Consider the following 132,957-nt stretch of genomic DNA (forward strand, 5'->3'; position numbering starts at 1 on the left):
CTTGGGTTTCTCTGTCCAAACTGGCTCAGATCCCAGCCACTTAAGTAACTAGGATTACAGGGGTTTAGTAAACCACTAGTATCTGGCATTTGAGTAACATTCTAGATGTGCTATTTTACTTGCAGAGGTGGACAAATCAGCAGCATGTATTGAAAGAAACACATGAAGGGTTTGGAGAACATTGTGATATTGACTCTGCTGGTATTTATTCTCATAACCATAACTCAAATTATGGTTACCTCTCTTCTACTTTAAACAGGTACATAAAATCACTGTGTAATATTTTTTGTATGTTTTTTATTGTAAAAATGCTGTACAGGGGGGTTACAGTTACATGAGCAAGGTAATGAGTACATTTCCTCTTGAATTTCAGTGGTACTGTTGATTTTTTTTCAAAGTGCTTTAAGTTTTGTTTTTCTTAGTTAAGGGGAGGAAAACATATTAGGAGCCATTATGTTAGGAAGAGCTAAAAATATATACTGTATGAAATACTGGCGAATGAAGGAAAGAAGAGTAGCCATCCATCATTAATCAACACTGAACCTCAGAGAGTCTTCATACTTATGAACGACAGAGCACAGGGACTTGGTCCTCCGAAAAACTGGCAATTTGTTGACATGTCCAGGGAGAGTCCTTTTTGGATTCAGGTTGGAAAGTTTTGTGGAGTACTCCTAATGGAAGGTATTATGAAGAATATTCCTAGCAGGACCACCCACCTAAATGACCTGCAGCTGTATCCAGATTTCTGTCACATAAACCTTGGTAAACTGCCTGAAATTCTAGCTGTGGAAGAATGGCCACTCAGCGTGCAGCCCTCTCAGTATAACCCTAGGCTGAAGGTGGACAAGGAATACACTATGCCCTGAATGCCCTATCAGGAAAAGAGCAAGCAGGGAGCCAAATTGTCCTCCAGGCTTTCCAGAGGATTGTTAACATTCCTCATGCTAGGACTCTCCTCCCATTCTGTCTTCGTATGATGTATGTACAGGGTCTTGGTTGAGACTGTAGTCACCAGAATTGACTAGCTTTTGGGAGACCTATGGCCAGAAAATGTTGAGACTTTTATACTCAAGGCTCATACTCAGTACGTAGAAGATAGTACTGTAAGCAATGATCCAAGTTTTGAGACTAATTCCAAAGCAAATATAAGTTTGGATAGATTGAAAAATATAAAAAGTAGTTACTTCTATGTGATTTTAAATGGAAAAATAGGATTGATTTTTTTGAAGCACAGATTTTTGTCTTTCAACTTGGAAACACTAAATATTCTGCGTAGGTTTGTCCTTCAGCCAATCAAAGAGGCAAATGTTTAATTTCCACATTCTCTAACCATGTAAATGTGATCTGCTTTCTTACTCTTTTTAGAATATATTAAAAACTTTAAAATTAGCATATATTAATTGTACAAAGGAGCTTCATTATACAACTTCTCTCTATATATATGTAATTACTGTATTCAAACTCACCCCTCCATTACCTCTATTACTCTTTCATATCATTCTCCCTCCCTCCCTCCCTCCCTCCCTCCCTCCTTCCCTTCCTTCCTTCCTTCCTTCCTTCCTTCCTTCCTTCCTTCCTTCCTTCCTTCCTTCCTTCCTTCCTTCCTTCCTTCCTTCCTTCTTCCTTCTTCTTTCCATTTGCACATGTTCTTTCTCATTCTCTCTGTCTCTCTGTCTCGGTGTCTGTCTCTGTCTCTTTGTCTCTTTCTCTCCCTCTCTCTCTCAACAGGCTTACAGTATGTAGCCCATCTAATCTTTTTTTTTTTTAATTTTATTTTATTTGTGAACATACTGTACAGAGGGGTTACAATTACATGAGCAGGATAATGCATACATTTCTTACCAAGCATTGCAGCCTCCTCCTTTGTTTACCCTTCACATCCCTTCCCAGCCTCCCCCCTCCCCCCCACCAAATCCTTCCCCCACCCCCCCACCGACATTGTAAAGCTCATTTTTGACATGACAATTTGTACTTCTCATTGTTGCAACACGTCCACCTGAATCCTTAAACGACTTGTTTTTCCCCATCTCCTTCACAAGTTATACTGACATCAAATATATTGAAAGCGGGGGTTATACTGTGGGGGAGGGACATACAAAGCAACAAAGAAATAATCTTATAAATGTGTTAGAAACACATGCATGAAAGAAAAAAAAACATTAAAATACCTATCTAAAGGTTCATTTTCTTAACATCACATTATCTGACTTTTTCCGCTTGACTCACACATATACTAGATATTGCAAATAAGGGAAACCATGGGACCTGTGTTTCTTTGTGCCTGGCTTACTTCACTTAATATAATTTTTTCCAAGTTTTTCCATTTCCTAACAAATGGGGCAATGTCATTCTTTCTGATGGAGGCATAGAATTCCATTGTGTATATATACCACATTTTCTTGATCCATTCATCTACTGAAGGGCATCTGGGTTGGTTCCATATCTTAGCTATGGTAAATAATGCTGCAATAAACATAGTTGTGCTGGTAGATTTAGTGTGGTTTTGTTTGTAAACATTTGGGTAAATGCCCAAAAGTGGGATTGCTGGGTCATAGGGGAGTTCTATGTGAAGTCTTTTGAGGAACCTCCATACTGCTTTCCAAAGTGGTTGAACAAGTTTACATTCCCACCAACAATGAAGTAAGGTTCCCTTCTGTCCACATCCCCTCCAGCATCTGTTGTGGTTAGAGTTCTTGATTTTTGCCATTCTAACTGGAGTGAGGTGGTATCTCAATGTTGCTTTGATTTGCATTTCTTTCATGGCTAGGGATGTTGAGCATTTCTTCATGTGTCTATTGGCCATCCTTCTTTCTTCTTCAGAGAAGTTTCTCTTTAAGTCTTTAGCCCACTTATTTATTGGGCAGTTGTTTGTTTGAGGATTTGTTGTTGGGGGATTTAATTTTTTGAGTTCCAAGTATATTTTAGATATGAGACCCTTGTCCGTTGTATGGCTAGTAAAGATCTTCTCCCAATCTGTGGGCTTTCTATTGATCTTGCTAGCTATGTGGTTTGCCATGCAGAAGCTCTGCAATTTTATGCAATCCCATTTGTCCAACCTTTCTTTGATTTGTTGTGTTTCCGGGTCTCTATTCAGAAAATTTCGACCTGAGCCAAGGAGACCTAGGGTTTCTCCTATTCCATCCTGTAATGTTTTCAGAGTGTCTGCTTTGACTTCGAGGTCTTTGATCCATTTGGAGTTGATTCTGGTGCAGGGTGATATGTAAGGATTTAGCTTTAGTTTTCTACATGTAGTTAACCACTTTTGCCAGCACCATTTACTGAAGAGGCTGTCTTTCTTCCATTCTATTGTTTTAGCTCCCTTATCGAAGATTAGATGGCGATAGGTCTGTGGGTTCATTTCTGGGTTTTCAATTCTATTCCATTGGTCCTGAGATCTGTTCTTATGCCAATACCAAGCTGTTTTGATTACTATGACTTTATAGTAGAGTTTGAAAGCCCATCTAATCTTGAACTTTAATCTGTTTACTTCAGCATTCCAAGTGCTGAGATGATCTGTGTGTGTAGCCACATTCAGCCTGCCTACATTTGTTCATAACCAGGAACATGTCTTCAACCTGATCCCTGGCCATCACTGTCCTGTTCAACCATCATACTTCATCCCAAATCTGATTGCCTTCATTTATCATCAGGGAATCCAGAGATTACACTTCTGTCTTCCTCAGCTAGTCTACATTGCATTCCTGGCATTGAGATTTAGAAGTCATATATTAGAATCATTTGTTTATTTTTCTCCCTCAATATATTGTGAATTATTATTGGTAGGGATTGTATCTTATTTTATGCTTTACATTCCATAGTATATTGAATTTATTAGATGAGCTTCTTCTAAGGGGAATTAAAGATTTTTGTGCATATATTACACATTTCTTCTTTCCTGACTTAACAGGGTTTTTAATGCCAATTTTTACAATGGAGGCAGTAAGAAAATATATAATTTGGTCAAATTCGGCATTTAAGAAGCATCAAAAACAGGTAATTTTGAGCTTGTGAGACAAAAAGGCCTGATTTTCTAAAGAGGTGTAGATAAGTCTCTGATCTTTTAGGTCCAGAAAGGAACAGAAGCAGAAGCACTGGGATCAGATTACCTTTAGTTTTGAACCCACCTGTGTCACAGAAGTGGTCTCTATGCTTCTCAGATCCCCACAGGTCATTGTCTGGTTTGGCTATTCCATGTGGGCTTATAGTTAGATTCGAGAAAGCTATCCACTCCAGACTGATCTTAGCCCCTTAGGGTCTTGACTGCTGGGACAGAGTTTTAACATTCTTGCTCGTCCTCTCTGTACTATTTTTTAGTTGGTGGAGGGGGGGGGGCGGGGGAGTTTCTTACCTCCCTTTAGCTGTTTCCTTGGGCTGGATACTCATGTAGAGTCCTCATTTCAGGCTGATGAATGGTGGAATGTTTTGCATCTATTCTTCTTCCAGCACTGGTGGATTTTTTTTTTTTTTTACTTGTGTACTGGGAGAGTTTCCTCTTGAAAAATAATTCAACTATGGCAATGACTGCCTCATCTCAGCACCCTAATCTACTAGAGAGAAGAGATCAGAGAAATGAGAAATGAGAGGAAGTTGAACCTGTCTCTGGAACCATTTGTCAGTCATCTTTGTACCATTTTGCCCAAAGGAACTCTTCGACAGATCCACTTCTGTCCAGTTGTCTTTCTCATGAGAAACAGGTGGTGCCTGTGGGGAAGGAATTCTTAGTGAATGTGAATTCTCTAGGCCTGAAAATTTTAGATTTGTAATATTTTATAAAGGGCCTTATTGAACTTGTTGAAATTCAAACAGATTTCTTCTAAATGGCTTGTATAGCAGCCATTATTTTGTGCTACAATGAAAACATTATCTTATCCTTTCTCTTCTTGAAGACATTTGCCCTTCTTTGGAATTTGTTTTTCCTGATCACCTATCTGATGGGCTCAAAAAAGTTATGACCTTGTGGGCTGTCTTTTTTTCCCTTCTGGTAGTTAGGGTGAATGCGATGTTCTTTGTGTCATTTGACATTTTGTAATCAAAGGTCCTTTAAAAAAAGATGTTTGAAAATCAAAGTAGAACACATGTTAATCATTATCCCTACCATTTGGTTAACCCAGGCTATTAAAAGAATATGTGAGATTAACTTGGAAGTTTCAACGTTCTTTTTTTTTTTGGTCGGTCGTGGGCCCTGAACTCTGGGCCTAGGCGCTGTCCCTCAGCTCTTCAGCTCAAGGCTAGCGCTCTACCACTTGAGCCACAGCTCCACTTCCGGCTTTTTTCTTTTTTGCTTATGTGGTGCGGAGGAATCGAACCCAGGGCCTCAGGCATGCAAGGCAAGCGCTCTACCACTGAGCCCTCTTCCCAGCCCCGACTTGGAAGTTTCTGTGTTCTTTTTTTTGGGGGGCCCTGAACTCTGGGCCTGGGCGCTGTCCCTCAGCTCTTCAGCTCAAGGCTAGCGCGCTACCACAGCCTCACTTTGGGCTTGTTTTTCTGTTTATGTGGTGCTGAGCAATCGAACCCAGGGGCCTCATGCGAAGCAAGCACTCTACCACTGAGCCACCTTCCCAGCCCTTTATGTTCTTTTTTTTTCCCCATAAGCCTCCTTGTCTTGTATGTGTACCTACTATGTTAAGTTATAAAAGAACTTGTTTAAATGGCATTATGTCATATTTCACTTTTTTGTCTAAACCAGAAGCATTTCTGCTGCCAAGAAATTACTTTTTCTTTTTAAAATTTTAAATTGTTATTATAAAAGTGATATGCAGAGGGTTACTTTTTCATAATGAGTACATTTCTTTTTGGACAATGTCACTCCTTCCCTATTTGTTCTTTTCAAAAAAAATTTTGATTCAGGATGTGAATTTTGTTCTCTTATTTTTGATGGCTACACACATTGCAATTACCTGATTCAAATCAAAGATAATTGTTAGTACAGTTGAAAAATCCAGTATAGTACCATCTTCAGGTACAGAATGATCTAGAAGACAGCAAAAGGTTCATTAGTCCTGGCTTTACTTTTTATTCTCAAATTTCACATAGACCCTCTGATAATTCTAAGATTATATATTCCCTGGCACCATTCCTGTCTTTCAGTAGTGTTATCCAAATGTGTGTTCAGTCTCATGAGAACTGACTGGAAGAGCTGTGCTGTTTACATGCCTTGGTGAAGCCATGCTTGTGGTCCTATGTCCACTCTTAGGGTGGGTCAAGAGTCAGCTCAGAAGACTAAAGGATGCTTTTTGACAGGAGAAAATGGGACGTGTAGATTCTACTACCCAGAGTGAGAAAAATGAGGTTGAGTAGTTCATTCCAAGAAGCAAAACAAAATAAAACAATACAAAGCAATGACAAATAAGGAAATAAAATTTCCAATTCAATAGTCAATAAAAAGGTGTACTAGTCTACGCTGCTTAAAATGGTAACGGTCACCTAAAGTAAGCGTCTTTGCCTGAGAAAAATAAAAAGCCTTCATTGGCGTTTTAGATATCTATAAAAGAACCCTGCAAGAAACATTTCTCTGATTTTTGCTAGGTGCCCTGTAGTTCATGATTAATTCTAGTTTCTCAAGAGGCAGAGATCTGAGGATCACAGTTTAAAGCCAGATTCCTGCAGGAAAGTCCATGAGATTCTTATCTCTGATGAAGTGCCAAAAAAGGCAGAAGTGGTGTTGTGGTTCAAGTGGCAGAGAACTGGCCTTGAGAAAAAAAAAAAAAAAGCTCAGGGATAATGCCCAGGCCCTGAGTTCAAGTCACAGAACTAGCACAAAAAAATTCTCTGATTTTAAAAGTGAAACATGTTCAATGCTAGGAATGTGTACATCATGGAAAGTGATAACCACCAGTCAAGACTAATATTATTAGTATTTAGTTTGAGGTATCTATCATCCTCACATCTTTTTGTGCTACTTTTCTTTCTATTACATTTAACTCATACTGCATACAATTCTATGTTGTCTTCACCTGCTAGCATTACATATCTATGCTCTCTCTGTTATTAAAATACTTTGCATTCTTTTAGTGGATTTATAATAATATTTAATAATTGCCCTTTGTTATATATGTAGATAGTTTTCTGTTTATGACATTGGAATTAATATTGCAGCAAATCTTTCTGGATATAAATCTTGGTTTTGTTGTGATAAGCTGGTTATTAACTAGTTGTTCTTTTTGTATAATATCATAACTTTTCCTTTTGGTAGTACTGAGATTTGAACTCTGGATTTGAACTCTCACCTTTCCTAGGCTAGTATGCTACCACTTGAGCAACATCTTTCTAAGGGTCTGCACATTTGTAGGGCTGTATAGGCTTTTAATTCCCCACTCAAGAGTGGAGACCTCGTCTCAGGTTGGGTTCATGTTCTCATTAGTGGTTCAATTGCCATGAATGGATGGAGTATTGATGCCCAGAAGCCAAATTTCCTGTTCACCATACTAGAGAAATTTTAAGAAGGAATCATGATAGAAAATTGTTAAATTTCTTTTTAGAGATTTTCTATGCAAAAGGCATCATAATCATATAAAAGATCTGTTTGGACGTATAGAGCATGTTGCAGGGTGAATAGAACTCTAGCAGCCAAGTGCAGGCCTTTACATTTCAGAAGTTTCCTGGATAGCCTTCCTTTGCTGCTCCTACCTTAGGAGTTACAACTTCCATTATTTTTGGTATCAAACTCTGTCCCCTGTCGTCACAGCTTTCAGTATTTGTTCTTTAGTAAAGGCTTGATTTAGTGTGTGTGGGGGGGGGGGGGGAAGGAGAGGGGGAGGAGAGGGATTCAAGTTTATGGGAAGAAAAACTCAATAATCTCTTTCTGAAATTTTATTCAAGATCTCAGTGCTGGAGAAAACTTAATTTTTAATGTTAAGAACATTAAAAAGTTGGACACCCAGTGTCTACATATAAATGAATTGGCCAATTGAAAAATACAAAAGGAAAAATACAAAAACAGAATATTTCATTACTACCAAAGGATACACTCTGTGTGTGTGTGTGTGTGTGTGTGTGTACCAGTAATGGGGCTTGAACTCAGGCTCTTTCATTTATTTTTTTGTTAGTCGTGGGGCCTGAACTTTGGGCCTGGGTACTGTCCTTCAGCTCTTCAGTTCAACGCTAGTGTTCTACCATTTGAGCCACAGAGCCACTTCTGGCTTTCTTCTGCTTATGTGGTGCTGAGGAATCAAACCCAGGGCCTCATGCATGCAGAGCAAGCGCTCTACCACTGAGCCACCTTCCCAGCCCAAACTCAGGTTCTTTCAATTCCATTTGGCTTTTTACAGTCAACTCTGGCATTCTATCACTTGAACCATGCTTCTTTTACTTCCAGACTTTTTGGCTGGTTAATTGAAGATAAGAGGATTGGAGATTTTTTTTCTGCCTCATCTAATTTTAAATCCCAATCCTCAGATTTCAGCCTCCTTAGTAGCATCCAGCTCCAAAATGATATGTTTGTGATTAATTTTGTAGTAACTTATTGTTCAACTATTCACTCTTTTATTCACCAATCCTTAAAATCATGTCTGATTATAGTAAGTACAAAAATATATTGAATGATAAATGATGTATGAAAGCAGCTAGGTAGATCTCTATTTCAGAATCATATGAAATAGCATGTGAGTACAAAGGTTAAAAAGAGAGGTTTAGAATCTAGGGAAATAAATGATTGATTTATTTTTACTTCATCTGTTTCATAGATCATAGAGTTTCAGGCCAGAAGACTTCTCCGAGTTTGTATGACCTTCTTCTGCCCCTTGCTTCCTCCATTCAACCTTTGCTAAAATAGCCTCAGAGAAGACCTTTTACCATAACACAAACCATGTCCTTCTAAGACATAGTGCTGACTATTAAAAAAAAATCTTTCTTATGTTGAGTTGAGACAGAGTTCCATTAATTTCAATTCATTAGTTCAACTTCTTTTTCCTTCTGGGGCCACCTGTCAGAAATCAGTTTCAGTCTTTCTCATTTCCACACCTCCTGTATTTAAAAATTGCTCTTAAACGTTCCTTATCTCCGTGCCTCCAGGTATCTTTTCTTCAGTCTAAATGTACTCAGTTTCTTTAGCTGCCTTTAATGTGGCATAGTTCTTTCACATCTGCCTCAAAAGCCCTTAGAAAAATACTTACCATGATGGTTTAAAGAAGCCATCCAGGACCTGGAAAAAAATTATGTGAAATGAATTAAAGCAGGCTCAGAGAGACAAAGGGTATATGTTTTCTCTCCTAGGTGAAAGTTAGGTCTGAATTAGAAATATATATGTACGTAACTAAACATATATAAGATCATATGTGCATATACACAAACTATTAACTAAAGTATGATACCTGCATGGGAGGCTTTCAATGATGTAACTCCTTAGAACAACAAACAGGCAGTTTAACAAACTGATGACTAGGAAGTTGGAATGTAGTCTGTCTGTGTTGGGGAGATGGGCGACAGGAAGAGGGACCAACAAATGGAAAGAGGAAGAGTGAGCAAATGTAGGTATAATATTCTAGGTAGGTATGAGAAAATGGAACCAGGTAAATTGAGGGGATGGGTGGGGCTGGGAGAGATGGGGGAGGATGATAAAAAGGGTTGATGCAGTTTGTACTCCCAAACCAATATGTGGAACTAGCATCGCTTTGTGCAACTATTTCAAGATAACAGTAACAGGCAGTATTAAAAAAGAAAGACTCCATTCTCATTTGGTATGGTTCTCCCTCTAAAATCCACAGAGACTCAGGGTCAAATGGGTATCAGCCAGGAAGGATGAAGTAGAAACTATTGCCACTTACTTACCAAGATCCAGACCAATGATGCCATCTAGATGTTAGAAAAGATGGATTCCTTCTTAGTAAAAAGAATAACATCATGATGATAACGATGATGATGATAACAATGGTGATGATGACAACTTACTAGGTTCTGTGCCCATTGCTAAGTGTTTGCATCTTAAGTTTTCATCAAATCTGTTAGGTAGGTACTAACACCACATTTGCGAAAATTGATGTTCCTATTTTTCTCCTTGTTTGATGTCTGAAACTCATCGCCTATGAATAAATTACATCGCCTATGAAAAAGTTGTTTTGTAAATAATTTTTTTTGCAAAGCTGAGTAGGTGTAAAAGAGACCATATGTCCTATAATGCTGAAAAAATACTTCTGTCTGGTACTTAACAAAAATTTTGTTGATCCTTGATCTTTTCTGTTTCCATCATTGCTATTATTATTATTATTATTATTACTATTATTATTAATTATTTGTCAGTCCTGGGGCTGGCTTGAACTAGGAGGGCCTCGGTACTGTCCCTGAGCTCTTTTTACTCAAGGCTACACTCTACCACTTGAGCCACAGTGCCACTTCTGACTTTTTCTGTTTATGTGGTATTGTGAAATCGAATCTAGGGCTTCATGCATGCTAGGCAAGCACTCTACCACTAAGCCACATTCCCAGCTCCATTATTTTTTAACTATTTTTATTAATTATTTTAATCTATTCACCATTGCCATAGTTGGTTAGGATTATCCAAGTTTTCATCTTCCACTGCTGGCTTAGCTGTGTTGGAAGGAGCTGGACTGGGTGGAGTGGAAGGATTTGCATAGAATGTCGGAGAGGTCAGTGTACATTGATGAGTGATGATGGCCTGCGTTGAAGGCAGTTTTTTTCTTTTCTCTTCTGGTGCTAGTCCTGGGGCTTGAACTCAGGGCCTGGGCACTGTCCCTGAGCTTTTTGCTCAAAAGTTGTGCTCTACCACTTGAGCTACAGCTTCCGGCGTATGTATGTATGTATGTATGTATGTATGTATTGTGGTTAGTTGGAGATAAGAGTCTCACCAATTATCCTGCTCAGCTGGCTTGGAACTGCTATCCTCAGATCTCAGCCTTCTGAATAGCTAAGACTAACGGGCATGAACCAAGGCACCAGCCACCAGCATCTGGCAAACCTGTTTCTTTCTAATAGGGATTCTCCATTTTGTATGAGGAACTTGCCCCTCTCTGCCCTATTTTTCCTGACTCTAAGTAGATGTAAATGTATAGAATCTGCCTTATTTTGGTCTTGTCTTTCTTTTGTAAGTTTCTTGGAAGCTTCATGTACTGAAAATACTGCTGCTATTTGTCACTAAAATGGATTCTTAATACCCTCAAAGCATGGAGTTTCAGATATAGAAATTACTTAGCAATAACCTAGTCTAACTAATTTATCTTTTGTTTCCTTCTTTGGAAAGGTAATTAGATATTCACATGCAACTGTAAGAATAATACAAGCTCTTCTGTACCTTATCCAGTTTTCCCCATTGGTAATATTTTGCAGAGTATTCTATAACATTACATCAGGATAGTGATACTGATACAGTCAAGATACAAAATATTTCTATCATAATAACAATCATTTATTTTTGTCTTCTTATAGCTACATTTTCTTCCCCACTTGCACTTGTATTACCTCCTGGTAATGACTAATGTACTCTCTATCTCTATAAATTTATTATTTCAACATTGTTATATAAAGGTAAACATAAAGTATATCACTTTTGAAATTTTTGAGTTTTGTAAATCAGCTTCTCTGTCTGATCTAGGTTGTTGAGTGTATGATGTTTAGTTTTTAAATTGCTGAATAATGGTTCCAGAGCCATTCACTCATTGAAGGATGTGTAGTTGTTACTGGGTGAAACTCATAGAAATTTTCTCCTTATCAGTAGATTGTTTTCTTCCTTTTCTCCAAAGACTTTTTCATGATGACATTTAGTTTTTTTTATGGATAGTGTTTTTGGTACTTTTTGAGTTAACAATGCTTTTGAGTTTAAGAAGAATTATTTAGTTAGCTTTAGTATGGTCTTGTTTGTGATCATTTGGGTAAATGCCCAAAAGTGGGATTGCTGGGTCATAGGGGAGCTCTATGTGGAGTCTTCTGAGGAACCTCCATACTACTTTCCAAAGTGGTTGCAGCATTATTTACCATAGCTAAAATATGGAACCAACCCAGACGCCCCCTCAGTAGATGAATGGATCAAGAAAATGTGGTATATATACATAATGGAATTCTATGCCTCCATCAGAAAGAATGACATTGCCCCATTTGTTAGGAAATGGAAAGACTTGGAAAAAATTATATTAAGTGAAGTAAGCCAGGCCCAAAGAAATATAGGTCCCATGGTTTCCCTTATTTGCAATAGCTAGTATATGTCTGAGACAAAAAGAAACTGTCAGACGAGTTGATGTTAGGCGAAATGAACCCCAAGATAAGGATTCAAATGTTTTTTTCTTGCGATTGTTTCCAACATATTTATAAGATGATTTCTTTGTTGCTTTGTATGTACCTCCTCCAGGGTGTAATCCCTGCTTTCACTGTATTTGATGCTGATATAATTTGTGGAGGGGAAGGAAAAAAACAAACTGTTTAAATAGGGTTACAAGTGTACCCATTAAAACAATGAGATGTACAAGATGTTATGTTGAAAAATGAACTTTACAACTTTGGCGGGGTGGGTGGTGGTGGTGGTGGTGGTGGTGGTAGTGGGTATGGGGGGGAGAGGTGGAGAGGGGAAGGGATAGTATGGGGAAACAAAGGAGGAGGTAACAATGCTTGTACTCACTATCTTGCCCATGTAATTGTAACCCCTCTGTATGGTATTTTCACAATAATAATAAAAATAGAATTATTTAGTTAGCCATAGGTTCTGATTTTCTCCAATGTTTTTTCTTAGGGTTTTATATTAAAGGATGTGGGCCGCTAGAAGTTGATTTTTGTGTAAGATGGGTAAAACTAGGTGTGTTTTCTTCTTTTTGTGTGTGTGTGTGTGTGTGTGCCAGCCCTGCCGCTTGAACTTAGGGCCTGATCACTGTTCCTTAGCTTTTTTGCTCCAGGTTAGTGTTGTACCATTTGAGCCACAGCTCCATGTCTGGCTTTTTGGGGTTGTTAATTGGAAATAAGAATCTCACAGACTTTCCTGCCCAGGTTAGCTTCAAATTATGATCTTCAGATCTCAGCTTCCTGAGTAGCTAGTATTACAGGTGTGAGTTACTGGTACCTGGCTTTTGTGTATCTGTCTATCTCCATATCTATCTATGCCTATTTATATATCTAATATTTATCTGTCCCTTTCTATTATAGAATAGAATATGTTATATATAATATTTATATATAAATATATATAGATATATTCTATTATATATAATATTTATATATTTATATATAATAGAAGTTTAGAGATCATATATTCTATTATATAAATATTTATATATAAACATTTATATATTTATATATAATAGAATATATATATTCTCTGGTACAAACACATGTAAAGATGACTATGTCTTGTTAAATTGAACCTTTTATAATTATATAGAGTCTCTCTCTGTTTCAAGTAATTTACTTTGAAGTCTAATTATTTGACTATAGCTACTCTTGTCTTCTTATTTTGGCTAAGGTTTACTTGTTCCATATTTTACATTAATTTCAACTTTCCTATGTTATTATGGTTGAAGTTTCTTATGGACCTCATATTTACGCACATTGATGAGCTCTGTAACTTAATTGGTATGTTTATTTTATTTATATTTACTGTAATTATTAATCTGTTAGAATTCATGTCTACCTTTTTTGTTACCTGTTTGTTCTGTTTTCCTGTTCCTGTATTCTTGCAAGTTACCTGAAAAGCTCTCAGAATTTGATTTTGATTTATGTATAAAGTTTTTGAGTATATCTCTCCATTGCTATTTTAGTGGTTGCTTTAAATATTGCATTACATACACCTACCTTACAGTTTACTGGTATTATCTATAAAGAAACTTACGGATATTTCTAAGGCCTTCATAAATTTTGTATCTGCTTTCCTGCAGCATGTACCACTATATGAAGGATCTAACTAGTTTGTACAAGAATGTTCTTGAAACTCTCCTTTGGCCAGCTTTCATGGCTTGCCAAAGTTGTTGACCAATTTAGCAGGTAAAAATGACAGCTTGTTTTTTTTTTTTATTTCTCTTCCAGACTTATTCAAAATCATTCAAATTCTGGTGTAATTTATCTTATTAAGGTCCTGTTACCTCTAAGTTCCTATAGCAGGTGCTTGAAGCAAATCAAAGATGATAGACACATATTCTTGTCGAGGAAGTAAATTATCAAATACCACAGTAGCATTTTACAGAAAACATTATTTCATTTTCCACCTGTCCAAATAAGAGAGTATCCTTTGCTGAATCAATTGGAAACTCCCAAATGATATTGTGATATGAAACAGTTGAAATACTGAGGTGGAGATGCTCTAGTCCCTTGGCCCTATCTTTTGGAATTTAGGGTGGTGATCCCAGAATCTTCATTTTAATAGTGCTCAAGTGATTTTGATGCCTGTGGTTGTTCGTCACATCTCGAGGTCCATGATACAGCTTGTATATCTTGGAGATGGGAGCTGTATGACCCTTGTAGAAAGAATAATTTCCTCCTGGGGCAGAAAACTCATTATCTAATTGTGAATAAAGCTATTTCAAGAGTTTCCAGTGATTATTTTGGATGGAAGAGTTTAACTTTTTTGATTGACTATTTTTTTAAGTATAGGTAAATACATGACAATTACATTGTGTAAGGCATAACCCTCAACAGATTTGGACTACATTTAGATACGTTTTTAATTCCTCTTGATATATCTTTCAGCAAAGATCTTTATGCCATCCATCTCTGTCAGTTTTACATTAACAGCCAAACCATGTAGAAGGACATGCAATGAGTTTCTGTGGGCTGGATGTTATACAGATATAAAACATGTAATTCTTATGGGCTGGGAAGGTGGCTCAGTGGTAGAGCGCTTGCCTTGCATGCATGAAGCCCTGGGTTCGATTTCTCAGCACCACATGAGCAAAAAGAAAAAAAGCCGGAAGTGGCGCTGTGGCTCAAGTGGTAGAGTGCTAGCCTTGAGCTGAAGAGCTGAGGGACAGCGCCCAGAATTCAGGCCCCACGACCGACCCCCCCCCCAAAGAAAACATGTAATTCTTTACCCCTCCTCAAGAAGCAATGAGAAAAGCATACCTTTTATTCTACTGATTCAAATTTTACATGCTTTAAGGTAAATTGATGAAACCATTATGGAAAACAGTACAGAGGTTCCTCAAACCACTCAAACTCTTGTGTGACCCAAACCTACTCCTGCATATGTATTCAAAGAAAGTGAAATCTGTTTGTCAAAGGGACTTCTGCACTTCTGTGTTTATTGAAGCACTGTTCACAATAACCAATACATGGAAATGAGCTAACTGTTCATCAATTGGTCAGTGGGTATGCATACAGTAGAACACTATCCATTCAGATAAAGAATGACATGTAATCAATTTTCATAATACAGATGAAACTGAAAATAATTACATTTTGTCAAATAAGCCAGACACAGATAAGTAAATACTACACATTCTTACTCATATGTGTAAATTTAATAGAGAATAGAATAGAGGTTGCTAAATGTTGTGGGTGAGGGAGTATAGAGAAATGTTAGTTAATAGAAAACTAGGAGTATTAAGTTCTACTCTTATATAGGAAAGTAGAATGACTAGACTTAACAATAATTGTATATTTCAAAATAGATGAAGGATCTTAAGAATATCCAACACAAAAGATAAATATTTTAGGTGATGCATATGCTAATTACTCTGATTTGATCTTTGTACATTGAACACATGTCAACTTATCACACTGTACCCTACTAATATGTACAACCATTGGTAATCCAGATAAATGTTGCCTACATTATTTCCTTCCTTCCTTCCTTCCTTCCTTCCTTCCTTCCTTCCTTCCTTCCTTCCTTCCTTCCTTCCTTCCTTCCTTCCTTCCTTCCTTCCTTCCTTCCTTCCTTCTTTCCAGAGCTTGGTGGGCTCATGTTGATAACAGCATGTACAGTTGCTGAGAGAACATCAGTAAAGCTACAGTTTGCCACTTTAGTGAAAAACGGCATTTACAAAGAATCTTGATGATGGAATAGGAGTTCACTAGAAGGCCCAGATAAGGAGTAGGGCATTCTGTTAAGGAGACACAAAGTGCCAAGGTACTGAGATGTGAAGAACAAAGCACATTCCATTAGAACTGAATGCAGTTTGGCAAAGCTGGTGGGCAGGGCGCACGTGGGGAGGGGAAGACAGAGAGAAGAGACTGTAAAGATAATGTGAGGGAGATTAGAAGGGACGTTGTGCATCTTCCAGGATGTGATCTGTTTGCCCAATTTTCTGGACATTGACACTGTGAGTCTCACATCCTGGGCAAGCTGGGATGATGAGTAGTAGGAAAACGAAATGAGAAGTGTTTTTCAGATTTCTCTGTAGCTATCTGGATAGCCACAGCAGAGATGCATCCAGGTTTAGTGTGTGTGTGTATGTGTGTGTGTGTGTGTGTGTGTGTAAATCTGGAAAGAGCACAGGTTGAAGTAATAAAGCAGTGGTATTAGAAATGGCAAAAAGGAAACCAGTTTGAGAAATTGTCTCTTAGACAATCAGTAGACTTTGTACCAATTAGATGTTTGGGGAATGAGGAACAGAGTCCTAAAGGAAGTTTCCAGGTTTCTGGGTCATTCAACTGCGGGGGGGGGGGGGGGTGAGGGAGAGAGAGGGAAAGAGAGGGGGAGAGAGAGGAAGAAGGGGAGAGGGGGAGGGAGAAGGAGAAGAGGAGAGGGGGAGAGAAAGAGGGAGAGGGAGGGAGAGAGGGGGAGAGAGAGAAAGAGGGAGAGAGAGACAGGGAGGAAGGGGAGGGGAGGAGGAGGGAGAGAGAGGAGGTAATAGATTTATTCTGATTGAGGAGATGACAAAAAATGGTGAGTAATTATAGGAACATATTTATATTAGAAGTAGCTTTATCCAAAAGGACTCTAATTAACTCAGAGAAGGAGGAGGATATTGTGTTGTTGTGTGTCCAAGAAAATCAAGACTACCAAATGCTGCATCAGGGGTAGCCCTGAGACTCTTTTAAGAATGTTGAGATATTCATCTCTCCATCTTCTTATCAGACTTACCCACTTATCTGATGTTTGCAAACATTATCATTCTCTACTGTGTCACTATATGAAAATATTTAAAAGAAATGTGCTAAGTAAATTCTTTCATTTGGTTTGGAGTCAACCTTAAGTCAACATAAAATTAAAGAAGTGGCATTGATTAAGATGCATTGTAAGGGAACTGAAAGCCCTTTGTACAACTATTTAAAAATAATAAACTATTTAAAGATTAAAAAATGCTACCTACTTTAAACAATCAGAACATAAAATGACAAAGCAAAGAAGAACCAGACATTTTGTTTATGGGATAAATAAAAGTATTTCTCCATGAATACACAAACAAAAATGTGAACATGAAAGCAACTGGAAATTGGGTCACTCTTGTGTTGTCTTTGTATAATATCTGGACTCGGTGGGAGAGTAGCTACTATTTGGTGTATAAACTTTTGTAGCAGACTGGGCTTTCATTAAATCAGTACCACAAATTAGGGAAACAGCTGGATTTTTTTTTAAAGAAAAGAATTAAGTGGTTATTCAAAGAGGTTACAAATTCTAGAAGCCAGGTTATGAGTACAATGCATCTTGTTCAATGCTACCACTTCCATTATTCTCTCATTTTTTCCTGTTCCCAACTCCACCTTCAAGTCACGCAGTTCATTTTTTAGCATAATGTACATTGAATATAATGACTACATGTGCTCACCTTCCCCCCCCACCCCCCGCTACCTGGGCCTCCCCACTTTGCCCTTCCCCACAAGTGTTTCCACTTCCTGGTATTCATTTTTAAGCAGTTCATTAGTTATTCAGACGAGTTATGCCTTTGGACCCCCTCCCCTAAGTATACTATTCTTTAGTCAGTTTGTGTGTGTATATATGCATAAATACTGAAACTGCTGGATTTAAGGAGCCTTGCAAGTACTATCGCAATCATATTAAGAGTGCCTGATACTTTCTCCTTTTCTTTTATTGTGAAATATGTCAACATTATATATTATATAAATTGTGCATATACTAATATATGGCCCACTCACACAAAAGTGTATAAGATATATCCAGCTTAATGGTAATTATAAACTGCTGAGCTAGTTTGTACAAAAGCAGTTGCTGTGGATATTAGTTGGTCCATGAGAATATATATTATCAGATGAAGTAAATATTCACTGACCTGGAAACAATGCATCATTGAATAGAAGATTGTGAAATACATCATAGTACAGTTTTATTTTGATAAAACTGAGGGCATAATATGCAAAAATTGTTAATTATGATATATCTGGGCTTTGAGAATGTGACATTTTCATTGGATTCTTATTTTCTGACCCTTAAGATGTCCTTGTATCTCTTCAATAATAACAAAAGAGTTGAACGATCCTGATATCAGGGTCGTTCTATTTATCTGGCCCAGCATCTAATGTTTTAAATTATTGATTTAATGTTTAATGTTTAAAATTATTCTATTTCAGGTGAGTAGGCTCTTTCAAAAAAAGTAGAGATTCTGATTTTCCTTATTACGCAATAGTCTCCTAACATTGTTACCAATTATTTATTTTCTCTTTCAACTTTTCTAATTCTATGACTTGCCATTTCTTTTTCACATAAATGTGTCAAAATATGAATAAGCAATTCAATAATAAGTCAGTACCCACATGGTCATTGCCTAAGACAGAAAACAGAATAGCTCTAGCATTTCAGAAGTTTCCCTAAGGCCTCCTTAACTATCACCTATCCCTGAGACTCTCCTCCAATCTGGAGATTAACTTCTTATATGACTTTTGTTATTATCCTTTCATTGCCTTTTTAGAAATAAATTTCTAACTATGTACAATATTTTTAAAATTTATGTAATGAATAGACGATATTTTTATAGACAATATTTTTAAAATTTATATAATGAAAATCATATTATATTCTTTCTTATTTTGCTTATTCTGTTTATGCAACTGATATTATTGCATAATTATTATTATGCAGAAAAAGTTACTGTGAGACTTGACTATAAAAGCCAGATTTGCTGTTGATGGATTTTTAGGATTGTATCTAGCCTTGAACTTTTCTCATTTGTATATTCTGGCACACATGCAGAATGTCTCTGTAGAGAAAACACCTGGAGTGAAATTATTGGGTTACATCTATGGCAAATCTTCAACTTAGCATCAGATAGATATCAGTCTGCTTTCAAAAAATGGGTTGTTTTGAGATGGGTCTAGGTTGGTTTCAAACTCTTGGATTCACGTGATCTTTCCTCTTCAGCTTGGGAATAGAGGCATAAACCACTTTATCTGGTCCAAAATGGGTCTGTCTATTGCACAAAAAGTGGGCTGTTTGGATAAAGTGGCTAAGATGCTCATGTGTCAGTGCTTTCAAATATTGGTCTGTGGGGCTGGGAAGGTGGCTCAGTGGTAGAGCGCTTGCCTTGCATACCTGAGGCCCTGGGTTCCATTCTTCAGCACCACATAAGCAAAAAGAAAAAAGCTGGAAATGGTGCTGTGGCTCAAGTGGTAGAGCGCTAGCCTTGAGCTGAAGAGCTGAGGGACAGCGCCCTGGCCCAGAGTTCAGGCCCCACGACCGGACCTCCCCAAAAAATATTGGTGTGTTTCCCCCCGCACCCTGTTTCTGGGGCAAAATATGTGGGTTTTTTTCTCTTTCTGACATCAACTAATTCTCTAGATCTCAAATGGATGCTCTATAATTCAATTAAAAATTCTGCTATTAACTAACCAAAGTTAATGTCAGATCCACAGGCTCTACATGCTCAGAGGCTGGTCTCATGCATTAGATCTCCAGGTTTTATATACTTTTGTTTGAGTCGTCACTAAGTTGAGTGATTTCCAAACTCTTTCAAGTTCAATGATACGTTAGAATGGCTCACAAAACTATTCAAGACATTCAACGTACTATAAAAGATAACAATGGGAGGCCAGATGATGAGGTCCATAACGTGAGGTGAAGCTGGGGTGTGATACTCTCCTGGCTTCTGGATACGAGGGTCAATTCTAAAGCTCTCTGATCCTATCATTTAGAGGGTCTCATGGATATTCTATTATACAGGTAAGACTGTTTTTGAATGCAGGCTAACTTCTCTCCCCTCACTAAAGGAGCGCAGTAGCCCCCCATCCTAAAGCTATCCAGGAGCCCAGGAGAAACCTTAGGGTTTCATGAAATCTATGTTCACTTTTTAAGACAAACCCAGGTATGGTTTAAAAGGTCTCAATAGAATGAACAAAACGTCTTTAAATTCTCGAGCAGATTCAAAGAGCTTTACTAGTTTTGTGTCAGCAATCAGGAGCAAAGACCAACTCTAGTCCTCATTATACCAAACATATCTCCAGCAAGAGAAGTTTCACAGTAGAGCCTGGAAAATACCTCTTGCCCAAGTTTACTAGACTCAGAGATTAGCATACTGTCTACAGAAATCGCTGTCTAGCTGGGTGGAGTTCGCTTGGCCCATTTCTTCTCACTTTGCAGTTTGATGCTTGGGAAAACCTGTTTAAGGAACTTTAAGAACTTGTCTGGGCAGCACATCCATTAGCAAATATAAACAATCAGCAAGTGTTCAAGCACTGTCCTTTGTGACACTGCAGATGAGAATAATATCAGAGAAGTGAGGAGGAGGGAAGACCTGTATAAGGGATAGGCTTGTTGGGTGGAAAGAGTTTTCATTAGGAAGGCCTTGGCTTTGGTATCTGTCAGTTGGGTGGCTCTTGGTATGTACTCTGACCTCCTTGAACCTTATCTTCCTTGTTCTGACCCATGGCTGAATTATCTTCTTTACAGGGTTATGAGTATTAAAGCCACACATGGGAAAATATGTGGTTAGAGCAATGGGAACAAAGTAAGAAGTCATTGCAGACAGAAACTGTGTGTTTTCATGGCCTTCAGTCCAAGTTTGGGTGGACAATTATTCACAGAGTAGGTGTTACCATCTTGTCTCCTGCCAAAGGGTGGAATGGGTAGCTTTTAACCAGCCTACTGGTGTAACTAGGATTTCCATAGCTCAGGCTGACAACATGCTGGCTAAGGAAAGGATATGAAACTTTGATTAGTCAAAAGATGTCAAAGCCCCACGGAGAACTGTCTTGCCTACATCTATCATCAGACCTGCTCTGCTAGAGCGGACATGGGCAGTAAGTTCTGCCCCTATTAGCTCTGGGAATGTTAATTTCAGAGCAACCCTGAAAGGCCCACCTATGGCTGAGGATGAGGAAAGATGAAAGAGCAGGTGTAGTTTAGTCAATCTTCTGCTGGCTAGCTGTAGTAGTGTACACATATTGGGACTCCACCTAAAGTTGTATGTTCTAACGCTGTGTGACTGGATTGTCACACTATACTACATGAGCCTCTTGTTGAAGTGACATTTTGGCCTTTACCATTCTCCTTGTTTCTAGACTCAGCAAGAGTGTCTTCTACTCGAGGTCGGCTTTCTCCTACTCTTTTTTTTTCTCCCAATTATTGAAACGTCTACAGTTTCTTTCCAAGTAAATTTTAAGAAGCAATTTTCCTGGAAGGCTTTTGCTAATTATCATCTCAGTAGGACCTCTTCACCATTTGAAACTAATTTTTTCCTCTGTGCTTTTTTTGTATGGCACTTAATGTTTTTCTGTCCTGAATTATAGTTATTTTAAATTCATCATCTTCCTGTTAGTACTTGGAGAATGATAAATTTATCTTACCTCACCCTGGGCCTTAGACGTAGGTGATTTTTTTCTCATCCTTTTTTATTGTCTTTAATAGTACAATGAATCTTAATCAATGTTACTCCTTCCATTGTTCTTCTCCATCTCTCCTGACCCCACTTATCCCCTAAAATGACCTATTTCTATCAGACATTGAATGTTATGACAGCATTTACCCATCCTTCTTCTCTTTGTTCATCTCTCCACTCTGGTAGCCCTCTCCCCCATGACAATACATATTTCGTCTTCTAGGTACTTATTTTGTCAAATTTAGTTTCTTGTTTCAAGGAGTGACACCATTGCAAAACTGAATGAAAACAGAGGTATTGTGAAGACTTTAGGCTGGGGATTACAGCACTGGAACATTTTTTTAAATGATCATTTCTTCCTTTCAAAAGTCTGACACCTGGTACAGATGTTGGCCTACTGTTTCTCACAGAAATCACACGAGGTAGAGTTGTGGCAAGAGCAAAAGAGAGTCAGTGACCAGAGAAGTGACATTCCAAAGCTGGGAATGGAGAGAAGTGAAGTGACATTCCAAATTGGGAAATGGAATTGGGTTAAGTGACATTGCAGCTATCTGCCACTAGGAATAGTGGCATTCAGGCCATTTGGCTCCTAAGGATCCAGGTCTCCTTATGTCATCCCATCAGTGCTGATTATAGAAAGTGGACTCAGCTGTGAGGGAGTTACTGTTAGAGATTATTTTTTATTGTTAATATTTTTTCCTGTAAAGTAACGTACAGGACTGGGAAATTAGCAAGGTCTGCACAATAGTAATTGGGAATTCACCAGAAAAGCCAGAACAGAAGCCCGAATGACAGATGCACTCTCTTCTCTTTCTTTCTCCCTTTCCATTTTCCCTTTTTTCTCTCTTTCTCTTCTCTCTCTTTCCTTTTTTTCCTCTTTTCTCTTTTTCTCTTTCTTTCTTTCCTTCTCTCCTTCTTTCCTTTCTGGATACAGAGTCTCTCTTTGTAGCTCAGACAGGACTTAAACTCAAACTTCCTGCTTTAGCCTTGTCAGTGTTAGGAGGCCTTGACCACCATGACCAGCTGTGTTTAACTAGATGATTTGTCATTCCTCTCTTCATCTTCTCAGGGGGACAAGACACTATTTTCATAATTCTTGATTTATTTTAAAGGAAAAGTAGAAAACATAATTTTTAATGTGAAAATAAAAACGGAGAGCTGAAATAAATTGTGAAGAACTACTTACAGGAAACCTCTTTGCAAACCAAACCTATTCCTTGTGAAACTCCACATTTCTAAATTAGGTTATTCAGGATAAGGATTTCCTTCCTTAATTTCAACATCAAATTAACTTAGGAGCTAATGAGGCTATCTTTTTACTAAAGAATGGCAAACAAACTACTAAAAGCAGAAATTAAGGAAAGAGAGGGAGGAGCAGTGGGGGAAATTATCTTTATTTAACATTTGATATAAGGCATACAAATTAATAAGAGAACAGAGATTATCTCCAGGGAGATTAACTTTTAAAATTGAATCTTTTGTGGAGTTCAGTATCTCAAACCTGTATTCCTAGCTAATTGGTAGACAAAGGTGGGGGTTTGGGGTTCGAGATCAGCTTGGGCATAGAAGTGTAGAGACTCCATTTCAACCAATGGCTAGGTGTAGTAGCAAAGCCTGTACCCTCAGCAACATGAAGCAGCACAGGTAGGGGTATCATAGTGAAGGATGAAGTAAAATCCTACCTCAAAGATAACCAGTGTAAAGGCGAAAGATTTATGCGATCTGAAGAGAAACCAGAGTATAGTTGTGGAGATGGGAGGGAAGGGATGGTAGGGGAAAAGCAATGCTTGATAACAAATGTACTCATTACCTTGCTCATGTGTAACCTTGTAACTCCTCTGCACAGTATTTTCATAATAAAAAACTTAGTTAAAAAACAAACAAAAAAAGATAACCAGTGTAGCCAGGTTCTGGTGGCTCAGGCCTGTAATCCTAGCTACTCAGGAGGATGAGATCTGAGGATCATGGTTCAAAGCCAGCCCCAGCAGGAAAGTTCACGAGACTTTTATCTCCAATAAATTACCAAAAAAAGCTGGAAGTGGCACTGTGGCTCAAGTGGTAGAATGTTAGTCTTGAGCAATTGAAGCTCACAGATGGCACCTAAGCCCAGAGTTTAGGAGTGGCCAAAAAAAAAATGTAAAAAAGGCTGGAAATGTGGCTCAAGTGATAGAGCACCTACCTAATAAGCATCATATCCTGCAAAAGAATATTTTTAAATGTTTAACGAAACTTTGTAGAGCAATCCAACCTTGTCTCAAGGAGACTAAATGACTGCTAGGACAACAGGATTGGAATACAATTTGATTGTAAGAATGGATGTGTTTAATGAAGGCACAAATGGCCAGAGAAGATACCAGAGCCTAATAGGGCTTCTCTAGCAGCATAGTCACAATGTGCAGCTGATGCTCGTGAGGGCAGGATAGGTGCTTAACATAGCCCATATATGTATCTGGTCAGGCTTTCAAGTTTTTTTGAGATATGCTGACCTTGAATCTTCCCTAGAGAGATGGTTCTGCTGGCAATCTGTGTCCAGAAGGCTGAGTGATGATCACAGGATGGGGTGGGCCCACATATAATGACACCCTAGGCAGCTTTATTGGGGGCAGCCATTGTCCTGCTCCAGTTGTCACTCTTGCTTGCATTTCTGTGTTCTGCTGTCTATACGCTTCTTTATTCCAAACTGCTTATTTGTATTAGATCCTAAGTTACAATACTGAGAATAAGCCAAGTGCTGGTGACTCATACCTGTAATCCTAGCTACTCAGGAGGCTGAGATTGATGTTTGAAGCCAGGCTTGATGGAAAAGGTAGAAGTGGAGGCATTCTTCAAGTGGTATAGTACCAGCCTTAAATAAAAAAAAATGGTGAGAGCACAAGGCTGAGAGTTCAAGCCCCAATACCAAACACCTGTGCACATACATGTACACACACACACATTCCAATAAACTCTGAAAGATCAGCTTGACTGGTCCACTAGATGAACCCTCTGGAGCAGCACTGTCTTGTGGGTCTGGAATCTCTCCTGAATCTATGAAGTAGTTAGTATATATGAGTCCTGGTGTCTTCTTCTGAGGGCTGATTCTGACCCTCTGTTGACCTTATTGCTGGGAGAGGTTTCAACTATAGCTTTGGGTAGTACACAGTTTGGTTTCTTGAGTTTAGGGGGCACTATAAGAGAGATACCTAGATACCTGGGATCCAGAAGTGAAGCTTGTTAGGGAGGCATAGAACTTACATACCCAGGGTCAGAAGAAGAAGAATGTGTGGATAAGGAAGAAGAGAGGAAGGGATACTGTGCTGTTCAGGAATGTACCTAGTCTGCCAGGAATGTTACTATTTGTGTATTATTTCTTTGACATTTTTCTAATGCTCTCTCTTTTGGCTTATTGATCCTTTTCCTGCCCTGGGAAGTCATCGTGGGGAGAGTGCAGGGTAGCAGGAGAGTTACCAACAGCATACTCAGAAGAGATGCAAGGCACTCTGTCAATGTAGAAAGTAATTGCTACCCCATGATAATAATGGCCCCATGCTAATTTTTACAATTTAAACCCAGTATCTGTTAATAGTCCCTGTGATGGAACTCACTTCAACTCAGTACAATTTCACTCAGCTCAATAAGCAATAATTGAGCTCTCCTTGTGAACATTTTCCCCCCATCCTTTGTACAGAAAATTTAGCAATGTGTCATGGGTCATGAGCCAGTAAGTGGAATTGTATTATAGAGTAGGAAGCTTTCAGAGTGGCACTGTGGGCTAACAGAAGGCTTGGATTATTTGCCTGGGCACTCTGGTTTTCTGTTATTCTATTATTATTATTACTATTATTATTGTTGTTGTCGTTGTTGCTACTACTACTATTTGTGCTGATCCTGGGGCTTGAACTCAGGGCCTGGTTGCTGTCTCTGAGCTTTTTTGCTCAAGACGAGTGCTTCTACTTGAACCACAGCTCTACTTATGGTTTTTTTAGTGGTTAACTGGTGATAAGAATCTCATGGACTTTCTTGCCTGGGCTGCCTTTGAAACTGCAGTCCTTTGATCTCAACCTTCTGAGTAGTTAGGATTGCAGTCATGAGCCGTTGGCACCTAGCTTTAGTGTTATTATTAATAGAGCCTCATTCAGATGACTTTTTATTCACTTTCCTGTATAACCTTTTCATTGCTTTTTTTGTTTTTATCTTACCTTTTTGTGTTTTTTCTCCTAATTAATGAGCTTCTGTAGGTTAGTGACACTGTCTTATTTATCTTTGTTTTTGGCATATACCTGTTATTTGGCAGATACATTATTTTTTATTTTATATTTTTGTGCTGGTAGTGGGATTTGAACTCAAGGCCTCACACTTTTGATTGGCTTTTTTTAAACTCTAGAGCCATATTTCCACTTCTGACTTTTTGCTGGTTCATTGAAGATAAGAGTCATATGGACTTTCCTGCCTGGACTGGCTTTGAGCTACAATCCTCAGATCTTAGCCTCCTGAGTAGCTAGGCTTATAAACATAAGCCATCAGTGCCCAGCTAGTAATACCAAAATTCTGTGTGAATCACAAAGAGTCTAACCAGCGCCAAGCTGGCTGCTACTTTAACAAACATTTATTAAATGAATTCGAAATTAAATATAAAATAAAGAAGACATTAAGAGTAGAAATGGCCAGTCCACATGATCTTCCATGTGCTGCAAATGTCTAGACTGGAGGCCCTGGTTTGAGTTACTTACGAACTGTATGTCTTGGGAAAACCTATTTAATCTTCTTAACTAAATGGAGTAATATGTGCAAAATAGTTGGCAAAGAACATTTAAGTGCCCTGTAAATTTTAGCTGTTAGCATTGTTATCAATAATAGTTACTAAAAATAGCTGTTATTATGTGTAATAATTTCAAACTTAAGCTTACTTAACTGAGTAATGAAGGTAAATAATTCCTGCCTACTTTATCTTGAGAATAAGCATGAAGAAACTTTGGAAATTACAGAGGGCTCTTGTTGCATAGCCCATCACAGAACAGATAATAACAGAGAGGTCAGTGTGGTGGAACAGATAGTGCAGGGAGATGAAGATTTCCTGGGGCTTCAGCTGTCTGGTAATGAAGGGTTTGTTCTCCTTTGGTATTGGCAATTGAAATCAGGGTCTTGTGCTTGTCAGGCAGGTGCTCTTGAGCCTACCTATTTGCATTAGTTGTTTTCAAGGCAAGGTCTTCTTTTTCTCCTCTGGGCTAGCCTGGGATTTGATCCTTCTATTTCTGCTACCTTGTATTGCTGGAATGACAGGTATGTACCACTGAGCCCAGAGCTGTTGGGTTTCCCCAATAGCTCAGATAACACATACACTACCATGCCCGGCCACTGAGATAAAGTCTCTTATTTTTGCCTAGACCGACCTTGAACTGCAATCCCTTGATCTCTGCCTTCTAAGTAGCTTGGATGACAGGATTAAGCCACCAGGCTCAGTTCAATAAGGAACCTTTTAACTATGTTTGTAAAAAGTGATAAAATGATGAGGTTAGGGAGGTGAACTATGCCAAGATATAGCAACACTGCAAAGCACATGGGAAAAGATGATGGATGAACTCAGGACATATAGAAAACTCAGAACGGGGATCTGCTCAGTGTGGGATTAACAGAGCATTGCTGCATTTCAATCTTGGCACTTGAAGAGCAATAGCTTGAGCTTGAGGCAAAACCAAACTCATGCCAGGAAATACATTTCACATGGCAAAGTAAGTCAAGAGCTTGCATTTCTGAGTTAATGTGAGCATTTTATAAAAGTATACTCAGTATAGACAATGCCTAAGGATGTTATTCACCTCCTGAATGTGCTGTCTGTAATAGGATGTGCCTAATAAGTACAAATGAGAGCAGCTTTGAGCCAAGGATCACAGAACCTTTTCTGATAATGAAGTCTCTTTATCCTTCCTTCCTTTTCTTCCTCTTCCTTTCTCCCTAGCTATGGGATTTGAACTTAGGGACTTACCCTTCTCCTCAACTTGAGCTGTGCTTTCAGCCCAGCATTTTGCCAGTTATTTTGAAAGATGGAGTCTTGTGGCTTTTTTTTTTTTTTTTGCCTAAGTTGGCTTCATCGTGCATTTCTCTAGAGTTCAACTTCCTGAGTATCTGGGATTACAGGTATGAGTCACCACCCCCTGGCTTGATAATGAAGTCTGTATCTGCTGAGAGAGAAGACTGTGGATGCCAAATTTGATGTTCTAATTGTGAATGTAAGATGTAGTCCTAAGTAGGAGCAGAATTATTAACCTTAGCAATTCTTGGATCTAATTGCCAATATACCAGGACCAGAATTTCAAGTCAATGTCAAGGAAATTGTATGAAGTCATAGCAGCAGTATACTCATTTAATCCTGTAAGGTGAGCACTATAACTCCATTTTGTGGATGACAAACTGAGAGATGATGAGGGTCATATATTCAGCAAGTGGCAGCTCCAATGAACCAAAATGCCCCAGGCAGAGAATGAACTTTGTTCTACTCCAAGTATATCAAGAATAATACAGGGATCAAGATGATTGAAAGACTTAACCAAGACCATCTACCTGCATCTTTGGGTAGCTGGGCCAATGCCTGGCATAGGATAGCGGATGCTTCTACTGTTGATTACGGTCCTCCTTGCTAGAGGGCTCTTTCTTGAAGGTCAGAGACGGTATCTGAAACTTCTTTTTTTAGGGATCTTGCCCCATTCTTTCTGTTCCTCACTCTGCCCTCTCTTCACGCTGCTCATCTATTTATTCTCTGTTTCTGTTTCAACACTCAAGATGGCATCTCTTCATTTACTGTTTATTAAATATTTAAAGTCATTTTGATTCTGTTTCAGGAAATATTTGGTTATCGGACTCAAGGCTGCCGTCAAGCTCTCTGCCTGGCTGGATCCATCTTCTCATTTGGAATCCTCTCCCTGGTGTTTTACTGGAGACCAGCTTGGCATGTATGGGCCAACTGTGTCCCGTGTTCTTTGCAGGAAGCAGATGTTGTGTTGCTGAGAACTACAGTAAGTGGTAAAGACCCCAGCTGGGGTCTTTTTCTCTTGGATATTGTATTGAGGAATGGTTGAGGAGGATGCACACATGGCAGGTGACCAGTAGAAGCTCCAGTCTTAGAGGTCTGAGGATCCATCACAACTTTGCATCTAGAGTCATAGGCTCACATCTATAGTCCTAGCTATCCAGGAGGTGGAGATCAGAGGAGTACCATTTAGGAAAGTCTAGCAGAGGCTCTTATCTCCAATTAACCACCGAGAATCCAGAAGTGGAGCTGAGGCGCAACTGGTAGAGAGGCCAGTCAGCCTTGAGCACAAAAGCTAAGGGACAGTGCTGGAGCCTAGTGTCCAAGTCCCAGTATGGGCACAATTTCATTTTTTTTAAAGTTTTTTTTTATTGTGAAAATACTGTACGGAGGGGTTACATTACATGAGCAAGGTAATGAGTACATTTCTTATCAAGCATTGTTGCCTCCTCCTTTGTTTTCCCCCTACCATCCCTTCCCTCCCATCTCCACAGCTATACTTCCTCCCCAAAAGTATTTCTGTATGATGTTATTCATTAAGATTTATGTTCACAGAGATGCCTTTAAAAACAGTGGATTTTGGTGGGGGGAGGGAGAATATGGGAAGGCAGGGATGGGAAGGGGAAACAAAGGAGGAGGCAACAATGCTTGATAAGAAATGTACTCATTACCTTGCTCATGTAATTGTAACCCCTCTGTATGGTATTTTCACAATAAAAAACTTGCTAATAAAAATAGTGGATTTTGATAAATGTTAGAACAGAGCATAACTATGTTAATAGCGTAGAAAACTAGAGTAATGTAGTTGAGTCATACTGACCCATACCTCCGGGCCTGATGTGTTCACAATGACTTCTAAGGGAATGACCTCTGGAGGAAGAGCAACCCTTTGAGAATGATGCTGTCTTCCCTGCTGATTTGAAAGAGCCATAGTTGTTGACAGAGTGTGTTGCATTCTGCAAACATACTTGTCCTTGAGATTGTTGTCTCTGTCTGCTGCTCCAGGGCTTTGTCATCAGGTGAGGGTCTCTGTACAGTATTTGCTTTCATCCCACGTCCTTGTCGCACTCAGAACTAATGTGTTAAGCATGGTGTATCATTCCTGCAGGACAGTGACAAGGGAAGGACTTCCTAACTCAGCAATCGCTGCCCTCCCAGTTCCTGCAGATGACCCTATTAAATGGAGTGACTGAGAGGCTGACTCCAATATTCATACTGAAAATGAAAAAGGACAGTCTCTTGGAGAACTTCATTCTGACTGATTTCCTGAGTGTTTCTAACAAGGAATCGGACTAAATGCCTGGAATGACAACCAACTTTGATAAATCAGACTCTGTTAGTAGCTTAACTTCTTTTCATATATAATTACTTTTCTAAATAGACATTTATTTATGCACTTAGAGCCTTATATCTGGCTAAAAATTCTCTAAACAATAAGAACAAAAATAACCAATAACAATAACAAAACTCTGCATTGCAGGTTGGAATAACATACACAGAAATTTGGAATTGGATAAAATTTGTTGACTTGCTCCATTCTGGATCCAGGCCCCTTTAACAACTGACTCTTTTGTCTCCTCTTGGCTGACACGTGAATCAGGCTAGAAGTAATAACTGAGGGTCCATTTCACAAGTTCAACTAGGGATTTTGGAGAATGTTGAGATTTTCTCATATGTTAAGACCTTGAAGAAGCAAGAGACTAACTCCCCATTGATGACATTAGGCTAGAGTGTTGTACACTAATGCCTCAAAGCATGATTCATGAAGACTCAGCATGTGAATGAAAGAAAGCTGCCTGGCACTTACTCTTGGAGTCTTCTTCATTTGATAAATGAAGAAATGGGACTTGGGTTGGTGGCACAATCTACTTGAGCTCATATGTGAGGAAGAAGCTGGACCAGGACTTAGTCACACATATCCTGGGTCCTGGTACAGGGCCAGTCCCACTGAACTACACTGAGATCAGTGGTTCTCAATAGCAACTGGCATTAGAATAATCAAAAGGGCCTGCTAACCCAGACTGCTAGGCCCATTTCCTAGAGTTTCAGATCCATGAGATTAGGATTTGGGCTCAAGATTGCTGTTTTAATAAGTTCTCAGGTAATGCCTATGCTTCTGGTAAGAAAATAAGAAAGCACATGTTGAAAAACATTTCTATAAATATTCATAGGTCTCATTAATTAGCTCACTGTGTCCTTGGAAGAGGAAAAGAGATTTATGGCCCAGATAATAGGTATTTATATAGTCTCAAGAAGAATAACCTGGACTTAGAAAAGTTTTATCCACAAATACTAACACTTCTTATATGGGAGAGACTTATTTTATGAGAGACGTAAGTATTTATGAGAGGCGACATGTGAATCTAAGAACCAATGAGGCTCCTATTTTCTAGCATGAGAAAAATAGAAACTCCCCCTGAAGGAACTTCCAACTACTCCCAACCAGTTCCCACAGGTCAATAGTCCTGCTGTAGCAGAAGCAGAGAAGCCTCCTGCTGTTTCGAACAGCATCTCAGCTGCTGGCAGTTAGATCAGGGCAGGAAGAGGAAGTGGGCCAGAAGGTGGGAAGGAAAGGGAGGAAAACAAAGACTTGGAGAGGAAAACAAGTAAAAGGAAAATGAAAGAGAATGAGAGAAAAATCTACTAAGAATGAAAAAATAAATTAAAATGGCCACACACTGGCAGACCTTTGAAATCTGGAGTCAAACGTTTGACTTCTTGTCCTAGCACCTTCAGTTAGTTCCTTCCCTAACTTCTCAGGACCTCCATTCTTTCACTGGGAAAATGGGGTTAGTACTTGTCCTTTCTTGAGCTGGTATGAGGATGAAGTGAGATTATGTATTTAAAAATGATTTTCAGACTGTGAAATACCCTTTTAAGTGTGTGTGTGTGTGTGTGTGTGTATATGTGTGCGCTATTGCTCGGGTACCTTACAAAGCTTCCCATGCAGAACAGTTTGCTGTATTTAAAGAACATCTGTGTCCAAAGGCCCTGCTCATCTGGACCCTGTGCCTACGTTATCACCCAGCAAGCTTGCCACGCCCTCCCAAGACCCACATGGGAGAATGTATCCCACCATATGACTCTTGAGTCTTCTTCCTCTAGCCAGGTGACATCTTCTAATTGTATGCTATCAGTTGTGCAACTTGACATATACTAAAAATACTCAGGAAGACACTGGTGGCTTCCTGGCAGCTGAGTATCACCACCCTGGTCCCTTCTTTTCATCTGTGAAGTCTATTAAGCACCTCCCCCAATTTTACTGCCCCCCCTTCACCCCAGAGCTAAGCAGTCAGCCTCAAGGCACTCCCATGTTGCCTTTTCCATCTTGATTTCAACTTTAATTATTTAATTACCTGCTCTTGTGTGTCATTTCAAATGGATTTTCTCAGCCAGAGACTCTCCAAATAAATGAGGTCCTAAATTAGTCTTTAAGTAATTAGACAAGAACTCAATTATTTCAAACATTCTTACTCTTTGAAACTTAGATTAAAAATATGTTCCGGGTTTCCATGGTCTTAAAAGTCTACTGTTAGGTTGTTTGCATTAAAATAACAACAACTTAAAAATGATTTTATTTGAATTATATTATAATAGCTAGATGGTAACAACTTTCCATTAAGGACACTTGGTGACTCCTACCTGCAAATTTGTTGCATATCTGTTCTTCATGTTATTAAAAAAATCAGTGCTCAGTATTTATCATCAATCTTGCACCGGTAAGATTACAGATCATTATGACAGATACTGATTAGGTTGTTATTTTCTAATGTTAAAAAAAGTCATGATGTACTTACTGAAAATCTTTAGTATCCAATTTATTTTCAGTTCCCTCTTTCTTATTAAGCAGAAGATTTTTTTCCAAAAAATAAGAGTAATTACATTTTTTATTTCTATAAATTTTAAAGAGACATTTTACTTATCATCTATTTCTGAATTTGAAGCAGTATTTGTGGCAATGTTATGTTTCTATGCAAATCACATGATTGACATTCATTGGTGGTTTGAATTAAATGCTCCTGATGATTTCCATAGCTTCCATCTTGGTTATAATTATAAACACATTTTCTCCTTCTTTGTTATTATATGTCACAGACTGTCAAAGCCTGTGCGCAGAGGAGAGCTGTGTGAGGGGCAGATGTATAAGGCCTGACTTAAGGCACTTCATTTTCATGTTTTAACATGTTTTCCCCTTCAGTTTTAGTTGAAGATGTCAGGGCTAGGGAGTTTTAGTTCAAAATGTAGAAACTCTGCAAATTAGTCATGCAAGTGGCATCTGAAAGCCCACCAGTCCATCAAGAATCTCTTAAGTCAGCAATATTAGTGTTTACTGACCCCCTTATAACTTTCCATTCCTATTCTTCCGAGGTGTTTTCTTTCACAACTCATGCTCTCCATACCAGAATGACACCATTTTTCCATGCTTTTATTAATACTTTTTTTTTTCTGATATTGCCTTTCTCATATGCATCCACTTACTAACTCACTCAATAGGTATTTATGGAACACCAGCAAGGTATTGGACGTTGATATAGGTTCTGAACAGAATAGATAGAAATCCCTGTCCTTACAAGTGACAGTCTAGTTAGAAATTAATGTTCTCTACCTCTATCTATCTCTAGATATAGACACCATGCACAGTGATACCTGCTTGTGGTCCCAGACACTCTGGAAGTAGAGAGAGGCTTCTTCTAGTGTCCGGAGTTAGACTGACCCTCTTCTTTGAAAAACAAACTAAAAGCAAAAGGGCTGAGGGCATAGTTAAAGTAGTAGGATGCTTGCCTAGCTGTGAGAGGCTCAGAATTCAATCCCCAGTAGCACAAAAAACAAAACAACTACTTATCAAAAGAATCTTCATTCCTCAACCACATATTACCTTCTCTATTGTGTCTTTCTTGTTGATTCATTCCCTGTCCCAGATCTAGAGGGACTTATTCACCTGTCCTGCCTTCTCTTTGAGCTGTCTTTCTGACTATTGTGCTTTTCATGATGTGCCTTCATTAAAATTCCATGCATGATCCAGGGAAATGAGCTTTGTCATTATCTGTCTTACAGATGAGGTTACAGAGAACAAGCAAGTTTACCACCGACTAAATATTGGGGCCAGGAATTCCTTTCATTTCTCCTTCCTTCAGAAATTCAATGAATTCCAGTTGGCACCATATATAGTGCTCATTCATGTGCAGGTGCAAGTCAGGGAAACATAATGACAAATAAAGACATCATTCATGGAGCTTATCAGATGGATGCACAAAAATCCAGCTATGAAAAGTGTTACCTAGGAGAGGTTGGCATTTATGGTCTGAGTACATACATTTAACTAAGCTAATAAAATCAGAAAGACTTTCTTGAATTCCAAAAGGGTAAGAGTTAAAAGGTGATGAGAAGGACAGGAAGTTGACTTGGAACAAAGAACTTGAACCTAGTTCTAAGTCCTAAGGGTTTCCTCATTCTGTTACATTTCTGTCTATACTTTTCCTTCTGCTAGATTAGAGGTTGTTTGAAGATAGTGGTCACGGGCTTAGAGTTCCTCCTCTACAGAATCTAGCATGTGTTCTGTTCTTACTTCACTTAAATAAGCACATTGAATTGAATCTGTAATAAATAGTTTTATGGTTTCTAATAGTACCTTATTTCAAAGATACCAATGCCAGTGTTGAGGAAGTAGGAATACGCAATTGTATGTATCTTTTAGAAACACATTCTCTCTTCTGAAGCCCATGTTCTATCCCCCATTTCATCCAGGATTTTTATTAGACAGCCAGAAAAATGTTAAAGATGTATAGTTTTGAGGCTATTATTATTATTATTATTTAGAGTATGGAATCATATATTTTGTGATTTAGTTTGGAAAGTATTATATATGTGCTTTCCCATTTGGTCCTTACTTTTAGAAAGTCAGTTATTTTTTGTAGTACCATCCTCTTTGATGGGGCCAACCTTATATAACACTGAACTCTGTCCAAGTGTTTTCTAGAAAGTTGGCTTGTTATTCTACCCTACCTAGAATGTGTTCATCCATTTGTTGACTCAGTTACTAGAAATTTAGTCATCTTAAGTTACTCAGACTCTGAAAGTAATTGCATAGGATTAATAATTTATTTATCAGGTTTTTTTTTTGAGACAAGGTCTTGCCAAGTAGTTCAGATTGGTCTTCAACTTGAGATCTTCTTGCCCCAATCTCCCAAGCGCTGGGATTTCATGTGTGCATTACTGTGCCTAGCTAATTTCACCAGATTTAAATCAAATTAATTCATCAGCTTTCAAATTTCTAGTAAGGTTGTTTTTCCTTCTCCTACTCTTTTCCTGTACCCTATTGTTTGTTGTTGGTATCTCTTTCTATTTCTTCCTCTGTCTCCTTCCCTCCCTTAGTGCTCTCTCTCTGTCTCTCTGTCTCTGTCTCTGTCTCTCTCTCCCCTACCTCCTGCTCAGAAGTTGTGCTAGGCCTGCCTGGAACAGAGACACATGTAAGACTTGGACCTTATCCACAGACTGAGAGGAGTGATAAGGACAGGCAAAGGGAAGACAAATCCTAGGAACTGGTTTTTGACCTGGGTGCTGAGGAAATGGTTGAGATGTAGCCATGTAAAGATTTTGGAGAGGAATGAGGGAATGTATTCCAGCTAAGGACGCAGCTATAGCATACACTAAGTGGAAAAGAGTCAATCTCCTGAGGAGGATCAATAGCAGAGACTTAACTACAACTAGTGTGATTTCTCCTCTCTCTCTTCCCTTTGCAGACTCTGCTCAGATCTATCTTCAAGGCACATATAGGTATGGTGGTGACTCACATTCCCCAAGCACTGACTTCCTGGAGTTGACTTCCTTTGTGATACTTCTTAGCTCCTTATGGTTGTCAAACTTCCAAGTGAGCTTTTTGTTGAGACTTTACCTAATCAGATACTGACTACTATGATCACACAAGCTTGTCAGGTATCATTGTGGTTCATCAAGACTGTACCCCTCTTAGTTCCCCTCCCCCCTTCCCCACCCTATGGTGAGGTCATCAGTAAACTGCAAAAGGAGATGATTTCAGGTGCCAACATCTTGATAGGTACATTTGGTTATGCTCCATACAAGTTGTCAATGTTTCTCAGCCAATCAGCAGGTCTCACTGAGGGAGAGAGAACCACAAGAAAGCAAAATGATTTAGATAAATTGTGAAATTACCTAGATGAGATGACGTTTGAGGTGATCTAGAAAAACTATGAGAATAAAGAGCATCCATTAACATTTTCAGGAGGCAGCGTAGTGACAGGTTTGGGTTCTTATCCCCACTCCTGGTGAGAGTATGTTAAGGGGGCTGCTGTGGAAGAGGTGGAATTTGTGCCAATAATGGGACTTGAACACAAGGCCTAATACCATTCCTTAGCTTTTACTAGTACTTGAGTAATGTCTTGAGTTGCAGAAGAGGTAGAATTTGATGGGGATGATTCAGTTGATTTGGTTTCTACTTAAAGAGAATTACAGAAATCCTTGCTCATTTGTTCTCTGCCTGAGAAATTTTGCATTTAGCTATAACCTTATGGAGTGGAAGACAATGGCAGAAATGAGCTCTCTTCTGAGAAGGTGCCTTTCTCTCTCAAGCTTTGTTCTATGTGACAGTGCCTTATGTTCGTGTCCAGATCCCCAGTGAAAATGACAAGCTTTCCCCCCTCTTATATTTCCAAAGCATGTTCACTAACTCAATATACTTACAAAATTACCCATATACTTGGTAATTTTTTTTTCAGGTTGAATTTTAGCCTGATGAGTTCTCTTAACTTCATGGGGGTTTCGGTGTCTATTTCCTCAGGATGAATTCCAAACTTACTCTAGGAAAAAGGTATTATGGATCTACCTGTCACCATTAAGCAGCACATTTGGTCTCACGCCTGACCACCCTCTCATTACAGATGAGGAATACATCATAAATAGAGCCATCAGAAAACCAGAACTAAAGGTAAGAAAGCTTATGGCTACTGCGGATGATAGACATTCAGCCTTTTCTCTCCTCAAATATTAAGGTTAAATTCAGGTCCCCCAGTATGCCAGCCTTCATTTGACAGTGTACATCACGCTAAAGAGATGGGCATTATAGTCAGACAGAGCTCAATTCAATCTCACTATTATCCATATAAATGGTGCAACCTTAGGCCAACTTCTCAACTCTGATATACCTTAGTTTGCTCATCTATAAAATGATAATAATGTCTATCTCTAATATTAATTGGTGAAACTCAATAACTCCAAGAATATAAATGTCAGGTCCATTGTAGATGGATAAATTGACTCTTTTAAAAAATTATTGTAAAGGTAATGTATAGATGGGTTACAGTTACATGTCAGATAATAAGTTTATTTCTTTTTAAACAGTATCACCCCCTCTCCCTCATTTTTTCCCAGTTTTTCTTTCCCAATTCCCCTTTCCCCCAGGTTGTATAGTTTATTTCCATGATAATGTCTAATGAATATCACTGATGAATTAGTTTACCCTTTGTCCTAGCATCTTTGTCTGAATGGTGATATGTACAACAGGGTTAATCTTATATTACATGTAACCATGGAGGAATATCCTAGGACATTTACTTATTCTGACTGAACTCAGACATTGAAATGTATTCAGGTTACTCCCTTTTGCCACGTTAAGTGAGTACTTCTTGAATTATAACTAGCCAAGATTTATATTAGAAACACAGAAACTAGAATTCCTTCTCTTACATCTGTGAATGTATAGACAACTGTTTGAATTAGTTTTATGAACAGAAAGGTCAAGTTTTTAAAATTATGAAAGTCAGTTGCTGAGTGGTGCTTCTTTTATCAATTGTTAAAACCCAGTTTTCTCAACTGTCCAGAACAAACCAAAACAAAATGGATCAAGCTTCTCCAAGGAGCAGATAGCCTAAATTCTTAGGTGGAGCATTTCACCTGGAGAAATAAGCTTCCTAAATCAGCCTATGGACATGGCCTCACAGTAGCATTTCCCTGAAGTTCTAGCATTTTAATTGTATCAAACAAATAAGTGGGAAGGAAAATGAAGAAAATCACAAATAGACAAGCAGAATGTGAGGAAGAGCAGAGTTCTTAGAATGAAAAATTTTGATCTCCAGGTTGGATGTCTCCATTTATCTACTTAGGACATTAGGAATTGATCTAGTTAATGGCTCCCTGAGTCTTGAGTTTCCTATTTATAAAATGAGGACCCAAAAATGTGAAGATGGATATTAAAGTGATTTGTGAGCTTCAACGAGCTGTATTTGAAACTTCATTACTGTCACAGCAGATGTTATGGACTCAGTCATTTTGACACTAATGACTGTAAGAATTCCAAGATGTTAACTATTTAGGTACTTTCATGGCAGCAACTATGAAGCTATGAACTGAAGAGCTATGTTTTTAGTGAAGGACAAGAGGAGATTTAAAGACCATTGTGTAGGATTGCATGTGAAATGGACTCCCAGGGCTTCCATGATAGGCAGAGTCTCTTACATGTTCCAATGTGTATTCATTACTCCAATTTCAAACTGAATATCAAATGGATATGTTTTAAAGTAATAAAATATCTTGCAATCAATCTCACTGAAATAAATGCATTTGATGAAACTTAAAAAACTCATAGCATTTAATATACTTGCTTTGTAACTATTAAGTACGTATGGGTATATTCTTGCTCTTCAGAGAGAGGAGGCTGGGGAGAATAAATCTTCCTTATTCTTGAGTAGAAAGATGAAATTCACTGACAACAGGTGTTAGATTGCCTAGTTACTGTTTCCTGGTCTCAAGTTCCAGGAATTGAGCAAATAAATTCTAACCACTCTTTGTAAACCTTATTTTTAACATCTTTTAATGGTTCCAAAGGCCCTGAGGGTGATGAGAAAGTTGATAAACTTCTAGTAAAGAGGCCTTACTGATGGGGGAATTAGAAAGATGCTAAAAAGGTATAGACTGGAGTCACCCATCTCACTGTGAAAAAGAGCTTCAGAAATGGTCAGAAGATAGTGGGACATTCCATTTCTTTTTCTTTTGTCCAAAACTGGGACTCGAACTCACTATCTACTGCTTACTTTCACGCATTGGTTGACACCCTACCACCTGAGGCATGCCTCTAACTCATCTACTTCTTGCTGGAAATAAAACTTAACTAGTAACCTTTTTATTTCCCATTGTGCTTATAATTCTCATTTCACAGCCTTTCCATGTAGATTCTCAAATTGAGCAGGGAACCTCACAGTTTGCTTAATAATTATTTTCAACACACAGTTCTGAGTTTGTGAAATGAAGAAACTAGATAACTTTCCTTTATACATCTTAAAATCTGAAGTCAAAGAATTTTTCAGATCTTCTTCTGAGTTCAGCTTGAGTCTTATATATCCTTGGGGATACTAAGCTCTGGGGCCAGATGGACCCGGAGCTAAGATGCCAGCCTTGTGGGTGACATAATCAAAATGAACTCCAGGTGCAAAATGAAGATGAAAATGATATCTACTCTACTCCAGGATGATGGGAAATACTAATGATAATGTGTGTTAAACTCTAAAAGGCTCAGTAAATAGTAGCTCTGATTTGCAAAATAGTATATAGTAAATATACCATATAAATATACGTTATATTAAATGGTAAATAGTAGTTCTATTTTCAAAATCACAAGGAATACAGAAACTTAAATTAAGTGGTAAGGTAAGAAGTGAGAGTTTCCTCTGTGGGCCATGATGGCTAGCAAGCCCTAGGGTTGGTTAAGGCCAAATATTCTTTCCTCCTTCAATGTGAAAGAAGCATTATTGGGCTGGGAAGATGGCTCAGTGGTAGAGCGCTTGCCTTACTATGCTTGAGGCCCTGGGTTCGATTCCTCAGCACCACATAAGCAAAAAGAAAAAAGCCGGAAGTGGCGCTGTGGCTCAAGTGGTAGAGCTCTAGCCTTGAGCTGAAGAGCTGAGGGACAGCACCCAGAGTTCAGACCCCACGACCGGACCCAAAAAAAAAAAAAAAAAGAAAGAAGCATTATTACCAGTAATAAATCATTTCAGTTGCACACTGAAAATCAATTGAAAATAGATTATAGTTTTAATAATTGATTTTGAAACCAATCTCATTGAAACAAATCTATTTTTTTGTAAAAGGTTTTAAAATTACAGGGTTTAACACTCTTATCTGGGAAGTATCAAATATGTGCATCTGTCCAATGTGTCTATTAAGTAAGATCACAACTTGTTTGTCGTCAGCTAGGAGCTTAGAGATTTAAACCGTATTTCTAGTTAATGTACTTAAAAAAGCATTCACTTATTTATTGGATCAAAAATATGTTGGGTACTTATTTGCACCAACTAGATGTTCTTTCCAGTTTTAGAACTTATCTACTGGTCTTACTGATTATACTATTTGTAAGTGTAGAATACATAGAGAGGAGCTAAAGTGGAATTTAGATATACTTTGGCCAGTTACTTCAATTTATTCCTGGGGAAACTAAGATGTGGGAACTTTAGTTGAAGTTCTCAAAGACAGGAAATTTTGAACACCAAACTGTGGCTGTATATTAGAAAAGAATTGTATCCAAGATGCACTGCAGATAAATTACATACTCTTGGCATTGAAACCCAGCCATCAATATGATTTAAGACTCTCCAGATGTGTCCGGTGAATGGTCTGAGGTTATAGCCATTGCTTGATAGCAAAATTTGAGGCTCAACTTATTCTCTTTGTGATTAGTGAGGTCACCAGTTTATAGAAGTTCAGATTCCTATATAAAGTCAATTAAAGAAATCAGAAGAAGGCAAAATTGTCATAAGCATTAATATTTCCTTTCTTTCCACTGCCAGCAGTGACCTCAGAGACTCATTTCTTGGAACACATTTTCTTGCAATCATTTCTTCTTTCTCTCTTAGTATTTTTTGCTGGTCGACCCTTTCTCAGTGTGTCTTCTATAGGTCATGCCATGAGGCTGTTGCTTGTGAGATAAGGACCTCTGTGCCTTATTCTAGCATTTGAGCCTGCTCAGAATTGAGTCCTAGTTTATCTCTCCAGTTTAACTTGTGGTCAACTAAGTCTACTCTCTTGCCTTTCCCCCTCAACTAACTTGTGTCCAGTCTCTGAAATGTCCCTGCTCCTTCTCATCTGGGCAAAATTCTTCCAGTTCTTCACTACTGCTGGTCAGATACCATCACCTGTATTGCACCTTCTATAACTTGCCCTACAACATTTTAAGACAATGGGTTTTGTTTTACTGTATTTTTATTTCTTTGATGTAGTATTGAGCTATGTATTATAATTATCTTCTCTAGAATATATTTGGTTTTCATATAAGGCTATAAAGTAGTAGAATACAGAGGTATTGAATTTTATTAGTTCCTATATTTATCTGTGTAGTAGGCCCATGATCTAGGCAAATTAGATGATTTCCGAAAAGAATTTCATTTATGTAGCAAGAAAGCACAGTCAGTTAGGAAAGGATAAACCCTTACATAAGCACTCAGGATTCTCTCTTTACTTCTTTCATAAATGCATTGGAAGCCACTGAGTTGTTGCAGATTCTCTACTTTTCAAACAAGCAGTTTTCTTAGTAACTTTTTTTTTTTTGCAGGTGAGATGCATAAAAGTGCAGAAAATAAGATATGTTTGGAATAATTTAGAAGGACAGTTCCAAAAAATTGGGTAAGTTGTTTTAATAATTCTATCCAAGGAAGAAAAATATTAGCTCAAAAATATTAGCAGTAACCTAAATCTTTCTCATCATTATTTTAGCTCTTTGGAAGACTGGCTCAGTTCTACAAAGATACATCTAAAATTTGGAGCAGGTCTGACAACAGAAGAGCAAGAGATTAGGTACTATGCATGTTGTTGTTTGTATTAGCTCAAAAGGATTATTACTGGTTAAATAAGGAACCCCGTAAGTAATTCTCTTAACTGTTGGATATTTATATCTCCATAATGTTATCTCACACATTTTCAGAGCAACCCTTTGGGTGAGGTAGATCAGGCTACCTTCTAGGATATAAAGTGGAATCTGAGGTTCAGAGGGGTGTACTGGCCTGAACAGTGTTACACAGATAGGACAAGATAGAGGAAGAACCTGTCCTACACTTCTGATTGCAGGTTTAATATACTTTCTACTCTACATGATGCCTCTCAAGGTTATGATAATAATAGGGTTGAGTCTGTTTTGATCGTAATCAGGGAATACATATAATACCATGCTAATACAGTTAAGTAGTAATTATAGAGCATCAAAACAATGCCTTGGAAGCTGGGTAGCTCGGCAGTTCCAAATCAATTACTAGCAGAGAAACAAGGACTAGGGAGGATTCTTGAATGTCAAGAGTCTCTGTAGCTTTGAGCAAACGCTGTCTTCTCTTTGGGCCTTCATTACTCAATTGTGAAAAGGCGGAGAAGGACTTTTGGTCCTAATTTTCTATGACTGTACTTCCCTTTCTGTGACTGTACTTCCTTGAACTCCATTTCTAGCACATTGGAAAGACCTGGAGAGCCTTTTAGCATCTGAATTACCCAAGAGCTCATTAGAAATGCAGAATTTCAGAGCACACCTTGATTTTACTGACTCAGAATTTCATCACCCTGATTATCTGTGTTTATATTAAAGGTTGAGGAGTGCTGTTTTTAATATGTTCAGCAAAGCTATTTGATCTCAGTATCTACGAGAAAGGCAAAACCAGTGTGCTTAGTGCTCTCCCTAGCAAAATTTCATTTAACACGTTGTTCTTCTGCAAGATCAAAGAAACATATCAGGGAGTCTTCAGTTAAATGGGTATCTAATTCTGTGTGTTGGGCTATTTTTGAGAGTCCAGACCTTTCCATTCACATTATTTTGTGTACTTCTGAGGACTTCTAAACCAGGGTGAGAAAATAGTTACAGTATTTTCTTGTTCCTAAAATCCTGGATTATCTTATTCTATTAAATCTTAATGATAGTCTTGTTTTATCTCCATGGAGTCAGAGATGGGGGAAAACCTAGCTAAGAACACAGAAACCCTGAAGCTACTTGAACAAGACAGTGGGTAATATTAGACCCCTAAGTTACAATTTAGAAAAATATTTAAACCTTGGAGAGAATTGAGGTTAATGGAAGTAATATGTGCATCTTTATTGTTTTTGCACCATGGAATCCTACATTCCTTTGTGATGGTTCTTTTGAGGAGGAGAGCACTCTACCACGTGAACCATAGCTCCACTTTCAGGTTTTTGGTAGTTAGTTGGAGAGAAGAATCTCACATGCTTTCCTACACTGGCTGGCTTCAAACCATGTTTCTTAGCTCTCAGCCTCCTAAGTAGCAATAACCACCTAATTAAAGTCATGTAGCGTGAGTGTCCAGCTTTTCCCATGTGGATTTTGAAAAGAATTAGAATGTTATAGCACAAGGGATTCTTCAGTCAATCCCAGAAATGAGAAAGGGAACTTGGAATAGAATCTTTTCTGAATGGGCAGAATAGAACCTTTCTGGAATTGTCACTCTGAGTGACTGAGTGATCTGTGATCTCTCCTTGTAGGAGGCTCATATGTGGGCCTAATACTATTGATGTGGAAATCACACCTATCTGGAAACTGCTCATCAAAGAGGTAATTGTTCCAGTATTTCTTTTAGTGTTGGATAGAAAACAAAGACATTTTGGTGCTAGTCAAACTATCAGAAATGCTACTTGTTATTAAGTAAAATTGGGAGATATTAAAGAAAGAATGCCAGACATATTTTCTTCTTCTTCTTCTTTTCCTTCCTTCTTTCTCTCTTTCTCTCTCCTTCCTTCCTCTTTCTTTCTTTCTTTCTTTCTTTCTTTCTTTCTTTCTTTCTTTCTTTCTTTCTTTCTTTCTTTCTTTCTTTCTTTCTTTCTTTCTTTCTTTCTTTCTTTCCTTCTTTCTTTCTTTTTCCTTCTCTCCTTCTTTCTTATCAGTCATGGGCTTGAACTCAGACTGTCCCTGAGCTGTTTTGCTCAAGGTTATGACTCTACCACTTTGAGCCACAGCTTCACTTCTGGGTTTTCTGGTGGTTAATTGAACTTAAGAGTCTCACTGACTTTCCTGCCTGAGCTAGCTTTGAACCATGATCCTCATATCTCAGTCTCTGAGTAGCTAGGATTACAAGCATTAGCCACCAGTGTCCAGCTGAAGCATATTTTCTTGGTAGATCCTATTTATTGCTTCTTTAAATTCCCCTTTTGCACAGTACCTGACATAATATGACCTGGGGCCTTCATGTGACTACTTATTACTTGGTGACTTGGAAGAATGAAAGGTTCCTGTTTTTTTTTTTTTTTTTAATACTCTGATGCTTAGCTTGTTTCAACTTCATGAAACTAAAGTAAGAGCTTTTTTAAAAAGAGAAACCAATAATATTTTTTTCTTAGACAACATGTACAATTTCTTCAACACCCAAAGCTACAGGAAATAAAACTTACCTTCTTGGTTTTGTTAAGTTATAATGATTTCAGTGTATGTATAAGAGGGAAACAGGATGTAATCAGCATTTATTACTAGGTTAAGTTTCTCTGTTTCTCTTTTGAAATTCCATTACTTGGCTTATCTTTATTTTTCTTCTCTCTAAGACTATATAATAGTACTCTGGGCCATCATCTATTCTCCACTTCCGTTGTTCCTTGTCTCAAAAATATGGGTAAATTCAAAGCACTTTCTTAATGTTTTTGCATGCTTTCCAGAGTGACTGAAAGCAAGCAAACCAAACTCATAGGGAAAGGTTTGGCATTAGCCTTTCTTAACCACAGGCCAGGATTTCCATTCCCATTGATTAGACTGATGGCGAACAAGGTGAAGGCATAGTTGTTTTTAACCATAACAGTATTACAGTTGTTGGAGCTAACATCTGTTCTCTCCCATGTGCTCCCCCTAGACTGAGCTGAACCACTTTCATTCTGCTCAGCTCTATACGCATGGAGAAATGTAAAGTTCCTTAAAGGCATTGGATATAGCAGCCCTCTGGTCATAGAGAGGAACGATAGACTAGAAAGTGACTTTGTAAAATCGAACCAATAATTTATCTTTCTGAAGGCCAGGAAATGTAGATTGGAGATGTCCTATCTCCATAACCAGTGATGATTGTAATCTTGGCGCTACTCAGTAAATTGTAGCAGAGATTAAATTAAGTTCTCTGGATCAGAACACGTTATGCTATTTAAGTCTTGATTTGGCGACAAGTCTTGATTTGGGCAAGTTTTTCAAGATCCAAGCTTAGTTTCTTTATCTTTACAATGGAGCTAAGTATTAACTTTTGGTGTATGGGGGTAATTATGAGGATGAAAAGAGCCAATTAAGGTAAAGTTGCCTAGCTCAGTGTCTATACATTAAATTCCTGATAGAGTTTAATAAAAAAGAAAACTAGCTTTATTGTGTGCAATAATTAATGCCATGATTATGGTTATAAAAACAAGTTAATAAACAGCTCTGTGTGAAGCCTAAACATCTCCTCTGTCTTCCTGTGTCATTATTTGCCCACAGGTTCTAAATCCATTTTATGTATTCCAACTCTTCAGTGTCTGTTTGTGGTTCAATGAAGACTACAAGGAATATGCTTTTGCCATCATACTCATGTCCATCATTTCCATTGCTTTGACAGTGTATGATCTCAGGGAGGTGAGTTTCCCCATGACTCTTACAGTCTCAGAAAAAGAGCAGAAGTAACTCCACTGTCATTTCCTCAGAAAGATGCATCATGAAATTGTCATTGTCTAGTCTATGCTAAACTAAACCATGTTTGTAAGTATCTGGCACACACAACTGCCAATGTTTAATACAGTAGTTATTTTCCTCCCTCACACCTCAAGTCCTAATCTTTCTGATGAAGGACTCTGGTCAGTATGAACTCCTTTACCCTTTATGTTGGAATGGTATTCATTTGTCAAAGCTCCATTTAAAACTGTTGAGTTTCTTTATTGCCTTTATTCTCAGGGTATCAGGTGAGGCTGGAAGAAAATCGCACGAACTGATTAGTTGATCTCACTGTAAATCCATGAGTGCAACCCTTCTGTATATCTCTGATCAAGAAATTTCCCATTCTCTGAGATTAAGTATTCTCAAAGTATTGTCTCCCTTTAGTTTCCTGACACACCCATTTTTCCATTGTCCACTTTTCCTCTAAATCAGTAGATAATCTCACTATTCATTTCACAGAGATGATGGGAACCCAAGTTAGGAATTTACTCAACTTCTTGCTCTCCCATTGTGAACTGATTTCTCCTGTAGCCCTGCCTTTTCTCCCCAATCATCATAATCATCCAGACATCATGCCTTCTTTCCCACCTTCTTGGGGTTACAATATAGTTTATTAGTAACCTTTCCTCTTCTTCTCCCCAAGAGCCTTCTCATCAATGCTAAAACATTCTCAAACTTCTCCAGACTTCAAAACAAAGCTCAACACAGTCTTTCCCTTCTTCTCCCCCCATACTTCTACCTTCAGCTTCTCTTGGACCTTTCTTCAGTTTGAAAATGTCTTGAGTCTTTCTGGTCACTCTCCTCAATTCATCATTTTGGTTCATTCCTCCTTTCCATTATCATTTATGATGATTTACTTCCTTCTCACGACTCCATTTAACTACTCTTGGTAAGATCACCTTTACGATCTTAAAACCCACAGTTTTAAATTTAAAACAATTAACTAGCTAGAATTTTTCCTTAATAGAAGTGTCAATATATGGTAAAAATACATGGTAAAAATAAAAATTCCAACATTAAGGATTTCTCCCAGTCAGAATTTCCTAGTACCCAGGTTACCTTTTCAGAAGAATCTACTGGGACTAGATGTTCTGTATACTTTGAGTAATATTAAATACATATGAGTTAATTTGTTTTCTGGAACAGAAATATATTATGTAGATACTAAGTATGCTCTTTTGCACTTGCATTCTTTTTACCTAATATATCTATCTTGAATATTTTTCCATACCTGACACACACACACACACACACATATACACATATATTTGTTTTTTGTCAGTAGTGGGGCTTGAACTCTAGGCCTGGGTGCTGTCCCTCAGCTCTTCAGTTCAAGGCTAGTGCTCTACCACTTGAGCCACAGTACTACTTCTGGCTTTTTCTCCTTATGTGGTGCTGAGGAATCGAACCCAGGGCCTCATGCATGCAAGGCAAACACTCTAATACTGAGCCAACTTCCCAGCCACTGACAAATATATTTTGCCATGGTTTATAAGTCTGCTATTAATGGAGTTTTTAAGATTGTTTCTAGTCTTTTTCTTACTAAATCAATGCTGCAATGAGGATATTTGCATATTTACTTTTTGTAATTTACATGTATATGCATATATAGAAATACTTTGCATAGATAAATTATAAAAAGATGTAAAATAAACATTTATAAAGCAAGTAAATATAGTATATATGTATCTATATTTATATTGATATGGGAATATAATATTTCTATAATTGGAATGATTTAGTCATAAGCCAGCCAAAGTACATTATTTTAATATTTGTTCTCAGAATGGCTTTTTAAAAAGTAAGGTCAGTTTGCATTCTTCCTGATAGTAGATAGCTGTTGCCTTTATCTTTGCCAATGTAAGTGTAATAGAATTCTATAACTTTGATGGCATATTTTCCACTCTAAGTTGGGTGTTTTTTTTGTGTTTTAAGCTATCTGCATTTCTCTTACCATAAAATATTTATAGCCTTTATTACTTTTCATTGGATTGCTGACATTTTGCTGTTGATGGAGTGGGCATTTTTGTTGTTCTTGTTGCCAGGCTGGGGTTTGAACTCAGGGCCTGGGTACTATTCCTGAGTTTTTGTGTTCAAGGCTAGTACTCTACCACTTGAACAACAGCTGCACTTCCAGCTTTTTGGTGGTTAACTAGAGATAAGAGTTGCATGGACTGTCCTGACTTGGCTGGCTTTGAACCACAGTCTTCAGGTCTTAGCCTTCTGAGTAGCTAGGACCACTGGCACCCCGCTGGACTTTTTTTTAGTGCATGTTTTACTATAGTTCTTGGCTGTGTCAAAAAGTTTGTTGTTGCATTCTTTGTGAAGAATTCTTTTCCTTTGGCCTCATTTACAGCTGCTCTTCATCCTTTCCAATTGCTTTTTTCTAGCTCTTCAAGTTCACCTTCCTCTCTCTGTTTGTTTTTTTGTTTTTTAAAATACATTCTTATTGTAAAAATAATGTACAGAGGGGTTACAATTACATGAGTGAGGTAATGAGTACATTTCCTATCAAGCATTGTTACCTCCTCATTTGTTTTTCCCCTACCAGCCCCTTCCCTCCCCACCTCCAGAACTCCTCCCTCCTTCCCCCCACCCCCACAAGTTGTAAAGTTCGTTTTCAACATAGTGTCTTGTACATCTCATTGTTTCAATGGGTCAACCTGTCCCCTACCAGCCCCTTCCCTCCCCACCTCCAGAACTCTTCCCTCCTTCCCCCCACCCCCACAAGTTGTAAAGTTCGTTTTCAACATAGTGTCTTGTACATCTCATTGTTTCAATGGGTCAACCTGTATCCCTATTTAAACATTTTATTTTTTTCCCTTCCCCTCCCCAAATTAGAAAAGTATATATACAAGATGCAGGGCACTGGAATCAAATACAGTGACAACAGGGGTTATACCATGGTGGAAGAACATACAAAAGAAACAAAAAAATCAAATAGTAAATTATAAGTATGTTACAAACAATAGCAAGAAAGAAAAAAAAAAACAAGTTGTGTCCCTGTCTTGGGGTTCATTTTGCTTAACATCATCTTATATGGTCATATGTACATAGCTTTTAACCTTTTCTACTTGTCCTAGACATGCACTAGTTATTGCAAATAAGGGAAACCATGAAACCTATGCTTTTTTGGGTCTGGCTTACTTCACTTAATATAATTTTTTCCAAGTCTTTCCATTTCCTAACAAATGGTGCGATGTCATTCTTTCTGATGGAGGCATAGAATTCCATTGTATCTATATATGACATTTTCTTGATCCATTCATCTACTGAGGGGCATCTGGGTTGGTTCCATATCTTAGCTATGGTAAACAATGCTGTGATAAACATAGTTGTGCTGGTAGCTTTAGTAGACCCTTGCTTGTAATCGTTTGAGTAAGTGCCCAAAAGTGGGATTGCTGGGTCATAGGGGAGCTCTATGTGAAGTCTTTTGAGGAACCTCCATACTACTCACCAAAGAGGTTGAACAAGTTTACACTCCTACCAACAATGCAATAGGCTTCCCTTTTTGCCACATCCCCTCCAACATCTGTTGTTATTAGATTTCTTGATTATAGCCATTCTAACTGGGGTGTGGAATCTCAGTGTGGTTTTTATTTTTGCATTTCTTTTATGGCTAGAGAAGTTGAGCATTTCTTCATGTGTCTATTGGCCATTCTTATTTCCTATTCAGAGAAGTTTCTCTGTAAGTCTTTAGCCCACTTATTTAGCCCACGTTAGCCCACTTATTTATTAAACAACTGCCCAGTTGGTTCTTTGAGGATTTGTTGTTGCGGGATTTAATTTTTTGAGTTCTAAGTGTATTTTAGATATGAGACCCTTGCCCGTTGTATGGCTAGTGAAGATCTTCTCCCAATCCATGGGCTTTCTATTGATCTTGCTAGCTATGTCCTTTGCCATACAGAAGCTCTGCAATTTCATGCAATCCTATTTGTCCAATCTTTCTTTGATTTGTTTGTGTTTCTGTGTGTCTATTAGAAAAATTTTGGCCTATGCCAATCTTCCTGTAATGTTCAGGATGTCTGCTTTGACTTTGAGGTCTTTGATCCATTTGGAGTTGATTCTGGTGCAGGGTGATATGTAAGGATCTAGCTTTAGTTTTCTACAGGTGATTAACCAATTTTGCCATCACCATTTACTGAAGATGCTGTTTTTCTTCCATTCTTTTTTTTTTTAGCTCCCTTATCAAAGATTAGGTGGCTATTGGTCAGTGGGTTCATTTCTGGGTTTTCAATTCTATTCCATTGGTCCTGAGATCTGCTCTTGTCCCAGTACCAAGCTATTTTGATTACTATGGCTTTGTAGTAGAGTTGGAAATTTGGTATTGATATTCCTCCAGCACTGTTCTCTCTGTTAAGGGTCATTTTTGTTATTTGTTAGTTTGTGTAAATGCATATGATGTAAAAGCTCCATACTCTCCCCTTCTACTTGACCAATCTTTTTTTATTAGCTTCTTGCACATTCTTTCAAGAAAAGTTTTTAGTCAAGTGATGCAAATATAAACACATATACTTATTCTTTTATATGAAAATTAAATTATTTTCTCCCTAGCTATTAAAAAATCACTCAAGTAATCTCAAGTGAGTACATGAGAGGTTCCTCATAATTTTAATAGTTGTCTATACAGTGATTTCTAAGAGGCATGTGCTAATAATGGCTTTTAAATTTAACTATATCAGTTCTAAACATCACTTGTGATTTCCCAAGCACTTTGATTCCACCTTCATGTCCCAAACTACCTTACCTCAGCACATCTGACATGGAACCAAACTCTCCTTAATCTGGTATTTAGGTTTACCTATTGTGATAGGATGAAGTCCATCCAACTGCAGAGATGGAAACCCTGTTGTTACCAAAACTTTCTCTCTCAATAATGGAGTAAGCCCTACTGATCCTCCCTCTTACATAGAACTTGGCACCACTCATTTTTTTCTAGTCCTCTATTTGGTTCAGGTGACCATTATCTCCTACCTGGTACTCATTTCCCATATGGTCCCCGTATCCATTTTTGCTTTTATAAGGTTTGGGCTTTCAAAAGTTTTCCAGTGCCAACCAAACCAGGTGTGGTGGTTCACACCTCTACTTCTAGCTGTTCAAGAGGCTGAAATGAGGAGCATCATGATTCTAGGCCAGATAAGTAAAAATCATTCTCTACTCACAAGACTCTATCTTAATTAATAATAATTAAAAAATCCTCAGTGCGAGAATGTACACCCTTCATCCCAGCTATGAGGAAAGCATAAGAGGATCATGGTTCATGCTAGTCTAGGCACAAATATGGGACACTATGCAAAAAATAATGAAAGCAGTAGGGACTCATGGCATGGCGCAAGCGGGAGCATCCATGCCTAGCAAGCACAAGGCTCTGAGTTCACATGCCAGTACTGACACACAAAACTGCCATGTGAAATCTTATTGGTGCCATATGCTTTACACTAAAATTCTTCCAAGCATCTCCACTGATGCTTTTACAAGGGACATCTAACTCTCACCATGACTCTTAAAATTCCATTTGAGAAATTCTCAAAACTTTTGTCTCCAGATTTCTTTCTATCCTTAAGAAAACACTAAGGATCTTAAGGAGCTTTTATTTTTGTTGTATGTGTCTCTAGCTATCATTTTTAGAAATTAATACTTAGAACCATAAATGGTTATTTCTTATTCATTTAAAAGAAGTACCTCATTATTGGACACAAATACAGTTTTAGAGACAACTATATTTTCTTACTTTTTTTTTTATTGTGAAAATACTGTACAGAGGAGTTACAATTACATGGGCAAGACAATGAGTACATTTCTTATCAAGCATTGTAGCCTCCTCTTTTGTTTCCCTTTCCCATCCCTTCCCATCCTCCCCCCATTCTCCCCCAATCTTCTCCCCCCGCCCCCGCACCAAAGATGTAAAGTTCGTTTTCGACATAACGACTTGTACATCTCAATGTTGCAATGGGTCCACCTGTATCCCTAGTTAAACGATTTGTTTTTCCCCTTCCCCTCCACAAATTATACCAACATCAAATACAGTGAAAGCAGGGGTTATACCGTGGAAGAGGGACATACAAAGCAACAAAGAAATCATCTTATAAATGCGTTAGAAACAATCACATGAAAGAAAAAAAAACATTTGAATACATATCTTGGGGTTCATTTCCCTAACATCACCTTATCTGACCTTTTCTGCTTGACTCAGACATATACTAGATATTGCAAATAAGGGAAACCATGGGACCTATGTTTCTTTGGGCCTGGCTTACTTCACTTAATATAATTTTTTCCAAGCCTTTCCATTTCCTAACAAGGTGATGTACAGAGAGACTACAGTTATGTAAGTTAGGTAATGAGTTCATTTCTTTTTGGACACTGTCACTTCCCCCCTCTGTGTCTCCCAGTTTCCCCCCTCCCTTCTCCCCTCCCTCCCAAGTTGTATAGTTCATTTCCAACATAGCGCCTAGTGACTATCACTGTTGAATTGGTTCCCACTGTTTCTCTGCTTCCCCATATCCTCCCCAAATGAGATAAACTTACCTACAAGACCAAGGATACAAAAATCAAATACAAAGCCAAAAGGGAATAAACCAAAGGAAAAAAGGAAAGAAAAATAAAAGACCCACAGATAGTACAATAATAAAAACCTCTTTTCCATTTCTTGGAGTTCATTTGGATAAACATCATTTTATATGATTGTATGCACATAGCTATTGAGCCTTTGTGATCCTCTTGCTTTTTCTTCTCCCCTCCCTCCTCCCTCTTCCCTCCTCCTTCCCTCCCTCCCTCCCTCTCCCTTCCTTCCTTCCTTCCTTCCTTCCTTCCTTCCTTCCTTCCTTCCTTCCTTCCTTCCTTCCTTCCTTCGTTCCTTCTTTCTTTCTTCCTTCCTTCCTTCCTTCCTTCCTTTCTTTTCCTTCCTTCCTTCCTTCCTTCCTTCCTTCCTTCCTTCCTTCCTTCCTTCCTTCCTTCCTTCCTTCCTTCCTTCCTTCCTTCCTTCTTTCTTTCTTTCTCTCTTTCTTTCTTCCTTCCCCCCCCCCCCCCACTAGTCCTGGGGCTTGAACTTAGGTCCTGGGTGCTTTCCCTGAGCTCTTTGTGCTCAAGGCTAGTGGTATACCACTTAAGCCACAGCACTACTTCCAGCTTTTTCTGAGTAGTTTATTAGCGATAAAAGTCTCGTGAACTTTTCTGCACGGGATGGCTTCAAACTGTGATCCTCAGCTCTCAGCCTCCTGAGTAGCTAGGATTACAGGCAAGGACCACTGGCACCCAGCTTATATTTTCTGAATGCAAATAATTTAGTGAGAAGAGTGACATTCTTATAAGAACAATTTTGCAAATTTCTCTAATGTTTGTTTCAATAGACATCTGAATTCTTATAACTGTTCATATGTATTCTTGTGATATTATAAAACCTCTGGAAAGATTTCCTAAACACTTGTAAAATAATGAGATTTACAACTGGGCACTAATGGCTCACATCTGCAATCTAAGCTACTTTGGAGGCTGAGATCTGAGGATTGCAGCACAAAGACCGTCCAGGCAGAAAAGTCTGTGAGAATCTATTCTAATTAATCACCAAAAAACCAGAAGTGGAGCTGTGACTCAAATAGTAGTGCACTAACCTCAAGGAAAAAGCTTGAGGACAGTGTCAAGGCCTTGAGTTCAAGCCCTAGGATCTGCATGTTTTCTTTCTGTCTGTCTGTCCCTCTCTCTTTCTCTCTCATGTGTGCATCCTCCTCCACACATTGAGTCTTGGTATTACTGTTCATTTTAACTTTGTAGCCCTGCATGAAGTCCTTGTACAGCTCCAGGCAGTCTCAGACCCAGGACCACTGCCCTATCCAGACTCATAACTGCTCTCCCTGGCTAGTGCACTTGTGCCCTGTTCTTGTTCTTGCTGATTCCTCCCATGTTATTTTGCCAGCCTGCTTTGCTTTCTGCTTTCTAGCCACACTCACATTTTGCTTCCTAAACCATCTTTTGTCTTTGGACTGGTCATTTGACCTGACCTTTTTCTTCATGTCCATAGGTTGGCTTCTCCTCATGTCTTAGCTTCAGTGTCACTTCCTGCTTTTGAGTTTTTCTTTGATTTCTATTAGTGGATGTTCTCCAAAAGCACCTTGCTTCCCTTGTTATTATAGATTGTAATTTTGTACCTGTGTATGTGATTATCCAATTAAATGTGCATCTTCTGTAGGTTTGTAATTTCTCAATGGTGAGCACCCATGTTTCATTGTTTACCATTCTATCCCAACCTCTTAGCAGAGTTCCTAGCATAGTAAGGGCTGTTCAGTTCTTGTTGAGTGAATGTGCAAATTAATGAAAGAATAAGTTAGTACCAGAAAGCCCTTTAATCTTATCCTATTCTGTTCTTCCTTCTTAGTACTTACTTAGCAGATTATGAATAATTTGAAGCCAGGAGATTTAGAAATATCATACATGATAAAACCAGGATTAAAAAAAAACCCACATTGAGTGACTGAGAATTTTAACTCCACCAGAACCAGTTAGGAAGTCTCCCAGTTAAGAATTTTTTATAGTATTTTTAAAATATATTTTAATTGTAAAGATACTGTAAAGAGGGGTTACAGTTACATAAGTAAGGTAGTGAGTCCATTTCCTATCAAGCAAAAATTTTATTGTCAAGGTGATGTACAGAGGGGTTACAGTTACATAATAATTACATTTCTTATCTAACTTGTTACCTCTTCCCTCGTTTTTCTCCCTCTTTCCCTCTCCTCCTCCAATCTCCCCCAAGTTGTACAGATAATTTCCAACATATTGTCCTGTGAGTATCACTGTTGCATAGGTTCCCCCTTTGATGCAAAATTAGATATAATTTTATTATACGTCTCTTTAGTCTCAGTGATTTATTCTCAACTCTCCTATATTTCATATATTACAAGGAAATAGCATGGTCTGCAAAACTCCTTGTTCAATTATGATCTAGAAACTCTGATACAGGACAGCCCCAAACTGAAGTAATACTATTTAGGCATACACACAAATTGAATGACAAATATTCTTATTATTTACTAAAAAGATCAGTCCACAAATTAGTGATTCTCAAAAGTTCTTTTGAGTAGGAAGAGAATGTTGGGAAATTCTTCTCTGCTAAAGAATACACACTTATGACTGAGCAAAGGTCCCTTTCAGTTGAGTATCAGATTATCCAGCCTTTCATTTCTGGACAGCTACGATCAGTTACACTAGCAATAAGACAGGGTACCATCTTTTCAGAGGACCAGCATCTTGCCAAGTAATACCTGGAACATAAACTCACATAGACAAATCTTTCTGTTTTTCCTTTTTTTCCAGCAATCTGTAAAACTCCATCGTCTAGTTGAATCACACAATAGAATTACAATCCCTGTATGTGGAAGAAAAGGTAAGTTCCATTCTTTGAGAGTCATAGGTTATCCAATTGGAGTCAGAGAAGACTTCAACTTGTGCTTCTTATGGTACCTTCTACTGTCAGGTTCATATGTAACTTTCTTTAATTTTTTTTGGTCAGCTGTGGGACTTGAACTCTGGGCCTGGGTGCTATCCCTGAGCTCTTCAGCCCAAGGTGAATGCTTTATCACTTGAGCCACAGTACCGCTTCTGGTTTTCTGGTGGTTAATTGGAGATAAGAGTCTCTTGGACTTTCCTGCCTGAGCTGGCTTTGAACCGTAATCCTCAGATCTCAGCCTCCTGAGAAGCTAGGATTACAGGTGTGAGCCACTGTACCTGGCTATAACTTTCTTTTACATTTGTGAATGTGAGACCTTTTGACCTTAAGAAGGAAACTTACTTTCTTGGGGTTGAATTAACATATGATTAACTGATTAGGTTTACAGTAGATAATTTCATATATTTTGGACATCCATATATACCCCAAAACCATAACCACTGTGAAGAAAATAGCAATTCATCACCTCCTAAATTGTCTTCAATTGTATTTCCCCCTTAGTCACCCTTACACTTGGACACTCATTTATTTGTTTTTTTCCCCTAATAACTTTCAATTAAGAATTTTGTAGATATACATGGTGCACTTTTTCCTTTAACACTCTATTTGGGGCTATGGAGGCTATAAATAGCATGTTCATTTTTATTGATGAGAGTATCTCATGAGAGGAATATATCAGTTTGTTCATCCATTCACCTTTTGAGGAATATTTGGATTGCTTCTAGCTTTCTATAATTACAAATACTGATAATGTGAGCATTTTTTGTCGGTCTTGGGGCTTGAACTCTGGGCACTGTCCCTCAGCTCTTCAGCTCAAGGTGAGCACCCTACCACTTGAACCACAGCACCACTTCCTCTTTTTTATAGTCATAAAATTTCATTTCTTGTGAGAAAGTAAGTGACACAGTAAGGCTGTGTCACTGGTAGACAAAGTCTTTTTCAAAGTGTTATTTACATTTCCACCAGCATTGTAGAAGAATCCTGGTTGAGCACGTTCTTGCCAACCTGTGGTATGAATGGTTGTCCTTTTAATTTTAACCACTTTCCTTTGTAGAATAATCTCCCATTTTGGTGTGCACTCCCTAATGACTAATCAACTTGAACATCTTTTCCAGTGTTTATTTGCCTCTTGTATAGTTTGAAGTATCTGTTCAAATCTTCTGTTTATTTTATTGTTTTCTAATTAAATTTGCAACTTTTGTCAGGTATAGGATTTGTAAGTGTTTTCTCTTCGTCTGTGTCTTATCATTTGTAACACTTCTCAAAGGGCAGATATTTTTATTTTTCTTAAAGTTGAGTTTATCTACTCCATCTTTTGCCAACCATACTTTTGATGCCTTTGGCTAATCTACATCTACCAAGATTTTCCCATATTGTTTTCTAGAATTTTATAGTTTTAGGTTAATTTGATTGTTATGTTTATTGTTTTTATGGATTGAACTTCTTTTACAGATTGAACATGGACTTTATAGATTGAAGTTCATGCTTTGCAAACAGATGTTTCAGTGTTCTCATTCCATTTGTGAAAAACACGATCTCTTCTCCAGTGAGTCACCTTTGTGCTTTGTCAGTACTCTTGCCCTTATTCAGGTGGAACTATTTCTAGACCCTGTCCTATTTCATTGATCTTCTTGCTTGTCTTCTAACATTGCCAGATGATGCCACTTTATCCAGCATGTTAAAATAGTAGTAGTCCTTCAGTTTTGTTCTTTTCCATTTATTTTTGATATTGTAGACTCTTCATTTCCGTATAGTCTTTACAATCAACTTTTCAATTTCTTTTGGGGTGTGTGTGTGGGGGGGGGCACTGGAGTTTTCACACAAGGCTAGTGTTCACAGCTCCAATTCTGGCTTTTTGCTGATTATTTGGGATAAGAATCTCACAAACTTTCTTGTGTAGGCTGGTTTTAGACAGTGATTCTCAGATCTCAGCCTCCTAAGTAGGTAGGATTTGAGGTGTAAGTCCTTGGCTCTCTGCAAACTTTTCAATTTCTTTTAAAAAGTGTGATGGAACTCTGAGTGGGTTTATGTTGAATTTATAGATCAATTTCTGGAAAATTAACATGATGATTTGGAATTTTTGCCTCATGGATTTCTCTCGGTAATGTTTTGTAGTTTTCAGATGTGTGAGTCATTCTTATTATTCATTTATATTATATTATTCTTATTATCTTTAAATAGTTGTACAAACAGATTTCAATTCAACATGCAATTTTATGAGTAAAAGGCATCTTGACCAATGTCACCCTTTTATCATCCTTCCATCCATTCCAACCCCACCCATTCCCTCAAGTTTCTTAGTTCCATTTGCATATTTGTACATTGAATACTCATCAGGGTATCCACCCACCATTAGGTGTATAAATCTTATGTATTCTTTATCAGATTTATTCTCAAGAGGTTCATAGTTTTTATGCTACTATAAACATTTTAAATATAAATTGTTTTTGTTCTCTAGTAGTCCCTCATATGTGTGTGTGGATCATAGTTTATTGTATATGAAATAGGAGAGTCTATTGACTTGAGGGCTTCTTCTCTTTGAGTAATTTTTTTTCTCCAGTGCTCTGTCCGGTGACCTCAAGCTACTGTCTTCTTCATAGACTCAACTCTCATCTGTGTTCTGGTCTCAAGAACACAGACCCCTTTGTCTGGGATCTCTTTCCCCAAACAATGGCTTGAGAACTCTTTCAACGACAGCAAGCTGGGTAAATAATGAACATTTTATTTTATTTTTTTTTTGTTGCTGTCTATTGTGTTGTTTGTGATTTAGTGCTCCCAAAGTATTGTTTTATAAGATCATATGGTTTTTGGATGTCTCAGGTGAGAGAATAAATCTGGTCTTCCTTATTGCACCTTAGTTAGAAGTAAATTTTGCTTTCTTTTATTTATTTATTTTTTTAGCAATGTTATCTTCTTTTTCAACTTTTTATGGTGAAGCATTTTGAACATATACCACATTAGAGAAAATGTGATAATAAAACCCCATGTGTCTCTTGCCTAGATTGAATAATTATCAACTCATTGTGTCTTTTTTTTAAATCTGTTTTTGCTAACTTCCTTACCATGGATTACTTTGGAACTATTTACATATCGCTTCATTTGAAATTTTAGTATATAGTTCTAAAATATAAACTCTTTTAAAATCCATTTTACATCTAAATCAACTCCCATTACTTTTAGGTATATTAACTCATCGTGTTCAAAGTACCCACATTGAATCAAATTGAGTATATGCATTAATACCTAACACACATATACTTAGCATACATATATTATTTTATACATATATTAGGATGGTTGGTAAAATGTAGAAAAATATATACTTTAATATCAAATATATTATTTTGTTCTAAATCAGATCTCCATATTCTGTAATTAAATATGTCTCCTTTATTTTAATCCATGTTTCCTTCTGCATATCTTACATTTTCATTGTAAATTTTTATTATGAAAATTAGTGGTTTGACATGTGGTTAACATAGTCTAAGTATATTGGTTGCATACGGATGGAATTATTTAACATGCTTTCAATTTTACTTACTTCCTCTACTTTAGTAGGTAGAGTGAGAGACTTAAGTTTTGGCAAGAATACTTACGTTTGATATTATATACTGAAAAAATATAATAACTAAGTTTCACTGATAGGGTACTGAGGAATTGAACTCAGGGCCTCATGCATGCTAGGCAAGCACTCTACCACTAAGCCACATTCCCTGCCCTACTAAATTTCTTCTTTTTGTATTGTAATAGACACAAAGGCTTATCCCGTAGATGTATTATATGTCGTTAAGGAACTAAAAATGTTTATCTAGCATGCTGTTTTTACCTATTAGGTTTTTTCTATAAGAAAAATACTCCTCAACTAAGAAAGGATAAGTTATGGATACTTTATCTTTATTTACCAACTTTCTAATTAATGGACTAATCATCTAGTGTCTTCCAAAGATATATATTTTTACATATAGGTGACTGTGTATGCCTTTCCTCCATACAATGGGGGATGGAGAAGGGGGAAGTCTCTTGCCCTCAAGTAGGGAATGGATGATCTGTGTATAGTAGACTTGCTGGTGGAGGCGCTGTGGCAAAGGCACATTTTTAAGTTCATGATATTAAACATGGTTGGTATCATTTCTATCCATTACAGTTTTGTTCCTATTTTTTGCTCAAATGTGTCCAATCTTTCCTTTTAAAAACTATTCATTTGGCTCAAAGGTGTTTTTTTCCCTCCTTTTGATTTGGCCCCAATAATCATTGAGGGTTTTATTAAGCTCATTCAAACTCAGACATATTCACTTTCCCCTGGTCTGTAGATATGGTATTACACATCTCAATCAGAGTGTAAGGTGTGAGTCATTGTTTAAACTGAGGTATTTTCAAAAGATCTCTGTTTTAAAGACAAAATGCACTGTGAGTTCATGCTGACATTTCCAGCTTAAGTTTAGAGCTAGTTTGTAATTCAACTTTGTACTAAATGTTCCAATTCTTGATGATAGAAACAATTTGCTTATTTGCTTTATACCATTGTCTGTAGGAATCTCAGAATAAACCAAACCAACATTCTCAGCATCAATATGAGTCCGCAAAAAACTCTGGATATTTTTAGAGTCCCCCCAATTTATCTGTAATATCTCAGTGGAAATGCATAAATTTTTATTTAAGGCAATATACTTTAAAGTCATTCATTTCTTTCATTGATTAGCCAGCAGTCTGATGGTTCATATTGCTTATTTTCTTTTATACTTTTAGTTGAGCTCTCAAAATTTATTTTTTGTTTTATTTTTCATAGATATTCTAGAAATATATCTTCCTTTTTTTGAAAGTCAGAAATTGTTCAGAGGAATTTTTCTCTTCCCCTTCACCTCTCAAACCTGTGCCCTTTCTCCTCTCCAGAACAATTACATTTGTTAGTCTTTTTTGTAAAAAAATGATTCTTAAATGTATATTCAAATCAGATACAAATTAATAGTTTTTTGTTTCGATACACACATGAATACTTTTAAGAAAATACAAACTTATTGTCTTATGCAGTATATACTTACACTTTTACAACAAATATGTGTCTTTCCAGTTTAAGATGATGTTAAACGAAATGAACCCTAAGATAGGGACACAAGTGTTTTTTCTTTCTGGCTATTGTGTCTACGTATTCATAATGTACCATGTGATTTTTTTTTTCTTTGTATGCTCCTCCCCCATGGTATAACCCCTGTTTTCACTGTATTTGATGTTGATGCTCTGCATCTTGTATATACACTTCTCTAATTTGGGGAGGGGAAGGGAAAAAGCAAAATGCTTAAATAGGGATACAGGTTGACCCATTATAACAATGAGATGTACAAGACACTATGTTGAAAAACGAACTCTACAATTTAGGCAGGGAGGGAAGGGATGGTAGGGGAAAAACAAAGGAGGTAACAATGCTTGATAAGAAATATGCTCATTACCTTGGCTCATGTAACTGTAACCCCTCTGTACAGTATTTTTACAATAAAAATGTATTTAAAAAACAAATATGGGTCTTTAAAGCATATTGAACCCTATTTCCTGTTGTCTATATTTTACATATGTCAATAGCTGTGCACATAGTTATTTACTCATTATTTCAGCTGCATAGTACTCTTGTGTGGAGGAATTTTTATTGATCTAATTGGTCCTCTAATGGAATTTTTTTTTAAATCGGGAACTATTACTAATTGTGTGGTACTAAAAAGGTGTGCGTTTACTGTAATAACAAAAGAATCTAACAAAACAAAGCCCAGGACCAGATGGATGCAATTTTCATATTCTACCAAAACTATAAAGAACTAGCATCAATGCTCCTCAAATTTTTCTTTAAAATAGAAAGGGAAGGAACACCCTGCCCTCATTCCATGGAACAAGTATGTCTCTCATTCTAATACTAGACAGAGGCGTAAGAAAAAGACACAATTATAAACCAACCTATTTAATGAACACTGGTGCAAAAATTCTCAAGGATATCCTTGCAAATTAATTCAACAACATGTTAAAAAGATTACATAGCACAATCAAGTTAGTTTCATCCCAAGAATACAAGGATGCTTCAATATATGTAAATCAATAAATGCAATAATATATCACAGAAACTGGATGAAAGCAAAAAAATCACATGATTATATCAAAGGTCACAGAAAAACCTTTTGACAAAACTTAATATCTTTTTGTGATAAAATCTTTGAAGAAATTTGGACTATCATGAATGTACCTGAACTTAATAAAGGAACAGGTATATATACACACATATCCAGCCTCAAACCTATATGTCGGTGCTCTGCATCTTGTATATACACTTCTCTGATTTGGGGAGGGGAAGGGAAAAAACAAAATGCTTAAATAGGGATACAGGTTGACCCATTATAACAATGAGATGTACAAGACACTATGTTGAAAACAAACTTTACAACTTCGGCAGAGGGCAGGGGAGTTGGGGGAGGTTGGGAGGGAAAGGATGGTAGGGGAAAAACAAAGGAGGAGGTAACAATGTTCGATAGGAATTGTACTCATTACCTTACTCATGTAACTCTAACCCTTCTGTGCAGTACTTTTACATTAAAAACATATTAAAAAACAATGAACAAGCTGAGAAAGAAATAAGGAAAACAATTCTAACCACAATAACCTCAGTAAAGTTTCTAGATATTAATTTAACTGAAGAAATGCAAGACCTTTACAAGGAAAACTATTTCTTTACAAGGAAATAAATCAATGAAGACATCAAAAGATGGAAAGGCCTCCCATGTTCATGGATTGGCAGAATCAATATTGTGAAAACAGCCTTCCTGCCAAAAGCAATCTACAGCTTTCAAGGCAATACCCATCAAAGCTTCAATGTCATTCTTCATAGAAATTGGGAAAAAATCCAATCCAAAAATTCATATGGAAGTATAAAAGACCCCCAAATAGTGAAAGCAATTCTGAGTAAAACGTGCAACACTGGAGATACACTATCATACTGCAAAGTATACTACAGAGCCATTACAGCAAAAGCAGTTTGGTATTGGCAAAAAAGACCCTAAAGCCAACAAAAGACTGTTCATAGAAGACTCACGATTAAAATTATCTGACTTTAGCTATCTAATTTTTGACAAAAAAAAGTAGTAAAATTTTGAGGAGGAAACGACAGCTTCTTCAATGAACCGTGATGGGAAAAACTGATTATTCTCTTGCAGCAAACTGAAAATTGACACCCCCTTCTCTTACCAGGTAGAAAAAAAAATCAATTCCAAGTAGAAAAAAGAACTCAAAATGAGTCCAGAAACATCAGATCTATTGCAGTAAAATATACGGAAACCTTGAAAGTACTGGCACAAGCAAGTAGTTTCTTACTAGAACCCCAATTGTCCAGAATAGAAGAACAAAAATTGATAGACAATAAACAAAAAGTTTTTGAACAGCAAAAGAAACATTTACTAGAACAAAGCCAAAGTCCATGACATGTGAGAAAAACTTTGCCAGCTACTCATTATATAAATAATTAGTACCCAGAATATACAAAGAACTCAAAAAATTAAACATCAAACAATTATACAATAATCCCATTGATAAATGGGCAATTGAAATAATCAGACAGTTCTCACAAGAAGAAATACAAATTGCTAGTTGATTTATATATATACTTACCTATGAATAATATGAGAACCTATAATACACTAAGATTTCATTTCATTCCAGACAGAATGCCAACAAGGAAACAGACAACAACAAATGCTGGTGTGTGTGTGTGTGTGTGTGTGTGCACGTGTGTCTGTGTATGTAGAGAGGAGGAATCCTCATACACTGCTGGTAGGAATGCAAACTAGTGTGGCCACTATGGAAATCAGTTTGGAGGCTCCTCAAAAACCTCAAAGTAGACCTACGTTAATAATCCTGCCATACCACTATTTAACATATGTCCCAAAGAGTGTAAATGAATAGACAAGAAAGATACAGGCATACCTATGTTTACTGAGCACTGTTCACAATTGAAAAAATAATGGAATCAGCAGAGGTGTCCAACAACAAATGAATGGATAAGGGAAATGTGGTTCATACATACCATAGAATATCATACAGTCATAATGAAAAATGAAATCATGCCATTAGCAGGAACATGGATGGAATTGGAGAACGTCATCTTCAGGGAAATTACTCAAGCTTAAAATACAAAATATTGTATGTTTTTGGTTATATGTGAAAGCTATAAGATGTACATATTCATGGACATGTAATAGATAAATGCATATATGTACCTACATGCATGCATACATTTATATACACATATTCACATATATAGTTAGAATCATGTTCTATATACGTTTATATACACATACACACTTATGTAACTTTTTGTCACACACACATATATATCTATATGTACATGGAACATGATTCTAACTACAGGACTGTGTAGTGGGATGAAGGGAGTGGAGGGGGAAAATGAGGGAGGGTGAACAGTTCTGCAATAATGTCTGAAGAATGGCAGAGGGAATCTCAATGAAAGCTTTTGAGTCATGGGTCTGGAAAAGAGAAAGCAATGCAGAGGTCATCCTGAGACAAATATAACATGTACACACTCAAAATACTATGATGTAAAACCTTGGTTCAGTGAATACACATTGAAAGATTGATAAGAAAGCAAAATAGGCTATGCTGGGGGTGGTGGCAGCATCGTGAGGGGGATGGACTAGCAGGGGGAATGAACTAGGTTGAAAATTTTGCGTGGGTGAAAATGGAATGATGAAACCTGTTGAAGCTGTTTTAAGAAGGGGAAGGGGGGAGGCAGAATGATAGGATGAGTGATCAGGATACATTGTTTACGAGTGTGGGAATTGTCACAGTGAAACCCTACTTGTATAATGAATGGATGGATACTAATTAAAAACACATGGGTATGATTTTTCTTCTCTTTTTGTCAATATATATTTGGCATAGATTTTGAGAAGTAAATTTGCTAAAAAATGAATTTATAGGTGCATTGGTAGCTAAACATTGCCAAAGTTCTTTCCATAGAAATTGTATCATTTTATATTTGCTCTAAAAATATGTGTCTGTTTCCATATACTTTGCCAACAGAATATGAAAGCAAACTTTTAGATTTTCCTGATCAGAGAGCTGAGCAGCATAGATTTCTCTTTTTTAAGGAAGTTATTTTAAAAAGCTGAAAGAATTGTTGAAATAACATTTTATTTATTTATTCATTCGTTTATTTTCATTGTGGTGCTTGAACTGAGAGCTTGGGAACTGTCTCTGAGCTTTTGTTGCTCAAGGCTACTACTCTACTACTTGAAGCCATAGTGCCACTTTGGTTTTCTGGTGGTTAATTTGAGATAAGCGTCTCACAGCCTTTCTTGTCCAAGCTGGCTTTGAGCAGTGATCCTCAGATCTCAGCCTCCTGAGTACTGAGTCTTCTTCTATCTGTCCAGTAGCCAGGTTTACAGGCGTAAGTCACCATACCCAGGCTAAGTTGGTGCTTTTATTAGACCAGGACATTCTCTTTCATAAGAAGGATGTTAATATTGACAAACCACTCAGCCAATGGTCAAATGCTATTCATGCTTTTCCAATTTTCTCAATAATGTTCTTTGTAGGAAAGAAATCCACTAGTGTCACTCAGTAGTATTGTTTGCCATATCTCCTTTTCAGTAGTTTCCAAACTTTTCTTGAATCTATGACCTTGACTTCTCCCAATGCTGGTTCTTTTATAGAAAGTCCTTTAATTTGTCTGATGTTTTCTTGTCATTAGATTCAGTTTATTCATTTTTGGCTGATGAATTATAGACATGATGTTATGGTTTCCTGCTTCCTCTCAGGTGGTATGTAATTTAAATTTGATTGGTTACTAGTGATGCTAATTCAAAATGATTAATTAAATGGTGTCTGCTAGATTTCTCTTTTGTAAATGTGCTCTTTTCCCCTTTGTAATTAATGGGTATTTTGTTGAGAGATGCCTTGAGACCACATAAATAGACTATTTTCATTCAACTCTCCCCTATTAGTCTCCATTGACTTTTTTTTGCTACATTAATTGTCGTTCTGATTCTTGACAAATAATGATTTTTCTAATTTTTCCCTTCTTAATGATTTAATTGCAATTTCACTGCAAGGAAAAGATATCTTTGCCTCTCAGTCATTTATCCATTTATCTGCCACTATGAATTTATGAATTTCTATTTGTTTGTTGGCTCTTACTTATTTTACAATTTTTATTTGCTTTGATGGTCAAATTGTTACAACTTTACTCTTGGTTTGTCTCCACTGTTATTCAAGCATTTTCCTACCCAGTGTCACAAAACACCACTTGAGATTTTATTATATGTTTCTTGGCTCAAACTTTGTAACAGGCCATTTTTCTAAACAACCTTCATTCTTTTTTTCTTTTCTTTTCAAAAGGGTAATAAAATCTGAAGACCAAAAAATGGGCAGGAAGTATTGGAGCTTTGCTGTTCTTAGGCATTTCAGAGGAAAGAATTAGAATATAGGCCTACCAAAATATTATTTACATATATAGTCATAGATTCTTGCACATTTACATCTAGATTATGATATCTGTTTCTAAGCCACAGGCTCATTCTAGTCTTTCTATTTTTCTTGCCATGAGAACTGGTTCTCATCAACATCAACCGATTGACCTACTGGATCAGTCCAGCCTGGATGGGATCAGTCAGTTATCCATCACTCCATCACGGCTGATCTCACTTCCAGATGGACGCCTGTATCCGCTTGCTCAGACTCCAACATCCCAAAGCAGGCAGCTGCAGCTATGAGATCTGCCTATGATATGGGGTCTGCTCTGTCAGAGCCAAGGCCATGCAAACATTCTTCCATCGATTCAGTTTCTAATGCATCACAGCAGCTTTCCACCTCATCTCACCCCACCCAGCCACCTACATGGCTGCCTGTCTTCCTTAGTGCCATAATAGTTTGGGGAATGCACACTGGAGGAAGCAGGAAAGGTAATCAGGCAGTCAATAAGCAAGGGGAAAATAAAGGAAGGAAGAAGTCTTTATTTCTCTTATGAATAAAAATGATCAATTTTTCAGATATTTAAGATGCTACCCATGTATATTTGTGTGCATGTGTGAAAATATATAGCAATTTATTATACATTTACTTACCACGCATCTCTCTCTTTTTTTAAAGGACTCATTCTGCGTTAAGAATATTGATCTTTTGTAAGATTCACGCAGGTTTCTGAGTTTGTCGTGAATGCTTTTACTTATTAATTTTTGTCACCCAGAAGCTTCTGCTAGGTAGTTTGTTATCGATTACTTTAAGATTTGAATCAATGATTTTTTTTAACAAGCCTTGGTTGCTTTTTGGCTCATGTTGGTTTGTGTTTTTGTGGGAACCTAACTTGATTGAGCTCTGTCTGCTCAAACTTGTAGCTGGCATCCGAGAGCTGGAATCACGCTTCCTGGTACCTGGAGATTTATTAATTTTGACAGGGAACAAAGTACAAATGCCATGTGATGCGATCCTGATTGATGGCAGCTGCGTGGTGGATGAAGGCATGCTGACGGGTATGTTTCCATCTCCACAGCCCTCAGCCTCTGTGGTCAGTCTCACCTCCAAGCCACTGCAGTCTTGGCTCTTCTGAATGACAATGGCTCTCGGAAACATGCAGGGGGGGGGGGCTTCTGTGTGACCTTTCTCTCTTCACAAATCTTGCTTGGTCCTGCTGTGGATGGATCTAGAGTTCAAATAAAAATTGCTTTTTATGTGTTAGATTCAACACGATCATAAATTTTTGAGTGTTTATCATTTCCTTCTTGGACAAAGCAATACTATAACCCTCCTATTTTACCTTAAACGATTGCAAGGGTCATTTAATATTTCAAAACGACTTGTTACTTTTTTCTTTACTATCTCTCCTATAGAAGACTTGTCTTCAGATAACCTTGGAGGGTCTGAGACTATCAATGATATCCTGAAAACCACAAAGTTAGGTCTAACCTCTTCCTGGCCTGGCTTGCTACTTTCAAAATAAATGATAACCAGACACTGATGGCTAATGTCTGTAATCCAAACTATCAGAAGGCTGAGATGAGAGAATCCTGTTTTAAAGCCAGCCTGGGCAGAAAAATTCCAGAAGACTCTTATCTGCCTGATGTAGAGCTATGGCTCAAGTGGCAGATTGCCAGTCTTGAGAAGAAAAAGCCAAGTGAGAGGCCCTGAGTTCAACACTCAGAGCTGGCACAGAAATATGTACACAATTAATTTGACAGGCTGGATTTTATCCTTAGGTAGATTGTTGATCTAGGAGAGCCTTAGAAGTTATCCCATCCTACAGGCTTAGTGATTAAGAAGTGATGTGTTCGAGTTCACATTGCTTTGATTTGCCACTTGCAGAGTGTAACAATGAGATGTTGTACCATTTCAGTAAGATGAAGAAGAATCATAATATCATTTTCCAGGATGAAATGGGACGCTGGAAAAGTACATTGATGTTTTATGGTTCCTATTAAAGTCCATATCAAATTCATTTCTCCCAGACAGATCAGGAAGACATGAAATGGAGACAAGAACATATATCTCCCTCCAGTGTGAACTTACAGATAAAATACTGGACAGCTCATGACAAGTCATGTTCCATCCACACAAGAATCTGCCAGTCCATACAAGCTCCTTCACACTGGGGCTTTTGCCATGCCAGTTACTATTTTCCTGAGCGTAGATGCTAAATACTGGAATGTTGCTCTGATTCACGCTGACCACTCTACAAAAACTAATAGGATGCTTTGCAAGTCTGGTCCTCAGAACATGCCAAAGTTACTTGGACAACTTCAACTTCATCTCTCATTTCCTCCAGCTTGGATGCTTGTGGATTGTCCCACCTGGATGTCCAGCCTCCAACCTCTCTCACAGCACCATGGACATTGTGCTATCTTTCTTATACATAAGTGTGATAGTAGTCCTAGTTAAAGCACTTGAGTATCTCCCATCCTCCCAGATTGCCAATGTCTACAGAAAACATCTCAGTAATGAACTATGCAATAAATACTTAGGGCTCTCCATGTCTTGGTTTCTACACATCCCTCATGGCTCCTTACTCTCCCTACCACATATTTTAGACTGCTTATTTTGCTGTTCCTTAATATTTCCAGCTTATTTTAATACCCATGTTGGTTTTAGAATTCTCATAGTGTTTATAATATGGCAGTAAACTTCTTTATTTGCATGTTTCTCTCTCAACTACAGATCTCTCCATGACAAGGCCCATGGTCTTTGCCATACCATAGGTCCAGGAAAGGTCTCATTCTTGTTGAGTGAATGTCTGGTGTCTGTGAGTGAAGGCATCCCACCTTACAACATGTGATGCTTGTTTTCTGTAGGAGAAAGTATTCCAGTCACGAAAACTCCATTACCCCAGCTGGACAGCTCTGTACCCTGGAAGATGCAGAGTGAAGCAGACTACAAACGCCACATTCTCTTCTGTGGAACAGAGGTCATCCAGGCCAAAGCAGCTTGCTCGGGGCCTGCGAGAGCAGTGGTTCTGCAGACTGGTTAGGAGCTGTTCCTTTGTGCTATTTATTTTTATTTTTGTTGGCACCAGGGTTAGAAATTAGAACCTCAAAGGTACTAGGGAGGTGCTGTCCCAGGGAGCCCTCTTTTGTGCTGGTAATTTTTACCCCCGGGTTTCACTTCCTGCCCAGAAGGTGTGCCTGTAGTAGTATCCTCCTATTTTAGACTTCTAGTCATAGCTAGGAAGACAAGCAGAGGATACCACACCTAGCTTCTTCTGTTGAAATGAAGTCTTGTGGGCTTTTCTGTCTGGGCTGTCCAGGCACTGCAATCTCCCTAGTCTCAGCCTCCCACATAGTTAAGATGACAGGCATGTATATTTGGGGTGGGGACTGGGATTTGAGCTCACATTCTTATGCTTGCTAAGCAGAGGCACTTACCTCTGAGACATGTCTCTAGTCTTTAGCTTTGTTGGTTATTTTTAAGATGGGATCTTGTTTCCTGTCCTCAGTGCATGCCTGGGTAAAATCCACATACATTATGCTTCCTGTAGTAGCTAGGATAACAAGCAGGCACCACCACGTTTAACTATTCACTAAGACGTTTTCTGCCACCAGCCTCCCAAGTAGCTGGGATCGTACAAATTGGCACCTGACTCGTGTTGTTGTTTTTAGTGAAATATTTTCTGCTGTTTGTCTAGTTCCTTGAATTTATTAAGAAAAATTCAGTGGAGATAACAAGCCAAATGCTTGTAAACCTGTATCTTAAATGCCGATTTTTCCAACTGAACTATGGTCTACGCCTTTGACACTTGACCAATGCCCAATATTGACCCAATATTAATCCAAAGCCCAATATGTATTTCAGTGAAAATAATAATTCTGATGACAGTAATCCCTATTTATTTTTATTTTTAGCAATCCCTATTTATTTGCTTTACAGTTTTATAAACTATTGCCACACACCAAACTATCAGAGCAAAGATCTCTGGCTATCAGATTTTGTGCAGGAAGAGGCTGAGGCCATTCCATTGAAGTCAACTTTAAAACAAAAATGGCCGTCAGAAAGTGGCAAAGCTGGCTCTGGCGTTCAGGTCTTCTAACTCAGCTCTCAAGGTCTTTCTCTGGAAGGCTTGAAATGGAAAACATGGGAAAGTATTAGGGAAATGAGTCCCTCAGCCTTTGCTAGGCTACTTGGTTTTAATTCAGTGAAGTATGTACGTAGTGTGGGTATGCATTCATGAGCCATTTTGTCAAAAGTTTAAGTGATACTTGAAAAAGCTGTGTTCTGTGCTGACTGTGAGGGGTTTCCTGTATCTGGAGTGAATTGAAGGTGGAAGTACAAGAAAGGAAGACCAGAGAGAGTGCTACACTCTGGTAAAATACGTCCATGCTAGCAAGCCTGTATTTTCTCATATGTCATTCCATTGGCCATTGGGTTTAAACACCGCATCAGTTATCTCTAGTGCAAAGTGAAGGCAGTGTTTGGGTTTGGAAAATGCAGTAGGATTTGTCATCCTAAGATAGTGGGATGGGTGTTTGCTGTTTCAGGATTCAACACTGCCAAGGGGGACCTGGTGAGAGCCATTCTTTACCCCAAGCCAATGAATTTTAAGCTCTACAGAGATGCCATCAGATTCCTACTGTGCCTTGTAGGGATGGCCACTGTCGGCATGATCTACACTCTGTGTGTCTATGTGCTCAGTGGGGTAAGCTGCCTTTGCTCTTTTGTCATGTACATGTTCATTCTTCCTTCTGTTGTTTATGCTTTATATGTTAATCTTATTCAAAGACACGGTTTCCAAACCCAGAAAACAAAGTCAAACACTGGAACCTGCTCACAGTCTCCGAGGTTCCCAGTACAAGCAGTAGATCACTACGTTCTTTGTATTATTACCTGTAAGTAGTTATACAAAGGAGTTCCGGTTCTACATGTCAGTTTAAGAGTACATTGTATCCTGATCAGTGCTACCCTTTCCATGGTTCTTTCCTTTGATCACTAAGTTCTGCAATAGCAATCAGCTGTGGGGGAGTGAGCACACATAGTGTTTACTGAAAGATCAGGAAGTGTCTATTCTTGTACTTTTCCTCATACTTTACACCATTTTCCCCCTTTCAACCTGAAATATATTTATCCCAATAAAGTGGCGTTTTGTAGCTAATAAAATTCAATACTCAGGAGTAAGGTCATAGTAAACGAGTCATGGCTGGTAGCAGTATGAAGGATTACAAGCTTTTTCATTGCACTTTGGAAAAAGATATTGAGAGCCATAGTTACAGCCTTTGACCCACTGATACTATTTCTTAGAACTCAACCCCAAGAAGAAAACAAAGCTGATTTATTTCTAATAGCTAAGGGATGTCTGTCTTCCAGGAAGCTCCCGAGGAGGTGATAAAGAAAGCCCTTGATGTTATTACAATTGCAGTCCCCCCTGCCCTCCCAGCTGCCCTGACCACGGGCATTATCTATGCCCAGAGAAGGCTGAAGAAGAGAGGCATCTTCTGCATTAGCCCCCAGAGGATCAACGTATGTGGACAATTAAACCTTGTCTGCTTTGACAAGGTATGTGTACTTGACCCTCATTCTCATGGCTGTTTATTGTCATCCTTGTGCTTTTTCCTTCTGGGAGACAGAAAGCATAGAATGTGGGTGCCTGGCTTCATTTCATCTTGATTTAGGTAGCGGAGGGTGGAAAGATACATTTCTATGCTTTAGAGAAGGAAGGGTAGGTAACGGAATGGGAATCTTTTAGGAATGTCTCAGCTTCGACATTCTATTAAAAAAAATAAAATGAAATAGCATCTTGTCTCACAAATGTAATCCTAAGTTAGTCAGGAAGCTGAGATCTGAGGATAGAAGTATGAAGTCACCATGGTCAGAAAAAAATTAGCAAAAAGCTAGACTGGAGGTGTGACCCAAGTGGTAGAACACCAACTTAAAGGCAGAAAAAGCTGGGTGCAAGTTCCTGAGTTCAAGCCCTGGTAGCAGAAAACAACTACAACAACAATGAGAACAACCATCAACAATAACATTAAAGCAAGATTCAATCCCTTTTCCACGGCCACTGCTATATCCCTAATGCAAAATACAATGCTTGGCATATAGTCAATTATCAATAAATAGTTCTTGAATCACCAAGTGAATAAAAGAGGGAGATGGTTTGCTGAACTCTGCCTTCCTGTGAGATTTATTACAGTAAGCCAGCATAACAAACCCTTATTTATTGGTTGCTGCTGAAAATTAGCATTGATTGTTTCTAGTTATTCATGGCCAGCCTTTTACTCCAACTTTTCTTGAGTGTATAGTTTAGTCTATACAGACATAAGCTCAGAGGAAGGTGGATTGTAAGAGGACAAAATAGAAAGGACAGGTATCATAAGCAACCAAGGCTGGGCTGCAGCCTGGTGGTAGGACTGCGTGGCACTCTTGTTGGGTCCGAGGAAGGACTCTAGCACTGGAAGTGCTGTTTGTAAGACTTGAATGTCTAATGGAAATTGAATAACCTTAAAGCAGTAGGGGGCCACTGGAGGTCTTTGTTGCCATGTTGTCTTTTCTTTTAACTTATTGGCATAGAATTACGTAAAATAAAATCATCCACTGCCATTAAAAACATCTTCACTGTTCTGCAACCATCCTCATCTTCTTTCTTGAGGAATGTTCTAGATCTTTGAATCTGAAGTTTTGTACCCACTGAGCAGTAAGTACCTTGAAGGCTCAGAGGGGATGAGAGGTGTATTTTATAATTAGTGGAGAATCAGAGAGACATACGAAGACCAGAAGAGTAACCTGGCTTCTGTCACCACTCAATATTATTTGTGATCAAACTGACATCAATCACCATGGAAGACTTTGGATGAGATCATATTGGCAGCATTGAAAAAGAAACAGGAGTGCAAAGATCATTAATTTAAAGGAAAAATGGTGGTAACTATGAGTCATCATTGATATTAACTCTTACTATGCATGAAGGGTTAAATATGTCACTTGGAATCATTTCATTTAGCTGTCACATTAACTCTATGTGCTAATACCATCTTACAGGTAAAGGTTCAGATACACAAAGGGATGAAGTCATTTTCCCAGTCACACAGATGATATTTGAACTTAATCTAAGTTCTCAGCCATTATATTGCATGAAAAAATAGCAACAGACATCAAATAGCAAACCAAATAGAAAACTTTCATTTTCTCACAAACAAATCTCTATAGGTAAAAGTCCAATTCCATCACTTTTTTCTTCTGACATACCTACAATCAAAATTAGGACACCCATTTCAGAGACTTGCTCAGCCACTCAAGTCTATGGTTAGATCCTCAAAACCCTCCTCTGAGTTGTGGAAGGGTGATACTCTTTTCTTTTCTTTCTTTCTTTCTTTCTTTCTTTCTTTCTTTCTTTCTTTCTTTCTTTCTTTCTTTCTTTCTTTCTTTCTTTCTTTCTTTCTTTCTTTCTTTCTTTCTTTCTTTCTTTCCTTTTTCTTACAAGAACAAAACAAAACCCCAAACCAAACAAAAACAGCAACAACAAAAAACCTCCCAGAATTTAAGGGCTATCCTGTCACAGAGCTGGTTTAAGCTTACTGGTGCATCTCCTCTGGAATCTATATGCTCACCTCATTGTCATTGTGCCCAATTTGATCTTATGCTTGTGACATGTTTTTACTGTTAAAATACATTTTATTTGTCTTGACTCAGGTTGGCCAGATCTTTTGAATAATCTGTGTTCTTGTTTCTGTTTAGACAGGTACCTTAACGAGGGATGGCTTGGATCTCTGGGGCGTCTTGCCTTGTGATAAAAATGGGTGAGTTCCTTATGTGAATCATATTGTAATTTCTTTCTTTTCAGAATTCCATGTTCATTGCCAAAACTACTAGTGAAGACATTTGGATGTTGGCAATATTAATTTCATTTTTTTCCCTCTTGAATTCTTTCAGGTGTCCCTGAAACATGTGTCTTATCCCCCACTCACACCCAGAAGATAAAGGGGGAATTTTGACACAGAATAAGTAACATAGAGACTATTAGGGCACTAATAGTCTTTAAGGTATAAACAAGCTTTAATGGTCTAGGAGGAGGGAGTACGTTGCCTTGAACTGATTTTGTGCTTGGATTCCAGGAAGAGCAAAAATCTGTGGGACTGTAGCTAGTGTACTCATTTTCCATGGCATTCACATTCTGGGAATTCTAGTTTCTGTTTCTGTTTTTTCTTTCTTTTTAATTAGTTTTCCACTTCCTATCAAGGATTTGCTCTGCTACACACTGTGGCCCTCTTGTGGCCATTTCCGAGTTTGCTTCTTTGCTAGTTACCGCTCATATGGTCTTCAAGATGATCATAATACTAAACAACTTGCATTTGACAGTGACATCTTGTTTGAAAATGGCATCATTTTCTGGTAAACCTTAAACCTGAATGATAAAGCACTGTATCCGCAAAAGGTATATCATGGTGTTCTATGGAAATTCGGTTAGCGAAATACAGAGAAGCCACACTTTAAAAAGTTGGATTGGGAGTCTTTATTAAAATGCCAGCATCTGCAAGTGGACTCATGTCCCCAAAGACTTGCAGCCCCGAATGCAGATAGCACAGAGTTTATAAAGGCAAAATAAAGCCCCCACATATGGTATGAGGAATTAAACACAACGAAAGTGTTTTACATAAGCAAAGCAAGCCAGGTGAGGAACAATTAGGAGCTTAAGGCAAGGTGCTAAGATAGCTTTACTTAGATCAAGTATCCATATTTCCGTGGTTCTTTGATGCAGAAGGCATGACATACTTTTATCCATAAAATATTTTAACTGTATTTGGTTAAACCATTGGCACAGTAGAATGTTATTTGTAAACAAATCTATATTCTAGGTTAAAGAAAAACACAATCCTGGAGCTTCTAATCACTTCAGTCTAGTCTATAGAAGAAACGTCTCCTAAATCTTATGCTTTCTAGAATTCTCTTTATTACTATTAAGAGGATGAGTTTGGATGTATGTATACTTGATTTCTTTGCTCAGTTTCTGTTAAAATTTATTCAAGTATATGGGCATGTTGAGACCCCCCCCCTTTTTTTTTATGCCTGGGTACTCTCCCTGAGCTTTTTTGCTCTAGTGGTCTGTTACTTGAGCCACAGCTGTACTTGCAGGGTTTTGGTGGTTAATTGGAAATAAGTATCACAGGCTGTTCTGCTAATGTTGGCTTCTAACAGTGATCCTTGGGATTATAGCTGTGAGCCACCCAGCACCTGTCTGCCTGTTCTTTCCTTTTTTTATATTTGTGTCCTTTATGTGAGAAAACTACACGAGGCACATATCGTAAGTATGTGTTAACTGTCTATCTGGAAACAATTAAATATGTTCTATCTTTTGAATGCTCTACTTCTGGAATTGATATTATCCACAATACTTTGGAAATGCTACGTGTCACATTGGCTGATTATACTTCAATAAGCGCAATTAATATGAGGTGCAGGTTAATGGTTTTGTAAGCCTGACTCTCTTCCTCTTGTCCTTTCTTCCATCCTCTATTCAAAGAGGGCAGAGCTGGCTGCAAATGTGTCAGACAGCAATTTGTGTAATTTAAAAAAAGGTTTTATATTTTATTATTGTCAATAACTTGTACAGAAGGATTTCATTTTGGCTTCTCCATATATATGCATAGTATATCAAAGTACATTGTTATACACAAATATGTATATGTATGTATGTATTAATACATGATTCTGTGTGTTTACACGTATGCTTATCTTTTGGATCTGGTATCCACATAAAACCTTAATGTAAATAATTTGATGAATTTGATTAGTGAAATGAAAGAAAATAGATTTAACTCTGCCACTACTTATTCTGTAAGTTATTAACTATCTGCAGAGTAAGGGAGAACTCAGCTCTAAAATTTCTTACCCTGTGACAGAGACTTTAAGCCGTTGAATTCTACCTGGGCTTGCAAATCATAAATACTCAAATAGAAATACAATACAGAGGTCTACATATTTGTTGTGACAACCAGAATCTGGCCCGACCCTCTGACATTTAGAATTACATTGTCAGAATTTTAGACTGATGATCAGGATGTGTGTCATTATAAAAAATAAGATTTTCTTTTCCTGATCTGTGCTTTGATTTTCAGTAAGAGTTTAAGCTTCTGTTTTCCAATACTGCTGTTGATCACCTTCCTTTTAGAAATTTGCTAAAATACCATATGGCAGATTGTAAACCACTAAGATGGCATATTCTTTGACATATAATAGTAGGTAGGTAGGAACAAAAGGGTCAATCATAAGTCAAAGGTTTTGAACTCTTAGTGCGACATAAAGAAAGTTGAATGCAAACTCCAGGAAGCAATATGGCAGAACTTCTGAGGTTAATAGTGTAATTATCAGTGATTTTAGAAAACAAAAGCTATAGCCACCTAAGACTGTACTTCATGAAATGCAGTGTTCAAAGTGGGCTCTGGTGGACTGTGCCTATAATCCCAATTACTTGCGGGGGTTAAGATGAAAAAGATCAAGGATCCAGACAGCCCAGGCAGAAAAGCCCACAAAACCCCATCTTCATAGAAGGAAGGCCCCATACAGTATCTTATGCCTGTGGCTCAGCCTAGTGGTAGAAGTTAGAGTATAACTGATCCACAAATAAGAAAGAAAATGACAGGTGGAGGAAGGACATCAAGCAGATTCTGAATGGCAGACTTTGCTTTACATAGGATGTCATCTCTGCTACTCAGATGTGCTTCAAATGTGAACGGCTGCTTTGCAGGCCAAATACTGCACTGCATATACAAGAAGGGACTGGCTAGTAAGACTGCAGCGGGCAAGTTGCATTCTGCTAGTGGGGCTGAGGTTGAACTCAATGATGTCTACTCTGTATTAGTGAAGGAGCTATATGTATGACCTTCCAATTGTTTTCTCATAGATTGTAGATGAGGCCACTTTCCACAGGAAGTGCTTGGGATCAATATGGCAATCTGGACCCTAGATGCCAGAGCTGAAGAGAGGGGTGGACAGGTGTGGGTGCTCATTTCTTTTTTAAAATCTGTTTTTATTTTGTTTATTTGTTTATTTATGGTTTACATTTTAATTTTATGGAACAAATAGCCAATATCATGTTTCATTTTTTAGTACAGGTAAGACTTGCTTTTCTAAAACTTATGTGTTTATTATCTTTAAGTAGTTGTACAAAGGAGTTACCATTCAACAAATCAGTTTATAAGTACCCTGCATCTTGCTCAATGTTATCTCTTTTATCCATCCCAAGCCATCATTTCTTTACTATAATCACCTTGTAGATTTCCAGGAACCAACTCATATACTCATTTACTTATAATATTTCTTTTCTTGATTGCCTACTGTGGGTCAGACATCAAATATGTTAGGAATGAATTATGGAAGAAACTCCTCACCCTGAAAGATTGGTCAAAGGGGTTATACCTTCACTCCACTAGTATCGGAGCTGATCTATCCTGTTTACAAAGTTAGGAAACGTGGCCTAGTAGTTGTGATGAGAGTGGAGGATCTCACCTGGTAGAACACTTGCTTAGCAAGTGCAGAGCCTTGAGTTCAAATCCCCACTAAGGCTTAAAAAAAGAATTTGAAAGAACCTCAGGGTTAGTTCTTATATTCAGTAAATTTACCTACGGATGATGGTTGAATGAAGTACTCTTAATTTGGGAGTACTGGAGAGTGGTATGTAATGCATCAAGGCATATTAAATAAAAGATGTTCACTTCCCCAAAGCTCCAATTTTACCATGAGGGAATTAGGACTGAAGCTTTTCTCTTTCTCTCTCTCTCTCTCTCTCTCTCTCTCTCTCTCTCTCTCTTTCTCCTTTAGTTTCCAGGAAATCCACAACTTGGCCTCAGGCAAGACTTTGCCCTGGAGTCCACTGTGTGCAGCTATGGCCAGCTGCCATTCTTTGATTATTCTTGATGGGACCATCCAGGGAGACCCTCTGGATCTCAAAATGTTCGAAGCCACCACCTGGGTAAGCCTCAGCCGTTCAGAAAATCTAAGAGGCTTCTAGAATACCAGCCCAACACAGGCTTTATCACAGCCATTTAATACTTATAAAAATGTAATATGGAATGAGGCTACAGTAAGGCTAAGCGGCAAATAGTAATATCTTACATTGGTAGGATTGTTGCAAAGATTAAATGGGACAATGAATTAAAAAGCCTTGGTACAGTGCTTGGCACATATTGTAAGTTAACTAATATTAATATCATTGTAATACCTATATCATTATTTATCAACTCTACTGCTATTTTTAAAGATTATTATGAGGTTTATTAAAGGAACCATATTCCCCCCCCCCCCAGAGGGGGCACATGGTACCTTTCCCTATCCCGGTAGCAGGAGGGTCTGGGGGCAGGAAGTGAGTTAGGTGGGTGCTCAGGTGGGTCTGGGTAGAGAGAGGAAGTGGCCAGATGTATGGCCCGAACTCCAGGGCAGGGAGGAGCTCAGGTATTTGTGGAGCTGAGGATCAAAGGCGGGCATAATGCTAACATTTCCCCACTTTGTTGTTTAATAAAAATAGGGGTACCAGGCCGGGGGTATGGGCGGAGGTTGTTTCTTCTGTAGCTACTACCTGTTGTAAAGGGGCAAAGTAGTCAGGAGTTCCTGCTTTGTTGTACGGTACCCAGCTAACCAACAAAACAGGAGCCTGTACTGCTTTTTAGTAAGTGAATTATTTATCCCAGTTTTTCTTCCTTTTTTGTTGTAGCTGAATTCAAGTTTTATTTCCTTTTTATTTCTTAAAAAAATAACTTTAAGTAGTTGTATAAAGGGGTTTCCATTAACTTTTGAGTATAATGCATTTTCTGTTAGATTATGAGTACAATGCATCTTGATCAGTGTCATCCCTTCCATCATTCTTCCCCCCATCTATCCCAACTCTTTCTGCAGTCTACAAGCAACATTTGCTTTCAAAGTTTTCTAGAATTAATTCAGTGAGGAGATGGATACATTAATTAGCCCAGCAGAATATCTGTACAGTATATTTTTTGATCAGGACCTTACATTGTGTCCATAAATACACACAATTACATTTCAATTAAAAATATATAATGAAAAAGATGTTTTCCAGAACCTGGGAATTTGGAAACACTCTTTTCCCCCAAGGTTTGATCAAACCCACAGACTCTGTGTGGCCACAAGTTTTATTCCTGTTAACACAGTATCTTTTTTTTTTTTTTTTTTTTTTTATCAATTTTGTAAGTTAGAGAATGACACGAAGAAAGGCCCATTGTTGATTACTGTTTTCCTCCTGGGACTTTGAACCAGATTTAAGAGCAAATATTATAGTGCAGGAGGTTCTTCCAGTTCTAGATTCAGCTCTGCTCTCACTTCATAACCTTATGAAATTCTTGTATTGAGGCCTTGGCTCTCACGACCATGGTGTTCTTGTAAAACAAGAGAAAGAGCTAGAATCTGTTCTTTAAAAGAAATCTGTTCAAAAGCACTCTTAAAAAAACTAAATAGCTGGAGTTGCTCTGGCTGAGCTAGGTGTGTGTGGTGGGGGAGGAAGTAGGAATCAGGAAACATATGTCCTCAACTATTCAGACACCATTCCGTCTCTGCAGTTGTTTCCAGACTAGGCCCTGGGACCCATGATGAGCACCTGTGTCCTTCCACCAGTAGCAGAATGTGATTTCATAGCAAGGTGTAATTTTGCCAATCCCCTTCATCCTTGCTGGATTACTGTTTCTATATCTCTAAATTGGGATTACAACTTCCTCACTGAGATCTTTGTTTTTCAGCCACTTGATGAGATGATTACAAAGTGCTTCGATATCTTTAGGTAAAGGGTTCCTTCGACTATAATTTAGAGTCATTATTATAGTAATTAGGGGATGTTAGCCATGTACATCCGTGTCCCAGCCCCATCCACCTTGTCCTAAAGGACCATCAATCTGAAGTAGACAGGTAGGGAATGGCAGGATCAACAATGTACTGCACTCAAAGAAAAACAGCACGGTGCCTGCTTCATACAAAATAAGTCTGGCCATTCAGGCTCACCATTTTCAAGTTAAGCTCTTCAGAAATAGAAATGAGCCTTTGTGCACCACATTCCAACAGAGAAAGTTGGATAAATTGCATGAATAATTCAGGCGCATCTGTCCTTCAAGTTCTGTAGCATTTCCAATGCATTGTTTTATTTTTATTTACTTTGTTGCTAGGGTGGGTAGAATATGTCTGGCTCACCTCCTTCTAGCAGAGGGCAGAGGTGTTATAAGCATATTGAGCTGGTTGGAAGATTTTCTTAAGGGCAAGGCTTGAGCACAGAATCAATAGATGACAATAAGCAGACGTCTGCAGTGGAATATCTCATTTGTGAAATAGGAAATGGCAATTTCTGGGGATGATTTCCACATCAAGGGAGTTCCAGCACATGCCATGGTAGTGAAGCCCTGCAAAACAGCCAACCAGGTAAGCCAGTATGCCGTTCACCCCCCAACACCCAAACACAATGGAAACTCCCTCTGACACACAATTTTTGAAAGTTCACAAGTTCACAGCTGTGACTCTGAATTTCAGGGGTGAAAAATGATGAGTTATTTTCTCCTTTTGTTTTTCTTTTTTCCTCTCTCTCTCTTTCTCTCTCTCTTTCTTTCTTTTGTGCTGGTTTTAGCCCTGGGTACTATCCATGAAAGGTGTGTGTGTGTGTGTGTGTGTGTGTGTGTGTGCGTGTGTACTCTAATGCTTGAGCCACAGCTCTACTTCTGGCTTTTTTGGGTGGATAATTGTTGATAAACATTTTATGGACTCTCCCATCTGGGCTGGCTTTGAACTGCTGTCCTCATAGGCTTATGAGTAGCTAGGATTAAGGACATGAGCCACAGGTGCTCCTCCTTATGTTCTAAAATAAGAATTAAAAGAGGAGTAGTGAATTCCTAGTAACTAGAAATTGTACCAGTATATTCCTCTTGCTTTCCCATCCCTCACCCAGGTTCCCATGGATGGAATTGCAATCCTGCACCAGTTCCCATTCTCATCAGCTCTGCAGAGGATGACAGTCATTGTCCAGGAGATAGGAGGGGACCGACTAGCATTTATGAAAGGTGCACCAGAAAGAGTGGTCAGCTTTTGCCAACCTGAGACAGGTTGGTGGACAGGCTTGAATTCCCATGGGCAAATCTGTATTTATAGCCAAATCTGTCCCCCCCTACACCTGATCCTAGAATCCAGCTGCTGACTAGTCATCACTAATTGGTTGATTCTTTGCAATTCCAGCTCAATACCCACATCATACTTACCTTCCTCCCTTGCTGTAATTCCCAATTTACCATCTTGGGTAATGGTACCCTAATTCTAGAATCATCCCTGATTCCTCTCTGTCCCTCAGTGCCTTTGTGTTATCCACTGATAATCCATGGTTCTGTTACTGCATCAGTTCAGGCTGTACCATGTTTCATTATTTCAATACTTGGTAAATTGTCTCCCTGCTTCCAATCATATCCCAGGAGGTGACCTGATAGGGAATTCCATCACAGCTACATTAATTTTCTTTTGCTTTGACTTCTTTCACTGTTATCCCATAGGCTGTAACCTACATTCCCATAGTCGTAGAGAATCATAGACACTGACTTTGCTATCTGTCTTTACTATCTGAACTTTTCCCCTTTGCCTTTCCATTCTTCTCTTCACATTCTGTGCTTCCCCTGAGCAGAGCCAACTGCTCAAGGCTTGCTGTCGCATGCTCTGCAGGGAGGACACAGTGGTCCCTCAGCTGCAAAGCGCTTTTCTTGCTTCACCTCCTCACTTCCTTCCAGCCAACTATTACCCCCCTTTCAAGCACTTCTCTGTCTTGATGTGACAGCTGGATCACAGCCATGATCTTCTTTGATTATAGAATTAGTATAGTAGCTGTTACCCAACTCAACAGAGAGCCTTAGAGCCAAGCTTCAAGTTTATTCTCTGTACTACTAAAGCCTAACAAATAGCTGACCCTCAACAAATATGATGAGTAAACTGGAGAGAAAGAATTCTTCATGTTCTCTATCTTTTTTCATGTTTAAAATATAGTACCATGTCATGTCAGCTTCACCGGAGTCTAAGAAGTCATCCTTGACAATATCTTATGACTTGTTCATGTAACATTTTTAGAAGAATTGTTTGTAATGACTTTTTCTGCCTAAGTAAATGCCACATACTAATCCTGTGTTGTTTTCTTAACAGTGCCACCTAGTTTTATTAGTGAACTGCAGATTTATACAACACTGGGTTTCCGGGTCATAGCTCTAGCCTACAAGAAGCTGGAATCTGACCACCATACAATTGCTTTGAAAAGGTAAAGGAGAAGAGTTTCATAAAACTAGATGCTATGGTGGGAAGGTGACATACCAGATGGGGATGGGACTCAAGGGTGCTGGACAGGTGCACGCAGCAATGGGGCTATTCAGCCTTTGTGCATGAAGTGTCTCTAAGTATTGCTAACCAGGGATCTAGCCATCCTTGCTATGTCAAAAATCTCAAAGCAGATGTGAATGCCAACAGAGAGAATTTAGGAGAAATAGTTGTATAAAATGTAAAATATAGTGCAATTCTACATCTTTGTAAAGACAGTCAGATGACAATAACTAGTGTTATAGGGTTTAGCATTGTGATCACACCCACATTTAGAGGAAAACTATAGTTGGTGGATTGTTTGGAAGTAATGAAACATAACATTTGCCTGATGAAGAGTAATAAAAATATACATCATAATGAAACAAGCAAACATATATTAGATTTATATAACCTAGGTAATATTTACAGAAAAATAGCTTCCTTGGGGAGCTCATCTCATTTTAGAAAGTGCGCACACACACACACACACACACACACACACACACACACACACACACGCCCCTTTACTTAGCTAGAGGTCTGACCAAGGACTATAGATCAGCTATTTAACTTCTGGGGGAAATCTAAACATAACATGTATGTAATATGTTTTCTAATATATATATATATATATATATATATGTTAAAACAGAACTGCTCAACAATTCAAAGAGACTGCAGTAATCATGATTCTACTTTATTTGTTGTGGTTTTATTTTCCACTGTTTTTAGGCTACCATGTTTATTTTGCTTTCAAAGCCATTTCCAACGCACTACTGGTTACACTGTTCTTGAGTTAATCAAGGTTCATTTGTTATTTTAACTTTAGAAAGCCTAACCTATCTGTTTTCAAAAAAAATTGGGCTCAACCTGCTGTAGTTATAACTAAATTTTAGACTCTTCAGTCAGTATACTAAGATAAAACTTACAAATAACTTATAAGTAACATTACCTGCACATAAAAACAAATGTTATACCTTCCTATAGAGTTAAAAGCAAAAAAAAAAAAAGTGAAACATAAACCTAGTAAAAAGTAGTACTTTAGTAAGTGCACATCTGGCTCCACTAAAACAACAGTGAGCAAACTGCTTGCATGAGAGATAGAATCATTGAGTCTGTGACAGCTACAGGTGCAGACTGATACAGGTGTGCTACCTAGTATAATCTCAAATGCCTTGAAGTTTAGACTCTGAGAAATAGTAAACAACTCTTTATAAAACTCCTAAGAGGGTCGTTACAGGTCCGAAAAAAGTCAATAGTGTGCAAGAATACTTCATGTATATTTGTACAGGATAGAGAAGGGAAGCATACAAAATGTGAGTCTTGTTTAAGGCTAACACAGTATAGGGTATAGTGGCATAACATTATAGTATCAACAGTGTAATCCTAAACCGACAGGATAAGTATAAGCAATTTTAGATGTTCATGAATATTTAGTAAAATATTCCAAAGGCAGGTAGGATGTGGAGTCATTCTCTCTGTGTTTGTTTTGTCTGTTTGCTTGCTTGCATGTATGTGTGCCTGGGTATGATTACTCAGGGTGTGTCCACCACTGATATCAGAATTACTTTGAATGTTTTTGGCCCACTTTATGCATAAATTTCCTTAAAAATCACATGGCTTTAAAGAGCATGAAGTATAATGCTACGGGTGGCAGATGTCACTTGCTATTGCTGCCATCATTCTTTACTAGTGTTAGATGCTTCCGGAGGAAGTATACTGGCTGTGCAGGAAGAAGGAAGAAAGAACATACTACCTCAAGGTTCAGAATTTATGAGTGTTCAAGGGAGTACATCTTATTTCTTGGGTCATGGGGAAAACAATGAGGGGGTGGTAGAGATAGCAGAAACCTAGAAGATTCAATGATGAGGTCATTACTGAATAAGGAAAGCCATGGACACACAGCAAGGCACTGGTGGGCTAAGAATAGAACCAGTCTGATTATCTTATTTACTGAAACCGACAAAGCTTGTATGTCAGAGCTAGAACTCCTACTAGTAAGGTGGGTCATGGAATATGTTAGATGTTTATCCTTCAGCCCTTCCTCAGCCTAATATGGAAACTTGTGGTTGGCCCATGTTGTATCATCTCTGACACTGTCTAATCCATGAAACCTGAGTATGAGGTTACAAGAATTATTGTAGGCCCTCAACCAGGCATTGGATAAGTTGTCCAAGAACCAGATCAAAATCACCTCCTCCAGGAAGGATTCTCCCGTTATCCTACCCAGAAATGATTGTACCCTCCTCTAAATCTCCATAGGACTCTGCTTTCTGCATCCAGCTTTAAGTATAAACAAAGTGATCTTTTCCTCATTGCTAAATATGGACTCTCTGGGGCCATGAGATGCTATAGCCTTGTCTCTGCATATTCCCTCTCTCTTTTTCTCAGTCCTGTTTGTGATACTTGTTAGTTGCTTAGTGAATACCAATGGAGCCTGAGTTTTCATTGAGAACCATATAAAAGAAAGGATTGTTTTTCTAGCTTGTGTGGCCACAAACAGACATCATCAGAACATTTCAACTGGGCACACCTTTTCCAAGCTCTTCCTGGGTGTGGTACCACGTGGGCATCAATAAATACAGCCTTGAATCAGATGGGATTGAGCTTAAGGAATATCAAGAGGTAGATGAAAAAAAGACTAAGAATGCTAATTATATGGGCAAATAAAATGTACCCAAGTGAAGCAAAAAGTAAGACAACCAAGGGAACAATTACTTCTATCTGGGGAAGCCTTTAACAGCAGAAAAGCATGTGAATTGTATCTCAAAATATAGGAATAATGTCAGCAGAAAATTATAGGACTTCATAACCATTTCCATAAAATAAGAAAGAAAGCCTAGAGAGCAGTTTGGAGCAACTGTCTGGAGATGGCTACATATTGAGCTTATCCATGGAGAGTAGATCAACTGAGCTGGAGCCAGGGTGGAATTAGTTAGTGAGAGATGGAGCTGGAGAGATAGTTTGGAACCAGATTGTCAAGAGGCTTAAATGTCAGGCCCAGAGCATTAGGAAAGCCATCCTTCAAAATCTGCTTTGAGCTGAGTACCTGAAACATTGTCCGTTTCCTGCTGCCCATTGAAGGAGGTATGAGAAGGAGGTATGAGGAGCATCAATAACAAAGTCATGACCAGGCTGACATGGGGGCCAACTTTTGAGATGGATAGGGCAAATTAGAGGGCTTTCAGGGAGATGCTTTCATCTGTATCAGAGCCAGAATTACTAGAGCTGGGGGTTTGTTCTTGTACATCTGTCTTAGTAACTGAATCATGGACAAGTGTTCCAAATCTCTAATGACAGGCAGCCCCACCCCCTCCATACTGAGTCTGGTAGACTGTTTCTGCAAGTGTCCTCGTAGACAGTAGGAACCTTGTAGAACTCATTTATTTGTAGAAACATCCATACTCTAAGGAGGAGAGGGAGATGAGAGGGAAGAGCTTGGACTTAACACAGGGGCCCCTTTTGTTGACCTGTATCATCCTTCCCGGGCTAACATGGACTTGATTATAGCCTTGGTTGCTAGAGAAACCAGCACTTTAAAAAATTTTTCTTCTGCTTCACTCATTTGTCACTTTGTATCCCAGCTAGAATGCCTCCTTGTGGCTAGTGAGTGAGGTCATGAAAATCAGGCAGGTAGGAGAGACTCGTGCATTCTTTACAAAGGTTAAAACGACGTTTGTTTGGTTGTTTGTTTCATAATTTTCCTTCCTTTTGATTCCATCCAACAAAAATCCCTCAATATCCCCTATGTCTCCTCCTGTTCTTTTTCAGGATTGTTCTTGGCACATAAATAGTAAATGAGACCAGGGCTTGAGTGAGTGGGACCACCCTGATAGGAATCTTTGTCTTTGCTTTTTTGTCTTAATTAGTGTAAGTAAGCTATAATGTGATATTTTGATTCAATCACTCATCTTTCTCTCTGCGTATATTCACACATATATACACATACACCTACATACACAAATACACATATAGTCTTACATACATATGTGTGTGTGTGTTTCTCCCTAGAGAGAAGGTAGAATCAGATCTAATATTTCTGGGGCTACTGATCTTGGAGAATCGATTAAAGGAAGAGACAAAGCCTGTCTTGGAAGAGCTCATCTCCGCTCGGATAAAAACAGTAATGGTCACAGGTATTGAACACAATATACAGTGAGAACTTGATGTAGGGATTGGCTGTTTAACAAATGTTGGTGGTTGTGATTACCTAATACAGGCCCAAGGCACCATTCTAGGTGCTGGAGACAGGCAACAGAAAGGCAAAGTTACAGCGCTCACATGGCCTCCTTTTCAGTGGGATAGGAGGGAAAAATATCAATCAATCAATTAATCACATACTGTGTTACAAGAAATGTATTGAGATAAAGTGTGCCTGACCATATGCTTAAGACATGGAAGATGAAAGAGGCTTCTCTGAGTGGTGACATTTGAAATAAGGCCTGAATGACAGATAGATAGGGACCATGCAAATGCAAACACTATGATTTTTATTGTCAAATGTTAGGAGAAGAAGGATGCTTAGCCAACATGTCTAGTAACTACACTGAAAGCCTGTCAATAAGAGCATCTATAACTGTGGTGATAAAAAGAATAGACTGTCTTTTCCACTTCTAAATCTAAACCCCTGCTTACACAAACTAGGAGTAATAAGAAGATCACTCAACAGACATGTGAAGTTTCTTAATGAAGGTTTTCAATGGAAAACATAGCTAAAAGATTATTTTATTGGGTTATATTTCACAAGTCAGTTAAGGAGTACATTTCTTTTTGGACAATGTCACCCCTTCCCTCACTTTCCCCCAGACTATGACTTTTTAATTGAGAAAGAAACTAGAGACAAACAATTGATTACCTGATTAATTCCTATTGTTTTATGTCAGTACTGGGGTTTGAACTCAGGTCCTCAAGCTTGTTAAATGTTCTTAGCACCAAACTTTACCTCCATCTCTGATTTTGTTGGTTATTTTTTCAGAGAGGATTTTGTTTCCTGCCTGGGATCATGCCTGGGCACAATCTGCCTATGTTAGGCTTCTAATCTAGCTAGGATAACAGGTGGGTACCACCATATCCAGCCAGCCCTCTTAGAAGAATCAGTCTCATGAACTTTAATGCCCAGGCTGGTCATCAATCTCCATCCTTCAGAATTTAGCCTTCCAAGTAGAAAGGATTACATGTGTGAGCCACAGGAATTAGGCTGAATTTTTGAGCATGTCTTACCACTGATGCCAGAGTCAGATATTTTTGACTCCATTGTTTCTATCATTAAGGCACAATACTTTCCCAGCAAAGTGTTGACCCCCATCCCTACTTCCCTTGTCAGAAACTCTAGAATATTTGTAATTCCTCTTTTGTACTTAGTCCTCCCTCATCCCTCATTCAAGCTCCCATGATCCAAGATCCAATATCCAAAATATTCTTACATTTTCCTCTCATAGTTCCCAGTCAGACCTTTATATCTTGAGTTGCTTTATCATTAGTTTCCCTTTTCCTATGCTGTTTCTATTTTCAAAAAGTCTTTACTGTTTATATTACACATTTTCACAATCTATCCATTGCAATTTACACATATAAATAAGAGTCCTTCACTATTCACCTGGCTCCTTTAATTCCTCTTTTCCTGATACTGAAATTTCTGTTTCCTTTGTTGTTTGCAAGAAAGGTGGGATAGAAGGATGATATGATCTGGTGCTGGTGGCTTATACCTGTAATCCTAGCTAATCAGGAGGCTGAGATCTGAGGGTTGTGATTTGAAACCCACATGAGCAGGAAAGTCAGTGAGACTCTTATCTGCAGTTAACCACTAGAAAACTAGAAGTGTCGAGGAGGCTCAAAGTTGTAGAGTGCTAGCCTTGAGCAAAAAGAGTTCAGGGACAGTGCCCAGGCTCCATGTTCAAATCCCACAGCTGACCGACCAAAAAATAAATTAAATAAAATAAGGATGATATAGTCTCTAATTTCTAGGTAATCTGGAATAACTTTCTCTATTTGACAGTTCTTTGTTTCTTTATGATCTGTATATAAGATTTATTTTTGCCTTTTGCCTTTTGGTATTATATAAATACAATGCCGATCCATTGTAGGAAACTTATTGTTTCATTCATGTAGTCATTATTATTTAACTTTGTGGTTTAGAAATACTAACAGGTTATGATCATATATTTGTCTTTTTCTTTTCTTACTAATTAAATTTGAAAGAAAGAACTTTTACTTTACCTTTTTTTCTCCCAGTAAAACGTCATCTATTGTTCATTAATTTGTTTCCCTTGTTCTCTATCATTATTTTTCATTCTGGAATTTCTATTATTCACATGGTAGCTCTCATACAAGTCTCCTAGGTCCATCCTTTAATTCCCTTTTCTTATGATTGTATTTACATTTTACAATCACAAGTCTCAATGTGGACTATCTTTTTCAAGTTATCTATTAAGTATTTATATTCTGTTTTGTGGTCAGTGTGGCTTTAGAACCCTAATGTTTTGATATTGCAGTCAAATTCCTCGATGCTTTCTTCCTCCTCTTTTCCTCTTCCTCCTCCTCCTTCTTCCTCTTAATCTTACTCTTCTTATCTTCTTCCTTCTCTTCCCCCTCCTCTTCCTCCTCCTCCTTTCTTTTTTGCTTATATGGGGTTTGAATTCAACACCTGTTAATCTCTCAACTTGCTTGCAAGGCTGGTGCTCTACTACTTGAAACACGCCTCCATTCCTGCTTTTTTACTAGTTACTTTAGACATAGGATGTAGCTCTGGATTAGTGGTTGTAGTGAATAAGTTTCCATGTCTTCTCCCAGTATTTGTCCATACTTTACAACTACAGGGGTTCCCAAAAGACAGGGTCTCTTGTGAAGTTTTAACTGTCTGATTAGCTCTGTGTAGGGTATCTCAAAACTGTGGGAAAAAGTGAGAAACTCCCACTTGTGGGTTGCTTTTCTACATTTGTCTCCCCAACAGTTTACATGCTTTTGTTTACTTTCTAATATTTTTTGGGTTTTCGCTTTTGTGTTTTGTTTTGATTTTTTCAGTTGTAATCAGAGGGAGTAGTGGATTCAGTCCATCCTGACTAGAAGCAGAACAACTGGGTGTTGTATTAACCCAAGAGGGAAATTCTAAAGGTTTTCAAAGCCCTTAGCAAATAGCAGAAATCGATTTACATTTTGCTTTTAGATTCCTACTTTCTTCTTCTGGGATACACATATGAATAAGTCATGAAGTAACTTGGTGAAAAGGAATCAGAGCAAGGAAAAGATTCATTTAGGCTGGGGCGGGGGGGAAACCCTAGAAATTACTTTCATTAATAAAAGAAGGACTGACACCTCATCCTGGCTTTAGCTTCATCTTGAGATGCCGTTCCTTTCTTGTAGGTGACAATCTTCAGACAGCAATAACGGTGGCCAGAAAGTCTGGCATGGTTTCTGAAAGCCAGAAAATCATTCTCATTGAGGCAAACGAAACACCCGGGCCTTCCTCAGCATCTATATCTTGGAAACTAGTTGAAGAAAAGAAACCTGTTCCACATGGGAATCAGGTATACTTGAAAACAGATTCTGTGGTGTTACTCAACTTGTCTTACAGTGTTGGCAAGTGACAGCTGTGATGGCACAGGTATCAAGGTGACCTAGACACAACACACTTCTCCAGATGGCTAACAAATATGCACTTCAATGAACTCAATTACGCCAGCTTCTCATATACTTCATACTGTGCTTTTCTAGGTGTTAAGACTAATCCATCCTTATACACATAAGACCTTGTCGTTGTATGAGAAAGAGTATAGTAAGCCAAGCTTACTGGATTCCCACATTTTCTCTTGTTTGTCAGCCACCCTGTTGGGTTCAAAGGGGATTTAGTCCTTAGTAGAGAGACTGCTGTGACTGGAAAATCAGATTATGTTTTCAGAGTAGGAAGAAAATTATTCATTTATCTCTAGGCTTGTCAGTATTCTATTTCCATTGTGTCCTTGTGGAACAATAATAATTCTGTAAGAAAAAAAATAGTAAGATCTCACTTCAGGGAGAGATTTGTTCAGCTCCAATGCTTTTGTATTTTACACTTGAAATGTGTGAAATGCACTGTTCTCTGGGACTCACTGAGATCAAATCAGGCTGAGACCAGGACATGAGTAAGGGTTACTTTCCTATTCACTTGTGATGGTGAGGTGCGAAGACTCATCCATTGAAGAGAAAGCTTTTTGAGGCATCAGGGCTTCAGGGTGAATTTTTAAGAGATATCTTAGACTGACATCCTTGCTTTTTCTCAGATAGAATGTGGTTCTAACCACTCTACCAAATGAAGGAATATAAAGTAATGGTGTCTTGCTTTGTAGGACAATTACATTAACATCAAGGAAGAAGTCTCTGACAATGGCGGAGAAGGAAGTTATCATTTTGCCCTCAGTGGAAAATCCTTTCATGTCATAAGTCAACATTTCAGCAACCTACTGCCAAAGGTAAGTATGAAGACAGCAGTGATCTCGCTGTGAAAACAGTGATCATGTATGTTACTTATTTAGCATGAGCCTAAACAATTTGAAACTTCCAACTATGCCTAGTTCTGCATAGATCACTGTGTATCCTATCAATAGACTTTACTAGTTAAGTATTGAACTGTCAGTATTAAGGACTGATTTTTGGTAGTTCTCACTAATTTCTCATCATGTAGGGTCTCATAATATAGCAGATATCTTGTAAATATGCAGAAGGAAGCCAAGAATAAAAGATTTCCATTAGATGTTTAGTGTATTTTCTATACAGAGGATATATTGAAGAAAGTCAAACAAAAACTTTTCTCATGAAGAGCAAACTTACCATATAGGGAAGGTAACTTATGTGTCAAAGAATGAAGACCATGAGTGAATACTAAGCTGACTTTATTGCCAAGTGTGGCAGAATGCCCATAGCTCTATCACAGAAGCATTTAGTCTAGAGACTGGACCTTTGGTGGATAGAGCTAATACAGGCATTTAGACCTCCAAACCATATGTGTTCCCTAGTTCAAGTTAGGTTTGGGATGACAGCGCATTTCATAAATGGTTGAGTCTAGATAGGATGACACAGTCATCCTAAGTTGGTCATCACTAAGTTAAGGTCAATAGGTACTATTTCATCTTTAGGCTATTTCCTGCTAGTTCTGAACAATTTCCAGAGAAGGAGTTGCTTCGTTTCCTTCTCCTGAAAGAAGTTCAGTTCTCAGACTCTCTTGGTTCCATTTCCATGAAACTCAGGTCCTTGTTTTTCATGGTAGCTAGACTAAATTCCAATAGGCCATTATTTTCGTGTGTGTGTGTGTGTGTGTGTGTGTGTGTGTGTGTAAAACTTTGGGCCTAGGCACTGTCTCGGATCTCCTTTTGCTCAAGGCTAGCACTCTATCTCTTGACTCACAACGCTATGTCAGGCTTTTTCTGTGATTAATTGGAGTTAAGAGTCTCATGGACTTTCTTGCCTGGGCTAGCTTTGAATTGTGATTCTTAAATCTTAGTCCCTGGGTAGTTAAGATTACAGGAATGAGCCACTAGTGCCTGGCTTTCATAAAATCGTCTTTACTGAATTTGGGTTACACTATTACTTCCTAGTGACAAAGATCTCAGTATCTGGTATACAGAACTAGGCTTGAACTGAGAGTTTCATGTTTGCTAGGCAACAACTAGCAAGGACACAGGCAATGACATTTATTTATTTATTTACTTATTTATTTATTGTGCCATCCCAGAGCTTGAACTCTGGGTCAGGTTGCTTTTCTTTAAGTTTTTATTTTCCTCCTCCCCCTCCTCCCCCTCCTCCTCCCCCTCCTCTTCCCCCTCCTCCTCCTCCTCCTCTTCCTCCTCCTCCTCCTCCTCCTCCTCCTCCTCCTCCTCCTCCTCTTCCTCCTCCTCCTCTTTCTTCTGCTCAAGACTAGTAGTACTCTACCACTTGAGCTACAGGTCCATTTTGAATTTCGTGCAATTTATTGAAAATAAGAGTGTTAGGGACTTTCCTGCCCAGGATGGCTTTGAAAAGTGATCTTCAGAACTCAGCCTCTTGAGTAGCTAAGATTACAAGGGTGAGCTACCAGTGCCTGGCTATTTAGAGAATGCTTTAAAGAGCAGAATCAGAAAAAAAAGAGTAGAATCTTGCTTTTGTCCCCTGGCTAGGCTTGATGATGATTCTTATATCTTTACCTCCCAAATCTCTGGATTACAGGCATGTAATCATCACAATATCTGTCTTAATATACACAAAAATGGTGTCTCAGGGACAATTTTTTTCATTCATGAGCATCACCACTTAATGTTCTGTTTTCAATTATGAAAAAAAAATCTGATTTTTTTAAATAGATACTGATCAATGGGACCATCTTTGCAAGAATGTCTCCTGGACAGAAATCCAATCTGGTGGAAGAATTTCAGAAACTGGAGTAAGTTCTTTGTTAGTTCAAGTGGTGTGAACTGCATGGTGGCCTGACAGTATCGGGGAGGGAGTATAGTAGGTCCAGAGAAACTCTCAGTTGGGCGAGGACAGTGATTCTTATCCAGGGCAAATGATAGTTATTACTTTATATTTGTAAATTATCATCACAAGTATAATAGAGAGAGTTACATAAAGAGATTACAGTAATATGAAAGCATTATTATAGGAAGCCTTATTTCTGACTCAAATCATACAAAAAGAGCTTCCATTTCTAGATGGAATGAATAGTTCAAATAAAACGTTTATAAGTTAAGATTCTACTTCCTGTTCTTGGAACTTACTTGTGTAGCCATGTTGAGCCATATCTTACCACTCTCTCTCCTCCATCTTCCTAGTCTATGACCCTGTCATTAGGGAAGCTTCTCAAGCTTCTCTAGATGGTTAAAAACAAAAAACAAAAACAAAAACCTCGAAGGAAATTAGTTACCTTACAGCACAGAGTGCTCGTGCTTTATGAAGCCTACTATCTATCTTTGTCAATAATTGCAAAGAGAAGTATTCATCCAGAGAAATGCTTTTGTTTCTTTGGTCAACTTTTAGATTGCGCACTATGCTTTCACTGACTGACAATAAGATGTTTTTGCTTTGTGTGTGTGTGTGTGGGTCGTGGGGCTTGCACTCTGGGCCTGGGCGCTGTCCCTCAGCTCTTCAGCTCAAGGCTAGCGCTCTACCACTTGAGCCACAGCGCCACTTCCGGCTTTTTTTCTTTTTGCTTATGTGGTGCTGAGGAATTGAACCCAGAGCCTCATACATGCAAGGCAAGCACTCTACCACTGAGCCACCTTCCCAGCTCTGATTATTTTTTTAAGAGAAGGTCTCACTATGTAGCCCAAGCTGCCCTTGAGTACAAGTGTTCACTTCCTCTTGTGTTAGTATTAATAGCACCTGATGCTTACTTATCACTTAGGCATTATAAGGCATTTCCTCATACAGCACTCCTTTCATATTGCCATCAGTTTATAGAGGAGGAAAGTGATGGTTAAGATAGTAAGGTAAACAGGTGAAAATCTAGATCTTCTGTTTGTAGATCTTGTTCCGTATCCACTATGCTGATCTCGGATCAAACACTTGTGAATATCCCTGTATCTAGGTAGCTGAGTCTGCCCTCTCTCTTGGAACATTCCAGTGCTCACAGGAAACAGTCAGGAATGGTGTGTTGCACTTTTAGTCTGTTGTAGAAGCTACCAAGTCCCATTTCACTTTTAATCAGACTCTTAGGGAAACCTCCCTTAACATAAATAATGTCTTCCCAATCTAAGTAGTGATAATGGCAGCTTTGTCTTTTTAGCTGGAGAAGTTAGCTGGCAAGATAGCTCTGATCTCCTTTACAATTCACATGGTTCCCTTTTAGTTACTTTGTAGGTATGTGTGGAGATGGAGCCAATGACTGTGGGGTAAGTCACTGCCAGTGTGTGTGTGTGTGTGTGTGTGTGTGTGTGTGTGTGTGTGTGTGTGTGTGTGTGTGGCGGGGAGCGGGGGGGGGAGAGAGGGAGGGACTGTTTCATAATCTCTCCAGAATTTCTGGTTGGAACCCTATGGATACAGTATCTACTGGGAAGTAACATTTCCATTCCTCATGATGCTGAGGGCTTGGGAGGGTTTTGACTAAGGCCACACAATGACTCAGTGATTGTTATAGACTCAGGAGGCAGAACTGGAGCCCCCACATCTTTGGCCAACAGTTCTCAGTGCCACATTTTTTTCTATGAACCAGGCAAAATGAAATCCAGTCACCTTCTTCTTGGTGTTAAGGCTCATGAGTAATCTTTTTTTTATTTTTATTTTTTATTGTGAAAATACTGTACAGAGGGGTTACAATTACATGGGCAAGATAATGAGTACATTTCTTATCAAGCATTGTAGCCTCCTCCTTTGTTTACCCTTCCCATCCCTTCCCAGCCTCCCCTCCGCCCCCACCAAAGTTGCAAAGTTCGTTTTGGACATGACAACTTGTACTTCTCATTGTTGCAACGGGTCCACCTGTATCCTTATTTAAACGACTTGTTTTTCCCCTTCCCCTCCACAAATTATATCGACATCAAATACAGTGAAAGCAGGGGTTATACTGTGGGGGAAGGACATACAAAGCAACAAAGAAATGATCTTATAAATGCTTTAGAAACAAATGCATGAAAGAAAAAAAAACATTTAAATACATATCTTAGGGTTCATTTTCCTAACATCACCTTATCTGACCTTTTCTGCTTGACTCATATATATATACTAGATATTGCAAATAAGGGAGACCATGGGACCTATGTTTCTTTGGGCCTGGCTTACTTAGGGACAGCTGGGTGTTGTCCCTCAGCTCTTCAGCTCAAGGCTAGCACTCTACCACTTGAGTCACAGCACCACTTCTGGCTTATTTCTTTTTGCTTATGTGGTGCTGAGGAATCGAACCCAGGGCCTCAGGCATGCAAGGCAAGCGCTCTACCACTGAGCCACCTTCCCAGCCCCACGAGTAATCTTATAGTCACAAGTGAAATGATTTATTTTTGTGGCCACAGCAGAGCAATGTGTGTCTACAAAAGCAATAAACTGAATCTTCGCTTTCAGGCTTTGAAAATGGCGCATGTGGGCATCTCTCTATCAGAGCAGGAGGCATCTGTAGCTTCTCCTTTCACTTCCAAAACTCCAAACATTGAGTGTGTACCTCACCTTATCAAGTAAGTTAACCCAGTATTGTGTTCTTTCTCTTGTCTTTTAGGTAAAGATTATGCTGCCTGGGAAAGATCAGTTAGTGCAACTTTGTGTTCCTATGTGGGGAAGGTGATTTATGGAAAAATGCCATCATTATACTACATTCTGTGCTTTCTACAAAGAACAGGAGAGAAGCTTTTCTTTTCTTTTTTCCTTTCTCTCTTTATTTCTCTTTCTTCCTTCCTCCTTCCTCCATCCCAACTCCCTCCCTTCCTCCCTCCCTTCCTTGGATGGAACTCTGCCACTTGAGCTATGCCCTGAATCCAGTTTTTTGTTGGTTATTTTGGAGATGAAGCTTCATGGAATGTTCTTCTCAGATTGGCTTTGAATCACTATCTTCCAAATCTCAGCCTCCTGAGTAGTTAGAACAATAGGCATGAATCATCAGCACTCAGCAAGCAGTGGCATTTCTAATGGGAGTCATTGGGTAGATTACTTTCAAGAGGATTGGAATCTAGAACTTGTTACTTCTTTGGAAGTGACAGTCATTTTCTTGATTTTTTTCAAGTGTGATTGTTTTTGTGCTTCATCTTGGAAGCTTGAGAGAAACTCATTTACCTCTCTTCTCTCTTGCTTTGCAAGGATTTTGGAGGCTTCTTTCCCACTTCAGTTTTCAAAATTTGTATTAATCTTTGCTACTCCCACTAAAATTTTGTCTGGTGCTTTATTTTCCCCAGCAGAATATGTGATTCTGCTCTATTTTCTTTGGATGAGAGAGAAAGCATTAAGGCTGTACTGGCTATTCTGAGTAGTAAATGCTTATGATCTAAACAATGATTTATAGTTGATAATACTTCAAAACATTCTAAAAATGTAGGAAGAGATAATATTTCCTTTATCAATAAGAGGGGGGCCCAGAGAAAACTGCTTAAGCATTCACAGAGTAGATTAGAACTGATTTTGTTTAACTGTGTTTAATCTACAGCTATACTTTTTAATATTGACTTTACTAGATTTTCCCATTTAAAATACTTTTAGTGTATTTGACTAATATCTATTGAGTGGGAACAGTGACAGACTTAAGAGAGATTTTATAAAAAAGGGACTTCTTACTGATTTTGGTTTTTTAAATTTTTTTTTATTGTAAAGATACTGTATAGTTATATGAGCAAGGTAATGAGTCCATTTCCTATTGAACATTGTTATACCCTCCTTTATATTTCCCCTACCATCGCTTTCTTCCCCAAATATTTCATCCCCTCTCCACCCACCCCAAAGTTGTAAAATTCATTTTCAACATACTGTCTTGTACATCTCATTGTTACAATGGGTCATCCTGTATCCGTATTTTAGTGTTTTGTTATTTCCTTTCCCCTCCCCAAATTAGAAAAATGCATATACAAGATGTAGGGCAACAGAATCAAATACAGTGAAAACAGGGGCTATAACATAGGGGAAGAACATACAAAAGAAACAAAAAAATCGCATAGTACATTATAAGTACATTAAGAAGAACAGTAACAGATAAAACCTATCTTGGGGTTCATTTTGCTTAGCAGCAGGTTATATGGTCATATGTACATTGCTTTTGACCTCTTCTGCTTGTCCTAGACATATACCGAAGAGGAAATAAGAATGGCCAATAGACACATGAAGAAATGCTCAACTCTCTAGCCATAAAAGAAATGCAAATCAAAACAACATTGAGATTCCACCTCACCCCAGTTAGAATGGCTATAATCAAGAAATCTAATGACAACAGATGCTGGTGGGGATGTGGCCAAAAGGGAAGCCTACTGCATTATTGGTGGGCGTGTAAACTTGTTAAACCACTTTGGAAAGCAGTATGGAGGTTCCTCAAAAGATTCCACATAGAGCTCCCCTATGACCCAGCAATCCCACTTTTGAGCATTTACCCAAACGATCACAAACAATGCCATACTAAAGCTACCAGCACAACCATATTTATTGCAGCATTATTCACCATAGCTAAGAAATGGAACCAACCCAGATGCCCTTCAGTAGATGAATGGATCAAGAAAATGTGGTATACACACACACACACAAACACACACACACACACACACACACACACACAATGGAATTCTATGCCTCCATCAGAAAGAATGACATTGCCCCATTTGTTAGGAAATGGAAAGACTTGGAGAAAACTATATTAAGTGAAGTAAACCAGACTCAAAGAAACGTAAGTCCCATGGTTTCCCTTATCTGCAATAACTAGTATATGATTTTTGTTAATATTGTCAAGAAAACACAATAGGTAATGTGAAAGGCTGGCTTGTGGCTTGGGTATGGGGCAGGGAGTGTCTTGGGAAAGGAAAAGAAATGACCTTCAGGTCATAAAGGGCAGTAGCAGCAAATTGATTCAGGAAAAGATCTGGTTTGAAGATCAGGTATTAGAATCAGAAAATCATTAGGACTGCAGGTAAGTTAAAACCCTCCCTATTTGATCTCCAAAGGAAATATGAAGTAGCATTCCACAAGTCATTTATTTTACACTTTACATACATATTCTTTACTAAAAGCCAACCAACAATAAACAAAGGACTTACGCATTGTGTCCAGTCTATTTAAACGTGATAAAAGACTAATTTATATGTAGACATTATTTTAGTTCAGTTGTAGAAAAAGTTGGGACTACCAAAGTGAAACTTGAATCAAACACTTCCCAAACTCCTGAAGTACTTGTTTGAAAATCACTTCAAAACCTGTAATTTCCTTTATATTCTTTATTGGATGGTGATGAGACCGAGACAAAGGTAGTGATTTTCTTTTTTTTTCTTTTTTTGGTCAGTCGTGGGGCTTGAACTCTGGGTTTGGGCGCTATCCCTCAGTTCTTCAGCTCAAGGCGAGCGCTCTACTGCTTGAGCCACAGCACCACTTCTGGGTTTCTACTGGTTTATTGGCGATAAGAGTCTCATGGACTTTCCTGCCCAGGCTGGCTTTGAACCCTGATCCTCAGATCTCAGCCTCCTGAGTAGCTAGGGTTACAGGCATGAGCCACCGGCGCCCGGCTGAAGGTAGTGATTTTCAAAGTCACATTAATGCATGGATGCATTGAGTATGGGATTAGCTCCCAAGTCTCTGGGCTCTGAGTTGGGAGTGAAAACAACACCTTCAGAAGAGACAAGAGTGACTGTAAATCAGGGTCTATTGTGAAGTCAAGGCTGTAGACACTGGCCTGCAACTGGTCCTTCCTAAACATCTTTGTCACTTAGTGCAATTTGTTCCCACTGGCTCAAGGCTGTCCTGTCTGTCAGACAAACAAGTATATAGCTAGACTTCAGATTTGTGTGTTGTGAACAGCATAGAATAGCTGAACTAATTTCTCATGACTTGCCTTCATTTCATTCCTTTTTTTCTTATGCAGGGAAGGACGTGCTGCCCTCGTTACCTCATTTTGCATGTTTAAGTACATGGCTCTGTACAGCATGATTCAGTATGTCGGTGTGCTGCTGCTCTACTGGGTATGATAGCTCAGGCTCTTGCAAGGTTTTCTCTTAAGGAAAAGATGACAGATTGAATATTCGAGCATCAAGAGCCCTTCTAACACTATCCTTAAGGTTTTAAGAAAGAAAAATGCACACAAGAAAAGTTGTTGGCCCCTTACTTCTCTAGTGGTAGCGGAGGAACATAACTGAATATCCTACTTTGTTTCTTATTGTCGCTTTTACTTACCCAATTCAAGGGTGACACTATTCTAGCTGACTTTATGTCAAAGAGATGCTTCTCAGCATGGGATAGTGCTTCATAACTGGCTTTCTCTGATTGTGGATGCTTGTCAATTTCAGTGGTGTAAATAATTCCCCCTAGCCAGTTTCAAGCTATCTCTTTGACATCCCTGATTGTAGGGTGGGGAAAAAAGACACAGAAGCAGCATGTCCACGTAGAGTGTTTACACCAGAGAGATATAGGAATTTTTGATAGACTTAAGAACATAGATAACAAAAAATAATAAGGGAAAGTAATTATGAAATGCCGAGTTTTAATATTTGTCATCTTTGTTTTTAATATAACTGATTTAATGCACATTTGTATGAATTAAGTTTTGATATTGACACTGTCGGAACAACAGGCTCATAACATTCCTGAACATTTAGCAGTTGAGTTTCAAGAGTTCGTATTATCTGGTACACCTCTGTTCCCTGAATATGGAGATATTAAAACTGGCGTATCATATGGTAAACATACACATGTCTTGTGATGGTTTTTGTAATTCAATAGGGTATAAAAGGTGCTTGAATATACCTATTACCTATAAATTCAATATGTGAGCTCATTTTTTATGAGTGGTGTAAATTTTATGAGTGATGTAAATATCTAGGTTTATCTCTATTTCCTGCCATCTCTCCCAGGTTGAAGGGTTTAGTCCCACAGCCTTCAGATTACAAATATGGTTTCATATTTAATAGTTAGTGGACGAGATAAGGTTAGGGTGTTTATAATCCTAATTCAGTCCTATTTTGGAATCATTATAACTCCTTATGCACAAGGGCAGAATGAAACATAATACATCATCCTCTTTTTTCAGTAATGGGGGGAGGGGATAAGGAAGCAAGGTTTCTGAAGTCAGTAATACCTGAACAGTGTTTCCTCCAGAGCACAATGGAGTTGATGAAGACTTTCTATCATCTCATCTAATAATAGCCAAAGATGTCAGTTGTGGGCTCAGTTACTTTCATTTTCCCTTAGTAAAATTTAAGTAGAATTCCTACACACTTGTCACTGTTATTATTAGGGTTACATACTTTTGTTGTGTCAACTAAACCCTGCCTTTTCTGTTGATAAGCAGAAATGAGGGAAGAGAAGGATCTACTGGATGGAGATGTTCCCCTAACACAGGGTCACTCTGACACACAAGGGTCCAGACCAGAAAGCACAAGGCCCTCCTTGTTGCAAGGGCTTTATGGGCTTGGCTTTCAGAACTTCTGCCAACCTCACCGTCAACCCATATAGATCCCTCACCCACCCTCTCCTTGGTAACAACGTGAAAAAACCCTATGTTTTAGTAAGAGAACCAGTGTGATTCATGTCAAATTTATTCAAATGTCCTAACTTTTCTTCATCTGCTTTTTTAAAAATAATTTTCAGGAGACCAACAGCCTTTCAAATTACCAGTTTCTGTTCCAAGATCTGGCCATTACAACTCTTATTGGTGTAACAAGTAAGAGACCTTTGAAAACTTTCTTCTTAGAGATACTCCCCTTAGCTGTCTTCTCTATACCCCAGAAAGATGGTTTGCCATGAGGAGTAGCAGAAGTAGTGGGTGATGGGGCGGGGGGGACAGGGAGAGGAGAGGAGAGGAAAGAGAGATATAGAGGAGCAGAAAGACAGAGAGAGAGAGAGAGAGAGAGAGAGAGAGAGAGAGAGAGAGAGAGAGGCAGAGGCAGAGGCAGAGGCAGAGGGAGACAGAGAGACAAAAGTAGAGAGATAAAGACAGGGACAGAGTAAGAGATACCCAGAGAGATACAGAGAAAAATACTTTTGAATACCACAGGTGTCAGTAGAGGAAAAGCTCCTTATTTAGCTGTTTTCTACAAAATATGAGGTTTTCATAAACAAATGATAAACATTTAAAATGAAAAAAGCACCTTGAACATCAGGAATATTGACTTCAGTGTTTCTAGGGATTGTTTAAAGGCAAAATGTGTCCAACTTATTACGTATAGAAGCTAAATGGCTTTTATGTTTCAGCATGTAGAACAGAGCATGAAAGTAATCTCACCATTATTCTCTCCTCTCCTCCCACCTTCTGACAAATTTATAAATTATCCCCTCAGGTCTCCTGTATAAGGACAAACATAAATTTGTGACGTTATTTCTTTACAGTTATTGTGAGTTCAAAGAAAAATTGAGAGGAAGGTACAGAGATTTCTCATTTGCCTTCTACCCCTCCTCACCTTCCTACAAATGGTATTGTTTGGGTCATCAATGAGCCTACATTCATACATCAGGATCACCCAAAGCCCAGAGCTTACGTTGGGTTTTTTCCTGATCTTATGTCTTCCTTCTGAGTCTGGACACATGTAACATGTGTCTCCATCATTGTGTTATATTGGAATTCGAACATGAGATACACACACAGTTTGAGAGCTTGAATCAGATGTTTATTACAAAGCTGGTGACTGCAAGTAGACTGATGTCCTTCCAAAACTTACAGCTTCCAATGCGCTTAATATGTTAGGAAACTGAGCAACAAGGGAGTCAGAGTAAAGAAAGAGCAGAAAACAGTCTCAACAGAGCGGATCAACTCTAATGGAGAGTTGAAGAGAGGCACCATGGTGACCTGGGGAGAATGGGAGATACAAGGCAGGGCATTATGGCAGTAGGGGTGAGGAACCTAAATAGGTTCATGGTTAGGAGCTCAAAGAGTTCAAAGAGTCTTGTAAGTTCATGGTACCAGTCTGGCAGGTCCTGGAACCTAGTGTCCAAGTCTCCATCTCATCTACTTCTAGGAATTCAGGGCCTGTCACCTGGGGGTGGAGGTGGGGAAGTAGAATTCCATCTCTGTTTTTATCCTTCCTCTTTCCGCACATCCCCAGGAACTGATGTCATCTTTTTAAACTCTCTTCCAGAGCCTTACCTTTTTCAGAATATCATAAGGTTAGAATCATACCGAAGGCTGCCTTTTCAGATTGGCTTCTTTCTTTCTGTATTTAATTTTGCATTTTAGATCTTTCTCTTTTTAGTGCTGAATAATATTCTATTGTCTGTCATGCTCCTGTTTGTCTCTCCATCTACTGGCTGAAGGATCATCTTGGTTGCTTCCCAGTTTCACCGATTATGAATAAAGCTGTTATAAATTTCTGTGTTGCTGATGAGAAATTAATAATCTTACTAAAGATTCTGTATGGAGATGAATCACTATTTTTGTCATTGATTTAAAAATTCTCTCCTGTGTTTTGCTTTCTCTAGTTCAACTGAATTATCTTATTGTGGATCTCTTTGGGCTTAACCTATTATAATTATTTCAGCTTATCAAATGTGCAGATTAATGTCTTTTGTTCAACTTGGAAAATTTTCTAACATTATTTCTTCAAATATTCTTTCTGCCTCTTTCTCTTTTCTGCTTCTGAGACTTTTATACTGCATGTGGGTCCACTTGACTGAAATATATGGGGCTTCAGATGCCGTTCATTATCTGTTACTATTTTATCTTCCTGCTCCACAACTGGATCAAAAAAACTCTCCAGTCTTCAAGTTCATTGTTGTTTCTTCTTCTGCCTACTCAAATTTGATGTTGAACCCATCTTACAGTTTTTTCCCATGCCATTCATTGTATTTCAAGCTCCATAGTTTACTTTGTGTCCTTGTTTCCAAAATTTCTAAATTCGTATTGAATTCTCAGTTTGTTTACATAGGTTTCCTGATTTCCTTAGTTGTTTTTGCTCATGGTTTCCTTTAGTTCTTTAAGTATATGTAAGAAAGCTATTTAAATACCTCTGCCTAATACATCTAATGTATGTGTTTCTTCAGTGGTGATTTCTCTCACCTTATATGGTTCTTTTGAGCAGTAGAAGGTAGGAGCTCTAGAAATCAGATGCTTCTGTTTCTCCAAGACTTGGTATTTTTGTTTATCTAGCAGTTGAAGGTTATAGTCATTCATTTATTTCCTGACTTTCCTAAACTACTTTTGTAGACCATATCCACCGCTCTTAGGATTTGATTAACTAAGGTGTTGGAAGAGTTTTCCTTGAATTCAGGAATTTTAAAAAATGAACAAAAACACCTCTGCTCAGCGTCTACAATTGATTACATATCCATGACTTCTCCAGACTTGTGTTGAGTCAAGGTCATCCAGTGTGGAAGGACCCCACAGGGTCCTTCTCTAGCATGTTTTTTGCCTCAGGCATGCATACGTTTTTCATAGTGCACGGTGTACACACAGGTGTTTCTGAATGTCCTCATTTTTCAAATTGAGTTTCCTTACCTTTTCCTCCAAGGCTTTAGGTGCTTGTTTTATAGCTCAACGATAAGCTTTTGCCTAAGGCAACTGTAGATTGGTAGCTTCTAATTTTTTCAAACAACGTATGCTGCTTTTCTGCCCTGGGTAAACATCACCATTTCTTCATGTAGCACCAGACAGGTGAGAACAAACATGCACAGGAATTGGTATGTAAAGCCTACTGTGTACCCCGCTAGGGACTAGGAACCCTCACTTGGAATGCAGGATTCCATCTTGAAGATTGCCCTGAGCTGAAGAGAGACAAAGCAAGTGGATTTTCAATGCCACAATCTTCCCTTCCATTTAAAATTTTCCTTTTGTTTCAGTGTTTCCTCTGTTGCTATGTACTTTTGTCTGTTTTTCAGAGTCCTGGCAAAGTTGTTTCTGACATATCCTGTGTATTGTTCAGTGTTTCTCCAGAGGGTGCTTGCTCTGTAATGCCATTCCTCATTTGTCATTAAAATTATTACGATTAGTTATTTTGGTACCATTGGAGCTTGAACCCAGAGCCTGGTATTTGCAAGTCAGGCACTCCTCCAGTTGAGTTATCCCAGCCACTTGAGGAGGGAGGGTAGTTATTTTTTACATAGTATCTTGCATTTTTGCCTGAAGCTGGTCTTGGGCCTTAATCCTCCTACCTATTCTTCCTACATGCCCAAGCTGATAGACATGTTCCAGCATGCCTAGATTCCTTTGTTAGGTTAGGATTTCACTAACTTTCTTTGTCCACCTGGCCTGAACCATAATCCTCCTTATCTCTGCCTCTCCAGTAGCAAGGATTATAGGCATGAGCCGCTATGCCTGACTTTGTAATTGAATGTCATTTAATAACATAGATGTACCCTAATTTATTGGAGATGATGTTATAATGAGCATAGCTACACATTAAAAAATGATTTTTTACCTTAGGATAAAGTACTAAAAGTGGAAGGAATATCTTTCTATGTTTACTGCCAAATTGCTTTGCAAAAGTTTCACCTAACTTAGGTTCCCACAAGCAGAGTATAAGAAGGAGCATTTTATCATTTCTTTACCTTTGACTTAATAATCATTGCTTATTAGTAGGCAAAAAATGGAATCTGATGTTTGTCCTGTAGCTGCTCTTTTAAGAATTCCTCATAGTCTGAAGTTCGAATCCATTAACCACTTCACCCCCTCAGCTTGTCTTTCTCCTTAGACCAGGGCTCCAAAGAAGCCATATGGGTCTTCTGACCAAGAACATAACATTTCCCTGCTCTCACAAATATGAATACTGGGTTTCTTTTGTAGTGAATCTGAACGGTGCCTACCCCAAGCTGGTACCTTTCCGACCTGCAGGACGGCTCATCTCTCCACCTTTGTTGCTTTCCGTCACCTTCAACATTCTTTTCAGCCTGGTCATGCATATTGTGGGCTTCGTCCTAGTTCAGAGGCAGCCTTGGTATTCCATGGAGGTGCACAGGTAGGATCACAGCTGTAAGTCTAGTTTTTCAGATTCTAATTTCTATCAAACATTATCTGGATAATACAAAGGGAGGAAAACATGTCTTCGTCCTGCCAAGATTTTGGCATTCTTAACACTTTTGGACAAATTTCTAACAATCATGTCCTCTCCGTAGCACAGTTTGATGCTGTCATCTGTGGTGCTTGCCTTTGGCTGTGCTCTAGGATAATGATCTCCAACCATCTGTTATATCTAGGATGGGTTATAGTTTGCCTGGTCTGTTCCAGTTCAAGCAGCTCAGTTTAAGTGATATCTCAGTGCCATAACTGAATGCCCTACCCTTGTGAAAACTGACCCTGTTAAGTGATAAATTATGGCCAATTATCAGAGATCTTTAAACCATTCAAGAGAAAATATGACTCTACTTGATAGGCGCATATAAATAAACAACTAGTTGGAACTATGTGTGTACCTTTATATGCTTGTATGTAAGACCTCCTCTATCTGTCTATCATATAATTTCACAGGTCTATCTGTGTTTGTTGATGTTGCCTTTAATTTTCAGTGTATTCTTTGTCAATGCATAAGCAATTCCAGAAATGCTGAGTGTCTGCTCTGAGATTGTTTGGTATGGAGTCTTATAGATTCACATGCACCCTACGTGCTTGTCATCTTACTTCACAGATTTTTTTCTGTTTCTTTTTTAGTGTTTGCACAGTGAAAAATGAAAGTACTGCAAACATTACCATTTCTCCAATGGCTCTAGAAAAAACTGGAAGCAATAGTGCTTTCGTAAGTTTTGAGAACACAACTGTATGGTTCTTGGGAACAATCAACTGCATCATTGTGGCTTTTACATTCTCTAAAGGAAAACCATTTCGGCAACCCACCTATACAAACTGTGAGTAGAATTGTATGGGGTCAGAGGTGAAAGGTCACTGGAAAAGTCATTAGAGTGGCCAGGTCACTCAGAAAGGACCCAAATGCAGAGTTGGTTCTTACCTAGGGTCTCCTAACTTCTTTGCCAGAGTGTAAGCCATGGGACAGCCTTAATCTCATGGTACTTTACCCCTTACTTTAAAACTCTGTTATGTACCAGAGCTTTTTATTTCCATATTGTCACTTCACCCAAAGTTTGCCTTTATTTGTTGTCTTGGGATTATCTCAAATTGGGAAGATGGGTTTATTTCTTCACTTGTTAGTTTTTTGTTTGTTTGTTTGCTGGTCCTTGGCTTGAACTCAGGGCCTGGTCACTGTCCCTGAGCTTCTTTAGGCTAATGCTCTACCACTTGAGACACAGTACCCACTTCTGGATTTTTCTGAGCAGTTTATTGGAGATAAGAGTCTCATGGACTTTCTTGCTGGGGCTGTCTTTGAACCACAATCCTCATATCTCAGCCTCTTGAGTAGCTAGCATTACAGACGTGAGCCACCAGTGCCCAACTTTTTTTTTTAAGTCAGTATTCATCTTAGGAGAGGTGAGGAAAGCATTGTAAGGCCTCAGATGGAACCTGTCTCACCATGAAGACCAGAGTGAAGGGGGCATTGTGTGGTAGCAGGTAGGGAAGATATGATATGGAGATTTGTGCAGGTTCTTGAAGTTCTTCCCATTGTCTTACATTCTGGGTCAGGGAGGTGTGTTAGATGGAGACTGTCATTTGGGTGGGATTTCATTGGGAAAACTCACAAATATAAGCATCAGTATCCTCATAAAAGTCTGTATGTTCAGGGAAAATTGTACCTTTTTCCTCCTTGAGATAAGGAAACAGTTGGATGCTGATATCTGCATAATTGCAATTTAAATATCTGTTCATCTTCAGCCTTCCTTGTTCTCCTGGAAAGGATTTGAGGTAGATGGTTTGTATTAAAGGAAATCAGATACTTGAAATATCTTCAAAGCATTATTATTATTATTATTAATTTTATGTGTGTGTCAGTTCTGGGACTAGAACTCTGGGCCTGGTCATTGTCCTTTAGCCTTTCCACTTGAGCCACAGCTCTATTTCCAGCTTTGTGATGGTTAATTTGAGATAAGGGTTTCACAGATTTGTCTGCCCAGGGTTGGCTTGGAATCCCAATCCCCAGCTCTTTGTCTTTTGAGTAGCTAGGATTCCAGGTGTGAATCACCCAAAAGTCCTGCCAGAGAATTTATTGAGACTATATTTTATACATATTAATTCTATTAATCAAAACACGATAGTGCACATGAAAATCGCCACATTGCTCAAGGACATGCATTGAGATCGCAGAGGTGAGACCCACTTGCTGTCACCAGGCTGTGCCTGGATGCAGAAATCAAGCGTTCTCAATTGGCATTCTTCTAGGGTATGTCTGTGAACAGATTCAATACTTCCTACTCTGATTTCTCAAAATGACAGCTATGTCCTTATTTCCCCAGATACATTCGTCCTTGTGCTGGTTGTCCAGCTCAGCGTGTGTCTCTTCATTCTATTTGCCGATATCCCAGTATTGTACAGGAGTTTGGACGTAAGTCTCAGCGTGGCGATTCACAGTTGTATAGTATCAGCTTCAAAAACACAGGCCATGATTGCAATTGACTTGGATCCTCAACACCAATTACGTACTTTCAGATGTCAGAGTTGAAAAGAATTTGGTGTTATATCTATTTTTAACATTTAAGCTGATTAGGAAATAAAATTCCATCTAGTCTTGACTTCCTGAGATGAAAGATAGCCTTTGAAAAACTATTGAATATTTTCCTTTGAAAAGATGAGAAGAATATATGTATTGATTTTTTTCTCTTTCAAATGTGAGATTGTCCTCCTAAAGTGTTCTCATTTGAAGCTGTTTAAAATACGTTGCCCAGACCACCTTTTTTGGTTAATTCTCCAAACTGTAAACATGTTTTTGGTGCATTCCTACTTAATGTTAAAATGTCATGCACTTTCTCACATATTGTAATACTGAGACAACTTGGAGGCCTTCCAACACACCATAACTTTAAATGCTTAAACAATAGAAAAACCTATTCAATTTCTGCAGCCTTTTCTACTTTTCAATTTTAATCCTAGGTCTCTGTATCTCAGGCTGGCCTTGGGTTGCCAAACTTGAGATCTTCCAGTTTCTACTGATTGCTGGGACTGGAGACATGCCAGGCCTTTTCTAAATTCCTAAGCCTCTAACTCATCAGTGGCATGACATATTAACAAGGATCAACATATGTATCATTATGTAGTGCATTTTCCACAGTTATGAATTCTCTTTATTGATTAGATTAAGTGCTCTTGGAAATAAAAAGCCTTTGTTCACGAGTGAATCTGTCTCAATCCTGAAGAGTTAAATTTAAGACAAGTTAATCATACTCTTCAGTCTTTGAGGACGTCAGACAAGCTTTGGTATAATAAGAGTGGGGGTTGTTGCATTTTTTTGGGGGGTGGAAATCTGTGTAGAGTCATGGCCAGCATGACCAAGTAATTATTGTTCACTTTAAAAATAATCATGTTTCCTACTATCTCATAGAAAATATGAATTCATTATGGAGAATGTAGATTATTCAGGGGAAGAATACCATAACATTACTCACTACATCTTTTCATCTTCTAAAATGTATATATTATAAATGTGTATTGACTAATTTATGAGTTTTATTTTAGTTTAGATGCAATCATGCTGTTTTGCAACCCAGATACTGCTTACTTTTAAAAACATCGTATCAATTATTTTAGTAGAGAATAATACATTACACGATTTAAAATTTGAAAATTAAAGGACAGTTGAAATCTCCATTCCAGCCCCTCTTGGGCAGTAACCTATGGTACCATTTTATTTTAAGCATTTTCACAGTTACTTTTTTCTTTACTCAGACCTAGAATATGTGTACAGTTATTTTATATGTGTGAAGAGATGTGTATATACACATCTGTGTGTTTATCTTCTCCCACATTTTCTTAAGACAATAGCAGCAAACACTTACATTGTTTGGTATTCTAAGACATGGATGTCCACAGGGGGATGAGTTATTGGTGAAGTTGTGTGGGGGGAAAGAAGGTGAGGAGGAGGAAAGAGGCTACATTGCTGCTGTGGTGAATGTCTGACCTTGTGATGGAGAGAATCCTGGATGAGCAAAGTCTCAGTCTGCAGTGCAGTTGGTGGCTAAGCCAAAGCTGCTCACTAGGGTGTCTACTGTTTCATAGAAATGAGAATCATGGGAATCCATGCTGTCCTCAAGTACTGGCCATGAGCAGCCCATGGGAAGAAGTGTGTGGCTTTTGGGTGGAAGTTGGGCTGGATTTTGAGCACAACATTTGGGTTATCCATTATTTATCTTCCCACCAGCAGGAGATCTGAATGGAATATTTCCATGGCTGTGTGTATTTATCTTCCCAGCAGCAGGAGATCTGAATGGAACATTTTAATGTGTATGTGGTCCCAACCACACACACAGTCCTGCACCTTGCTTCTTTATTGGAACAGGACATTTTGATGTTTGTTCTATATAAGAACACTCTCTTTCTTTATCATGACAACATAGTATTTTCTATTGTAGACATGTGTATTCTATTTCAGGGTATATACCACAATCTATATGTAGTTCCACATTTAGTTGGTTTCCAGGTTTTACTATTCCAAAGATGCAACAAAAGAACCGTGTACATATATCATTTCAGTCATGTAGAAAAGTGCATCTCAGGAATGAATTCATAGAAATAGATTTGAATTTTTAATTTTGAAAGTATTGTTCTCTATAAAGTTGTATCCATTTTCCTCCCACCAGTGTGAAAGAATATGTAAGACAATGTTGGGCACAGCAGAGTGCCATTAGCTTTATTGATCATTCTCTCTTCCACTGGCCATTCATTAAATAACTCATATAGCACACTGTGTATCAGGCACCCAGCCTCGGAAGTGGTTGGCACAAACAGAAAGATAGTGGGGCAAGGGGAAGCTTGATTTCAGCCCCAATTACTTCTTCAGCAAGCAGCCGTGTGAGGGGCCAGGTTGTTTGACTATAGGCATGATCCTGAGGTGGCATTCAGGATTTAGGGCTCAAAAGCAAGACACTGCTCCATAGGAAATGGACCCATTACCTTGCTCATATAATTGTAACCCCTTTGTACAGTATCTTTAGAATAAAAATATTTAAAATTTACAAAACCAAAATTATTTTTTTAAAGCAAGACTTAGCTGAGGAGAAATAGGGACTCAGAGACAAGAGGGCCCCACCTTCCAACGTGGCTTCACAGGGTGCCCACTGAGTTTCTTCCTTCCTGTCTTCCATCTTAAAAACATAACAAAGCAAACCAGGTGCTGGGTAGCTAACAGCTGTAATCCTAACTACTCAGGATGCTCAGATCTGAGGACTGAAGTTTGAAAATAGATTGGAAAGGAAAGTCTGTGAGACTCTTATCTCCAATTAACGAGCCAAAGAGGCTAGAAACAGAGCTACCACTCTAGTAGTAGAATGCCAGCATCGAGTAGAAAAACTCAGTGAAGCCGGGCACCTGTGGCTCACACCTGTAATCCTAGCTACTCAGGAGGCTGAGAGCTGAGGATCATGGTTCAAAGCCAGCCTCGGCAGAAAAGTCCATGAGACTCTTATCTCCAATAAGCCACTAGAAAACCAGAAGTGGCGCTGTGGCTCAAGAGGTAGAGCGCTCACCTTGAGCTGAAGAGCTGAGGGATGGTGCCCAAGCCCCACGACTGACAAAAAAAAAAAAAAGAAAAGGAAAAAAGAAAAGAAAAGCTCAGTGACAGTACCCTGATCTAATTTCAAGTCCCAATACCAGCGCAAAACAAAAAGCACCAATACAACAACACAACAAAACTCCATAATACCCAAAGCAACTGGACCAGACAGGTTTTCTGTGTTTTGTTTTTCCTGTCCTGAGGCTTGACCTCTGCCTGGGTGTTGATCCTAATCTTCTTTGTACTTAAGCTAGCACTCTACCACTTAAGCCATAGCACCACTTCTGGCTTTTTCTGAATAGTTTATTGGAGTTAAAAGTCTCATGGACTTTCCTGCCCAGGCTGGCTTCAAACCATGGTGTTCCTCAGATCTGAGCCTCCTGAGTAGCTGGATTATAGGCATGAGCCACCGGCAGTAGGCTCCACACAGGTTTTTAATCATTATTTATTTTCATTGCAAAGTTGAAATTATAAAGAAAGGGAGCTAAAAAAAAGCCCCTAATCATTGAATTACTGACTATAATCTTTTCACGCTTTTAATGCATATCTTCATAAAATTTTTTTGCATGTACATGTGCCTGTAAAACATACATATATACATACTACACGCATGATTTATAACCGAATGTACACTGTGAGTACATGACTATTTTCCAACATACATTGGTCCTCCGACTAACTGTACTTCATTGTTTCCTGCCAGCTGCTCTGCACTCCTGTCCTGTGGCGGGTCTCCATGCTCATCTTACTCACCTGCAATTTCATTGTGTCCTTGATTGCGGAGGTAAGTGTCTTCTGGCGGCTGCTCATGGTTGTATATATGCATGTGTGGTGTGTGGTAGTGGTGGCTTGGGCCTTAGTCAACGTTGCTGTCACTTTTCTATTTTCTTCTATGAGCAACGTTTTCTGTTTTTGTTTTTGTTTTTCTGATGAATCCAAAGAAGCCTTAGTTTTGTCATCTGGAGAGTGGGGCTAAGGAGAATGGAATTGCAATATTTAAGTTGCTAGCTTGTGTGTGTGTGTGTGTGTGTGTGTGTGTGTGCGCGCGCGCGTGTGCGCACGTGCCTGCACGTGCTGGTCCTGGGGCATAGGTACTGTCCCTGAGCATGTTTGCTGAAGGCTACTACTTTGCCATGAGAGCTACAGCTCCACTTCTGGATTTTTGGTGATTAATTGGAGATGAATGTCATGAACTTTGTTGCCTGGGCTGGCTTGGAATCAAGATCCTCAGACCTCAGCCTTCTAAGTAGTTAGTATTACAGGCATGAGCCACCAGCGCCTTGCTTGGTATTTATTTTTGTTTTAATTCCACAAATAGAGATGCAAACACAATTCACATCTTGAAATGGAGATATGACTCAAACACTATAAAAAGTTCATCAATCCAGTGGTTTTTAGTACAGTCACTGAGTCATATATCTATCCATAGTACTTCGGGCCAGAATATTTTCATCATCCCTCAAGAAATTCTCTGCCCATTACCATTGCTCTCCATTCTCTTCTCTCTCTTCCTACTTTTTGGGAGCCATTAATGCCTTTTCTGTCTCTATGGATTCATCCATTCTCTACAATTCATATAAAGGAACTCACATTGCATGTGGCTTTTTTTTCCTTTTGAGGATAAAATCCAGATCTTGCACAGCCTAGAAAAGTACTCTAACCACAGAGCTGCATTCCCAGTCCTTGTTTTGTTTTTGTTTGCTTGTTTGTTTGACACAGGTCTCACTACATAGCCTGGATTGGCCTGGAACTTGTGATTCTTCTGCCTCAGCCTCTCTTGTAATGTGGAGTATGCCTTTCTGTCAGATTGCTGAATGATTCTGATGTGGCTGGTTCAGGCAGCACACTCGAGAATACTAGGTTAAACCACATGGTCTCTAAAACAATCAAATTAATAAGAGAGCATTCTTATTCCAGGCTCATGCCTGGAATCCTGGTTACTCAGGAGGCTGAGATCTGAAGATTGTAGTTTGAAGCCAGATCAGTCAGGAAAGTCCATGAGCCTCTGGCCTCCAATTTTGCCAGAAGTGGAGCTGTAGCTCAAGTGATAGAGTACCAGCTTGAGTGAAAAGCTAAGGGGAAATGCCCTGGCCCTAAATTCAAGTCCCAGTACCAGCACGAGAGAGAGAGAGAGAGAGAGAGAGAGAGAGAGAGAGAGAGAGAGAGAACATATTCCATGGTATGCTGTACACCCAATGTACCTACTGCTCTTCCTTCCCTTCCCTTCCCTTCCCTTCCCTTCCCTTCCCTTCCCTTCCCTTCCCTTCCCTTCCCTTCCCTTCCCTTCCCTTCCCTTCTCTGCCAGTTGGCAGTGAAAAGGACAGGCTCAGGGGCAATCCTTAAGTGTGAGTTTTGGCTCCAGCTTTTTCCTGTTGTCTGACTTTGGGCAAGTTACTCCACTTCTTTGGGTCTGTTTAGTTCTCTGTAAAATGATGCTAATAATGAATGATACCTCCCACGTGGAGTTATTGAACCCTGAAATGTGAACAGCATAAAGTGCATTGTAGGTATTTAAAAATCATAAACCTTCATTATTCTATCATTTCCTGTGGCACTTACACTTCCTTATTTTCAGTCACTCTTTTAACTCATCACTTCCTTGAGTGTTTTTGACCATGTGCCATGTCCTAGAGCATTTTGTTAGGGGTGGGTGTGTAAAGGAGTCAGTGCTACAGCTATTTGTATACTCATTTCTTCTCTCTCCTGCCACTGAACTAGGCTAGCAAAAACTCATGTTAATGGTCCCTGCACCTAAAACCCTGCTTTGTTCTAGCAGGAGCTAAGTAAGTATTCCATTAAATGCAAGAAGTGCTCCCACTCACCTCGGCAAATAGAGTAGTTTTATGCCCAGGGAAGTAAACTTTCTTCTTTGGTTCTTATATTGGGTAAACAGTAGAGGAGATGTGCATATGAGTGTTTAGTGTTGAGTTCCCAGTAGCTTCTAAGTTGAAAACTCCCATTCCCGCTCCCACTCAAAGCCCATTCATTATCTACAGCCTCCAATGGCTCAGTCACCTGCTTCCCTGTGATCAGGTAATCAGGGACTAAATGAAGTCATTCGGCCTTTGGTGAAGGCAGTTATAATCAAGAATAATGGAGACCAGATTTCCTTGTGATCCTAGCAGAATAGGGAAAGACCCAGGCTATCATGGGACAGTGAGATGTGATCCCTTGGGTGTCTCAAAGAGTAGATGTTACAGATGCTGAGCACTGCTACGATGAGCTTTTAACTCCTTCTGCCTGCCCAGCCTGTGGCACAGAAAGACCACAGTTGTTTGCAAGGGTTGGCATGAAAGATGGCTGGCCTCCTTCTACAAAGATCTGAGTATTATCTGATTTGCTGAAGTCTGACTCAGTACCTCTCCAATCTGAATCTCAGGTTAACTCTATGGCTAATGTGTATCTCAGAGCAGTGCAGAAGGCAAATAGATTCAAATGAGACCTTACATGGAGCCTTCTTATCATCCTGCTGATGATGGGCAAGGGAAAACATGTGCATAGCTTTTGGAATTCCTATTTTTCTAATTATAGGTGTGTAGGTTTATGTATACAAGCATACACAACTTATTTGGGTAGGCATAAAAACACATGGGTTAGTTTTTGTAAGGAATCATCAGGGCTTTTAAAAAATGTTTGCTTCCTGATCTGCATTTAATTTGCATTGCAGGGTGACAGGACCTGTCACCTGATTCAGTTTCCCTTTTGGGAGAGGCAAAGTGACACAGGTTGTTACACTCTAAACGACAAAGGCTCCAGGGGAAGTTAAGAGCATGACAATGTCTCCCAAAACTCTCACTCTTCTCTCCCTGTCTCTCAGTCTCTCTTTCCCTTCCTCCTTCCCTTCTCTCCCTGACTCCCTCCCTCCCTCCTTCCTCACTCTGTGTGTGTGTGTGTGTGTGTGTGTGGTTTCCTTCCATTTGTTTTACAGGAAGGTTTATTGCTAAGGTTTCCTGGAGTTAAGGTAGATTTTAAAATTTAAAGTTAGTGTTCCTGCCTTAGCCCAGCTGTAAGAACTGCATTTCTCTTGTTACATGTGAAGAACAAAATATCTTTGCTATGGGAAAGCAGACTGACAGGTCTGGCAAGGTGAGCCCTCAGGTTTCCCTAAACTGAACCTGGCAATGTGGGTCTGCAGCAGATTTCCAGAAGCTGGGCCATTTTCAGAGGAAAAGAGAAAAGCCGTTCTCTGCCCTTTTTGTGGGTGACACATCTCGAACAGTAAAGATGGGTGGATTCTAGGAAAACCAGTATGTCTCTGAAAACTTGTTTTTGAATCCTATAAAGTTCACCTTTTTTTTTTTCCAACTTGGCAACGATACCATGGATCAGCATGTATTTCAGTTCTAGTCCTCCTTGTTTCTTTCACGATAACGTCTACCAAAATCAACCTTTGTGACTGCCTGTGATAAAAATGGAAGGTAGAGGTGATAACCTTTCTGATATACTCTGGATTCTAATTCAGGCTCTGTTCAAGATTCAGCCTAATTCCTGGAATAAAATGGCAGCCCAAATTGTTTGCAGAGAAGCATAATTGTTATAATCTTAAAAATGCATTTCAGTGTAGGTGAAGGTTGGAGGCAAGTGTGAACAGGGCTCAGAGCTTTGTTAAGTGAGTGGTTGAGAAGGGTAGGCATATGGCAAACAGTATTCTGTGCCCTGCCCCATTTTGTGAAGGGAGTTACAACAAACATATGGAAGAGACTCAGATAGGCTGCCCATAGTAAGTTTTAGAGCTGGGAGCTCAGCTAGATTGTTCCAACTCCAGGTTGTACAGTTTCACTAACTGTATACATGACACTACAAGAATGTGCCAGGGTGATCCCAAGACACATCTCCTCCATGGCCATTTCTGTGTGGTGGTAAATAATTGCATAATGCATAATTTCGTATTAAATAAAATTTGGATGTGATGTGGTGTGGAGTATAGAATTTGAATGATTTTAAATTTAAATCAAAAGATATCACATCTTTGAAGTAAATCACTTTCAGCTTAACTACCAGGTGATTAAACCTGCCTGTTCTTTCTCCTCCAGAAAAGTTATGTAGGTGGAAAAGTTGGAGAAGCCAGGAGCAAGCCTATGAAACTACCTTCAGTTTTCTAAGACACAAAGCAAACATCATAGCCGTGTTGGATTAGGATCAGAGGAATGAGGTAACCTAAAAACACAGGATATCTGATTGTAAGCAGTAACTTTTCTTTTTAATTTTGCAGGAAGCCATTATTGAAAATCGAACTTTGTGGCTGGCCATCAAAAGACGTTTTGGCTATCAGTCAAAAAGCCAGTATCGGATATGGCAGAGGAACTTGGCAAATGACCACAACTGGCCCCCAATAAACCAAATCTTCTACTCTGACATGCCTGGATATGGAAGGGCAGTGTCCTACAGCAATCCTGTGTTTGAGAGCAATGAGGAGCAACTTTGACAGAAACATGATATCCAAGTTTGGGTGGGAGAGAAACAAGAACAAACGAAACCCATTTTACTGATATGAAAGCAATGAGACTCTTCAAAGATCAGCTAGAGTTTTGAGAATGCCTGCCAAATCATAGTGATGAAATTAATGTCTGATAAAACAGTTTCTATGGAGAAGGACATGGCCCCAGAAGATGACTTTCTTCTTGACTTCTTAAAAGCACTGAAGGCAACTGGTGAACAAAGACTGGATCAAGTATTTTAATGGGCCAAGAGTTTAGCAAGCTACAGATAGAAAATAGGTCATCTTTCTTCTTAGGATAATACTTCCTTTTTTCCTTTTTAAAAATGAGTTGGGGAGGGAGTCATACTCTGTATATTCATAGTGTTGTAACATGTAAAGATTGTGCATTGTTGCTTTATTGGTGGAAAAACTAATGCATGGGAACTATCACCCCAAACTTTACTTGTTTGGTTTCTTTGCGGTACTTTTCAGATTTGTGGGGCTTTATTCTGCTGCTGGCCTTTTCCTACCTGTCACCAAGGATAAGTTCTGCCTATACTGCAAAGACATGCTGCCCCCCATATCTTAGCACTTTAACATATGAGATTGTTTCTTGCTGTAGGTACGAGCCTCTCAGATGCTTACGGAACAGCTGCCCTTCGAGTGATGACTTCAGCCTGATGGCTCCACCATATAAGAGCCTCCATACTTAGTGTGGCCTGGGAAAGGTGACCCTGGAGATTACAGTGCATGAGAGTGCTTGACAGTATCACCATAGAGTGATTTACATCTCAGCTCCCATTGTTATCCCATAGGGAAAGTGGAAAGTGAAATCTCCCTCTAGGCACATGACCTTATTAGTGCTATGCTATTCGTGTGTGTGTGTGTGTGTGTGTATGTGTGTGTGTGTGTGTGTGTGTGTGTGTGTGTGTGTGTGATGAACTCAGGGGCTTCAGGCTTGTTACATAGGCACTCTACCTTCTACCACAGGTTGTAGGTATTTTTCTGAGAAGACCTCTCATTTTTGCATTGGCCAGACTGGACCTTGATCCCCCCCTATTTAGGTCTCCTATGTAGTTGTAATGACAGCTATGTGTACAGATGTCCATTTTATTGGTTGAGATGAGATCTCACTAACTTTTTGCTCAGGCCTGCCTCAAATGATGATCTTCCCAGTCTCCACCCCTTAATTATCTGGGATGACAGATGTGAGACACCATGTTTTATCTGCTTTGTATTTTTGTTGTTGCTGTTGTATCAGTACTGAGACTTGACCTTCTTGCTCTCACTTGGCTTCATTGCTCACTGTTAATGCTTTGCCACTCGAGTCACCCCTCTATTTCCAGCTTTTACTGGTTAATTGGAGATAAGAATCTTGAGGATTTGTCTACCCAGGCTGGCTTCAAACCAGTACTTTTAGATCTTAGGTTCCCAAGTAGTCAAGATTACAAGAATGAGCCACCAGCACCCAGTTGCTTTGAGTCCTTATATTTTCATTTTAAAGCTGCCTAGCTTGTACTCTTCAGGAGAAAAGAAAAGAGCACAACAAAAAACACTAGTGCCAAATACTAAATGTGTCCTCTCTGATACCATGACCTTCTTCTGTTTTAGGAATTCTTCATCTCACAAGACCCATTCTAGGGGGTTTTAGTCCTCTGCTCTAATATCTTCCGAGGCATTAGTTGCTTGAAAATTAAAATTTTCACAATTTTATTACTATGACAACTTGGGTGTCTTGGATTCACTTAGCATACAAAGCACATGGTTTCTGTGGATCCATGGAAAACACTAAGTTTCAGTAAAACATCCACACATAGTATTTTAAAAACAAAAATTTCCTTATGTGAAACCCTAAGTGGATGTTTTACATAGAAGTTAGGGGGCATGGTTCTGTCCACCAGCAGTGTTTGGTTACTTAACAATAGCACCTGCTAGCATTCCTTTAGCTGACTGAGTTCTTAAGGATGGTTGATGACTCTTGAGCTACAGCTGATTCTGGAAACAAAGTATTTCCTAACCATTGGTTACCGTGCTACCTCTGCTTCTCCTCTGAAACAAAGAATGAGGATAAATCTATGTTCTGAGCCTACAGGATCATTCTTGGAACAGAAATAAATGTTTCTTTTGCAAGGTTAGTCATAACAGTGATATGACGGCTCTGACTCTTTTCTAAAGTAAGTAATATTACTCATTTTCCATAAGTAGAAGGTTATGGATGGGGCCAGATGGAGGTGGCTCCAACCTAATTATAAGCAAGGATAGTGTGTAGAAGTCATACTTAAATGAATCCTTTGCCAAGTGGTTTTCCTTCTATCAAGTCACTAGAATTGTACCATTCTACTAAAGCTCAACAAAGTAAAGCTTCATCTCCAACCATACAGAAGAAAAAAACCTGAGATGCAAGGACCCAGGCCTCAAAGACAGCTTTTCTGAGCAAGCCCTACTTTGCTTCCAAATAGCTCCCAATTAAAAAGCTCCAGTAGGGCTAGGTATTCATTGTGATCTCTCTTACAATTGGGCAAAGAATAGATGTCCTATTTGCCAAGTGGCACCAAGCAATAGCAGGATCTTTGTTCAAATGAATGCCAAGCATCCTGCCAATCCCAGGTTTAGAGGTGTGTTAAAAACAAACAAATACTGGGGTGTGGCTCAAATGCAAGACCCTGACTTCAATCCAGAGTAGCTCCAAAAGGCAAAGCAAAAAAACAAACAAACAAAAAAACCCAACAAAATAAAATTCCAAAAATGAAGAAAAAAATCAACCTAAACCAAACTTAGTGTCTTTCTAATGCTGGCAGAAAACAGTGTTAGAGGACTCTGGTTCTCTACCAGACATCAGCGATAACTTCTTTATCAAAATAGATTTGAAGACTCTTTTCTTGGAACTAGATATGTTTGGCAGAACAAGGAAGGTTTAGCCTAGGAAAGGCCTAGTTGGGGGAGTTTCACAGCTGTACTCAGGTATTTGGAGGATCATCTGGAAAAAGCAAGATAGAGCTCTCCCAAGCAAGTAGTAGAGGATGAGGGGGTAAAAAGCATATGGAAAATAAAAAGGATATGGCTCCAGGCTCCAAATGTGAGCCTGGAGCTGCATGCCATTAAAGAAGTGACCAGGATTTGAAGAGAAAAGGACATAATTCCATGAGGTGAGTCATTTGAAGGAGTCCCCATACTTTCAGCTCAAAGTGTCAGTTCCTACTTGCAGAGAATCACGCTGACTGTCTCGCCTTACTATATAGGTAGAGGTCTGAGGATGGAAATCCATCTGAGCCCTCAGTGTCCTTGTGTGCTTACAGAAGCGTGCATGTCCACCCTTGTCCAGGTGGTGATGGAGAGTGATTATTCTGATTAGTTTTTGGGATAGTAAATTACTCTCTACCAAAGAAGCAAGTAAAATATCATGTTGATATAAAATGTCTTAACCTCTCTCCTCAATAAAATTTTTCACTTGGGCTAACAAAATGGAATGGTCTACTCCAGTAATGGCGACTCAAGGTGATATCTCTAGGAAGTTCCAGGCATTTCTGAACCCTACCACAGATGCTACTATTTCTGTTTTATAAACAGGGCTTTATGTTTTTCAAACTACTTTCACTCTTCTCTCAAGTAAGCCTTGTAACAATCTTAGGAGGGAAACTGGGCAATAATTAATATCTTCTTACTTCTAATGGTGCCAGGCTCTCTGAAAGGCACAAAGATGTGGTGAAGGACACACAGCAAGTCGTAGAGGGCCTGGACTCAGATGCAAGTCCTCTATCAGCAAGTTCCCTGCTGTGTCATTCTTTAATGTATTTTTTTTTCCTAAATGAGAAGTTTGCAACACTGAAACAAGCTGGCAGCAAGGCAACTATCAAATGCAATTGCCACCATGAGTATAATTTCCTCCAGGAAGGGTTCTGAGTTTCTCATGGAAGTTCTCCTGAATCTCACCATCAATCACTGAAAAGGTCAACTCCCACAGCTTGGCAAAAAGTCATAAAACCAACTCCCTACTAGCCTATTTCATGAGACTCGATAAAGCTTGGCTTTATGACTGCAGCTTCCAGAAGCAGAAAACCCACATTTCTCTTCAAATTTTGTTCAACCCTTGCTTTGTAGAGCTTTTCAGGGTCATATAGCTTTTTTTTTTGCTGGCTTAGAACTATGTTGATTTTGTATGCACACACACACACACACACACACACACACAATTGAGTGCTGCACCATGCCACATTTGGTCTGCTCTGTGGTTTCCATTAGATTTATTCAAATGACCTTCTAAACTTGTTTTCTTCACATTTAAATGAAAAAGCAACAAGCAAACAAGAAGAAGGCTGAGTGTACTGGCTCATGCATGTTACCTCATATATATGGGAAGCAGAGGTGGGAAGATCAAAGTTCAAGGCTGCCTCAACAAAAGTACAAGATCCTATCTGAAAATTACTAATGCATGAAGGCCTGGGAGCTGAAGTGGTAGAGCACTTGCCTAGCTAATCTGGCCCTGAGTTCAAACCACAGCATCTGCAAGCAAGCACTCAACCAAATAAACAACAAGAACAGAACACAACTTTGTTGGAGTTTCTGCAAGAGGCTTGGAAATGGAACCCCTTCTAAGCTTCCCAGGAACCCCAAATCCATGCCCAGGCCCGATCCTTTCCCTTCATATTTCAACTCTTCCAAGAACCTCTCCCTGACCATTTTATCTAGGATGCCTTCATCCCACTAGTCTTGTTTGCTTTCTGAGTCATACTTGTGCAATCCTTCTGACGGCTGTGATTGAGCAGGAGCTATTGTTTCAAGATTGCATCCACAGAAAATGGCTGAGCTCAATCTAAAATTCAGGTCCATCTGCTGGCTTCTGAGACCTTTGTAATTGTTACTGTCATCATTCCTAGCCAGATTCTGCTGATTGAATTAGCTAGTCCATGAGAAAAAAGATTGCAGAATGTTCATTCAGCCATGAACCCTGCCCATGGCTGAATTAAAACGTCCAAAGGAGTCACGCAGACCCTGGAGCTATGTGTTCTTACTGTCGTTTCCTTTTTGACTCAGTCCTAGTGTATCAGCTCCATGGCAACTATGATGAGTCTCTGTCATGTGATAAAGGCCACACGCATGCTACAGATGGAGGTTTCTGAGTTTGAAGTTGTAGACAAGGGTGGAATGGTGTCTTCTGTGTGTACCATGCAGCCTTGGACACCATTCATAGTGCATTGTAGACCCAAAGTGGCAGCTCTGCATGGTGCCCAAGAGGGTTGGTGGATAAGGGATGTTCACTTTAGGAACCACAAATCGGGGTTCACAACCAGGAGTGTTAACTATACCTGCTTCACTCAGTCCCTATGGCCCAGATGCTCTTAGCAAAGTGTCCCATGCAAAACTTCCTCTCCTTTAGGCCAGGCAATTGATGAAAAGAGCCTCTTAACTGGTCTCTTTTAACTCAGCCTCTTGACTGAGGAATCTCTTCTCCTTTTTCTTCTTGTGTCTCCACAAGTGTTTCTGCCTAAATCTGATGCCACGTCTGTGGTTAGAAAGCCATGTGGTTTCCCTAATCGCCATGTAGAGCGCACATTGCTTACTAAGGAATTCAAGGCCCTTTGCCCTGACTGCATCTGGTCTGATTCAGAGACCTCTCCCCTTTGTACTTTCTACTGTAGCAAACAACCATTCCAAGCATTAGTACTTGTTTTCCCTCCTCAGTGGGATTTTAACAATTCTTTGTTTCCACACATCTCAATCCCACCTTGTTTTCAATGTCCAGTTAGAATGCCACCTGGCCTGCTGAGCCAAGAATGAGTACTCACATACCTGAACACTTGTCACACATTATGTGGCCGTCTTTTGTGTGGTATGCTACTTTGCTTTTGGATGGTCCTGGAGTTTGAACTCAGGGCCTAATGCTTTCAAGCAGGCCCTCTACCATTTGAGCCATATTCTCTGGCCTTGTTTGCTTGTATTGCTTTTTGAATAGGTTTGTGCTCAACCAGCTTGAACTATGATCTGCCTATTTATATTTTCTGCATAGCTGGATTGACAAGTGTGTGCCACTGTACCTAGATTGGTTACAATGGGCGTCTCATGACCTTAATGTTTTCAAGCTGTTCTCAAACCAGTTAAGGTTATAGATATAAACTACTGATGCCCAGCTAGCAGGTTTGTTTTGTGGTCTCTTACTGTTACAAATTTCTCCCTCCCACCCAATCCTATGTTGACTGGAGAGTCCATTCTCTGAGGATAGAAGCCAAATCTGAGTCTTTTCATCTCCCTCAGGCACATATCTAGCTCAGGCACATATCAGAGCCTCAGCAAGCAGTGGTGACATGATAGAGTAAAAAATATAACCACCCAGGTAGTTTCTTGATTTGTTTGTCCTCCTTTGACTGTGGACGTCTGTTTTCCATTCAGTAAAAAGAAATCTAACAGAAACAATAATACTATGAATAAAAACAACCAGAAGTGCAGAATATACTGGCTATAATGCTGTCTTTAATAAGTTTGCTTGCCCGTTGATATAGCGAGAAATGAGGCATGGAATTAGAAGAGTTAAATATATGCTACAAGGATTCTCTTAACATGTGCAAGACACATTGCTCACTTAGATGAAGATGTGTGGACTTCTCACAGGAGAAGATTCAACCCAAGGAAAGAGAGTTCCAAGGAAAAAAGTTTATTTATGAATGGCAAATTTGGAGTAAAACAAAGAGTAAGGGTGCATGGAATTTTTTATTTTGTTGTTTTGGTTGACTCCACTTTTAGGACTCTTTTTGCAAGGGTCCAAAAGGAAGACAAAAATATGGGGAGGAAGTAAAGGAGGGAGAGAGAGAAGGAAGGATATATATATATATATATATATATATATGTGTGTGTGTGTATGTCGGGGAAGGAGAGAGGGAAGGATGGAGGGAGACAGAGAGTGGTTAAAGAGCATATTAAGTCTTAATAGCCAACCCTGTGGGAAGTGGAAGCATGTAGCATGTAATAGGTAGACAGATAGATAGACACACACACACACACACACACACACACACACACACACACACACACACACACACACACATTGCATTCTATCTGTGGTAGAGAGGAACTACCTACGGCCTGTCACCTGGTAGTAGCGTGAATGTGGGGACCCAGGTGTAGCATGCATGATGTAGTGGTTGATAATATCACACAGAGACATATAAGAGACATGAACAAGTCTGAGTATGACTCTAAGTGGCTAAAAGAGAAAGGAAGTGGTGAAGGGAGATGGAGAATGGCCAAGGATGACCCAGAGACAATGCACATCATATCCTGAGGCCTCGGCCACCAACCCGTCTCAGGGTCAAGCAAGACTTGTCAAACCTCACCTTAGATGCTGAGGAAATCAGTTAGAAATAGTGACTCACAGCTCACGGTGCTCACCCAGGCTGGGAAAGAGAAAAGCAGAGAGAAACAGAGTATAGCATGCTGCATTCTGTGTGATGGACTTTTGTGACCTTCTCAGTGACTGAGGGGGGACTACAGGAGTTCTATGGTCTTGTATTTGGCTACTGTCCCAGGTTTATATGGCCAAGGGAATGTAGGTGGTAATGAATGCCAAAGAAACCTCATCGCAAGGTGAATGACAATTAGAAAAATCTACAGAAGGACATCTACAGAGAGGATCCCTTGAGAAAGCACTGCTGAACCCCAAGGCCTGGTCTACCCAGGAACTGAACCGAGTCCAAGAGGAGGTGACACCACAGCTGGCTCCACATCCTTTCCTGTAAGTTGAGCCAGATTTCTCTTGGCCCAGCCCAAAGCTAGCCCTGAGAATTTGTCAGAGGCTGAAATAACCTGAAGAGTTCACCCATGGTACGTGACTAATCGGAAACTGGTTTGATCTGAGGACAATTTTGCATGCTTAGACCCTCCCACGATGGATCCTGGAATCCAGTTTGGTCTAGGGGCCAAGAGTCATACTTGGGAAAGTCTGAATCATTGTAACTTCCCACATCTCACTCTAGCACGGTGGCCAGGGAGGTTCACAGGTGTCCTGGGGGCACACTGGGTAGTTCAAGGCAGCAACAGTTTGTACTGGCACCTGTGCAAGGTTAAAACAGGTCTTAGGTAGCCCAGGAACAGCCCTGCTAGCTGCCTTAGGTGATTTTCCACTGGAACCCAATGTTTGATACAACATCAGGGGTCATCTCAAAAATGTCTTTAGCAGTGGCATGGTAGACAAAAATACAAATTTAGGGCCAGGCATATTAGTGCATAGCTACATAAGTTGAAGCATAAGTTGAAGTATTTCAGTCCATGACTAGCCCTAGCCAAAACATGAGAGATGCTTTCTGAAAATAACTAAAGCAAAAGGGGCTAGGAACCTGCCTTAAATGGTAGGGAGCTTGCCTAGCAAGCATGAGACACTGAGTTCAAACTGTAGTAGCAAAAATCATACAAAAGTAAGGTTCACACAGGTCTGGTTTTTAATTCAGTCTTCTCAGATTGTAATTTTAAACAAATTAATTAATATCTGTACATCTGTTTCCATAGTATTGGCATACAATCATCATTTATTAAGCTCGTTCATAATCAAAAAATACCAAAGAAGATTAAATGTGGCCCACAACTTGTTTTGTTTTATCTCTCAAGTTTATGAGGAGAGAAAGAGAGAGAGAGGGAGAGAGAGATAAAGAAAGAGGGAATGAGAGAGAGAGAGAAAGAATAAATTTGCATGTGCCAGTCCTAGGGCTTGAACTCTGGGTCTGAGCACTGTCCCAGAGCCTTCTTTTCTCAAGGCTAGCACTTTACCACTTGGACCACAGCTCCACATCCAGTTTTTTGCTAGTTAGAGATAAGAACTGCTATCTTCAGATCTCAGCCTCCTGAGCAGTTAGGATTACAGGTGTGAGCCACTGACACCAAGCATAAGGAGGTTTTTGTGTTTTTTGTGATTTGTGTTTTGTTTTGTCGGTTGTGGGGCTTGAACTGTGGGCCTGAGCACTGTCCCTCAGCTCTTCAGCTCAAGGCTAGCACGCTACCACTTGAGCTACAGTGCCACTTCCGGTTTTCTGATGGTTTATTGGAGATAAGAATTTCAAGTATTTTCCTGCCCGGGCTGGCTTTGAACCACAATCCTCATATCTCAGCCTCCTGAATAGCTAGGATTACAGGCACCGGCACCCAGCATAAAGAGGTTTTTTAAGCCTTTCACATAGTATGCCTATTTAATCTGTAAATATAAAAAAAAAAGACCAAATAAAGGAATTCAGAAGTAACAAATATATGCAGTGACTACACAACATAGTTCCAGGATTGAATGAATGCATTTCTACTTTAATAAGAATGCTTTACTAGCTATTCAGATTTACTTAGCTGCATTACAGTATAGTATAGTATATTAGATAATTGTTTTCCCAATATGAACTCAGGACTTCTCTTAAGGTTTTTTTTTTTTGTCTTTGTGGCTTTTCCACTTGAGACACACCTCTACTTCAGTAATTTTTGCTGGTTAATTGGAGTTAAGCATCTCTCAGATTTCTCTGCCTGGTATGGCTTCAAACCTTAATCTTCAGCTCTCTTGAGTAGCTAGGATTACAAATGTGAGCCACTGGGCCAGGCTATATTACTTTAACTTTCCTCCTCCTCCTCCTCCTCCTCCTCCTCCTCCTCCTCCTCCTCCTCCTCCTCCTCCTCCTCCTCCTCCTCCTCCTCCTCCTCCTCCTCCTCCTCCTCCTCCTCCTCCTCCTCCTCCTCCTCCTCCTCCTCCTCCTCCTCCTCCTCCTCCTCCTCCTCCTCCTCCTCCTCCTCCTCCTCCTCCTCTTCCTCTTCCTTCTGCCTTTGTTTCTGCTAACCTCCAGCTTTTGTTTGTAGAATTAATCACTTGTACTTTAAGATTTTGGCTCTTTTTTTCTATAATTTACTTTTCAGCCTTTCTTTTCCTATCATCCATTTCTTCCACTGCCCCTTGCTGCAGACTTTTCAAGTCTATGAGACAACCAATGGGATACTAATACTTGTGCAAAATAGTTCAGGTTTTGATGTCCTTATAGGTAATGTTCAGTGGCTCTTTTTGCTCTCACATCTTGAGTAGCTCATTCTCTCTAGGGGATAGTTCACAGGGATTCATAAGTTTCTTTGTGGAACATGGTTCTCAAACTTGACCCAGCATGAAAGTCTCCAAGGAGCTTATTAGAAATAAACTCATGGGCCCAACCTCAGACAGACGCTCAATCAGAATCCCTGGGCTGGGTCCCAGAGAATTCTATCTTTATCAAACTCTTTAGGCAATTCAGATAAATAAAGTTTAGGAAACATAATGTTAAAAGAATAAGTTATTTTCTCTTAAATGTGCACTAGTCTCCATGGAGACTCATACACAATTGTTCCTGCCTAATTATCCTGCATGGAGGGAATTTGGTGTGTGTGTATGTGTGTGTGTGTGTGTGTGTGTGTGTGTTTCTTTGGAAATAGTGCTTGTCTCTGTACATTCTCTATACTACAAAGTGGCCCTGAGTGAGACATTCTGCTGATAGACTTTTCTCCCGTGAGGTGAGGCCATTTACCCTTGCCCCTTGCCTCAGTATCTTTGACCGAAAACAAAAAGCAGCTGCTGATTTCCAGGTCAGTGGAAAACATAACCATGAGGGTAGTAATATAGGATGAGGTCTAATAACTGTCTTCTTCAAGCTAGTTGAAAAAAATACAAACCCCTTACTTTTTAAGGTATTCAAATTAGATCACCCTTCAGAGAAGGAAGAAAAAAATATTTTTCTAGACCAGACACAGGTTTGAACATCTTAAGGGAATCGTCATTTCATCCACTAGACGACATCTGCAACCAAGGAGGAAGAAACTGATTTGCCTTTAGACATCAACATACGGGCATATGTTCTCAATGAGGCAGATCTGAGACCCAGCTCATCCTGGATTGCATATGCCCTTCCGCATCTTTCTAAATCACCCACCTCATCCCAGCCTCTTCTTCTTGGGCACATGTTTTGAGATGACAAGTTGTATTGAAGCCCTGTTTTTTCCATAGTGACAACACGGAAAACCAGAAGTGGCATGTTGCTTCTGTTCATACCCTTTCCTGGTTCTCGTGGGTGCTGGCATTTTGAGTAGGAGTGAAAGAAACAGGGATGAGTTCAGAGCTCACCAAGGTCTTGATGTGACAGTACTGGGCATCTCTTTGGCCACTGGGTAGATTGAGGTTGGTGACTTACCTGACAAGCACAGTTAACATTTGCTGTTCAGTTTCATTGGTACTCACTGTTCTCTCAGACAAGCCACACAATCAGTGGTTGGGGTACATTTGTTCTTAGGGCTACTCATTTGGAAAACCCTCCACAATACTAGATTGGACAGACATTCTGTTCTTGCATAGCTAAATACATGGCGCACAGAGCACAGTGGCATAAGCAGATGGCAATCTTAAAGTCCCTGGCAATACTCAATACCTTTCTGGCAGCGTAAAAAAAAAAAAAACTATTGAATTCTCCCTGTACCATTCTCAATGTCTGAGACAGGAAGAATAATCAGAACAAATTCAGTTGGATTGCACACACAATTGTAAATTAGAGAGAGCAGAAACTGGAGGCTTTGAAGTGAGAAGACTGAGTGAGACCAGGTAAGACAGTAGAAAGATGTGAAACCACCTATATGGCAGACAGTTTCCCTCTCCCAGAGGGAATAGGCTGAGGGTGCCACTCTGGTTGAGAATATGCACATATTAGGAATGCTTAGCTCCTAATACTGAAGTTGGGAAAGTGCTGATGGAGAAACTGGTGTGGGAGAGGGAGACAATGTGACTAAGAATGTAATTTAAGGAAACATTTTAACCTCAACCTCGTGCTACAAAGAAGCTGTGGGGAGTGGAGTTTAAGATTTGTCTTTGTCAGTCATTAGTTCAGGTATCTGTGGGCAGTCTGAGGATAGAGATTAACCCTGAAAACTTTTGGTCCTTGCTAGGACAGACAAACGGGCCCCAAACAAAAGGCTAATGAGCCATTTTCTGACAAGAGCTGCAAGGATAGGTCACCAGTCAAACAAATAGCATCTGTGTAGTCATTGTGATCTCTAAGGGGATCTGCCCAGACCACAGACAATATATCCCACAATCATTTTCCACTCTGTTATTGATTAACCCAAAGGATAAACATTTCCCAAGCAGGAAAAAGTGATTTATTCATTCACATTATGTTTATGGAATATCTACCATATCAATCTTTCCCTATGCTAAGTGCATGGATTTGAAGATGAATGAATGTTCCCCTTAAATGTGTTGAGCCATTGTGAACTTCCAAATCAAATGCTACGAGGATGATTTCTACAGTGAAGTTGATGGACTGGCAAACAGTGAGGGCTACCAAGCCTGGTGTTAAAAAGAACCTGGGAAATAGAGTTGACTCCATGAGAGTGTAAATGAATGAATACTTATTTCATGACTTAAGAAGCAGTGTATTTTTTTAAAAATTCAAAACAGAAGCAATTAAATAAAAAAGTGCTCCAATGATCTACAACAAATTAACAGCATCTGCAATACACAAAGCTTCATTTTTACTATAAAAACTAAGTAGAGCATGGGAATTAATCCAAGCTCTGGTACTTGATTCCTTTGAGGCCCATAGAAGAGCTAGCTAAGCTACCTAAGCTTGGGTCTCTGCCCCTATGGAGGGAACACTAAGGGCAACCATGCCTAGAATAGGAGCAGAAATGAGATCCCCAGAGAAAATCCATTGGAAGAAGAGTGAAAGCCTTGCCCTCATTGATCTGGAGTCAGCCATGAGTGTGGAAGATGGAATATGGCTTTTCTTTAGCTTTTCCTGCTTTAATCAGCAACCCCTGGGTTTTCTTGCTTTGGGTTAGATATTGCAGACATTTTGGTCTCTTTCAAACAACATCCATCTTTGCCAACAAACTTTGAACTTTCTATTTTCTGTAGAAGAGAGACGCCTCAATGGATCTATGTAAGTGAAGAAGAGTTCTTTTTAGAGCAATATTAGTTAGTGGTACATCACTGACAAGCCAAACCTGGGCTGGGCAATGAGAGATGAACTTTTCAAATCTCTTTTGTGATATACATCAGGAGCAGATGGAGGAAAAGTGGAGAACAAGTCAGCCTTAGATTCAGATAAAACTAGCACAGGATTTTAAAAAATCTTTACAATAGTTGTAAAAGGGGGTTCGATTCAACAAGTCAGTTTATGATCTAAAAGATTAAAATATCATGTGGTTTCTTTTTCAGTCATGGGGGCTGAATTCTGGGCCTGGGTGCTGTCCCTCAACTCTTCAACTCAAGGCTAGCGCCCTACCACTTATGAGCCACAGCACCACTTCCAGTTTTTTTCTGCTTATGTGGTGCTGAGGAATTGAACCCGGGGCCTCATACATGCAAAGCAAGCACTTTACCACTGAGCTGCCTTCCCAGCCCCCAAATCATATGTTTTTAAAAAGAGACGGGTTCAAGGTGATATCTCCAATAGACTGAGCTCAGTAGGATAGGATAGGATGTGTGCCTCATTCATCTTGGGTTACCATTAGGCCTTGAACAGTATTTTGCATCTGACAGTTTCTCATGTGTGGGCAGAATTGAGGAAAAGAGAGCTGGAAAGACTGGTGAGCTGTTATTACACCACCAAGGGCTGCTTTTTGCCAACCAAATATAATTGAATGCCTTAACAGTCTAGAGAAACATCCTCTGGATCCAATTTAGTTTCCAGTTTTTCTTTTTCCTGTCAAAGATCTTCTTCAAGTAGAGTGAAACAGAGTGCATGATGTGAGTTGTAATATTTCCATAGGGCAAGACTCAACTTTATTTTATACTTAAAATATATACTGAATCTTTCTGACTAGCATCCTCAAAACTAAAATTCACTTCTTTCAATATTTTTTTAAAACTAAGCAGTAAGTCATGAGACGAAGATGGTACATCAATAGAATGATTGAATAGCTACCCATATTTTACCATTTGCAGGTGTCTTTCTTTTATTATGATACATTTATTGGTTAGTACCATGTTAATATCCATTACAATGCATATACCTTTTCTCTAATCATAAAATACCTTAGTATAATTATAAAAGTTATAAATTGCTTCTTTATGTATAGTGTTATTTATTTATTTGTTTGTTTGCTTGTCTATTTAGTGCCCATCCTGGGGATTGAACTCAGGTCCTGGGCACTGTCTCTTTGGTTTTTTTTTCCAGTTTTTTCAGTGGTGCTTTACCACTTGAATCACTGCTCTACTTCTGACTTTTTGGTGGTCAATTGGAGATAAGAATCAGATAAGAATCACATGAACTTGCCTGCCTGTGCTGGCTTGGAACAGCAATCATCAGATCTCAATGTCTGGAGTAGCTAGGATTACAGGTATAAGCTACCAGCTGCTGGCTTTTCATTTTATTAAAACAATTTTTTTCACCAGACACCATAGCTATTCATGAGAATGTCCATTGTCTCCTATTCACAAAAGCACCAAGATTTCTATTAAAAAGCTTCTGTACAGCTGAAATGCCTACAAAATTGTAGAACATCTTTGCCAGTTATTTCTAACAAACATGTGATAACCAAAGTATATAAGGAGCTCAGAAAGAGCATGTTATATGCAAGGAAATGGATGGACATATATTGAGTGAAGCAAGGCAGGCTCAGAGAGAAAAGGGGTACATATTTTCCCCATATGTGGAAGGTAGATATAAATAGAAACATATGCAAATATATACTGAGCCATGTAAATATATATACATATATATATATGGTCAAATTGACTACATACTGTGTATACAGGTATAGATTCCCCTGGTGTAATCCCTTTGATTAATTAAGTTTAACAAAATGAATACTACGATGTTAACATTGTCCGTGGGAAGTGTGGTTTAAAGAGAGGAGGTCAACAAATAAGACCATACTAAAGCTACCAGCACAATCATGCTCATTGCAGCATATTGACCATAGCTAAGGTATGGAACCAACTCAGATGCTCCTCAGTAGATGAATGGATTAAGAAAATGTAATATATACACACAATGGAATTCTATGCTTCCATCAGAAAGAATGACATCACTATATTTGTAAGGAAATTGAAAAGACTTGTAAAAAAAATCATATTAAGTGAAGTAAACCAGACCCAAAGAAAACAGGCTCCATCGTTTCCCTCATTTGTAATAATTAGTAGATGTCTAGGATAGTTCTATCAGAGGATCACAGTAGCTCAATATGACCATATAAAATGATGTTAATCGAAATGATATGGATACAATGTTTCTCTTTGTTATGGTTTTTAATGTTCTGTGTGAAGTTATTTCTTTTTTCTTTTGTTTTCCCCCCCTTTGGTTTATCCTCTGATGTCACTGTATTTGATTTTGGTGCCCTGTGTCTTGTATATATGTTTATCTGATTTGGGGATGGGAAAGGAAACAATAAAATGGTGAGACAAAGGACAAGGGTGAGTCAATGCAACAGCGATACTCACAAGACAATATGTTGGAAATGAATTTCACAACTTGAGGGAGGGGGAACAATGTATGACAAGAAATGTACTCATTACTTTATGTATGGAACTCTAACCCCTCTGTACATCACCTTGACAATAAAATTAAATTTAAAAAAAGTAAAGAGAGAAAGGAGTTATGGTGGATACACTCATAATACTCAGTAAACATCTGTGAAAATGGATCTAGGAACTTGAGGGGATGGGTAGGGTTGGGAAAGATAGGGGAGAAAAATGATGGGAAGAGTGACATTGGCTAAGATGCATTGTATTCATAAATTGGCATGTTGAATAAAAACATCTTTGTACAACTAGTTAAGGTTTCCCTTATTTGCAATAACTAGTATATGTCTGAGACAAGCAGAAAAGCTCAGATAAGATGATGTTAAGCAAAATGAACCCCAAGATAGGGACACAAGTGGTTTTTTCTTCCTTGCTATTGTTTCTAACGTCTTTATAAGGTACCATGTGATTTTTTTGTTGCTTTGTATGTCCCTCCCCCATGGTATAAGCCCTGTTTTCACTGTATTTGATATTGGTATAATTGGGGGAGGGGAAGGGAAAAAGCAAAATGTTTAAATAAGGATACAGATTGACCCATTGTAACAATGATCTCAAAAAACAAACTTTACAATTTAGGTAGGGGTAGGGGATGGGAGGGAGGGAGGGGAGGGGTAGAGGGTGTACTTGAGGAGGTGGGAGGGACGGAATGGTAGGGGAAAAACAAAGGAGGAGGCAACAATGCTGGATAAGAAATGTACTCATTACCTTGCTCAGGTAACTGTAACTGTTAACTATTCATTCTATTCTGTGTTGAATGGAAGAAACAAGAAAGTTTGGCTCTGCTTATGAACAGATAGACAGGAGTTTGATTTCATTATTCAGCTATAGGATCAGCCATGTGCCCAAATTCAGCTACTGCCCTCACCTTTGTGGTTGAAGAAAAGAGCTCACAATGTCACTCAAACATGTAGCCTAACTGTCCATACTGTGTTGCCATCTACAGAGTCTTTTGTGTTTCCACAATTTTCCTTCCATTTGCAATATGAAAGCTTTCCTCACTCGGTCTCTCCTAAGAGTCAACTCTGCATGATTTTGCTGTTTCATCAGATGAAATCCTTAGAGATGCAGGCTGGTCTATTGTTACTGCTTTTTGAAGTTGTTTAGGGTTCTGTATTGTAGAGACAGCTAGCTAACCACCAGCTCTTCTCTTCTTCTTGATATACAGAGAGGTTACATTCCTGGTCTATTTTTTGCTGGTATGTATGGCTACCTGTATGGCTCTGTATGCATTTTGCCTTTCATCAAGTCATCGTAGTATTGGCAAACACATGTTGAAGATGCGAGTACTATAGATGGAAGGAATCAGGGTCTTCTAAACACTGTGTAGAGGACCCTTTGTTCCATTACTCCACCAGTGCCTGCTCACCATCACAAATGTGGATTCATATTTCTACCATGGGAAAGCATTGAAAAACTATAGTAGTGTGTGGAGGAATCAGCCAGACAGGTTTGAAATTTTTAGAAAATACCCAACTCTTGCTTGCCTTTAGGTCCCGGGAAGAAGAGATGATGAAACTTGTCCCTGCCAAAAAGGAAGGTGAAACAATACCCACTGGATCATCACTTAATGAGCTTTGAAGACTAGAAATGATGATTCTTTCTGTCCACCTAACCCATATAACCCCAATGCTCCAAGCTGTGCAGCTTCACACGCACTCGCAAAGGAAAGGAGGAAACAATGGCTTTCTCTTTCAGCACGAGGACAGGATAACCTTTCCCATAAGTCCCTGCCCCCAGTTGCTTTTATCATAGATTTAATTGATCAAAATAGGTTCTTTCATCCACTTTTAGACAAATCACAACTCATTAGGAGAACAAGTACTTGAAATCATTCTCTCCAGACAAACTGGGTGGTCATTTAGAAAGAAATATGTGCAATCGCTGACAGGTAGAAAGTGAATAATGACTGCTACACAATTTTGCTTTACTACAATCAGAACTCTTTTCTACAAATTTGAGCTAACGTTAGTTTGGATTACAACATTTGTGATGCGGTAACTTCCTCACTATTAGTACCTCAGTAGCCTTGTGGCATGAAATCCCTCATTCTCCGTTAGTCTTATCAGCCATATCTTTCACCAGGCCAGAGAACACTTGATTTTTCCTGCAGTTCCTGTGCTGTTCAAAGAACCTGATAATTATCTCAGTTAATAGAAAGAAAGTATGAACCTCTACTAGTTAATTCTTAGGGAATTACTTTTCCATGGTCAGTCAGTGGAGTAGATTGATAGAACAAAAGGCAATAAAATAATAAAAGCTTTATCATGAGCATATTGACCCCTCTTATTTTTATGACAATATCAAATTTAGGAGAAGATATAATCCTTAATACTCTTATTTTTCTTTTTTTATTGTGAAAATACTGTACAGAGGGATTACAGTTACATGAGCAAGGTAATGAGTACATTTCTTATCAAGCATTGTAGCTTCCTCCTTTGTTTC

The 132,957-nt window shown here is 38.9% G+C and overlaps 1 protein-coding gene across 1 annotated transcript; it reads left to right on the forward strand.

Moving 5' to 3' along the window:
• The first annotated feature begins 19,790 nt into the window (after positions 1-19,790).
• On the forward strand, positions 19,791-115,028 carry Atp13a4 (ATPase 13A4). The gene is made up of 30 exons (XM_042670323.1): positions 19,791-19,868; positions 28,448-28,621; positions 36,431-36,577; positions 41,189-41,259; positions 41,350-41,430; positions 43,111-43,180; positions 45,068-45,202; positions 54,587-54,656; positions 66,101-66,235; positions 68,048-68,218; positions 69,728-69,885; positions 70,551-70,739; positions 72,915-72,976; positions 76,995-77,145; positions 79,503-79,589; positions 80,110-80,263; positions 81,339-81,450; positions 85,500-85,624; positions 88,848-89,011; positions 89,810-89,932; positions 91,796-91,875; positions 93,280-93,322; positions 94,485-94,594; positions 97,960-98,056; positions 99,681-99,753; positions 103,804-103,975; positions 104,665-104,858; positions 106,356-106,444; positions 110,307-110,387; positions 114,816-115,028. The coding sequence occupies exons 1-30, from the start codon at positions 19,791-19,793 to the stop codon at positions 115,026-115,028; spliced, it is 3,609 nt and encodes a 1,202-aa protein (XP_042526257.1).
• The last annotated feature ends 17,929 nt before the right edge of the window (positions 115,029-132,957 follow it).

Source organism: Dipodomys spectabilis, unplaced genomic scaffold (assembly GCF_019054845.1).
Source record: "Dipodomys spectabilis isolate Male_0828 unplaced genomic scaffold, ASM1905484v1 ptg000017l, whole genome shotgun sequence".
NCBI classification, from domain to species: domain Eukaryota; kingdom Metazoa; phylum Chordata; class Mammalia; order Rodentia; family Heteromyidae; genus Dipodomys; species Dipodomys spectabilis.

Excerpts from the sequence above, each read along its gene's own strand:
- Atp13a4 (XM_042670323.1), top strand. The coding sequence starts at position 19,791 with ATGGCTCACAAAACTATTCAAGACATTCAACGTACTATAAAAGATAAC. Across the intron at positions 85,625-88,847 it reads AAAAACAGTAATGGTCACAG|GTGACAATCTTCAGACAGCA; the intron begins GTATTGAACACA and ends CCTTTCTTGTAG. Across the intron at positions 99,754-103,803 it reads AACTCTTATTGGTGTAACAA|TGAATCTGAACGGTGCCTAC; the intron begins GTAAGAGACCTT and ends TTTCTTTTGTAG.